Raw genomic sequence first — 144,179 nt, 5'->3', positions numbered from 1 at the left:
TGTTTTGCATTTAAAGTCTATTTTGTCTGATATTAATATAGCTACTCCTGCCTTTTTTTGGTTATTGTTTGTGTTTGCTTGTATGATTGTTTTCCAGCCATTCACTTTCAACCTCCATGAGTCTCTGGGTCTAAGATGTGTCTCTTGTAGACAGCATATAGATGGGTCATATTTCCTTATCCAATGTCCCAGTCTGAATCTTTTGATAGGTGAGTTTAATCCATTAACATTCAGTGTTATTACTTCCAAGGAATTATTTGTGTTAGCCATATTTTGATTGGATTTGTGTTCATCATATTTTTTTGGTATTTTTTTCCTTCTATTTTTGTCTTTTTTGTTGCTCTGACACTTTTCTCCAACTCTGCCTGTCCTGTTTTTTCCTTTCTTCCTGCAGAACTCCCTTTAGAATTTCTTGAAGGGGAGGTTTCTTGTTGGTATACTCTTTCAGTTTCTGTTTGTGAATATTTTGAACTCTCCATCATTTTTGAATGCTAGTTTAGCTGAATAGAGTATTCTTGGTTAGAATTTTTTTTTCCTTTAGTACCTTGACTATATCATACCACTGCCTTCTTGCCTCCATGGTTTCAGATGAGAAATCAGCACTTAATCTTATGGAGCTTCCCTTGTATGTGATGGTTTTCTTTTTTCTTGCTGCTTTTAGAATTTTCTCTTTGTCTTGAGCATTGGATAATTTGACAAGTATATGTCTTGGGGTGGGCCTGTTGGGGTTTATGACCAGTGGAGTGTGCTGTGCTTCTTGGATATGTACATCTGTCTCTTTCAGTAGATTTGGGAAGTTTTCAGCCATTATTTCCTGCAACACTCCTTCTGACCCCTTTCCCTTCTCTTCTCCTTCTGGAATGCCTATAATACGTATTTTTGAGCGTTTTGCATTATCATTCAGGTCTCTAAGCCCTAGCTGGATTTTTTCTATCTTTTTATCGACCACTTCTACTATCTGTTTGATTTCTGATGTACTGTCTTCCACATCACTAATTCTCTGCTCTGCCTCTTCTACTCTGCTGATATATGCCGCAAGTATATTTTTGATTTCTTGAACTGTGGTGTTCATTTCCATCATATCTGTTGTCTTTTTGCATATGTCTGCAATTTCCCCTCCAAGTGTTGTTTTCATGTTGTTAACCTCTTCCTTTACTTCATCAAATTTGTCATTGATAAATGTTCTGAGATCTTTCATTGCTTGTGTGAAGTTCTGCTCCCCTTCCTGATTTTTGGCTTGTTGATTGGATTCAGCCATGTTTTCCTGATTACTGGTTTGGTTTGTAAATTTTTGTTGCTGTCTGGTCATCATTTTTTACTTGATGGGTTTAATCAGTTCCTTAGTTTCTTTGTCTAGTCTTGGAGATTAATTAGCTGTTGTTTTTGCATAAGTGTTATATCTTCTCTTTGTCACTTTGTTCTTCTTATTCTACTTTCTTATTGCTGGTTAAGTTCACTTTAAAGGAAAGTATTAGTGCCGGGGAAAGGCAATTGTGTAAGCAAGGAAAAAGTGTAAAGTAGTATTGGTGATATATGTTAACAAAGCAAACAATATGAGATCTGGGAGGATGGAGATTAGATTCATGTAAATTGTGTAGAGTTATAGCAGTAGGTAGAGTACCTATAATGAGGTAGATGACTGAATATGGGAGGAATATGGTATGAACTAAAAAGCTATTGTTTTTGTGAGAGAGGGAAAGAGAAAAGAAAGGTAATAGTTTCAAGAGTGGATAACAGACAGAAAACAAGACAAAATTATTAGAAATTAAGAGTTAGACAGTTTGTGGATCAAAGAAAGGGGGTGGAATATAGGAGAGACAGTAGATGACGCAGGATATCAAGATGTAGGGGAAAGGGGATAATGTAGATATCCAAAATCTATTCGCACAGAAATGAGGCAGTGGAGGATGAGGAAACCCAGCAAACATGAGGTGTTTCCTGCAGCACCTATTGTATAGTTAAGATAAAATAGAAGAAGAAGAAGATGGAGGATGAGAGAGAGAGAGGAAAAAAAAGACTTTGGGGGATATTCTGGGAGAAAAGACTAGGGGATAATCCAATGTTAGCAATCAGAACATTAAAAAAATAAAATAAAAAATAAAAATAGAATAAAAACAAAAACAAAACAAAACAAAAAAGAAAAAATGCAAACGTTGAGGACTAGGACATTCAAGGACCTCAGATGGACCTCAGGGTGTGATGGATTCAGGGATGCAAAGTGTGAGATATTGAGGACTCAAGAGGTGTGAGTCTCTGGGGTGTGGACCACCAGGGTTTAGGGGACTCAGACCTGGCAACCTCAAGTCCAGTTAACAGGAAGCCTGGGAGCACCACAGTGCATCACAGCCTTCAGGGATCCCCGCAGGTGGGTGCCAGCCCTATGGGTGAGGTCACATCCACAAGCTCTATCCTGTGTTCTGTACCCCACAATTCACTCACTCACTGGGGCCTATTCTGTGGCTAATCACCAATTGACTTCAGGACCCCTCCCACCCTGTGATCCCCCAGAATGGCCACCTGGGGGTGCCTCTAGGCTGCAGCCAATTTAATGACTCAGATCAATAGCCAGGTCCAGGGAGGCTCCAGCCAGAAATGCTTATAACAGAGTCCAAACCCAAAATTCCCAGGCTTCACAAAATATTCCCGTAATCAGCTTCCAAATGTCTCCCACCCTGCCAGACCCTGGTGGCGTCTCTTTATTGCTATCACTTTAAGTCCACTGTAGATCAGCAGCCAGGTTTGGGGGGGCATGGCTCTAGGTGGAAGCGCTATTGTTTGTGTCCACAATCAAAAATGCCCCCCCGCTTTGCCATAAAACTCCCGTTTGTCTCCCCAAATCGGTCTGCAAGCGCCTTCTGTCCTATTAAGCCCCCAATAGGCCACTCAGGGCTTATGAATTCCCCAGTACTACAGAGCCTCCAAAAAAAAAAAAAAAACAACAGCCACGGCAGCTCCACCCACCCAAGGAGGGAACTTTCCGCGTGCAGCCGAGACCGCCGTGTATATTTTATAGACGTATTTTCTCTGTTACCTTCCCACAAAATCAATGTCCAGATGCCTCCTGACCTGCAAAAATCCTGAAACAGCCTGGTCCCCAAGAGCCTCCAACACTGCCCAGTGGCTTCTTTGCAGGAGATATTATCAGGTAAGCTCACTCAGCCACCATCTTGCCCCACCCCGGAAGAACTCTTATCATTGATGGAATTCAGGGGCCACCAGAGGTTTTGAGGAATGGGAGAGGGAAAAATAGGTGTAACATAGGGGCATTTTGGGGACATTATATTTGTCCTACAGGACATTGCAGTGACACATACAGGCCATTGTATATTTTGTCATAACTTACAAAATTGTGTGGGTCAGAGTGTAAACTATAATGTAAATTGTAGTCCATTGTTAGTAGCAATACTTCAGTATGTTTTCATCAATTGTAACAAATGTACTACACTAATGAAGGATGTTTTTAATGTGGAAAGTGTAGGAGGGTAAGGGGGGGACATATGGGAATTCCTTATATGTTTTGTGTAACATTTATGTAATCTAAATCTTCTTTAAAATTAAAAAAATGTAAAATAAAGAAAAAATAAAAGTAAAACCGAGGCTTTTATAAGCAAAGATGCCTTACATGGAATCTTCACCATCATTCAAATACATTACTTTCAGTGAATTTAGCCATCAAATTTTGTAAAGATAGAAAAGACCCTTTGCTCTACTAATTACTGTTTGCCCCTTTCACTTGACAAAGTTTTTCAAGACTCTATGTAAGTTTTTTTTTTTTGTCTGATATTCTATAATACACAGTATAGTTTCTGGTACTAGAAGTGTGTTTTGTCTGAAAAATGGAGCCACCTCAAATATGCTGGGAGTAAAGGGTTTGATATGGGAATTAGGCCTTACAACTATGTGGGAGGAACTGAGGCAGGGAAGGTCTGGACAGGCAGCCAGGAGATGAGCAAAACAATCCTCTTCAGAAAACTGGAGCAGTGAGGGAAGCTAGAGTGAACAAAATGGCCAAGTATCCAAGGCCTCTGGACACCATGACCTCTTAAGAATGATGGCTTAGCTTTCCAAACCCCATGCACATTCCTCCCACTGGCAGCAATCCAATACTGGAGTATATAGGAAGGAGCATTCTGGGAACCATGGTTCCCAGACTTGGCAGTGAGAGGTGGTACTGCCAAGATGACTGTAGGTAATCCAGAAAATCAATTGCACAATGAAAAAAGAAACTTCATTTACTGAAAATGGGTCTATTTATTGTAACTGATAACTGGTGTACCTGCTAACAGAATGAATTCAGTTTAGCTAACTTTTTATTTTGTGAAGAACAAAATATCAGCTGAAGCATTTATGAAATCTTTTCCATCAGATTTTAAACATAATTTTGCAACAAAGGAAGTCCTGTTTTTAATATCAAAGGCAGTCTCCCTGCCTTACTGTCTTGTTGATCAAGGTGAGACAATGGCAGTGTTTTGAGTGATATTGGGCTTCCTTGTCTTGTTTCTGATCTTAGACGGAAAGGTTTCAACATTCCCCACTGACTACAATGTTGCTGTGGGCTTTCATATATGCCTTTTATCAGAGTGAGGAAATTTATTTATATTCGTATCTTTTGAAGTGGTTTTTATCAAGAAAGAGTGCTGGATTTTGTCAAATGCCTCTTCTGAGATGATTATGCATTTTGTTTTCCTTCAGTTTGTTAATTCAGCATATTATGCTATTTGATTTTCTTATGTTGAGTCAACCTTGCATACCAGGAAGAAATTGCACTTGGTCATTATGTATAAGTCTTTGATAATGCTGCTAGGTTTGATTTGCAAGTATTCTGTTGAGTACTTTTGCATCTATGTTCATTAAACAGATGGGCCTGTAATTTTCTTTTCTTGTAGTGTCTTCGTCTGGCTTTGATATTAGGGTGATATCGACTTAATTAAAAGTGTGGGGTTATTTTCCCTCCTCTTCAATTTTTTGCAAGAGGTGAAACATAATTGGTGTTAATTATTTTGGAAATGTTTTGTAGAATTCACCTCTGAAGTCATCTGGTCCTGGGCTTTTCTTTTGTGGGAGATTTTGATGACAGATTCAGTCTCTTTAAATGTGATTGGTTTTGATAAGTCCTTGAATTTCTTATAGTGCCAGAGAAGATTGTGCATTTCTAGGAATTTTACCATTTCTAGGTTGTCTAGTTTGTTGGCATACAGTTTCTCATAATATCCTCTTATGATAATTTTTATTTCTGTGGGGTCAGTCATTACTTCCCTCTTTTCATTTCTAATTGTATTTATAAGCCCCTTTTTGTTTTGTTAATCTTCCTATGGATTTGTCATTTTACTGATCTTCTCAAAGAACCAGCTTTTTAAAAAATATGAGTAAATGTACTTTATTAATTATTGCAGAACATAATAGTTTTTGTATTATCCAACTAAACAATTAGGAAATTTACAGAGTAGCTTGAATTCAATAGCTTGTTTCAATTGTTTGCCCATTTCAGGTTTTTAAGATGATACAATTTTTTCTGATACTTCTTTTAATTTTGTAAAAAGAATTATTTGTTATCATATTATTTTTAAATTATCTTTTTTTAATGTTAATAGATCACACAAAATGTTACATTAAAAATCATAAGAGGTTCCCATATACCCCACTCCCAAATCCCCACACCATCATTTTGTAAATTGTAATTTTTGAAGATATATAGATCACAAAACATGTTACATTCAAAAAATATTAAGAGGTAAACATATAGCCCCCACCCACCCCATCCCACTGCTACCACAGCAACAACTCTTTCATCATTATGGCACCTTTATTGCATTTGGTGAATACATTTTGGAGCACTGCTGCACCACATGGATAATAGTTTACATTGTAGTTTACACTCTGCCCCAGTACATTTTGTGTGAAATATTAACTTGAGAAAAAGATAATGAAAAAATAAAATAAAATATTAAAAAAATAAAGTAAAAAATAAATTGTGGTATTAAAAAATGAAAAATATCATAAAATTTTGTTTTTGACATTTGGCCTTTCATCACTATAATTGGTGTTACCTTGCATGTAAAGTGGCAAGGAAATCTCTTCCATTCCTTCCTCAGTGTCTACATCCTTTTTTATTTTTAATTTTGTCTTCAAAAAAGTTTTAGATCACAGTAAATTCACATATAAAATATAAGGGACTCCAATATAGCCAACATCAAACACTTTACCCCTATCCCCAGCAATGATCTTTTTATATGTGGTTGTTATGTTTGCTACAGGTGATGTACACATGTAGAAACATAGCAACTAACCGTGGTTACATTTGGGTTTACATTATGGTTTATAGTTTAGACTATATACTTTTCTAAATTGTTTGTCTTTCTTTTTTTATTTACATTTTTTCCTTTCTTGACTGTATTTTTTGAAGATACATAGATCACAAAAAATGTTAAATTAAAAAATATAACAGGTTCCCATATAACCCACACTCACCCACCCCACTCCTCCCACATCAACAACTGCCTTCATCATTGTGGCACATTCATTACATTTGGTGAATACATTTTGGAGCACTGCTGCGCTGCATGGATTATAGTTTACATTGTAGTTTATAGTCTCCCCCAGTCCATACAGTGCATTATGGCAGGATATATAATGTCCAGCATCTGTCCCTGCAATATCATTTAGGAGGACTCCAAGTAATTAAAATGCCCCTCATCACATCTATTCATCCATCTCCCTGTTCTCAGGAATTAGCATGACCACTTTCTTCACATCAATGTTACAATTTGTTCCATTACTAGCCACAATTGTTCTATAATAGATTCGCAGTTAATCAATTCTAATGCATATTAATTTCTTCCATCCTGTGGACCCTGGATTAGAGATGTTCACTCCACCTCTGTATCAAGAGGGGGCTTAGATCCCACATGGCTGATTGGTACAAATCTCCTGCTTGCAGTTGCAGGCTCTCTTGGATCCCCTGTGTGGTGGTTTACCAACTTCATCTCCCTGTTAGCAGGCCTGGTTAAGACCAAGGAACCAAAGCGTCTGAGTTGCAACCCTCCTGAGGCTCAGGGCCCAGCTGGAAAATGACCAGCCCAGGGCTTCAAGTCTCCTGGGCATAACCAACCCAGTGCCAAAAAAAAAGGTCCAGTAAAAGTGACAAGAGAGGCATGTGTAGAAAGGTCCAGTTGAGTCCAAATCCATCACCCTCAGGAACCCAAATTACAAATTAGAGACCACTGACAAGACACTGAAGTTCAGAGCCATCTGCCATGACCAGAGAACTTGTGTGTCTCCATAGCCCTCAGGAGAACCAGTATCTGGGGTTGTATCTACTTTGGCTGTCTCTGGGATCCTGCTGACGGGTGCATAAGCATGAACCCTCTGATGACCTCCTGACACTTTTTTTTTTCATTTTTTTCTTCTTTATTTTATTTTAAATGTTATATTAAAAAAAAGTGAGGTCCCCATATACCCCCCACCCCACCCACACCACCCCTCCCACATCAACAAACTCTTCCACCATTGCAGCACATCCACCACACCCAGAGAATACATTCTGGAGAACCGCTGCAGCACATGGACAGTGGTCCACATTGTAGTCCATACTCTCCCCCAGTCCACCCATTGGGCCATTACAAGACACACAATGTCCAGTATCCATCCCTGCAGCACCACCTAGGACAACTCCAAATCCTGAAAATGCCCTCAAAGTATATCTCTTCTTCTCTCTCCCAACCATCAGCAGCCACCGTGGCTTCCCTCTCCACATCACTACTACAATTTTTTTCCCTTACTAATCACAATAGTCCCCCAGCAGAAGATTTAGCCATTTAAATTCATTTGTGTATACCATTGCCTCCTTCTTTCAGGGTCATTTTATAGTTGCATCATCAATTAATGATTGGTAATAATCCCTTGGTGGCAGGGAGGTTCATCCCTGAGAGTTATGTCACACACTGAGAGGAAGATAATACATTTACATGCTGAATTTGGCTTAGAGAGTAGCCACATTTGAGCAATATGAAGGCCCTCAGGAGGTAACTCTTAGGCACCATATATCTCTAGGCTTAGTTGAAATTTCAGACACACAGATCATAAGCATAGTCATCAGTATCAAGGGCTCATCATTGGACCATCCTTCTTCACTGTGATGGAAACTGAGGCATAGTGGTCTCACAAAGAGAGATGTGCTGTTTCCATGGCTACACTTTTAAAATAGGAATGCAGCAATTAAGTCTTTTGGGTCAACAGGACAAAGCTGTCTGGGGCAGGGAGAAATACAAGCAAACACACTTTGCAGTTTGAAAGGAATACTAAATCTTTGTATTCTGAGATAAGTTCTTTAATTTGTGAGTATTGTTAATGTGTAGTTAACACTGCTTGTTATCTCGATAGCTTGAGTATATATAATGACACATGTAGAAAATAAAGTTGTCTGAGGAGTCATTACTTGCAGACCCCCTGATCCCAGCTCGCTCATTCTTTCTCTTTATTTCCTTCCCCCTTTTCTCTCTCTTTCATTCCTGATACCCTCTGGGTCCAAATCTCCAACACACTCGTCATTGCCCTTGCACTTGGAGAATTGTTGCTGTTCCATTGGGGAATGTGACAAAGCTTCCCTTGCTAGGAACTCAGTACTCCCTCAGTTGCCATTTGTAACTGTAACTTCTATGAAAATATTCAATGAATATCAGAAAATGTTTATGCACGCTATATACATGCCCTAGAGAACTCCCTCCCAACCATGTGCCCCCATCAATAACACCCCACACCAGTGTTCCTCCACTACCATAGTTGTATCCCTCTGCGATCCAAAACTTCTTCAAAAATGAAGCCTAATATATTGTCAAATTCAATTAATAGGAAATTGAAATACAAAGGATTGGTTTAAAGTTAGAAAAAGAATAAATACTAAATTTAAAAAAGCTAAAATAAAGTAAAAAATGAATTGGGGTATTAAAAATGAGAAATATCATAAAACTTTGTTTTTGATATTTTGCCTTTTGTCACTGTAATAGGTGTTGCCATATATATACAGTAACAAGGCAGTTTCTTACATTCCTTCCACAGTGTCTCCATTCTTTTTGTTTTAATTTTGTCTCCAAAAATGTTTTAGATCACAGTAAGGTCACATATACTATATAGGGGACTCCCATATACCCAACATCAAACTCTTTCCCCCCTCCCTAGAAATGATCTTTTTACATATTCATGCTATATTTGCTGTAGCTGATGTACAGATATTGAAACAAAGCTACCAAATATGGTTTCATTTTGGTTTACATTATGGTTTATATTTTAGACAGTTCAATTTTCTAAAATTTTTTTATCATTATGGTTTATATTATGGTTTACATTTTAGCCTATAGACTTTTTTACATTTTTGGTGTAATATAACATGACATATATCCATCATTGCACAAACTTGTGGAACACGTCCACTACCCCCCATTTACCTTGCTTCCATCTATTCTGCTCCTCCTTCCCCCTCCCCTCAGGACCCACAGTGACAACCAAGCTTCACTACTTGAAGGACCAGATTCACAGAAACTTGCATCAATGCTGAGGGTTTGACACACTAAACTGTCCTCCCCCATTGGCAGCCACCAATTCTTTCTAGAGGACCCTTACTTCTGTTTGAGTACATCAGGCCTCCCCAGGATGGGGGTACCCCTTCCCACACATTGATGGGTCTCCACCCAATGATACTACACACTATGACAAGATGAGCACTCACACACTCCCTAGAAGTCTGCCCCTGTGCCAGATGCCTCCCATTAAGCACCTTAAACAGGTAACCATTCCTTATTATATTTTTTAAAGAGTTTTCTCATCATTATAGATTCAACCACATACCCGACAATCTCCCATGATCATCTGTTATCCCAGCCCTCCCTCCAATCTCTTGGACCATCTGACTCATTCTCCCAACCCTAACCTCCATCAAGTCTACAAAGCCCCACCCAATAGTATTCCTATGTCCCCATCTTATCCCTTCTGTGTGCAACTCCTTAGCACCACTTTATCATAGATTTCACTGATATAGGCATCAGCTTACAAACTTCCTTTCCCTCCCAATTTCCTGTAAGCCTATCATTCAGTCTCTAGCTCTCTGAGACAGCTTGGTTTGCTTATTTCTTATCAGAAAGGTCATGCAGTATTTGTCCTTCAATGCCTAGCTTGCTCACTCAACATAAGGTCTTCAAGATTCATCCATGTTATCCAATGTGTTTGTACTCTATTCCTTCTTATAGCTGAGTAGTATTCCATTATATGCATATACCACATTTTGTTTATCCATTCTTCTGTTGATGGGCATTTGGATTGATTTCAAATTTTGGCAATAGTAAATAATGCTGCTATGGACATTGGTGTGCATATATCACTTTGTGTCCTTGTTTTCAGTTCTTCTTGGTACATATCCAGCAGTCAAATTCCTGGGTCATATGGCAAATCTATAGCTACTTTTTTGAGAAAATGCCAAACTGTCTTTCAGTATGGCTGCATCCTTCTGCATTTCTACCAGCAAAGGATAAGTGTGGCCATACCGCCACATCATCTGCAACACTTGTAGTAGTCAGTTTTTTAAATAGCCCCCAGTGTTATGGGAGTAAGATGATATCTCATTGTAGTTTGGATTTGCATTTCCCTAATAACTAATGATTTCAATTATCTTTTCATGTGATTTTTAGCCATTTGTCTTTCTTCTTTGGGGAAGCATCTGTTCAAATCTCTTGCCCATTTTTTTAAATGAACTGTTTTTCTTTTTATATTTGAAATATAGGATTTCTTTATATTTGCAGGATATCCACCTCCTATCAGATATATGTTTACCAAATATTTTCTCCCATTGGGTAGCCTATCCTTTCACTTTCTTGAAAAACTCCTTCAGGCACAAAAGGCTTTAATTTTGAGAAGGAACCATTTATCTTCTTTTGCTGCTCGTGCTTTGGTTTGAACTCCATGAAGTCATTTCATATTAAAAGGTCTATAGATGCTTCCCTACATTGGTTCCCAAGGTCTTTATGGTCTTGGCTCCTATTTTTAGGTATTTGATCTATATTGAGTTGTTTTTTGTGTAAGGTGTGAGACAGTAATCCTCTCATTCTTTTGCATGTGGATATCCATGCATGGGGTTTGGCAGGTACATGTTTGAAACTACAATGTTGGGAATGCTCTTTTGGCAATATGGCAAATGAGGGTTACTGATTTAAGGTGTTGAATGTGTGAGACATTTGGGGAAGGGTGTGCTTTGGGCAAGCTTCCAGGGAGTGTGTGAGTGTTCCTCTTGCCATAGTGTGTTATATCTGTGGTTGGAGACCCAAATAATAGCAGCAGGTGATGGAATCCCATCTAGGGGAAGCCCACCATGTTCTCAAAGAGAAGGATCATCTCTCAAAAGCATGGGTGGTCCCTAATAAGTAAGGACAGACCAGTGTGTCAAGCCCTCAATATTGTTGCAAGTAACTCTGAATCCTGCAAAGAGTGAAGCCTGATGGTTATCAGGAGTTCTGAGGGGAAGGGAAGGGAAGGGAGATATAGAACAGATGAAACAGGGGGCATTTTGGGGCTGATGGAAGTTCTACATGATCTTGCTATGATGGATGCAGACCAGGTTAAATTACATAAAAATTTATAAAAATGTATGGTCCATCAGTGTGGCATATTCTATTCCTCTCTCCTCCTCCCCTCAGGGCCAACAGGGACAACAAAGCTTCACTGCATTGTTGCTGTGGGAGGAGTTGGGGGAGTGGGATATATGGGAATCTATTAAAAATTTTAATGTAACATTTTGCGTGATCTATGTATCTTTTTTAAAAGACAATAAAAACTTTGCTAAAAAAAAGTGTCAGGTCCAAAATGTAAACCAAAATGTAAATCATTGACTTCGGTTAGTAGCTATGTTTCAGTATTTGTACATCAGTTGTAACAAACGTGTCATCCACATATAAAATATTATTAAGTGGGGAAGGAGGAAAAACAGGGAGGATGTTGGGCATAGGGGAATCTCCTGTATTTGGTACATGATTTTCTGTAACCTAAAACTTCTTTGAAGACAAAATAAAAAAAGTAAGACACTGGGGGAACAAAGAGAAGAAAATGTCACTGTACATATAGGACAACAGATGTTACGGTGATGAAAGAAAAATTTCAAACATTTTAAAAATGTTTTTTCATTATTTTTATCACATTTTAAAATTTTTATTTAAAATTTTAAAAATAGTATTTCTTATTTTTGAAACTATCATTATTTCATTCTCATATCAATTAGATTTTACTCTTTTATTGCTTTTTGAAGAAGTTTTGGATTGCAGAAGAGTTATAACTGTGGCAGGGGAGGATCATTGGCTAGGGATATCAGCGATGGGGGATACATGGGGGGAAGCTCACCTGGATATACATATAAAGCATATAAATGTGTTCAAATGTTCATGGGGGCATTGTCATGGTGCATGAAGATTCATGAATAACTGGAGGAATGTCCATTTCCCTTCCCGGGGATCTCTGTTACATTCTCTAATGGAACAGCTAGAATCCCTTGAGTACAGGGGCAATGACTAATGAAGAAGGATGGTCCATTGATTGGCTTTTGATATTGATTACTGTATTATGAAATTTTCCTCTTGAAATGGAAACTTAGCCTAGTATTATAGGTTGCCTAAGAATTGCTTCTTGGAAGCCCTTTTGTTGCTATTATGTGGCTCCTCTCTAAACTGAACTCAGCATATAAATATATCACCTTCCTCCCAGCATAGTAAATGACTCCTGTGAGTGAGCCTCCCTGGCATTGAGGGATTACTACCAAGCAACAACCAGCATCCAAATGGGAAAAGACCTTGACCAAAAAGTGGGAAAGGTAAAGACAAATGAGTTTATATGGCTAAGAGGCTTCAAGCTGAGTTGGGAGGTCATTCCAGAGGTTGTGCTAATGCATGCCTCAGCAGGATCTCATTGACTGGAACGTAGATATTACCACAAATAACTGGGCTCTTCTGGGTGCTGGAGATATCTCGACACTAAAAACAGTGTAGATAGCTCAGGAGCTTTGTGCCTTTTAAGTGTGCCCTATTTTGGGGTTTGTACTCCCCAGTGTGACACAGATGGACTCAGTTGTGTTTTCCCTACACATGGCTTTTCTGTCCTTCTATATAGTACTATAGAGTTAGTACTAGAGTTGTTAGGTATATGCCCAAGAGACTTAAATCTTTGGTCTGTCCATGTGCCAGCTTGGCTCTGAATCTCAACAGAGTTGAAACACCTACACTCTAGTCCATTGTTCTTACCCAGGAGAGCCAGCAAGTAGATGATGATGGACACCACCATACCAAGGAACTGAGAGAGTCTAAAATTGCAAACAAGTGAGCCCCATTCATAGGCCCTATGGGATCACAGCTCTGTCTCAATTAGAGGTGGATTAGGCATCACCATTCCAAAATCTTCAGGATTGTAGAATGTACTATGGACTAAAGTAGACATAGTGTTATTCTACTATAGACTTATTGGGATTCAACAGTAGAAGAAATTATATTACTGATGTGCAGGCCATGTCCACTAAAGGTTCTGAGGTCAGGGAAAGGGAAAAAGAGGTGACTACAGGGACATTTTGGGGACTTGGGAATTGTCCTGAATGACATTGCAATGACAGATATAAGCTATTTATATATCTTGCCATAACCTACAGAACTGGGTGGGAGAATATGTAAGGCACAATGTAAATTTTAATCCATGCTTAGTGGCAATGCTCCAAAATGTGTTCATCAATTACAATGAATGTACTACACTAATGAAGGATATTGTTAATGGAGGAAAGTGTGAACAGTGTGGGGAGTGGGGCATATGGAAATCCCCCATATTTTTAAAGTAATACTTATGTAATCTAAATATCTTCTAAAAATAAGTAGACTTAAAACAGAAATTAATAAAGGGAACAGCTAGTCAAAAATAGGAAATAAGAATGGTGAGGCAAAAGCTGATACAATAAAATGGAAGATAGTTCTTTGTTTAAAAAATGGGGTATCGGGTATATGGGGATCTCTTATGTTTTTTAATGTCACTTTTTTGTGATCTATATATCTTCAAAAAATACACTTAAAATAAATAAAATAAAATTTAAAAATCTGAATACAGTCGACTAATAAAAATGTAAATAAATGAGGACTGCTTATTGTTTGAAGAATTCACCAGAACCCCAAAATTGGAAGACAGTGAAGTCAGCTATGTTCTCAGAAAGGTTCCAAAATATAGCAGCAGTTTGCTCATTTCCCAAAGTCCTGCCTTGTTCAGTTTCTTCTTCTCAAGATGGATATAACCTCTATTTTTCAATACTCTTTTAAAACAGTCAATAAACCACAAAAGGACTATATTCAGGGAGTCACACCCTGATTACACAGACAAAACAATCAGTGCTTCATTCTCTGGTATACATCTTCATTAGATATATATACCAGATAATTTCAAATTATAACCCTCAGATAATGTTGAATGTGTAAAACTATTGTGAAGAGAAACTATGAAGATTCCTTCATTTTTCTTTTTACTGCATTCAAAATTTCTTTTTACTGCATTGTATGTAGTATGAAATATTCCAGGTCCTGGAGATTCTTTAGGGATCCTAACAACTGGTTCTCTATAGATAAAAGGCTGGAACTTTCTGAAATAAATGTGGAACTAAAAACAAATGGAAGATAAATATGAACATTTCAGCAAGTTTAACGATGTGATGAAAGTACAACAGGTTACTGGGATGAAGAATGAAATATGGGATTGGTAGGGTAGAAGCTATATAGTACTCTCTAGAGTGGGATAAAATGTTAATAATTATCTCTATAATTGTTTTGATATGGGGGAATTATATAATAATTATAATAAATATCACAGGCCAGGACATAATTTTATTTCATTTGCCATTGAATTGCTCAAATATTTGAGAGAAATTCAAGGGTTTACTTTATTTTGACATATTTATTTTATTTTTCTCTGAATATGTTATCATGTAGCATGAAAAAAATAGCCTGAGAAAATACAAGTTCATTTAAAATTTTTTGTAAATCACATGACTAAGGAAAGGAGCCAGATATTTACTTGTTCAAACTATTTCATTGTTAATATGTGTGATGGTTAGGCTAGTATGTCAACGCAGCCAAGTAATTACCCCCAGTTATTTGGTCAAGCAAGCACTGGGCTAATTGTAATAAAAGGGTATTTATGGACTTTAGTCACCACTGACTTTGTTGCAGTGGTAAATCATAGATAACTGAATACAATTACATCAGTCAGGGAGATTGCCATCAACAATGAGTGATGCTTTATCCAATCAGTTGAATACCCTAAAAGGGGAAGTGATTCCAGCATTCAGAGAGAATTTCCCAACTCATCTTTGGACAGCCAACATTTCCCAGCAACTCATCATGGACCTTCATTGGACTTTCAATGGAGCCCCTGGTTGCAGCCTGCCTGCAGAACCTGGATTTGTGCATCCCCATGGCCACATGAGAAACTCTGATAAAATCTCTTACTATTGACAGATATCTCTTATTGATTCTGTTTCCCTAAAGAGCCCTGATTAATACACTATTTCATTATTAATATGCCTTGAGGGAAGTAGGTCAAATAGATTTTGTAATAAACTTTAAATTTTAGAACAGTTTTAGATATACAGACTGTTTTGAAGATATTACACAGTTCCCATATATCACACATGCAATTTTACCTGTTAGCATCTTACATTAGAGTGGTACATTCATTATGATTAATGAACTAATATTGATATATTGTAATTTAATAAAATTTATTTTTAAAGAAAAAATAAAAATTAATACACTCAGCTGACACTCTACTCAATGAAGAAACCGTGAACGCTTTCCCACTAAGATCAGGAACAAGATAAGGATGACCACAGTCACCACTATTATTCAATATTGTGCAAGAAGTTCTAGCAAGAGCTATTAGGTAAGGAAAAAAAACACTAGAATAGGAAAGGGAAAAAGAAAACTTTCACTATTTGAGGATGACATTATTGAAAACATGGAAAGCCCTGAAAAATCTACAACAAAACTTCTAGAGATTAAAAAAAAACAAGTTCAGTAAAGGGGCAGGTTATAAAATGAACACAGAAATCAGTAGCATTTCTGTATATTATTAATAATCTCAGGATGAGACAGCAAATAGATGGCTCAAATTTTCTGTCCTGCAAGTTCCACTAATTTTCTATGCATGCTTTGAAATTCTTTGTGCTCATCTAATATCTTCTTTTTTTATTTTTTATTTCTTTAAAAGATATTTAGATTACATAAATGTTACATAAAAAAAATAGGGGATTCCCATATGACCTGCTCCCACACTGCCCACCCTTGCTCTCATTAACAACAACTTTCATTAGTGTGGTACCTTCATTGCAATTGATGAACACATTTTAATTATTGCCACTAAGCATTAATTATAGTTTACATTGTAATTTACACTCTCACACAATTCTGTAGGTTGAGGCAGGATATATAATGGCCTGTTTCTGTCATTGCAGTGTCATTCAGGACAATTCCCAAACCCCAGAAAAAGTTCCTGTGTTACACTTGTTTTCCATCTCCTTGTCCTCAAAACCTCCAGTGACCACTGCCTTCACATCAATAATATAATTTCTGCCATTGCTAGAATCTTAATAACTTTATAGTAGAATACCAGTAAGTCTTCTCTAGTCCATAGTCCATTCCCCAATCCTGAAGATTTGGGGATGATGATGCCCACTCCAACTCTAATTGAGATGGGGCTTCAGTTCCACATGGCTGATGGTTTGGACTCTCATGGTTGCAGTTGTAGGTTCTCTTCATTCCTTGGTATGGTGGTTGTCCATTATTACCTCCTTGTTAATTGTCAAGGGAGAGTCCAATGAACAGGAGAGTAGGTACTGTAAATCCTTTGAGGTTCAGGGCCCAGCGGGATGGCATTTGGAAAGTCAAAACACTAAAGTCTCCTTGATATACACCTACCAACACCAGCACTGACTATAGGTTCAAATAGAAAGGACTGAAGAGACGTGTAGGGCAACAACAACTCTTTCCAATTCTGTCACACAGGGGAGCGCAAACCCTAAAGTAGGGCCCACTGTCAAGGCACTGAACTCACAAGCTGTCTACCCCAACCATATGCCTGGGTGTCTCCAGAGCCCCTAGGAGTCCCACTATTAGGGGTAGTGTGTAATTTGGAAATGAGATCTTGCTGGAACTTGTACAAGTGTAACCTCTGGAATGACCTCCCAACTCACCTTGGAGTTTTTTAGCAATATAAACTCATCTGTCTCTACTTTTTCCTCCTTTTAGTCAATGTCTTTTTCTAGTTGCATTTCTAATTGGTGCTTAGTAGTAATTCCTCAGTGCCAGGAAGACTCAACTTTAGGAGTCATGTCCCATGCTGAGGGGAAATTATTGCATTGATATGCTGAGTTTGGCTTAGAGAGAAGCCACATTTGAGCAGCAAGGAGGCCCTGGGGGTAATACTTAGGCATCCTACAATACAATGCTAAATTTAAATTTCAAGAGTAAAGGTTCATAAGACTATCATCTATATCAAGAGCCCATCAATGGACCATCCTCCTTCACTAACCCTTGCATCTGAACTTGAGGCTTCTTGCTGTTTCATCAGAATGTGGCAAAACTCTCCAGGATGGAATTTCAATACTCTTTTAGTTATTGTGTGAATATCCATCCACTGTGACTAACCTCCATTAACATTTTAACACATTTATATGCCTAATATATATGCCCATAAGAGCCTTCTCCCATTTATTCCCTTTAAGTGGCACCCCACATAACTATTCCTCCCCTGCCACCATTTAACCCTTCTGAGATCCAAAACTTCTTAAAAAATGAAGCCAATAAAACAACCAAATAAAAATTAGAAAATGGAATAATAATGATGGTTTAAAATAGGAAATAAAATATTTAAAAATTTAAAACATAAAAGTAAAACAATTCTGGGATAATAAAAAAATGAAGAATTATAAAATGTTTTGACACTTTGTCTTTCATCACTGTGAAATCTGCTGCCCTGTATGTAGAGTGACATTTTCTTCCATTTGTTCCTCCAATGTATTAATTTTTTCATTTTGTCTTCAAAGAAGTTTTAGGTCACAGCAATGTCATATACAGAATATAGGGGACTCCCATATATCAAACAACCTTCCCCTTTTCTCTGTTGCCCTATCAATAACATTTTATATGTATATGGTACATTTTTTACAACTGATGTACAAATGCTGAAGCATATCTAGTGACAATAAGTGGTTTATATCGTGGTTTATATTTTGGACTGTACACTTTTATAAGCTTTGATGAAACTTAATGTGACCTGTAGCCATCATTGCAAGATCATGTAGAACACTTTCATTGCCCTCAAAATGCTGCATGTTCCATCTATTTTATTGCTCCCTTCCCTTCCCCTCTGCACCCATAGCAACCAACAGGCTTCACTCTTTGCAGGACTAGATTCATAGTTACTTGCAACAACACTGAGGGCTTGACACACTGGTCTGTCCTCCCTTATTGGGCACCACTCATGCTCTCAAGAGACTCCCACCCCTCTGTTTGAGAATAAAGCAGACCTCCCTGGGTGGGATTCCAGCAACATCCTGCTCATTATGTCCATCTCCACCCACTAATATAACATGCTATATCAAGATGAACATTTGCACACTCCTTAGAAGTCTGTTCCTAGTGCACTTTCTCCCAAATGCACCCCCCCACATCCAATACCCTAAGCCAGTCATCCTACCATGCCCTATTGCCAAAAGAGCATTCTCAACATTGTAGTTTCAATCACATACCCACCAATCCAGGTGTTCAACTGCTTCTTCCCCAATCCTAACCCCAGTTCAATGGACAGTTCAACTCCCCATCCACAAACTACCTCCTGAAGTATCTGAACTGCCTAACCCAATAGCATTACTGCACCACTGTCATATCTGCCCACTGCATAATTACACAATTCCACCTTATCATAGATTTTACCCATGTGGGCACTGGCCACAGCCGTCTTCTCCCTTTCTATTTCATAAAAATGAATCTTCCAGACTCTAGCTCTATGAGTCTACTCAATTTTCTCAATTCATATCAGTGAGGCCATGTAATCTTTGTCTTCAGTGCCTGGCTTGCCTCATTCAACATAAGATCTTCAGGATTCATCCAAGTTATCCTGTGTTCAAATGTAATGAATGTGTCACACTAATGAAAGAGGTTGTTGATGTGGGAGGCATGGGGGACTGGGGGGTAGAATATGTTGAACTTCTTATATTTTTGTTTAAAGATCTATTTATTTATTTATTTCTCTCCCTTCCCCCTGCCCCGCACCAGTTGTCTGTTCTCTGTGTCTATTTGCTGTGTCTTCTTTGTCCACTTCTGTTGTTGTCAGCAGCACAGGAATCTGTGTTTCTTTTTGTTGTGTCAGCTCTCCATGTGGGTGGTGCCATTCTTAGGCAGGCTGCACTTTCTTTTACACTGGGCAGCTCTCCTTACAAGGCACACTCCTTGCCCATGGGGCTCCCATATGCAGGGACACCCCTGCATGGCACGGCACTCCTTGCGTGCATCAGCACTGCGCATGGGCCAGCTCCACAAAGGTCAAGGAGGCCCAGGGTTTGAACCATGGACCTCCCATGTGGTAGACAGATGCCCTAACCACTGGGCAAGTCTGCTTCCCTATATTTTTTAATGTGACATTTTTTGTGATCTATGTATCTTTAAAAAAAGTCGAGTTAAGAAAAAAATTTTTAAAAATTAAAAGTACTGTATGTATATGCACAATTTGTATGCATATACCACAATTTGTTTATCCATTCTTCTGTTGAAGAGCATTTGGGCTGATTACAACTTTTGGCAATAGTAAATAATGCCACTATGAACATTGGTGTGCATGTGTCTGTTCATGGCCTTGCTTTCAATTCTTCTGGGTATAAACCCAGCAGTGGAATTACTGGATCATACTGCAGTTCTATAGTTAGTTTTCTGAGGAACAACCATTCTGACCTCCACAAAGTTTGCACCATTCTACATTCCCACCAGCTGTGCATGAGAGTTACCATTCCTCCATATCCTCTCTAACAGTTGTAGTCCTCTGCTTTTTTAATAGCTATGAGTCTAATGGGAATAAGATGTTATAACATTATAGGATGTTTTCTTTCCCTTTATACATCTTTAATTCCTTCCTCCAAGACATTCCTTCCTTGTACTCTGTCAGGCATCTACTGATATTATTTAATTTATGTTCAATAATTTATGCAAATTTAATTATAGAATATGTACTATTATTTAGTTTCTATCATCTGGCACAGGGGCAGGCTTCTAGGGAAAGTGTGAGTGTTCATCTTGTAATAGTGTGTTATATCATTGGGTGTAGACCTAGACAATGAGAGGGAAGGTGTACCCCATTGTGGGGAGGCTTAATGTTCTCAACCATAGGGAATTGTGTATCTCCAGGGAATTGGTGGCTCCCAATGAGGGAGGACAGTTTAATGTATCAAAGCCTTAGCATTGTTTCAATTATTTGTGAATCTGGGCCTTCAAGCAGTGAAGCTTGGTTGTCACTGTGGACCCTGAGGGGAGGGGAAGAGAGGAATAAAATAGATGGAAGCAGGGGTAACTGGAGGGCAATGGAATTGTTCCACAAGTTTGTGCAATGATGGATATAAGGCATGTTAAATTTCACCAAAAATGTATAAATGTGTATAGGTTAAAATGTAAACCATAATGCAAAACATAATGTAACTAAAAATTTAGAAATTGTGCAGTCTAAAATATAAATCACAATGTAAATCAAAATGGAACAATTGGGAAGTGGCTGTGGCTCAATCAGTTGGGCTCCCATCTGCAATATGGGAGGCCCTGGCTTTACATCCCAGGGACTCCTTGTGAAGGCAGGCTCTCTCACAAGCACTGCAGAGTGCTGCCAGCCCACAAGGGCTGCAGAGGGCCAACTCAGCAAGATGACACAACAAAAAGGGAGACAAGGAAAAATCACAGGAGAGCGTGCAGTGAATGGACACAGAGAGCAGAAAACAAGCAAGCTGCAAGGGGGGGATAAATAAAAATGAAATACTAACACAGAAGAACACACAGTAAATGGACACAGAGAGCAGACAGAAAGCAAAAAGCTACAGGTAGGGGGAAATGGAACCATGTTTGGTACCTGTGTTTTAATAGTATATCAAACTGCAGCAAATATAACATGAACATGTGAAAAGATCATTGCTGCTGAAGGAGGAAAAGGGTTTGATGGTGGATATATGGGAGCCCCCTATATTGAGTAGGTGAGTTTACTGTAATCTAAAACTTTTTTGAAGACAAAATTATTATTTTTAAAAAAGGATATAGATGCTGAGGAAGAAATGAAAGAAATTACCTTTCCACTGTACATATAGGACAACACCTATTACAGTGATGAAAGGCAAAACATCAAAAACAAAGTCTTATGATAGTTTTCATTTTTAATACTCCAATTTACTTTTTACTTTATTTTAGTTTTTCTAAATTAGTATGTATTCTATTTCTAATCTTTAAAGCTATCATTACTGTTTCATTTTCCTACTAATTGAATTTGGCAATGTATTAGGCTTCATTTTTTAAGAAGTTTTGGATCACAGAGGGGTTCAACTATGGCAGGGAAGGAACACTGGTGTGGGGTGTTAGTGATGGGGGACACATGACTGGGAAGGAGTTCTCCAGGACATGTATATGGGGTATATAAAAATGTCTGAATATTCTTTGGGTATGTTCATAGGAGTTACACTTACAAATGACAACTGAGGGAGTGCTAAATTCCTAGCCAGAGGAGCTCTATCACATTCACCAAAGGGACAGCAACAATCTCACAAGTGCAAGGACAAAAACCAATGAAGAAGGGTGATCTAATGATGAGCCTTTTATAGCAATGACTATGCTTATGATCCTGAGCCTGAAATTTCAACAAGGCCTAGAGCTGCAGGGTGCCTAAGAGTTACCTCCTGAGAGCCTCCATGTTGCTCAAATGTGGCCACTTTCTAAGCCAAACTGAGAATATAAATGCACTACCTTCCCCCCAGCATGGGACATGACTCCTGGATATAAGCCTCCCTGGTGCTGAGGGATTACTACCAATCACTACTGGTGATGCAACTAGAAAAAGACCTTGAATAAAAGGGGGAATAATGGTAAAGACAAATGATTTTACATGGCTAAAAGTCTTTTAAAAAGAGTTGGAAGGTCTTCAGAGGGGTCGCACTTATGCATGCCTAAGAAAGATCCAAGAGACAGCCGAAGTAGATACTACCCCAGTTCCTGGTGCTCCTGAGGGTTATGGGGACCAACAGGTTCTGTGGTCATGACAGATGGTTCTGGATTTCACTGCCTTTTCAATGGGCCCTGCCTTGTAATTTGTATTCCTGAATGTGATGGAGCTGGACTCAGATGTGAAGTTTCTACATGTGATACTTCTATCATTTTTTCTGAACCTGTGGTTGACACTGGGGTTGGTGTATACTCAGGAGACTTGAATCTCTGTACTGGCCATGTGTGTGCTGAGCTCTGAGCCTCAGCAGAGTTGCAATTCCTACTCTCTGGTTCATTGGACTTACCCAAGTTAGCTAACAGGGAGGTGAAAATGGTCAATCACCACCCTAGGGAACTGAACTACAACTGCAAGCAAGAGAATCACATCCATCAACCATGTAGGATCTAAGCCCCCTCCCAATTTAGAGGTGGATTGGACATCACCATCCCAGTGTCCACAGGATGGAGGAATAAAATATGGATTAGAGTGGACTTACTGGTATTCTGCTATAGAACTATTATGACTCTAGTAATGAAAGAAACTGCATCACTGATGTACACACAGTAGCCATGGTAGTTGCTGAGGGCAGGGAGAGTGAAGAAGAGATGTGATGTAGGGGCATTTTTTGGGACTTGGAGTTGTCCTAAATGATATTGCAAGGTCAGATGCTGGATATTATATATCCTGCCATAACCCACTGAATGTCCTGGGGGAGAGTGTAAACTACAATGTAAAGTATAATCCATGCATTGCAGCAGTGCTCCAAAATGTATTCACCACATACAATGAACGTGCCACAATAATGAAAGAGGTTTTTGATGTGGGATGAATAGTGTGGGGTGTGGGGTATATGAGAACCTGTTATATTTTTTAATGTAATATTTTTTGTGATCTATGTATCTTTTAAAAATAGGCAATTACATTAAAAAATTTTTTTAAAGAATAATGAAGCTTTTCAAATACATATATTTAAAAAAGTGTTCTGCTTAACAAAATAAAATAATATTGTCATTTAAAAATGCTATTTCATCTTTAAAATTTCTAAATTCTGTGTCCATTTTATAATGTACATAATATATTAGTACCACAGTATGAAAATATAGTCATGCATGAATTTTGGGTGATTGCTTCAAAAATTTTCCCTAACTGGTTTGTATAATCCAAATGGTCTGTGACAACAGCCTAGAGCTGTGTTGCCCAATATGGTGACCACTAGCTACATGAACCTATTAGGCATTTGTGTGGTTTGTGTTACTGAGGAACCCCATGTTTTATTTTATGTACTTTTAGTTAATTTAAATTTTACAAATTAAACAATGTGAAATATATATGAATATTTTTGTTAAGGAAGACATGTATGGTTTCAGTAAGACTACATTTCACTGTAGGTTTTGAAATTTTAGTACAGAAATTGAGATGTCCTGTAGGTTTAAAGTACACATCATATTTCACAGTATAAAAAATACAAAATGTCACATCAATAATTCTACATTGAGTCCACGGTGGAATGATAATATTTTGGATATTTTGGATTGAATAAAATACATTGTTAAAATGAAAGAGATTCCTAGAGGCTTTGCTGTACTGGGGAGTTCCCAAGCCCTGAGCAGGCTGTTTTAGGGGGCTTGCAGGGTGGGAGGTGTCTGGAAGTCGATTTGGTGAGACAGTGATGGAGGAGATTCTTGCGAGAGGTGGAATTTTGGGTTTCTGACTCAGAGGTCAGAGGTTCTGGGTGAAGCCCCTCCCCCTAGGGCTGGTGGCTGGGCCACAGTGATCCCTGGGATCTTTGTTGTGTGGGGAGCTCCCAAACCCTGAGTGGGCTGTTTTGGGGGCTTACAGGGCAGGAGGTGTCTGGATGTCGATTTGGTGAGACAGGGATAGAAGAGATTCTTGCAAGAGGTGGAACTTTTGGTTTCTGATGTGGAGGTCAGAAGGCCTAGGAGGAACCCTTCCACCTAGGGCTGGCAGCCCATCCACAGCAGTCCCTGAACTCATTGTAGTGCAGCAGTGCCCCTAGCAGGCTGTTTTGGGGGATTGGAGGGCAGGAGGTGTCTGGATGTCGATTTGGTGAGACAGTGACAGAAAAGATTCTTGTGAGAGGTGGAATTTTGGGTTTCTGAAATGGAGGTCAGAGTTTGTGGGTGGGACAGCTCACCCTAGGGGTGGCACCCAGTTGTGGGGATCCCTAAAGGCTGTGTTGTGCTGTGGTGCTCCCAGGCCCCCTGTTAACTGGATGCGTGGTTTCCCAGGTCTGTGTCCCCTAAAGCCTGGTGGTCCATGCTCCAGAGACTCACACACCTTGAGTTTGCAATATCACAGACTTCCCATCCCTGAAACTGCCATGCACTCAGGTCCATCTGAGGTCCTTGATTATCCTAGCCCTCAGCGTTTGTGAGGGTTTTGTTTTTTGTTTTTTGTTTTTTGTTTTTTGTCTTGGTTCCTAATATTGTATTATCTCCTGGTCTTTTCTCCCATTTTATCCCCCAAGATCATTTTTTGTTTATTTAGTTTTTTTCTCCTTTCCTTTTCTTACTTGTTTCCCTCCCTTTTCTTTGCCCATCCCCTTTTCTTTCTTCTCATTTTTTTCCTTTTCTCTCTTTTTCTTCTTATTTATTTTATTTTCTTTATATAATAAGTGCTACAGGGAGCGCTTCACATTTGCTGTGTTTCCTCATCATCCATTTCCTCTTTTCTGTGGGAATTGATTTTGGCCACCTACGCTATCCCCTTTCCCCCACATCTTGCTATCCTGCATCATCTACTGTCTCTCTTACATTCCACCTCCCTTTCTTTGGCCCGCAAATTGTCTGACTCTTTAATTTCTAATACCTTTGTTCTGTTTTCTGTCTTTTATCCACTCTTGATATTATTGTCTTTCTTTTCTCTTTCCCTCTCTCATGGAAATACTGGCTTTTTAATTCATACTATATTCCTCCCCATATTCAGTTGACTTTCTCATTATAAGTACTCTACTTACTGCTAAAACTCTAAACAACTTACATGAGTCTAATATCCATTCTCCCAGATCTCACATTGTTGTTCTGTTAACATATATTACCAAAACTACTTTACACATTTGCTTTTCTTATGCATTTTGCTTTCCCTGGCCCTAATATTTTCCTTCAAAGTGAACTTAGCCAGCAACAAGAAAATAGAGGAAGAAGAACAAAATGACAAAGAGAAGACATAACACTTATGCAAGAACAACAACTAATTAATCCCCAAGACTAGACAAAGAAGCTAAGGAACTGATTGAACACATCAAAATAAAATGATGACCAGACAGCAACAAAAACTAAAAACCAAACCAATAATCAGGACAACATGGCTGAATCCAATGAACAAACTAAAATCCATGAAGGGGAGCAGAACATCGGACAAGTAATTAAAGATCTCAAAACATATATTAGAGACCAACTTAATGAAGTAAAGGAAGAGATTAACAATATGAAGAAAACACTTGGAGAAGAAATTGCAGACATATGCAAAAAGGTAACAGATATGATGGTGATGAACATCACAGTTCAAGAAATCAAAAATACACTCTTAGCAAATAGCAGCAGATTAGAAGAGGCAGAGGAGAGAATTAGTGACATGGAAGACAGTACATCTGAAATCAAACAGATAGTAGAACTGATCAATAAAAGATAGAAAAAATCCAGCTAGTACTTAGGGACCTGAATGACAATGCAAAATGCACAAACATACGTATTATAGGCATCTCAGAAGGAGAAGAGAAGGGAAAGGGGGCAGAAAGGGTGTTGGAGGAAATAATGGCTGAAAACTTCCCAAATCTATGAAAGAGATGGATGTACATGTCCAGGAAGCACAATGCACCCCAAACACCATAAATCCCAACAGGCCCACCACAACATATACTTGTCAATTTATCCAATGCTTAAGACAAAGAGAAAATTCTAAAAGTAGCAAGAGAAAAGAAAACCATCACATACAAGGGAGACTCCATAAGATTAAGTGCTGATTTCTCATCTGAAACCATGGAGGCAAGAAGGCAGTGGTATGATACAGTCAAGGTACTAAAAGAAAAAAATTTCCAACAAAAATACTCTACCCAGCTAAACTAGCATTCAAAAATGCCGGAGAGTTCAAAATATTCACAGATAAACAGAAATTGAAAGAGTATGCCAACAAGAACCCTGCCCTTCAAGAAATACTAAAGGAAGTTCTACAGGAAGAAAGGAAAAAACAGGAGAGGCAGAGTTGGAGGAGAGTGTAAGAGCAATAAAAAAGACAAAAAGAGAAGGAAAAAACAAACAAAATATGACAAACACAATTCCAAACAAAATATGGCTAACATAAATAATTCCTTGAAAGTAGTAACACTGAATGTCAATGGATTAAACTCACCTATCAAAAGATTCAGACTGGGAGATTAGATAAGGAAATATGACCCATCTATATGCTGTCTACAAGAAACACATCTTAGACACAGGGATTCATGGAGGTTGAAAGTGAATGGTTGGAAAACAATCTTACAAGCAAACAGTAATCAAAAGGCAGGAGTAGCTATATTAATATCAGACAAAATAGACTTTAAATGTGAAACATTTGTGAGAGACAAAGAAGGATACTAGATATTAGTGAAAGGGACAATCTCTCAAGAAGAATGAACAATCATAAATATTTATGCTCCTAACAAGGGCACCTCCAAATATGTGAGGCAAACACTAGAAAAACTAAGTGAAAGAATACATGCCTCTACAATTATAGGGGGAGGCTTTAATACACCACTATCAACTTTGGACAGAAAATCTCAAAAGAGAATCAATAAAGAAACAAAAACTTTGAACAGTGTATTAAAGGAGCTGGATCTAATAGACATATACAGATCATTACACCCAAATACAGCAAAATATACATTTTTCTCAAGTGCTCATGGGTCATTATCCAAGATAGGCCATACACTAGGCCACAAAGAAAGGCTCAATGAATTCAGAAATATCAAAATCATACAAAATAATATCTCTAAACACAGTGGAGTGAAACTGGAAATCTGTAAAGGCCATAGGGCCAGATTTCACACCAATATGGAAATTAAACAACACACTCTAAGAAAAACAGTGGATCAAAGAAGAAATCTTAAAATAAATTAATAACTGCCTTGAAACTAATGAAAATGATAACACAACATACCAAAACTTGTGGGATGCAGCAAAAGCAGTACTGAGAAGGAAATTTAGAGCCATAAATTCATATATCAAAAAAGAAGAAAGAGCAAAAATTGAAGAACTAACTGCACATTTGGAGGAATTAGTAAAGAAACAACAAAGTAACCCCACAGGAAGAAGAAAGAAAGAATAAAGATAAGAGTAGAACTAAATGAAATAGAAAATAAGAAAGCACTTGATAAGATAAACAAAACCAAGAGCTAGTTCTTTGAGAAGATCAATAAAATTGACAAACCCTTAGCAAGACTAACAAAGAAAAAAAGAGAGAAGATGCAAATAAGCAAAATAAGTAATAAAAAAGAAGATATCACCACTGACCTCACAGAAATAAAGACTATCATAAGAGGGTACTTGGAAAAACTATATTCCAAAAATAAAGTCAATTCAGAGGAAATGGACAAATTCCTAGAAACTCATAAGTAGCCTATATTGATGAAAGAAGAAATTGATGATCTCAACAAACCAATCACAAGTAAAGAGATTGAATCAGTCTTTAAAAACCTCCCGGTTAAGAAGATCCCTGGACCAGATGGCTTCACAGGTGAATTCTACAAACCATCCAAGAAAGAACTAATGCTAATCCTGCTGAAACTCTTCCAAAAAATTAAAAGAGAAGGAACATTAACTAATGCATTCTATGATGCCAACATTACCCTAATACCGAAACCAAACCAAGAAACCACAAGAAAGGAAAATTATAGACCAATTTCTCTAATGAACCTAGATACAAATATCCTCAACAAAATATTTGCTAACCATATTCAAAAACACAGTAAATGATTTATACTGCATGACCAAGTGCGATTCATTCCAGGTATGCAAAGATGGTTCAACATAAGAAAATCAATCAGTGCAATACACCATATAAACAGATTGAAAGATAAAAATCACATGAGTATATATATAGATACAGAAAAAGCATTTGACAAAATACAGCACCCTTTCCTGATTAAAAAACCCTGCAAAAGATTGGAATACAAGGAAATTTTCTGAACATGATAAAGAGTATATATGAAAAACCCACAGCCAACATCATTTACAATGGTGAAATCCTAAAATCTTTCCCTCTGAGATCAGGAACAAGACAAGGATGCCCACTATCACCTCTTCTATTTAACATTGTCTTAGAAGTACTTGCTCAAGCACTGAGGCAAGAACCAGAAATAAAAGGCATTCAAATTGGAAAGGAAGAAGTCAAAATTTCATTATTTGCAGATGACATGATCCTATACATAGAAAACCCTGAGAAGTATTCAACAAAGCTTCTAGAAATCATAAATGAATTTAGTAAGTCGCAGGTTATAAGATCAATGTGCAAAATTCAGTACCATTTCTGTGCACCAATAATGAGCAAGCTCAGGAGGAAACTAAGAAACAAATACCATTTACAATAGTAAATGAAAAAATCAAATGCCTAGGAATAAATTTAACTAAAGATGTAAAAAACTAATACACAGAGAACTACACAAGTTTGTTTAAGGAAATCAAAGAAGACCTAAATAAATGGAAGAATATTCCCTGTTCATGGATAGGAAGACTAAATATTATTAAGATGTCTATCCTACCAAAACTGACCTACACATTCAATGCAATTCCAATAAATATGAACATAGCATTCTTTAAGGAACTAGAAAAACTTGCTATGAAATTTATTTGGAAAGGAATGACGTCTTGAATAGCCAAAGACATATTGAAAAAGAAAAACGAAATTGGAGGAATCACACTACCTGACTTCAGAACATACTACAAAGCTACAGTAGTGAAAACAGCATGGTACTGGCACAAGGAGAGACAGACCATTGGAACCGAATTGAGAGTTCAGATATAGATCCTGATATATATAGTCATTTAATATTCGATAAAGTCATGAGACCCTCTCAACTGGGAAGGAATGGCCTATTCAACAAATGGTACCTGGAGAACTGGATATCCATATGTAAAAGAATGAAAGAGGATTACCATCTCACACTTTATACAAAGATCAACTCAAGATAGATCAAAGACCTAAATATAAGCGCCAAGACCATAAAGACCTTGGAAAGCAGTGTAGGGAAACATCTACAAGACCTTGTAATAGGAAATGGCTTCATGAACATCACACCAAAAGCATGAGCAGCAAAAGAACAAATAGATAAATGGGACTTCCTCAAAATTAAAGCCTTCTGCACCTCAAAGGAGTTTGTCAAGAAAGTAAAAAGGGAACCCACACAATGGGAGAAAATATTTGGCAACCATATATCTGATAAGAGACTTATAACTTGCATATATAAAGAACTCCTATATCTTGAAAATGAAAAGATAAACAACTCATTTAAGAAATGGGAAAGAGATTTAAACAGGCACTTCTCCAAAGAAGAAATTCAAATGGCCAGAAAGCACATGAAAAAATGCTCCAAATCTCTAGCTATTAGGGAAATGTGAATCAAAACTACAATGAGACACCATCTTACTCCCATAAGATTGGAAGCTATGAAAAAAAGAAGACTACAAATGCTGGAGAGGATGTGGAGGAATGGGAATAATCATCCAGTGCTGGTGGGAATGCAGAGGGATCTGGCCTTTGTGGAGGACAGTTTGGTAGCTTCTCAAAAAACTAGCTATAGATTTGCCATATGACCCAGAAATGCCACAGCTGGGTGTTTACCCAGTAGAACTGAATGCAAGGACACAAACCGATATATGCTCACCAATGTTGTGAGCAGCATTGTTCACTATTGCCAAAATTTGGAATCGACCCAAATGCCCATCAACAGATGAATGGATAAATAAAATGTGGTATATACATACAATGGAATACTACTCAATTTTAAGAACAAATACACTACAAATACACAAGATAACATGGATGAATCTCGAGAATCTTATGGTGAGTGAAGCAACCCAGGCATTGAAGGACAAATACTACATGACCTCAATGATATGAATTAAGTAAACCAAGCTGCCTCAGAGAGCTAGAGACTGGATGATAGGCTTAAAGAAAATTGGGGGGTAGAGCAAGGATGTAAGCTGTCACCTACATGGGTGAAAACTATGATAAGCTGGAGGTATTTGTACAAGGAAGGGATAAAATGGGGGAATAGGGTTACCTTTGGATGGGGCTTGAGGAGGACTAGGGATGGGAGGATGGGTAATTTTGGGGAGAGTGGGGGAACGTACGAACTTAGGAGATTGTCAGGTATTTGGTTGAGAGTATAATGCTGAGAAAACTTTCAAAAATATTATAAGAAAGGTTACCTGTTTAAGATGCTTAAAGGGGATAATCTGACACAGGACAGGCTTCTAGGGAGTATGTGAGTGCTCATTTTTCCATAGTGGGTTATATCATTGGATAGAGACCCATATAATGAGAGTGAAGGTATACCCACATCCTGGGGAGGGCTCATGTTCTCAAATACGGGGAATTGTATCTCTAGAGAGAAACGGTGACTCCCAATGCATTAGGGCAGTTGAGCATGTCAAGCCCTCAACACCATTGCAAGTATTTCTGAACACGGCCCTTCAAGCAATGAAGATTGGCTGTCAGTGTGGGCTCTGAGGTGAGGGGGAAAGGGGTATTGAATAGATGGAATCTATGTAACTTTGTGGGCAATAGAAGTGTTCCACAAGAGTACACAAGGATGGATATAAGACATGTAAAATTACACCAAAAAGATATAGGGGCTGATAGGCTAAAATGTAAATCATAATATAAAACTTAAGATAACTTAAAATTTAGAAAATTGTATAATCCAAAATATAAACCACAATGTAAACACAAATGTTACCTTGTTTGAAAGCTATTGTCTCAATATCTGTACATTAGCTTCAGTAAATATAGTATGAATAGGTCAAAAGATTATTGCTGTGGAAGGGAAAAGGGTTTTTTGTTGGATATGTGGGAGTACTGTATAATGTATATACTAATTACTGTGATATAAAACTTTTTTGAAGACAAGCTTAATATTTAGGGGAAAAAAAAGAACAGACATAGACACTCAGGAAAAGACAGAAGTAGTTGCCTTGCCAATTTGCATACAAGACAACACTTATTGCAGTGATGGAAGGCAAAACATCAAAAACAAAGCTTTTGCATTTTTTAATGTTTTGATATTTATTTTTACCTTAGTTTTTCTAAATTAATATGTATTCTCTATCTAACCTTTAAATTCATCACTATATTCCATTTTACTATTAATGGAAACTGGCAATATATTGGGCTTCATTTTTGAAGACGTTCTGGATCACAGAGAGGTTCAACAATGGCAGGGGAGGAATACTGGTGTGGGATGTTATTGACAGGGGACACATGGTTGGCAGGGAGTTCTCCAGGACATATATCCAGGGTACATAAAAATGTTTGGATATTTTCATAGTGGGTACAATTAAAAACAACAACTGAGGGAGCGCTATGCTCCTAGCCAGGGGAGCTCTATCACATTCCCTAGAGGAACAGCAGCAATTCCCTAAGTGCAACATCAAAGACCAAAAAAGAAGAAAGGTCTAACAATGAGCCCTTGAACTAATGACTATGCCTGTAAGCCTGTGCACCTGAAATAAGAACAAGGCCTAGACCTGCAGGGTGCCTAGGAGTTACCTCCTGAGAACCTGTGTTGCTCAGATGTGGCCAGTCTCAAAGCCAAATTCAGCATGTAAATGCATTGCCTTCCCCCCGGCATGGGACATGACTCCCAGGGATAAGCCTACCTGACACCGAGGGATTACTTCCAAGTACCAGCTGATGATGGAACTGGAAAATGACCTTGGATAAAAGGGTCAACTCAGACCAGCAGAATATCTCAGTCTACATATAATACAAGGAGTTAAAAATGCTTTTTGACCTGAATAAAAGGGGGCAATGAAAAGGACAAGTGAGTTTATATGGCTATGAGTCTCCAAGAAGAGGCAGAAGATTATCAGACAGGTCGTCCTGTTGCACACCTCAGTGGAATCCCACAGACAGATGAAGTAGATACAACCTCAGGTTTTGGTTCTTCTGAGGGCCACAGAGACCCACAGTTTCTATGATCATGGCAGATGGAGTTCAGTGCCATGTCAATTGGTCCTACTTTGGAGTTTGTGTTTCTGTGTGATGGAGCTGGACTCAGATGTGTGATCTTTGTCCACAAGCCTCTCCTGTTACTTTTACCAGATCTGTAGTTGGCCCTGGGGTTTAGTGTATACCTAGGGGTCCTGATTCTCTGGACTGACCATGTGATAGCCAGGTCCTGGGACTCAACAGACTTGCAACTCCTACACTCTGGTTTATTGAACTTACCCCACTCAGCTAACAGGGAGGTGAAGAAGGTCAACCACCACACCAGGGAGCCAAGAGTACCTACAATTGAAAGCAGGAGAATTGCATCCAGCATCCATGTGGAATCTACGCCCCTTTTGATATAGATGTGGAGTGGACACAACCATTCTACAAGGATGGAGGAATATAGATTAGAGTGGACTTACTGATATTCTATTCATGAACTATTGTGATTAGTAATCGAAGAAAATGTGGCATTGGTGTGGAGAAAGTGACCATGGTGGCTGCTGGGGGTAGGGAGTGGGAGGAAGAAATGTGATGTGGAGGCTATTAAGGAAATGCAAATCAGAACCACAATCTGATACCATTTCACACCCACTAAAATGACAACTATTAGAAAAAATGGACAGTTACAAGGCTTGGAGAGGATATGGATAAACAGGAACATTCACTCATTTTTGGTAGTAATAAAAAGTAGTGGCAGTTGCTGTGGACGGCTGACAGTTGCTCAGAAAGTTAAGTATGGAATTACCATATGAACCAGTAATCCCACCAGGATGGAACCAGATTCTGAAAACAGTTCCCACTCTAAGCCTTAGGCTTCTTTGCATTTGCTCCACAGCTTTGAAGAACTGTCCACGGTGCTGCCCTTCTCTGGTTGAAGTTCCTTTAGATTCACATGCTGAGAGTCTGAGTCATCATTTTAACTTTTTTTTGTTAGAAAAATAAAATATTTTATTTAAACCTCCTTACTCCAACACTGATTCTCTAACTTTCTTTCAGAAGATGAAATTTTCTGATCTATAACTTTTTCCTTTTCCCTGACAAATTTTGAAGGTTTCTTTTAGGACATGGCTGTTAGCAATAGGCTTCTACATTTTTTTTTTTAACTAGAAAAGTATTTATTCTTAAGATTTAATGCATAATTTCTTTAAATACAAAGAATTTGAATATATAGTGTTGAAATTTTTAAACATATTATATTACAAGTAATCCTTTTCTTACTTGCATGACTTTTCAGGATTTTTTTCTATCATTGTTTTTATATAGGTAATCTTTTTATTTATTTAACTTTCTTTCAATTCTTTCAAAACTAATACAGGTTGAACATAATTTGCCTAGATAATTTTTTAAAAAGATTTATTTATTTATTTATTTCTCTTCTCTTCCCTCCCACCCCGGTTTTCTGTTCTCTGTGTCTATTTGCTGCGTCTTTGTTGTCCGCTTCTGTTGTTGTCAGCGGCACGGGAATCTGTGTTTCTTTTCATTGCATCATCTTCTTGTGTCAGTTCTCCATGTGTGTGGCACCATTCCTGGGCAGGCTGCACTTTCTTTCATGCTGGGCGGCTCTCCTTATGGGGCGCACTCCTTGAGCGTGGGGCTCCCCTATGCGGGGAACACCCCTGCATGGCACGGCACTCCTTGCGCGCATCAGCACTGCACATGGGCTAGCTCCACACAGGTCAAGGAGGCCTGGGGTTTGAACCGTGGACCTCCCATGTGGTAGACGGACGCCCTAACCACTGGGCCAAGTCTGCTGCTCCCTAGGTAATTTTTTAAAATATATTTTTTACTTCCTTTTAAGAGATACATAGATCACACGAAATGTTACATTAAAAAATATAGGAGGTTCCCAAATGTCCCACTCCCCATGTCCCCCACTTTTCCCACATCAAGAACTTCTTTCATTAGTGTGGTACATGCATTGCATTTGACAAATACATTTTGAATGTTAGACAGCATGGGCTGTTATTTACAGTGTAGTTTACACTCTCTTCCTGTACATTCAGTGGGTTATGGCAGGATATATAATGTCCTGCATCTGTCCCTGCAATATCATTGAGGACATCTCCAAGTTCTGAAAATGCCTCCATATCACACTTCCTTTTCCCTCTCCCTGCCTTCAGCAACTACAGAGGCCACTGTGTCCACATCTATGATATAATTACTTTCATTGCTAGAGTCACAGTAATTCTATAGTAGAATACCAGTTAAACACACTCTAGTCCATATTTTATTCCTCTTACTGTGAGGACCCTGGGATGGCAGTGCCTACACCTTCACTTAATTGAGTAGGGACTTCTTTCCCACATGGCTGGTGGATGTGACTCTCAGACCCACAGATGTAGACTCTCTCAGTTCCTTTGTGTGGTGGTTATCCTTTCTCACCTCACTATCATCTGACCTGGGTAAGCCCAATGAACTGCAGTGTAGGTGCTGCAACACCACTGAGGCTCAGGGCCCAGCTGGTACATGGATGGCCCAGAGATCCAAGTCTTCTGGGCATAGAGGAATCCCAGCCCCAACCACAGGTTCAATAAAGGGACAGAAGTGGCATGTGATGAAAGTCATTTCTGAGTTAAACTCCATCACACATAGGAGGACTAATTCCAAGTTAAGGCTCACCATTAAGGCACTGAACTCTGGAGCTATCTGCCATGACCATAGGACCAGGGTGTCTCCATAGCCCTCAGGAGCACCGCTACCTGGGGTTGTCTTGTATCATCTTTGGCAGTCTATGAGATCCTGTTGAGATGTGCATAAGCACAACCCCTCTTATGACCCCCTGATTCATTTTGAAGTCTCTTAGCCACATAAACTCATTTGTCTCTACCATTTCCCCCTTTTATTCTAGGTCTTTTTCCAGTTTCATCACCAGCAGTGCTTGGTTGTGATCCCTCGGTGCCAGGGAGCCTCATCCTCGGGAGTTATGTCCTATGCTGGGGGGAAGGTAATGAAATTATATGCTCTTTGGTCAGAGAGTGGCCATATTGGAGCATCATGGAGGCATTCCAGAGGTAACTCTTAGGCACCCTGCAACAATAGGCCAAGTTGAAATTTCAAGCACAACAGGCTCATAAGCATAGTCATCAGTATCAAGGTCCCATCACTGGACCATCCTTCTACACTGGTCTTAGCCCTTGCACTTGGGGGATTCTTGGTGTTCCATTGGGGAATGTGGCAGAGCTCCCCAGATGAGAACCCAGCCTTCCGACCCTTGTTGTGTGAGACTTTACCCACTATAGCTATACCCCATGTACCCTATATGCATGCCAAGGTGAACTCCCTCCCATACATCTCCCATCAATGACACCCTACACCAATGTTCCTCCTCTCCCATAGTTGCATCCTCTGTGATCCAAAACTTCTTTAAAAATGAAGCCTAATATATTGACAAATTCAATTACAAGAAAAATGAAATAGTAATGATTAGTTTGAACATTAGAAAGAAAATATGTATTAATTTAAAAAACTAAGAAAAGTTTAAAAATTGGGGTATTAAAAAGTTAAAAATACTACAAAAACTTTTTTTGATGTTTTGCCTTTCATCACTATAATAGATAGGTGCTGTCCTGTATGTACAGTGGCAAGGCCATCTCTTCCATTTCTTCCTCAGTGTCTTACCACATTTTTATATTTTTTGTCATTATGTCTTCAAAGAAGTTTTAGGTCACAGTAAAGTCACATACAGAATACAAGGGACTCCCATATACTCAACGTCCTCCCCAATTTCCCCCTTCCCCACCAATGATCTTTTTACATGTGGATGTTACATTTACCACAACTGATGTGTAAATATTGAAACATAGCTACTAACCAAGGTCAGTAGTTTACATTATGATTTACGTTTTGGACCATACACTTTTTATAAGTTTTTAGTGAAATTTAACATGATCTGTATCCATCATTGCAGGATTATGCAGAACACTTCCATTGTCCCTCAATTGCCCCTCTTCCATCTATTCTATTCATCTCTGCCCCTCCCCTTGGGGCCCATAGTGACAACCAAGCTTCACTGCTTGAAGGACAAGATTCATAGATACTTGCAACAATGCTAAGAGTGCTTTGACATACTGGACTGTCCTCCCCCTTTAGGAGCCACCCATGCTCTTGAGAGGCACCGTCCCTTCTGTTTGAGAACATTAGGCATCCCCAAGATGGGGGTACAACACCTTCCCAGGCATTGTATGGCTCTGATATAACACACTATGACAAGATGAGCACTCACACGCTCCCTAGAAGCCAGCTCCAGGTGCATCCTGTGCCAGATGCTCTCCATCCAACCCCCTGAACCAGTAACCCTTCCTTGTTGTGTTGCCAAAAGGGTTTTCTCAACATTGTAGTTTCAACCACATACCTGCCAATTCCCTGTGTTCACCTGGTCGCTCCCCCAACATTTTCCCCTTCCTCCTTCTGATCCATCTGCCCCAACATAGATCCTGTCAAGCTTGCACTGTCCAACCCAGTAGTATCCCTACACCCCTGTCATATCCCTTCACTGCACCACTCAATTCCACTTTATCATAGATTTTGTCTGTATAGATATTTGCTCACAACCTTCTTCTCCCTTTATATTTTCTGTAAGCCTTTCTTCCAGACTTTAGCTCTCTGAGTTGGCTCGATTTGCTTAATTCATATCAGAGAGGTCATGTAATATTTATCCTTTAATACCTGGCTTGCTTCACTCAACATAAGGTTCTCGAGATTCATCCATGTTATCCCATGTGTTAATACTGCATTCCTTCTTACAACTGTACTCATTCCATCGTAAGCATTCCATTGTACGTGTATACCACATTTTGTTTATCCATTCATTTGTTGAAGGGCATTTGGGTTGATTCCAACTCTTGGCAATAGTGAATAATGCCACTACAAACATTGGTGTGCATGTATCGGTCATGTCCTTGTTTTCAGTTCTTCTGGGTATATACCCGGCAGTGAACTGCTGGGTCATGTGGCAGATCTGTAGTTAGTTTTTTGAGGAATGGCCAATCTGTCTTCCACAATGCCTGACCATTCTACATTCCTACCAGCAGTGGATGAGGGTTCCCATTCCTCCACATCCTCTCCACCACTTGTGGTTCTTTGTTTTTTAATAGCTGCCAGTCTATTGGGTGTAAGATGGTATCTCATTGTAGTTTTGATTTTCATTTCTCTAATAGTGACGTTGAGTGTCTTTTCATGTACTATTTAGCCATTTGTACTTCTTTGGAGAAGTGTCTGTTCAAATCTCTTGCCCATTTTTTAAATGAGTTGTTTGTCTCTTTGTTTTTCAGGTAAAGGATTTCTTTACATATGCTGGATATTAGGCTCCTATCAGATATATGGTTACCAAATGTTTTCTTTCATTGGGTAGGCTGTCTTTTCACTTTCTTCACAGACTCCTTTGAGGTGCAAAAGGTTTTAATTCTGTGGAGGTCCCTTTCAACTATTTTTTATTTTTCTTCTCCTATTTTGAATGTGAAGCTCATGAAGCCATTTCCTATCACAGTGCCCTGTATATGCTTCCTTACCTTATCTTCCAAGGTCTTTATGGCCTTGGCTTTTATATTTAGATCTTTGATCCATCTTGAGTTGATTTTTGAGTAAAGTTTGAATTGGTGTTCCTCTCTCATTCTTTTGCATATGGATGTCCAGTTTTCCAACCTCCATTTGTTGAAGTGGCCATTCTCTCTCAGTTGAGAGGGCTTGGTGGCCTTGTCGAACATCAGGGACTGTATATGTGAGGATCTGTATCAGAACTCTCAATTCAGGTCCATTGGTCAGTATGCCTTTGCGACAAGACATGCAGTTTTGACCACTGTAACTTTGTAGTATGTTTTAAAGTCAGGTAGCATGATTCCTCTGATTTTATTTTCCTTTTTCAATATGTCTTTGTTCAGGGCCCCTTGCTCGTCCAAATAAATTTCATAGGTACTTTTTTCAATTCACTAAAAAATGCTGTGTTGATTTTCATTGGGATTGCATCAAATCTGTAGATTAGTTTGGGTAGGATGGACGTCTTAATGATATTTATTCTTCCTATCCATAAGCAGGGAATATTCTTCCATTTATTTACATCTTCTTTGATTTCCTTAAACAGTGTTGTATAGTTTTCTGTGCATGTCATTTACATCATTAGTTAAATTCATTCCTAGCTATGAGATTTTTTAAGTTACTAGTATAAATGATATATTTTTTTATTGATTTCCTCCTCAGATTGATGGTTATTGGTATGTATAACTGTTCGATTTTTGCACAGGTGGCGTCCTGCAAGCAAGTCGGACAGTATGTGATTGGGTGCCTGGCGCTGTCCGTCAAGGGTAGGGCCACGCCCTCTTAGGGGCGTGGAGACCCGGAGCGGGGCGGGACCTCATTGGCCCAGGCGCAGGCGCAGAAGCTCCGGCCCTCAAGTCCCACCCAGTTTACGGCGCGGCGGCTCCTTCAAGAGCCCGTGGTGTTTAGGGAACGCACGAGGACCTGCTGGCCTGTCCTGGGGGTGCCGCCCGGGACCCCGAGAGCAGGAGGGACATGTCGTCGGCAGGTGTAGGGGGCTCCGGGGAGCGCTCGGCTCCGCACCCCGGGACCCCGTCCGTGTCCCCGGCCCGCGGTAGCAGTAAGTTTGGGGATCCGACTTGGCGTCGGGGCGGGGCGCAGCTTCCGGGGGCGGGGCGGGGGGCGCAGGGTCCAGTCCGGGGTCCCGGCCCAGCCCGGCTGGCCTGCGGCGCGGGCCCGTGTCAGAATAAGGGTCCCGCGGCCCACGGGAAGGGCGGCCCACCCTCCCCCACGCTCCTTCCTGCTCCTCACCATGGTCCCTCCTTCCCACCGAGCTCCTTTAAGCCCCCCACGGCCCCTCCTGCCGCCCCCCCCCACGGTCCTCCTGTCCTCTCCAGGACCCTTCCTCCCCCCTCATTGTCCCTCCCACCCCCCGAAAGTCCCTCCCCCACGGTTCCTCCAACCCCATGGCCCCTCCTTCACACAGTCCCTCCCTCTCCCCCCACAGTCCCACCCCTGCAAGATCCCTGCCCCCGCACTTCCCGCCTTGCTCCCTCGCCCCCACTGTTTCGCCAGCCCCAGCATGATCCCTCTCCCAGTTCTAACGTACCTCCCCGCATATGGTCCCTCTTAGGCCCCCATGGTCCCCTCTGCTCCCCAAAGTTCCTCCTCTCTGCCTACTGTCCCTCACCCACATGATCACCCCCGCCCACTGTCCCCACCAATGGTTCTCCTCTCCACAGGCCGTCCTGCTCCCCTCTCCATCCCTGCCCTCCAAAGTCCCTCCTCGCCCCCTACATTCCCCCTCATGATCCCACACCCCCACAATCTTTTCTGCCCCCCCATGGCCCCTCCTGCCCCCCCTACTGCCCCTCCTGCTCCCCAAGATTCCTGCCCCCTCAAGGTTCCTTCTATCCTCCAGGGTCCCTCCTCACCCCACATCTCTCCCCCCATGGACCCTCTTCACCCCCAAGGTTCCTCTTATTCCCTCCAAGGCTCCCCTGTTCCTGGATGGTCCCTCCTGCTCTGCCATTCTTCCTCCACCCCCACAGTTCTTCCCACCTCCCCAGGATCCCTCCTCACCTTGAGATCCCTTGTGCCCCCCCAAAGTCCCTCTTCCACCCCCACAGTCCCTCACTCCCCACTGTTCCTTCTTCCCCCCACAGTCTCTCCTGCCCTCTCAGCCCCTCCACCCACAGTCCTCCTCCCCATGGTCCCTGCTGTCCCCCCACAGTTCCTCCTCCCTGCCCTGGTCCCTCCTGCCACCCATGCTCATTCCACCCTCAAGGTCACTCCTACTTCCCAAAGGTCCCTCCCCACTAAGGTCTCCTCACCCTCAAGGACTCTCCTGCCCCTACAAAGTCCGTCCTGACCGTCCTTGGTCCCTCCTCCCCACCATGGTCCCTTCCCCCCACTGTCCCCCTCTGCCTCCTCGCAGACCCTCCTGCCCCCCCCCCATGGTCCCTCCTGCTTCCCCACAGCCCCTCCTCCTCTTCATAGTTCTTCCTCTCCCCTACAGTCCCTCCTCCCTCGAAGGTTCCTCCTGTTCTCTCCAACATCCCCTTTGTCCGCCACAGTCCCTTCTATTCCCTTTAAGGTCCTTCCTGTTCTGCTATGCTTCTTGTACCCCCACAGTTCCTCCTGCCTTCCCAGAGTCTCTCCTCCCCTCAAAGTCCCTCCTCCACCCCCATAGTCCCTCCTAGGGTTTCCACTCTCCCCCCACAGTACCTTCTCCCCACCAGGGTTCCTCCTCTTCCCTCCAAGGACCCTCCTGTTCCCCCTATGGTACCTCCTGCTCTGCCATTCTCCCTCCACTCCCACAGTTCCTCCTGCCTCCCCAGGGTTCTGCCCCCCATGGTCCCTCCTTGCCCCCCCACGCTCCCTCTTCCACCCACCCCACAGTCCCTCCTGTCCCCCCCATCCCGACCTTCCCCCCCATGGTCCCTCTTCACCCCTGTGGTCCCTCATCCCCCCCCAGGTCCCTCATATGCTCACCATGGTCCTTCATTCCCCCACAGTTTCTCCTGTCCTCCATGATCGCTTCCTGTTCACTCCTGCCTCCCCACAGTCCCTTCCCCCCCATAGTTCCTCATCCCCCTCATGGTCCCTCCTGCCTTTCCAAAGTCCCTCCTCCTCTCCCAGGGTCCCTCCCCACCATGACCCCCCTGCCCATGGTCTCCTCCCCAAAGTTCATCCTCTGTGGTCCCTCCTTTCCATGATCCTCCATCCCCATGTTCCCTCCTGCCCCCTACAGTCCCTCCTGGACTCCCACAGTTCCTCCTCCACCCAAAGGTCCCCCCCCCCCACTGTCCCTCCTGTCATCCCACAGTCCCTCCTCACTCCCATGGTCCCTCCTGTCCCCCCTTGCCTCCTCCTGTTCCCCATGTCCCCTCCTGCCCACCACCATCCTTCCTACCCCCCCATGCTCTCTCTACTCTCACTTTCACTCCTGCCTCCCCATGGTCCCTCCCTGCCAGAGATTCTTCTCACCCCCATGGTCCCTCCTGCTCCCCCAAAGTCCCTCCTCCACCCCTATGGACCCTCTCCCATATGGTCCCTTTTCCATCCCATAGTCCCTGCCCCCCATGGTCCCTCTTGCACCCCTATATGGTCTTTCCTCCCCCCACAGTCCGTCCTGCCCCCCCCATTCCTTCCTGCCTCCTCTCTTTCTGCCCCCACAGCCCTTCCAACCCATGACCCCTCCTCCACCATTGCAGTCCCTCCACCCCCTCCATGGTCCCTTCTCCCCCTCCACAGTCCCCCCTCCCTCCTTGCATTCCCCTCTCCATCCCCCCTTCCCCCATTCCCCACCATGGTCCACCCCTTTGCCCCACTCTCTGCCTCCTGATCCTCTGAGGTCCCTGCGGTGCTTCCCCTTTCCGCACCCCCTTCCCAGGCCGTGCACTTCAAATTTGCCTCTGGAGCCAGGTGGAGGCTGCTTGGCTTTCTCCTCCCACCTGGAAAAGTCAGGCTCAGGGACTGGCCTGCAGCAGTGGCTCTTAAAGGGGTCACTGCTGAGGGGAATTGATCACTCCCAGGGAACGGGCTCCTGGGAAGGCCCAGGGGAGCATGACTGACACCCGGTGTGTGCCTGCAGGGAGCACAGTGAATGGGGACCCCTCCTGGGAGTGGCCTACAGGTGCAGATTTGTGTCCAGCCTGGGCATTTTACAGGGATCACAACAGTTGCAACTAAAAGTGTGTATCAGACCCCAGAAGTCTGCAGGTGTGGGCTCTTCCTCTTCTTAGGTGTTTGCATTCTTTGGGTCAAAGCCCTGGCGAGTCCCTTGAGTCTTTTGTTTTCTGTCTTCCTCTCCTGTTTTACTGCATTCTGCTTTCTGGGAGTACACAGGTCATGTGAGCTCTGGGTTCTAGAGACCCACTCCCATCCTGTCCCCTCCTGGCTGTGGCTGCACTGGAGGCCCAGGACAGCTTCAGCCTTGGCTACCCTCAGAGCTCCCCATGGTCCCAGGGACACTCTTTTCCTTTTGGTAGTGGTTACATACCATATGATCTCTCCGAAGTGTATAATCAGGGCTTATAGTATAATCACAACATTGTGCATTCATCACAACAAAAATTTGAAGACATCTTCAGTACTCTAAAGAGAAAAAACCCACGCCCCTTAGCTGTCCTTCCCCAGCCCTGCATAACCACTGATCCAACTTCATCTTTATAAACTGATTTACATTTTATATAAATTAAATCATACAGTATGTAGTACTTTGTGTCAGGTTTCTTTTACTTAACATAAGTGACATTATGATATTAATATTTTGTAGCATTAACATACATTTGTTTAATTTCAAAGAAAAGAGTCATATGCAGTTTTATCCATACTCATTTCACACATGACTTTTTATTTTAAATAATTTTTATTGGCTTTTTTAAAGATAAATAGATCACACAAAACGTTACATTCAGAAACATAAGAGGTTCCCATATATTGCACTCCACCCCCGTACCCCTGCTCCTCCCACATTCTCATCCCCTTTCATCAGTAAGAAACATTCATTGCATTTGGTGAATAACCCAATGAATGCCCCACATCACACCTCTTCCTCCCTTTCCCTGCCCTCAGCAACTCCCGTGGCCATCGTCTCTCTGTCAATGATATATTTTCTTCCACTTCTAGAGTCACAACAGTTACATAGAAGGACACCAGCAAGTCCTCTCCAATTCTTAATTTATTCCTCCATTCTGTGGACCCTGGGATGGCAATGTCCACTCCACATCTAAATTGAGAGGGGGTTAGATCCCACATGACTGATGGATGCTATTCTTCTGTTTGCAGTTTTAGGTACTCTTGGTTCCCTGGTGTGGTTGTTGACCATTCTCAACTTCCCCGTCAGCTGACCTGGGTAAGTGCAAGGAACCGGAGAGTAGGTGTTGCAACTCTGATGAGGCTCAGGGCCCAGCTGGTACGTGGACAGTGCAGAGGTTCAAGTCTCCGAAGCATACACCAACCCCAGCACCAACCACAGGTTCAGTCAAAGTGACAGAGGAGGCATGTGTAGAGAGGCCACATCTGAGTCCAACTCCATCACACTCGGGAGCACAAATTCCAAAGTAAGGCCTTCTGTCAAGACACTGAACTCCAGAGCCAGCTGTCATAACCATAGAACCTATGTGTCTCCGTAGCCCTCAGGAGCACCAGGACCTAGGGTTGTATCTACTTTGGCTATCTCTGAGATTCTGCTGAGACATGAGTAAGTGCGAACCCTCTGATGAACTCCCGACTCATTTGAAGTCTCTTAGCCATGTGAACTCATTTGTCTTTACCATTTCTCCCTTTTATTCAAGGTTTTTTCCTAGTTTAGTCAGCAGCTGGTAGTGATAGTAATACCTCAGCGCCAGGGAGGGTCATGGTGCCTAAAATTAGATAAAGGTGCAGATCCATTTGTGGATGTACCACCTTTTGTTATCCATGCAGCAGCTAATAGACATTCGTATTTTTTTTTCCAGTTTTGACTGCTATGCACTTGCCCTAGGAATCGACAGACAAAATTTCATTTGTCTTGGATAAATTTCTTGGAGTGGAATTAGCAAGAATTATGGTAAGCTTATAGTTTTAAGAAATTGACAAAATTTTTCCCAAAGTGGCAGCACTATTTTGCATTCTCACCAGAAATGTACAAGGGCTCCAGTTTTTCCACATCTTCCCTAACAGTTTGTATTATGTCTCTTGATTTTAACCATTCTAGTATGTGTAGCAGATTTTAACCTGTATTTTCCTAGCGATGAAAAGAATCAAATGCTGTTTCTTTGGTAAATGTTTATTCACATATTTTCCCATTTTTAAGTGCCGCTTGCCTTTTTTTTTTTTTTTTTTTTTTCAAAAGCATACAATTTATCCACAGTGGTCGATCAGTGGTATTCAGCACAATCACATAGTTGTGCATTGATCACCTCATTCATCATTAGAACATTTTCATTATTTCAGTAATAATAATAAGAAATTAAAAACAAGTAAGAATTCATCACCTCTCGATCTCTCCATGCTTCCCCTGCCATCAACAGATCCCATTTCTGGCTTATTTTACACAAATACTTTTTTTTCTCTATAAATTAATATATTTTTGTATTTTATGTAAATGGAATCATACATTATCTTACACAATACATTTAGATCATAGTAATGCAGGCTTCCTGCATTTGTCCAGTTGTGTCTCGCTTGCTTCACTGACCATACTGTTCTCCAGGTTAATCCATGTTGTCACATGGTTTATGACTTCATTTCTTCTTACCACTGCATAATATTGTCTCATTTGTTTATCCATTTTTTGTTTCTCCATTCATTAGCTGATAGACACCTGGGTTGTTTCCAGCTTTTGGCAATTGTGAATAATGCCACCATGAATGTAGGTGTGCAGATGTCTATTCATGTCACTGCTCTCAGTTCTTCTGGGGTATATACCCAGTAGTAGTGTTGCAGGGTCATGTGGCAAATCTATATTCAATTTCTTTTTTTTTAAATTAAAATTATTTTCTATTGTCACAAAAAATGTTACATTAAAAATTATAAGAGTTTCCCACATACCCCACACCCCACCCACCCACTCCTCCCACATCAACAACCTCTTTCATCCTTATAGCACATTCATTGCATTTTGTGAATACTTTTTGGGACACTGCTGCACCTCATGGATTATAGATTACATTGTAGTTTACACTCTCCCCAGTACATTCACAGAGTTATGGCAGGATCTGTAATGTCCTACATCTGTCCCTCCCATATCATTTAGGACAACTCCAAGTCCCCAAAATGCTCCCACATCATATCTCTTCTTCCCTTTACCTGCCTTCAGCAACTTCTGTGGCCACTGTCTCCACATCAATGATAAAATTTCTTCCATTGCTAGAGTCACTGTATTTCTATAGTAGAATACAGGTGAGTTCACTCTAATCCATATTTTATTGCTCCATCCTATGGACCCTGGGTTGGTGATGTCCACTCCACCTCTATATCAAGAGGAGGCTTAGATCCCATATGAGTGATGGATGTGATTCTCCTGCTTGGAGTTGTAGGCACTCTCAGTTCCCTAGTGTGGTGGTTGACCATCTTTACTTCCCTGTTATTCCGCTTCTTTAGGAACTGCAAAACAGTCCTCTACAGTGGCTGTACCATTCTGTGTTCTTATCAACAGTGAATAAGTGTTCCTCTCTCTTCACATCCTCTCCAACACTTGTAGTTCTCTGACTTTTTACTAGTGGCCATTGTGATAGCTCTGAAATTCTATCTCGTTGTTTCCATATGCATTTCCCTAATCATTAATGAGGTCGAATATTTTTTCATGTGTTTTTTTCCATTTGTATTTCTTCTTCGGACAAATGTCTATTCATGTCTTTGCCCATTTTTTAATTGGGTAATTTGTCTTTTTATTGTTGAATTGTAGCATATCTCTGCATATTCTGAATATCGAACCCTTATGAAACATGTAGATTTCTAAATATTTTCTCCCATTGAGTCAGCTGGCTTTTTACCCTTTTCACAAAGTCCTGGGAGGTGCAAAAGTTTCAAATTTTCAGGAGGTCCCATTTATGTAATTTTTCTTTTGTTGTTTGTACTTTGGGTGTGAGGTCCAAGAAACTACCATGTACCACAAAGTCTTTAGATGTTTCCCTGCTTTTTCTTCTAGTAGTTTTATGGTATTTGCTTTTATATTTAGGTCTTTGATCCATTTTGAGTTTTTATTTTATTTTTTTTTAAGATTTATTTTATTTATTTCTCTCCCCTTCTCCCACCAATTGTCTGTTCTCTGTGTCCATTTGCTGCATGTTCTTTTTGTCCGCCTCTGTTGTTGTCAGTGGCATGGGAATCTGTGTTTCTTTTTGTTGCCTCATCTTGCTGCATCAGCTCTCTGTGTGCGTGGTGCCATTCCTGGGCAGGCTGCACTTTCTTTCGTGCTGGGTGGCTCTCCTTATGGGATGCACTCCTTGCGCATGGGGCTCCCCTATGCGGGGGACACCCCTGAATGGCATGGCACTCCTTACGCGCAGCATGTGTGAGGGCCAACTCCATATGGGTCAAGGAGGCCCGCAGTTTGAACCATGGACCTCCCATGTGGTAGACGGATGCCCTATCCATTGGGCCAAGTCCGCTTCCCAAGTTTGTTCTTGTACAGAGAGTGAGATAGGGGTCCTCTTTAATTCTTTTGGTTCTAGATAACCAGTTCTCCCAGCAGCATTTGCTGAAGAGTCTGTTTTTTTCCCAGTAACACAGACTTGGTAAGCTTGTCAAAAAACTAGCTGACCATAGAGATAGATGAGGGTTTATTTCTCTAATGAATTCAATTCCACTGATCATTGTGTCTCTTTATGGTATTTTCATGCTGATTTGTCCACTGTAGCTTTGTAATATGTTTCACATCAGGCAGTGAAATTCCTCCTATGTCACTCTTCTTTTTTAGAATACTTTTGTATATTCACATGCCCTTTCCCTTTGAAATGGTTTGGTAATTGTCTTTTCTATTTCTGTAAAGTAGACTCTTGGAATTTTGATTCGTATTACCGTGAATCTATAAATCAGTTTTGGTAGGATTCACACCTTCGTGACATTTAGTTTTCCAGTCCATGTACATGGAATGTCTTTCCAATTGTTTCGGTCTTTTAAAATTTCTTTTAGCATAGTTTTGTAATTTTCTCCATGATAGTCAAGTACTTCTTTTGTTAAATTGACTCCTAGAAATTTGTCTTATTGGAAATGGAATTTCCCCTGATTTCCTTCTCAAATTGTGCAATACTAATGTATAAAAACAAAAACATTACTCATTTCTCTGTGTCAGTCTTGCTGCCTGTCACTGTGCTGAACTCATTTATTAGTTCCAGTAGCTTTGGATGTAGACCTTTCAAAATTTTCTAAATATAAGATCTTGTCATCCTCTTTTCTTATTTGGATGCCTTTAATTTTTTTTCTCCTTTTATTGTTCTACATAGCAGTTCTGTTACAATGTTGAATAACAGTGGTGCTAATGGGCATTCTTGTCTTGTTCCCAGTCTTAGAGGGAAAGCTTTCCCCACTGGTTATGATATTAGATGTGGGTTTTTCATGTGTGCATTTCATCATTTTAAGGAACTTTCCTTCTATTCATCTCTTTTGAAATATTTTTATAAGAAAGGATGCTGGGTTTTCTCAAATGCTTTTTCTAGCTGAATTGAGATGTGGGTTTTTCTCCTTCAGTTCGTTCATGTGGTGTATTACATTAATTGATTTTCTTATGTTGAACCAGCCTTGCCTACCAGGAATAAATCGCACTTGGTTGTGATGTATAAGTCCTTTGATATGCTGCTGGATTCGATTTATAAATATTTTGTTGAGAATTTTTGCATCAATATTCGTTAGAGAGAATGGTCTGTAATTTTCTTTTCCTTACAGTGTCTTTATTTGGTTCTGGTATTATGTTGATGTTAGTTTCATAAACATTGTTGGGTTATTTTCCCACCTCTTCAACTTTGTGGAAGAGTTTAAACAGTATTGGTGTTAGTTCTTTTTGAAATATTTGGTAGAATTTATCTGTGAAGCCACATGGTCCTGGAGTTTCTTTGTTGGGAGATTTTGAAGATAGATTCAGTGACTTTAAATGTGATTGGTTCAAGTTCTTTTATTTCCTGTAGTATGATGTTGGTTGTGCATTTCTAGGAAGTTGCCCATTTCATCTAGGTTGTCTAATTTTTTGGCATACACTTTCGCAGAATATCCTCTTACGATCCTTTTTAGTACTGTGGCGTCAGTCATAACTTCTCCCCTTTCATTCCCAATTGTATTTGTTTGCTTCCTTTTTCTTTTCTTTGTTAATCTTGTTAGGGGTTTGTGAATTTTACTGATCTCAAAGAACCAGTTTTTGATTTTGATTTTCTCTAGTTTTTTCTTTCTTCTCAATTTCATTTATTTCTCCACTAATTTTAATTATTTTTTCTGCTTGCTTTGAGGATTGGTTTGCTGTTCTTTTTCTAGTTTCTCTTGTTGTTCAGTTAATTCTTTGAGTTTAGCTCTTTCTTCTTTTTTACTATAGGCTTTTTGGTCTATAAATTTCCTTCTCAAGACTGCCTTTGCTGTATACCATTAGTTTTGAAAAGTTGTGATCTTGTTTTCATTTTTCTGAATACATTTACTGATTTCACTTCAAATTTCTTCTTTGACCCACTGGTTATTTAGGAGTGTGTTGTTTAACCTCCACACACATTTGCGAATTCACCTTTATCCTGTCTGTTACTGATTTTCAGTTTCATTCCCTTATGAGCATCTGAGAATGTGCTTTGTATAATTTCAGTCGTTTTATATTTATTGAGAGCTGTGTTGTGCCCTAACATGTAGTCTATCCTGGGGAAGGATCCATGGGCATGTACAAAGAATGTATAACCCACTGAGTTTGAATGCTGCATTTTCTGTATGTCTGTTAAGTCTAACTCATCATATTGTTTAAGTTCTCTATTTCCTTGTTGATCTTCTGTCTAATTCTATCTAATGATGTGAGAGGTGTGTTGAAGTCTCCAGTGATTATAGTAGAGGTGCCTATTTCTCCCTTCACTTTTCCCAGAGTTTGTTTCCTATATTTTGGGGCACCTTGGTTAGGTGCATAGATACTTAATGCTGTTATATCTTCCTGTTTGGTTGTCCCTTTTATTAAAATTCAATGTCCTTCTGTATCTCTTATAACTTTTTTGCATTATAGTCTGTTTTGTCCAATATTAGTATAGCTACCCCTGCTCTTTTTTGGTTACTATTTGCATGGAGTATCTTTTTTGAACCTTTCACTTTCAGGCAGTTTGTATCCCTGGGTCTAAGGTGTGTCTCTGATAAGGAGCTTATAGATGGCTATGCTTTTTCTTTAATACATCCTGTCAGCGTACATCTTTTGATTGGCGAGTTTAATCCATTCACATTCAATGATATTACTATAAATGCATTGCTTATTTCCACCATTTTCTTCTTTGGTTATCCTATGCCACATCAGATTTTGGTCTGTCTTTTTATTTTCTTGGTTATCCTTTCTACTATTCTTTCTTCTATTCTCTCTCCCAAGCCTCTCTCTCCTGTCATTTCTTTGAGGTTCTAGGCTTCCTCTAATATATCCTTCAAGATGGATTCTTTATTATGAGCTGTTTTAGTTTCTCCTTGCTGGTGAATATTTTATACCCACCTTCATATGTGAAGGGCAGTTTTGCTGGATGCAGGATTCTTGGCTGGCAGTTTTTCTCTTTCAGTATCCCAGTTGTATCATACTGCTGTCTCCTTGCCTCCATGGTTTCTCATGAGGCAGCTGTACTAAGTCTTACTGGGTGTTCCTTGTAAGTGATGGTACCCTTCTCCCTTACTGCTGTCAGAATTTTCTCTTTATCTCTGACATTTGACCTTCTGAGTAGTATGTGTCTTGGAATAGGTCTACTTGCATTTATTCTGATTGGGATATGGTGGGCTTCTTAGAAATGTAGGTTCATTTCTTTCATGAGAGTTGGTAAATTTTCAGCTATTGTTTCCTCAAATACTCTTTATTCCCCTTTTTCCCTTCTCTTCTCCTGGAACTCTTATAACATGAATGTTGTTGCTTTTTGCATTGTCACTCAACTCCTTGAAGCCCTTGCTCATTTTTTTGCATTCTTTTCTCCCTTCAGTTTTAGCTGTTCTGTCTTTGGTATCACTTATTCTTTCTTCTCTCATTTCAGATTTGCTATTTTATGCCTTTAATGAGTTTTTTTACCTCACTTATTGTGTCTTTCATTCCCATTAGCTCTGTTACTTTTTTATGTCAGAATTCACATTTTTCTTTGTGCTTGTTCAGTATCTTCTTGATGTCATTCATTTCTTTAGCCATATATTTTTTCATGTCATTAATTTCATTTCAGAATTTGCACACATTTTGTTAATTAGTTCTCTCAAGTTCTGTGTGTCTTTTGGTGCTTTGACGTATTCCTTTTCCTGGGCCATGTTTTCTATTTTCTTAGTCTGGCTTGTAAATTTTTGCTCACGTTAGGCATCTGATTAGGATGCAGGTTACTCAGATGCTCAATTTCTTTCCCTTTTCATGGGATTTGGTGGCTGGAGTCTGTGTGTTACCGCTGCTCTTTGATTCTTGTTTCAACCTGGATCATTAGGCTTGTCCCTGTTAGTTGCTCAAAACTGGGCTCTGGACCCAGTGTCTTAGTCAGCCACAGAAGTGCTGAGGCAAAATAGCAGAAATCTGCTGGCCTTTGTAAAGGGTATTTATTTGGTTTAGAAGCTTATTTACCAGGTGATAAAGTATAAATTACTTCCCTCATCAATGTCTTTTACCATGTATTAGAGGCAGGTGGCTGCTGATGTCTGCAAAGGTTCAGGCTTCTTGGGTTCCTCTCCTGTTGTGGTTCATTTCCAGGATCAGCTCCTGTGTTTTCACCACAAGGTCATCTCTAGGCTGTGAGGCTCTCTAAGCTCTGCCTCTCTTCACAAGGTCAGCCATAGAATATCAGGCAAACAGCTCTGTCCTCTCCTCATGGCTTCTTCTGTGTCTAAGCAGCTGTCTCTATTCCTCTGGTGGTGTTTTCCTGCTCTCCCAGTGCCTCAAAGATCTTTTCCCAGTCCATTTCAACCTGTCCTCCAGCTACTTTTCTGGAGAATGAGAGAGTGCCCTGTCTTTCTACTCTGCCATCTTCTTGGAAGTCCTTGCTGGTGTCTTCTTTACATCGCCAATGAATTCAGCCTCAATGAATCTGAATAAACTGACTCTGCATTAACCAAATATACTACAGGAATTTCTACTTGATTAAATGCAAGGTTTTTTTGGTGGAATCAATTCAGTTGCAGGCAATGCATTCTATTACATCTACTCACTCATCTTTGTGGTAAAAATAATAATTATAGATATGAAAATATTGATATCTTACCATTTAAAAATGATCACTTAGTAACAGTGTATTTTTCCATCAGTCTTCCTTTTCTCCACCAGGTGTGTTTATTCACTGACTTACTGACTCTCCATCTTCAGCCTTTAACAGTGGGACAGTCAGATGTTGACATTTTTAAAGCCCTCTTGTGTCAGGGATCTGTTCATAGGATTCTCCTTTTCAGTTCTTCCTTCCACAAAACAGCAGCTTGTGTCTGTAGGTACAACATGTAGCAAGATCTGTACTCAATGTGAAAAGGAATGTGAGAAAGAAACATTTCTGTCTTAGACAAAAACAGGTGGCCTTACCTCAGCATTAGAGGCAGTCTCCTCATCTCGCTGTCACTAGGAGGCCCCTCCATCAGGTCTTTGATGGGAGCTTGAGGGAAACAGTAGCTGTCCAGTGCACTGGTTGCAGTTCATACATTACCTGGGGAACTTTAACTAGGACAAGGGCCTATAGTGATCAGGGCTGTTTGATTATAAAGCATACATGTGATGTTACTCAGACTTCCTCTATGTGAGAAAGACTAGTGAAAACAGGAAAATTATTAGAAGTAGAGTCCTTGGCTTTGTAGCTAAAGGCAATCTAAATTAATGTGAAATAGTTCATGTAATAATGGTTCTAAATTACACACTGACTCACACAGAGCCCATACCCTTCTGCCCATTTTGAAGCCCAACTAAATTTCCTGTATCTCCTTGACATTAAGTTCATTATGGATTTGCCTGTCGCATGTATTTTATAAGGTTTTGTTAAATTTTATAAGTTGACATGTCTGTAAAGAAAATTCCCATTTTAGCCATTTTTATTGGTACAATTAACTCATTGGCATCAATTATGTTAACAATCTTTAACATCACCTTTAATCTCCAAAATTTCTTCATTACCTGAAACGGACACTCTTATCTATAGGTATTACTCTCATTGCCCTTTCCCCTTAATTCCTATTAATAATCCTTAATCTCCTTCCTTCTCTGTTTTCTTTTCCTAGATGTTGTTACATATGCAGAATCATACACTCTTTGTCTTTTGTATCATCTAATTTGACTCAGTATAATCATATTGAATCATCCATGTAGTAGGACATCTCAGAACTTCTATTACTTTCTATGGCTGAATTCCCTTATATGGATATAGCACTTTTTCTTTTGGTATTCATTCATCTGTTGGTGGACACTTGCATAGTTTTGACCATTGGCTATTGTGAATAATGCTGCTGTAAACATTGGTTTGCAAGTATCTTAGTCGATTTTTCAATACATAGTTATTTTATATATCTATGTGTATATATGTCTGTATATAGATTTGTTAGATTGCTGGTCATATGGTTACTCTATATTTCATTTTTTGAGGGACTGCTTCACTGTTTTCCACAATATGAGACAATATACCTTGGTCAGAGCCTGCAGAGCTTTTCTTTCTTTTTTTTTTTTTTTTAAAGATTTATTTATTTAATTATCCCCCCCTCCCCCAGTTGTCTGTTCTCTGTGTCTGTTTGCTGCGTCTTGTTTCTTTGTCCACTTCTGTTGTCATCAGCAGCACGGGAAGTGTGGACGGCGCCATTCCTGGGCAGTCTGCACCTTCTTTCATGCTGGGCGGCTCTCCTTACAGGGTGCACTCCTTGCGTGTGGGGCTCCCCTACGCGGGGGACACCCCTGCGTGGTGCGGCACTCCTTGTGCACATCAGCACTGCGCATGGGCCAGCTCCACACGGGTCAAGGAGGCCTGGGGTTTGAACCGCGGACCTCCCATGTGGTAGACGGACGCCCTAACCACTGGGCCAAGTCCGTTTCCCTGCAGAGCTTTTCAACAGATATTGAGCCTTCATAGGGATGTATTGAAATCGGCACTGTAATTGTACAAACTAAACAACTAATGCAGTATGCTGAGCAAGGAGGGGAAAGATGGGAGGGGAAGATGTAGGAACTTTAGAACTATCTAAAGTATTCATTTTCATGTGAATCTAAAACTGCTCTGAATAAAGTGTTAATTTTTTCAAAATATGGACGCATTATTTCAGGGGTATTAGCCAAAGTGGTGCTGATGCAAAATATCAGGTATCTGTTGCTTTTATAAAGGGTATTTATTTGGGGTAGAAGCATATAGTCAGAAGGCCCTAAAGTATCCCTCTCAAGGTACTATAAGAGGTACTTTGTTACCCAAAGTCATTTGCCACATGTTGAAACAAGATGGTGGGCATGTCTACAAGGGTCCAGTCTTCCTTCTTCCCTTAAGGCTCCATCATCCCAGCTTCCTCACTTCCCAGCTGTAGGTTGGCATGAGGCTGAGCTCTCAGGGCTTCTCAGCTGCTCTCTTCTCTTTAGCTCCAAACTATCAGGCTTATCTCTGTATTCTTCTCTGCATCTTTTTCTATCTTCTCCCTGAACGAACATCTGCCTAATCTTGATTTAATAAAGTAAAAGTGAAACCTTCTAATTTAATATAATCAGAGGGGTATCATGCCCACTAGAACAGACCAGTTTACAACCATGATCAATATCTCATTTTGGAATTCATAAATAATATCAGGCTGCCACGAGAGGAGTGTATTTCATCTAATGTTCAGAAATAGACTAATGTCCACACTTTGGGTTGAAACACTGTCCACTATTAGATGTGAACCAGTCTTGAGTTGTAAATGCATCCTTATTTCTGTGATTGTGGCACTTCTGATTTAATTAGTAAATTAAAATGTTCACATGTAAAAGAAGAATATGACTTAGGCATTTTATGGATTTTCCCTCCATATGGGACTGAATAAACTGCAGTCATTATTCTTGAATCGACATGATTGCATTTCCATATTACCAACTGTAGGGCAGTTCCTCGGTGATATCTTCCCATGCTCCCTCTTCTTGGGCAGATAGTGATTTTCATGCTACTGATGGACTGGTGTCATGGGTAGTAGCTTTTTGACTAAGAAACAATTTTTCACTCTTTATCCTTAAGAGAAAGACCTGGGAAAATCATTCACAATTGAAAGAGCTGTTGGTGACTTACAGTCAAAGACAGGAACATTATTAATACTTTATTTACAGTTTAAATTTTTGATCCCCTTATTCATAAGTTGCCTAGTGGACACATGTGAATTAAAGTTGGGTTTCAAGAAAATCTTGTCATTTTATGTTTACATAAAACACCTATCAGATTGAAATCAAGGCATGTGGAAGTTGCAATAAGTGGTTTGACTATTTAGCTTACCTTACAATGTTGGGCCGTATTTGGAAACTCTAGGCTTGGGAAATTTCAACAGTATGCACAGATGCTAGATCTCCCTTGTTCAGTATCTAATATTCCCATTTCACAGTTTAAGGGTAGTCTCATTGTATCAACACTGAGGTTACTTGATGGGGTACATGTTAGGCCTCTTCGACATGAGATTGGAAACATTTGTCTCCATGCCTGGGATCGTCCATCTCAGTTGTGTGTGTAATAAACAAACCCACTACATATGACTGTGATAATGACTGAATGAGTTCTATATGTAAACTTGGCAGTGGTAAGATTATATTCTTGACATAGTTGACAGTGGCAATTGTCCTGTGTGAATAAGACCTATGTTTAGGATAAATACATAGTAGCACACATACACACACAAACATGCACAATCCCATGACATAGATTTACACCTTGACAAAGCGCAACTCCAATTTATGGTAAGCTAGACCCCCCAAAGGGAACCCAGCTGATTCCAGGAACTGTAGTAACGTGATCAAAGATCTTTTCCTGAAAATCAGTTTCTCTCGCCACATCCGTAATCCTCACTCCCACATGGGAAATGTTATCAATGCACTATCCTCGCTAAAGCCAACAAGGAAACCCCATCACAGTCATTTAGATTTCCTTCCTCAGCCAGAGAGATTCCTCAGCCAAGAGATTCCTCTTGTACTTGAGGCCACCCATTGTGAAGGAAAAAAAATCACTGTGAGTATTGTATCATGGTGGGTATTGTTCGCATGGATTTTTTGCTCTCTTTGTTGCTCCAGAAAACCAGATGGAAAACAGTGGTTGTGTCATAGAGCACAAAAGCAAGATTAGAAGAAGCCTGAGTATTGAGGAATTTTATTTCAAGTCCATTCCGGTTGACAATTACAACATTTCTAATTGAAAGAGGAAAATTGTTACCAATTAAAAGTCCTTCTGCCATACACTTTCCAATCTGGTACTACCAACATTGAATGCCCTTAGAACCAGAAATCAGCTAATAAGAGATTCCACTCACACACACATATGCACATACTACACACACAAGAGGATGGTACCTAAATTCTATGATCTACATGATGTTTTCAAATCTTGACTGAAAACACAAAAACAAGAAAGCAACGTAAGTATTTCAAGCAAAGAAAGGAAATCTTACCTAAGGATTGCGTGGGTTTTCCTCTTTTGCCTGGCATTAGGAAGCTTCTCCAGTGTGTCCCTAGGAGGGACTGAGAGGACACAACTGTCAGTACATTGGTGGTTGTGCTCATGAATTACTCAGGGAAACTTTCTTGTTGAGGAAAGGGCCTCTGTTTATCACTGTTATTTAACAAGTATGAATTGAGCATTTTATCTTCAAAGAAGCTTTAGGTTACAGAGAAGTCATGTACAGAATAGACTATTCCCATATACCCAACATTCTCCCCCTCTCCCCCTTTCCCCTCTTAATAACATTTTATGGTACATTTGTTACAACTGATGTACAAATATTGAAACATTCTTACTAAACATTGTCATTGATTTACATTTTTATGGTTTACATTTTAGACCATACACTTACATAAATTTGATGAATTTTAAACATGCCTGTATCCATCATTGCAAGATCATATAGAGAAAATTAATAAAAGAACAAAAAAATAAAAAGAAGAAAAAAGATCATGTAGAATACTTCCATTGCCTGCAAAATGCCCCATGTTCCAGCTACTCTGTTCCTCCTTCCCCCACCCCTAGGGACCCATGGCAACCCCAAGCTTCACTCCTTACAGAACAAGATTCATAGTTACTTGCACCAACATTGAGAGCTTGACATACTCGCCTGTCCTTCACTGCCTATGCTCTCAAGAGACACCCACCCCTCTATTTGAGAACATAGTACTCCTCAGGATGGGAGTCCAACATTTTCCCGCTCATTAGGTCCCACCCACTGATACAACACACTATGACAAGGTGAACACTCATACACTCCCTAGAAGCCTGCCCCAGGTGTGCATTCTCCCGAATGCTCCCCAGAACCAACACCCTAAACCAGTAACACTCTCCTACCTTATTGCCAAAAGAACATTCTGAACTTTGTAGTTTCAAGAAGGTACCTTCAAATATCCAGATGGTGCCTGGTCCCACCCCTAATACTCCCCATTCCATGGATAGTCCAACCATCCCTCCTCACACAGACCAACCCTGTAGTATCACTTACCACTGTCATGCCCATCCACCGCACAACTACATACTTCCACCTTATCAAGGATTTTGCCCATATGGGCATTTGCTCACAACCTTCTTCTCCCTGTCTCTTGTAAACCTATCTTCCAGCTTCTAGCTCTGTGAGTCTGTTCAATTTTAGTTCACTGAACTAAAATTTATTTAGTTCACTTATTACACTGAGGTAATGTAATATTTGCCCTTCAGTGCCTGGCTTGCTTCACGCAACATAAGGTCTTCAAAATTCATCCATGTTATCCCATGTGTTCTTACTGCATTCCTTCTTACAGCTGAGTAATATTCTATCGTATGTGTATACCACAGTTTGTTTATCCATTCATCAGTTGATGGACGTTTGGGTTGTTTCCAGCTTTTGGCAATAGTGAATGATGCCACTCTCAACATTGGTGTGCATATATCTGTTTGTGTCATTGCTGTCAGTTCTTATGTGTATATACCTAGCGGTGAGATTTTTGGATCATATGGTCATTCTACAGTTAGGTTCCCATGGCTGCACCATTCTACATACCCACCAGCAGTGGATAATTGTTTCCATTCCTCCATGTCCTCTCCAACATTTGTAATCCACTGTTTTTCTAATCACTGCCAGTGTAATGGGTGTAAGATGATATCTCATTGTAGTTTTGATTTGCATGTCCCTAATAGCTAGTGATGTTGAACACCTTTTCTTGTGCTTTTTAGCCATTTGTATTTCTTCTTTGGAGAAGTGTCTATTCAAATCACTTGCCCATTTTTAAAATGAGTTGTTTATCTTTTTATTTTCAAGGTGTAGGATTCCTTTATATATGCTTGATGCTAGGCCCCTATTGGATATATGGTTACCAAATATTTTCTCACATTGTGTAGGCTTCCTTTTCACTTTCTTGACAAACTCCTCTGAGGTAGAAAAGTTTTTAATTTTGAGAAGGTCCCATCTATATAGTTTTTCTTTTGCTTCTCGTGCTTTAGATGTAAAGTTCATGAAACCATTTCCTAATACAAGATCCTGTATCAGCTTCCTTACGTTATCTTCCAAGATCATTATAATCTTGGCTCTTCTATTTAGATCTTTGACTCATCTTGAGTAAATTTTTGTATAAGGTATGATATGGTGTTCCTCTCTCATTATTTTGGATATGGTTATCCAGTTCTACAAGCACCATTTGTTGAAGAGGGTGTTTTCTCCCAGTTGAATGGGCTTGGTGGCCTTGTTGAATACCAGTTGACTGTGTATGCAAGGATCCACATTAGAACTCTCAACTCGGGTCTGCTGATCAGTATGTCTGTCCTTGTGCCAATACCATACAGTTTTGAGTGTCCTTTAGTCAGGTAGTGTGATTCCTCTGATTTCATTTTTCTTTTTCAATACATCTTTGACTATTCAGGACCTCTTGTCCTTTCAAATAAATTTCATAATTAGTTTTTCCAATTCAGTAAAAAATGGTGTGGTAATTTTTAATGGGATTGCAATAAATGGGTAAATCACTTTGTATAGAATGGACATCTTAATGATGTTTAGTATTCCTATCTATGAATAGTGAATATTCTTCCTTTTATTTAAGTCTTCTTTGATTTCCTTTAACAGTGTTGTGTAGTTTTCTGTGCATAAGTCATTTACATCTTGGTCTGTTTAGTTCATCTTCTTTCATCAATGTAGGCTGCCTGTGTGTTTCTAGGAATTTGTCCATTTCCTCTAAATTATCTTTTTTGTTGGCATAAAATTTTTCAAAGTATCCTCTTATAATACACTTTATTTCTGTGCGGTCAGTGGTGATATTCCCTTCTTCATTTCTTATGTTATGTATTTGCATCTTTTTTTTTCCCTAAGATTTTGTCAATTTTATTAATCTTCTCAGAGAACCAGCTTTTGGTTTTATTTTTTCTAGTTCTTTTTTATTTTCAATTTCATTTAGTTCTGCACTAATCTTTGTTATTTCCTTCTTTCTCCTTCCTGTCAAGTTAGTTTGTTGTTCTTTTCCAGTTCCTCTGGGTGTGCATTTAGATCTTTGATTTTAGCACTCTCTTCTTTTTTAATATAGACATTTAAGGCTGTGAATTTCCTTCTCAGTACAGCTTTTGCTGTATCCCATAGGGTATGATACGTTGTGTTGTCATTTTCATTTGTTTCAAGGTAGTTTCTGATTTCTTTTGGAATTTCCTCCTTTACCTACTGATTGTCTAAGAGTGTGTTGTTTAATTTCCATATCTTTGTGCCTAATCTGTTTCTGTGCCCCTTACTGATTTCCAGTTTCATTCCGTTGTGGTCAGATAAATTATTTTGTATAATTTCAGTCTTTCTGAATTCATTGACAGTTGTTCTGTGGCCTACCATGTGGTCTATCCTAGAGAGTGGTCCATGAGCACTTGGAAAGAATGTACGTTCCAGTGTATTTGGGTGTAATGTTCTGTATATGTTTATCAGGTTCAGATCCTCTAATGTATTATTCAAGGTCTTTGTTTATTTATTGATTCTCTGTTGAGATGTTCTGTCTAATGGTGATAATGGTGTATTAAAGTCCCCCACAATAATTGTACAGTCATCTCTTTCTCCACTTTGTTTTTCCAGTGTTCACCTTGTGTATTTCAAGGCCCCTGGTTAAGTGCATAAATGTTTATGATTTTTCTTTCTCCTTGAGAAATTTCTCCCTTTATTAATATATCATGTCCTTTTTTTGTCCCTTAAATAGTTTTGAATTTAAAGTCTATTTTATGCGATATTAGTATGGCTACTCTTCGCCCCTTTCTGATTGTTTGCTTGTAAAATTGTTTTCTAACTATTCACTTTGAGTCTCCTTGTGTCCCTGGGTCTAAGGTGAGATTCTTGTAGGCAGCATATAGATGGGTCATATTTCCTTATCCATTCTGCCAATCTGTATCTCTTGATTGGAGAATTTAAGCCTTTAACATCCACTGTTCTTACTGCCAAGGAATTACTTATATTAGCCAAATTTTCTACAGGTTTATATATGCCATATGATTTTAGGAATCAAGTTTTTTTTTGTTGTTGTTGTTGTTGTTTTTGGAGGCATCGATGATTTAACCCAGGACCTCATACATGGGAAGCAGGCACTCAACCACTGACCTGCATCTACTCGCCTATACCATATGTTTTAATTTCTCTTTTTATCTTTTCAGTTATTCTTATGTTCTCCTCCATGTCTTTCTCTCCTGTTTTTTTCCTTTCATCCTGCAGAACTCTCTTTACTATTTCTTCATGGGCAGGTTTACTATGGATGAACTCTCTTAATTTGTGTATATTTGTTAATATATTGAATTCTTTCTCATTTTTGAATACCAGCTTTGCTGGATAGAGATCTTGGCTGGAAGTTTTTTTCTTTTAGCACCTTAACCATGTCATTCTACTTCCTTCTTGCCTCCATGGCTTCAGATGAGAAATCAGCACCTAATCTTATTGAGCTTCACTTGTTTGTGATGGATCTCTTTTCTCTTGCTGCTTTTAGTATTCTCTCTTTGTCTTGAATATTGGACAGTTTGACAAGTACATGTTTTGTGGTAGCCCTGCTAGGATTTATACTGTTTGGGTGTGCTGCACTTCCTGGACATGTGCATCCATATCCCTCAATAGAGTTGGGAGATTTTCAGCCGTTATTTCCTCCAACCCTCCTTCTGTCCCCTCTCCCTTCTCTTCTCCTTCTGAGATGCCTGTAATGCATAAGTTCGCGGATTTTGTGTTGTCACTCAAATCCTTAAGTCCCTCCTGGAGTTTTTATATCTTTTTATGTATCTGTTCTACTATCTGATTTCAGATCCACAACAGGGATTCTTTTCTCTGCCTTTTCAAATCTGCTATTATGTGCTAGTGGTGTATTTTTGATTTCCGGCATTGTGCCATTTATCACCCTTATATCTGGTATCTTTTTAGGTGTGTTTACAATTTCTTTAGTATGTTCCCTCAGTGTTTTCTTGATATCCTTAATCTCTTCCTTCACTTCATTAAGTCGATTCATGGTATTTCTTTGATTATCCATGTTCTCTATCTCCTCCTATCTTTTAGTTTGTCATTAGACCAGGCCATGTCTTGTTTCTTAGTATGGCTTGCAGTTTTTTGTTGGTGTCTAGGCGTCTTTTTATTTTGATGTGTTAATTCAGTTGGTTAACTTCTCTTTCTAGGGTTATATTTTGTTCTTTTTGTCTTGTAAGGTTTCCTTTTGACTCTTTGTTCCTTTTATTCTATTTCCTTTATGTTGTCTATGTTCCCTTGAAAAAACATAAGACCAGAGAAAAACAAAGATATAATAATAGAGAAAGAAAAATAGTAGTAGTACTGCTACTAATAAAAGGTAGAAGGGGTGCTGTAAAAGACCCAGCAAAATAATTTATATGAGAAAAGATCATAAATAGTAAAGAAAAATAAGATGTAAAAAGAGGAATAGAAAAAGTGAAATGAGAAACAAAATAGAGAAAAATATATAGAATGTATTAAAAGCCTGGAACGATAAAAAGAGAGGAAAAGAAAATAGAATAGAAGAAGAAAAAAGAAAGTAAAAAAATAAGGAAAGGAAACAGAAAAAAGAGAGAAATAAAAATTAAAAAATATTGAAACCCAAACAAAAAGAGTTGTGATGAATGAAAACAACAGAAAACAAGAGATAGAGAAAGGAAGGAAAGAAAAGAAATAACGTAGGTAGAAAATATCAGTAAAAGTAAAAAAAGGAGGAGGGATGACAAAGAAAGGGGTGTCACAACAAACAAGAAAGAAAGCAGCAGCAACAGCAACAAAACAGTGGAGAAAACACAGCCTTCCCTTTGAGCCCCTAAGGAGCTTCTCGAGCTGCTGCTGTTCATCATTCACCCTGTAGCCTGCCCTCTGAGGGTGATGTACTGGGTTTTTGCAATTACAATTTAAAAAGTTAAAATTAAAGAAGTTTTGTTTTGTTTTGTTTTAAAGAAATAACAGAACCAAGAAAGCCTGAAACAAAAAGAATATTATTTTCCTTGTCATAAAGTACAAGCTGGATGATACCTGACAACCAGGTGGCTCATGCTCTTGATTGACCTGGGAATCAAACCAGGGGCCTCCTATAGTCAAATCAGGAATTCTTCAACTGAGCTAAATTGTCTTCTTAGGTTAATGGCTCTTTAGATAGCTAGCTGCCACCTTTCCCCAAGGTGTTTTTAGACTTCTGTAGCTTGCTAGAGTCCTACTGATGAGGTGCCTGTGCTCAAACCCTCTCTGGTGTAATTGCTTTCTCTCCCCAGGTGGGCGGCCTGTCAGGTCAGGGTCCTTCTGAGATTCACAGGGGCCACAGCTAGACAAAGTCACCACTAAAAAACCACCTGGCTGTGCCAGACCCCTTTCCTCCCAGGGAACTCCTCCTCCCAGACCCTTGGCAGCAGCAAGCCAGGGGCCATGCTGTTACTTGCTGTGATTGTGGGGTATATGTGCTGTTTCCAACCACTGGGGTAAGCAACTCAGTTTTCTTTATCTAGTACCTTTCTAGATGACTCAGGGTACCTTCCTGTTCTCTATATATCCAAAGCAGCTCCTTTAGACAGGTCCCTGCCCTCTCCTCTTTTTTTCTTAGAGGGTGTGTCTCTACCTACCTACTCAACCATCATTTTCCCAGAAATCCTCTAGGTTATTTTTTGATACTTGGTCCCTTTTATTCAATATCCTTGCAGTTGTCTCTGTTCCCTTGTAAAAAAAAAAAAAAAAGGATCAGAGAAAAGAGAAGAATAATGGTAATAATAATACAAAAAAGTTAGACGAGGAAGTGTACAAGAGCTAGGAAACTAAATGATATGAGTAAAAAATTCATTAAAAATACAAGGGAATAAGAATAAAAAGTGTTGGAATAGAAAAACCTTTAAACAAGAAACAACATAGAGAACCAACAAGATGGTTGTGGAGTAAGGAGTTCCTAGAGGCAGCTCATGCTACAGGCAGTTAGCAAACACCCAGAGCTCTCTGAAGCTAGCTGGAGCACCTGTTTGGAGGCTCCAGGAGGCCAGAAGAGCATCCTGCAACATCCTTGGGGGAGTGGAAGGAGGAGACTGCCCATCTGCAGAGAAGACTCCTAAGCAGAGCTCTCCATGCCCTGGAGGCCAGTGCCCGTCCTCCATTGGAAGCACAAGCCAACTTGGGAGCTGTTCTGTGGCTGGAATTGAAAGCTCCACTTTCCAAGAACAAGGGAGGAAGAGATGGTTGGGCACAAATTTCATCTACTGATGAGTAAATTCAATGGGCTACAGTATGATCTGGAGAACAGCTAAAGTTTGAGCCTGTCCAAATCAAAGAGGCTGGGAGCTGCCATCATAACTCTGCGCCTGGCACAAGAGGAAACAGGGCAGATTGAAAATCCCAGTGCTGGTGGGGACTGGCTTCTTTCCATCCAGATCATATTGCAGCTCTAACCTAGGCCCCAGTGCCACCTCCAGCAGGGAGAAAGCTGTGGGGACCGCACCAGCCTTTCCAGGAAATTACTGGCCAAGCTACGGAGGCCGGTGATTATCCTACTCTAGTGGCACAAGCCACCCCAGGAGCTGCTCTGTGGCTGGAATTGGAAACTCCATTTCCCAGAAACAGGAGAGGAGGAGACAGTTGGCTGCCAATTTTGGCTACTGATTGGTAGTCTTGGATGGCTAAGGGGATAACCCTAGGAACAGCTGAGGTGTGAAGCAGCCCAAGTTGGAAAGAGACTGGTAGCTGCCACTTTTATTCCACCGCAGTCGAGGGGAAGCTGAACTGACTGAAACTCTGTGTCAGCAGTAATCAGTTTCTATCACACAGATCAGCCTGCAGCCTTAGCCTAGGCTTCAGCCCTGCCTCTGGCAGGGAGGAGGCTGAGGAACCCTGCACCAGCATATACAGGTAACTGCAGGTAACTTTGGCTGGCATAGACTAAAAATCAGAAGTCTACCAGGGCAACTGCAGTCATCTTGGATCTGCACTACATAAATTGCTGCCCACACCTGCTGCTCCATCCCCACCCCAGGTAGGGGAGAAAAGGATGTGAAGCTTCATCAGTCTCTCTGGGCAGCACAGTTTAGGCCTGAACTTGGATTATTCCACATAGCTGTGACTCTGTCCCTACCCTTGGCAAAGGAGAAAGTTGGAAGAAGCTTCATTGGTCCCTGGTGCAATGAGAGCAGCTTGAGCCTCCACAGCTTACAGCACCATCTAAATGCTTGGCTCCTACTGCACATACAGCAAGGGAGAAAGAACAGGAAGCCCTAAACTAAAGAGAAAAATTGCACCCAGAAAAATACTCTAGTAAGCCAGACGTGAAGACACCAACAAAAAATTACAATCCACACCAAGAAACAGGAAGCTATGGCCCAATTAAAGGAACAAGATAAGCCTCCAGGTGACATAAAGAGTTAAGACAACTAATTATGAATGTTTAAACCAATCTCCTTAGTAAGTTCGATGAGATGGCTAAAGAGATTAAGAATATTAAGACACTGGATGATCACAAAGAATTTGAAAGCATACATAGAAAAATAGCAGATCTTTTGGGAATGAAAGGTACAATAAATGAAATTTAAAAAACATTGGAATCATATAATAGCAGATTTGAGGAGGCAGAAGAAATGGCCTCTGAAAGTGAACATACAAAAGAACAGATGAAGAAAAGAATGGAAAAAATTGAACAAGGTCTCAGGGAACTAAATGACAGCAAAAGTCATGCAAACATACATGTCATGGGTGTACCAGAAGGAGAAGAGAAGGGAAAAGGGGCAGAAGCAATATCTGAAGAAATAATGGTAGAAAATTTCCCAACCCTATTGAAGGACATAGATATCCCTGTCCAAGAAGGACAATGTACTCCCATCTGAAAAAATCCGAATAGACCAATTCCAAGACACATACTCATCAGAGTGTCAAAGGCCAAAGACAAAGAATTCTGAGAACAGCCAGAGAAAAGCAGTGCATAACATATAAGGTTTATCCAATAAGATTAAATGCTGATTTCTCACCGGAAACCATGAAGGCAAGAAGACAGTGCTCTGATTTATTTAAGATACTACAAGAGAAAAACTTCTAGCCAAGAATCTTATATCCAGTAAGACTGTCTTTCAAAAATGAGGGCAAAATTAGAATATTCACAGATAAACAGAAACTGAGAGAATTTCTAAGCAAGAGGCCAGATTTTCAGGAAATACTCAAGGGTGTGTTAGAGCCTGAAAAGAAAAGACAGAAAAGAGGGGCCTGGAAGAGAGTCTAGAAATGAAGATTATATTAATAAAAGTAACTGAAAGAGTGGTGAAAATAAAATAGATAAAACTCAAATAGTCAGAAATAAACTTAACCAATGATGTAAAGCACTTGTATTCAGAAAACTGCAACTCAATGTTAAAACAAATTTAAAAAGCCTTAAATAACTGGAAGAACATTCCATGCTCATGGATCGGAAGACTGAATATTAAGATGTCAATTCTACTCAAATTGATATGCAGATTTAATGAAATCCTGATAAAAATTCTACCAGCATTAAAGAAAAAATTGAAAACATGATCATTAAATTTATTTGGAAGGGTTAGGAGTCCGGAATAGCCAGAAACATCATAAAAAGAAAAAGTAAACCCTCATCTCCAGATTTTAAATCATAATACTTACCTATAGTGGTAAAAAACAGCATGTTACTGGCCTAAAACAGACACAGTAGAGCAACGGAACCAAATTTAGGGTTCAGAAACAGTCCCTCACACGTTTGGTCAAGTGATTTTTGACTAGACTGTGAAACTCACACTGCTCGTGCAGAACAATCAATTCAACAAAAGATGCTGAAGAATTGGCTATCCATAGCTCAAAGAAGGAAAGAGGACCCCTAACTCACACTTTATCCAAAAATTAACTCAAAATGGATGAAAAAACTAAAAAACAAGAACCATAAAACTTCTCGATGAAATTATTGGAAAATATCTTGAAGACCTGGTGGTAGGTGGTGGATTCTTAAAGGAGATAAGAGAAGGACTGAGTGCACTACTGATGTTTAATGTATGTAGAAGTTTTAATTAGCTTTACTGTAAAAATGTGGAAATTTTTAGGATGGATGGTAACACACAGTGAGTAACAGCTAGTTTATAAATGGGAATGTGACTGAAATGGTAGTGTAGTTATGTAAATGCCAATTCACAGAATGCTAGAGAATAATCTAGGAACTGAATAGCACAGTAAACCAAGAGGTGGATGGGAATTGTGGTTGATGGAACAGATGCAAGAGTGTCCTTTGTTAGCTAGAACAAATGTATATCACTACTGCAGTGTGTTGAGAATGTGGAGAAGCATGGAAAAATATAGCTGGAGTGACCTGTGGACTGTGGTTTGTAGTAATATTCTTGCATCTATGCAAAAGATGTACTGTGTTGATACTGAGGCAGTATGGAAAATGTGAGCCAAATGTACACTATGGACATGGTAACAATCAGATGATATTATTTTATCTGTAGCAAATCACACACCACATTGTGGTATGTTGATGGGGTGTTTGGAATTCTGCACATGTGCATGATTGTTTTATAAGTTTACAACTTCTGTCAAAAAATATATTTAAAAAACAATAGGGTGGGTTGGGGTAAAACACCAAATGTAAGATAAGGACTATGATTAGTAGTAAGGTTTTGACAATATTCTTTCATAATTTGTAACAAACATCTCATGACAATGCAAGGTGTTGGTGGAGAGTTGATGGGTGAGACCCCTGTGTGATGTTATGCATGTTTGCTTTAAGTTCACAACTTTTACTATACACTTAATTGTTTACGTATGTTCATATATAAATGATACGAAGATGATAATCGGATTGGTTAGGGGAAAATAATAGTAATATTTTGACAATGCTCTTTAATCATTAGTTCAAAAGGTTTAAAAACAGTGCAAGTTATTGGTGGTAGGGTAAGATGTTATATATGTTTGTTTTGTAAGTTCACAACTATTATACACTTATTTATGTATGTTTATGTATGAGTGATATATTTCAATAAATTTTTAAAAAAAGAAACAAACAACAAATTAAAAGTCTGGACAGATGCGTAGGAAAAAATAAAGGAACAAAATAGAAAAGAAGTAGAGTGAGTTAAAAGGCTGAAGAGATGAGAAGAGAATAGAAGGAAAATAAAGAGAGAAAGAAAAAGAAAAAAATGAAGGCCAAACAAGAAGTCGTGGAATGGAAGAAAAGCTACAGAAGTCAGAAGATGGAAAAATGAAGGAAAGAAGAGAAATAAAGTAACTTGGAAAAATAAGTAAAAGAAAAAAATTCAAACAAAGGGAAAAGAATAAACAAGAAACAGCACAGTAACAAACAATCTAGGGAGAGCAGCCTTCACTCTTAGGCCCCTGGAGGCCTTCTCAGGCTGCTGGTGCTCATCAGTCACCTGGCAACCTGCCCTCTGCAGGTGATGTATCCAGTTTTAGTGAGTAAAATAAAGGAAAAAGGAAAAAAATATATCCAGTATACCACAGAAGAAAACAATAGAAACTCAGTCAGTAAGTTCCCTATCTTAAGGTGCTGGCTGTGTGCCTTATCTCTCCCTGGATCCCTTAGGAGGTACCAGGGCTCAAACTAGGGATCTTCAAGCAAAGCAGGAATTCCCCTACTGAGCTACAGCAGGTCTATAGGCTAAATAGGCCCCTGAAGGCTTATCTGGCTCTTCCTGCCCCCATTTCCCTTAGGCAGTTGGACTTCTAAAACAGTTCTCAGGGGTCAGGCTAGTAGTTAGGAGCCTGTCTCCACCCCTCCTTGACCAAGTTCCTCTCTCCCAGTGCAGCTGGGTGTGGCAGCCTGCCTGATCAGAGTCCCTCTCCCCTCGCCCCAGGGCCACCTCAGTGTGGCTGGTATCTACCCCAAGATTGAAAGGGGGCTCAGGTGCCCAAACCCACAGAAAGGAAACCACTCCCCACACTTAGCCAAACCCCCCGTCCTCTAGGGAATTTTTCCCTCCCACTCAGCTGGCCTTTGTGAGCCAGGGGTTCCACAGAGGTTATTTGCCTTGAGGGTAGGATTTACCCAGGCTTTTCTAGCCACAGGGATCATCTACTTGGTTTTAGGTTGGGCTCTTTATCTCTCTGTGCAACTGCCTGCTGAATGATGCCTGCAGGCCTGCAGCCTCCTGCTGTGTGGATTCCAAGACAGCTCACTCAGATGAGGCCCCTGCCCCCTCGCTGCCATTTTTTGCAGAAGAACTGAGCAGTGCCCATCTACATCAGTGCCATTTTCCTAGACTAGTATCTAAATTACCAATTTTTAATCTGCTCAATGAGTAAAAGGAAAACATGAGAATGATGTCTCACGAAATAGAGAATATCAGTAAAGAGCTAGAAAGTATAAAATCAACAGGAATAGAAATTCTGGGTTGAAAAGTACAATCAGTGATATGAGAACTTCTCTGGAGGTGATCAACAACAGTTGTCTCCCTGAGTAAAGACCCGAACAACTCTCAGCAGCCTGGAGAGTGAACCTTGCTATTTAAGTCTTTCCTCACCTAGATCGTGTCCATTCCAAAAGATGTAGCAGTGAGACTGTGAGAGGTTTGCAATAATTAACAAGCTGTATCTCAGTTTCCCCTGATATGCACTGGGAAAAGGCAAACCCCCTCTCCTGTGTCTGAGGGCATGGCAGGCACTTTCCCACAGGTTAAACAAGAAACCTCATAGGGTCAGGAATAGAGGGAAATGGAGATCTTTACTACCTGTACCTGCATATCAGAGGAAAACTGAGATGGAAACCTTCGCTATTTACATATCCTTTAATCCCTACACATGAAAAGAAACATTTCCTGCAGCATCCCAAGAAGCCATAAACTCCCTCAACCCCCTCCCAGTAATTCACTCAGACCCTCAACTCCCTCCCACTAACTCATTTCCCTGCTTGGGAAAGTTCATTATAAATTCAAGTCCCCACCCTCCTTCCAGGAGTTGGCTGAAGTCTCTCTTCAGACCCGGACCATGCTGGTGGGGGGACTGAAGCCTGTTCTTCAGACCCCCTCCATTGGGAGAGCTTCTCAATAAATACATATTCTGCCTGTGGTCTGTTAGTCTCCGTGTCCTAGCCGGTTTTTCTCCAACAGAGAATTTCTAGTTTTCTTATGAATTTTATTGGTCACTAGTGATGTTGATTGAAGTGTCATACCCTTGCTTATGTTTAACTCACTGCAGATCCTATGATTTAGGGTATACAAGGGAGGGAAGATGGTCAACTATTTGTTCTTTCAGAGACCTCTACTTCCTTCTGAGAACCCAAGGCTGCACCCAGCCTGAATGAAAATTCCCCAAAAGAGAAAAATGGCACTGCTGTCAGAGATATTCCACATCCTTGCCTCTGAGTCCCCAGGAGACTTCCAGAAAATAGTGACCCTCTATTAACAGGGAGAATTACAACCCAAATTTCTGTGAACCCCAATATCCCTGAGGATCCCACAAATTCCTACCTAAGCCTCATCTCAGTGAAAGCCCTTCTATTATAAATTAATCTTTCCCAGTCTCACAAAGGAGAAAGGTGATTGTTTTGTCAATTCAAGTCCCTTACTGATGCCATTTAAATTTGAGAATTGGTTTTTCCATTTTTGTAAAAAAAATGGCTGGGGGGAGTTTTGTTTTTTTTTAAGACTGATTTATTCCCCTGGCATTGTTTGCTCATCTATCTTTTTTTAGGAACCAAACCTGGGCCTACCACATAGTAGGCAGGTGCCTAATCACTTGAGCCACCTCTGCACCCTGCTGTGATTTTTATAACTATTTTGAGTCTGTAGTTCCTTGTGGGTAGTACTGATAGTAGAACAATGCAGTCTTATCATCCTTGAATAATGGATGTCTTGCTATATGTTTAGGTCTTCTTCAGTTTCATCAAGAGTGTTTGCTAGTGTTTCAGTGTTTCTATCCTTTCATTACATTCATTCTTAGGTATTTTATTTGTTAGCCTGCTTATTGAATAGACTTTGAAAAAAAGTCCATTTCAGATTTTTTTTTTGCTGTACTATATAAACAAAATGACTTTTTTGTGTGTATCTCATACAATCCAAGTTTGCTTAAAGTCTATATTGCATTAGTTATGTTGAATCTTTTGAAATTATGTATTTAAAAGCTTATGTCGGCAGTGTGTAAGGAAAGCTTTACTTCTTCCATTCCAATTTGAATGACTTTATTTCTTTTTCTTACCCATTTGCTTGGCAAGAACTTCAGGTCCAGTGTTAAAAAGCAGTGATGAAAGTGAGCTAACTTACCTTGTTTGTGACCTGATGGGAGAGTTTTTCAGTATTTCACTATTGAGTATGATGTTAGCTGTGGGTTTTTTAGATGCAGCTGTGAACACAGTAGAATGACTTCCACAAATGAATTAGTCAGCAGCAGAAAGTCCCCACATTGTTGGCATCCTGCAAGTGCATTTCTGAAATCCTGGAATGTGAGTTAATTGTAGGATACCTCCATTTTTATGGTTTTGAAGAACTTAATTCTTACTAATATCCATATGTTCAAGTTTTAGTAATAAGATAATGGTAGACAATACCTGAAATATTTTGATGTGTTCTTAAATTTTAAAAATTCAGTGAAACCAATTAAATGAATTTTTCTTTTAGAGGTTATTTATAAAATAGTACTTTTAATGGAGCAAGGGCACATATTAAGCACAATCCTTGGGGATCATGGGAACTATAAAGATTACTTTGGGGGGTGCTGGTATGTGTGCCTGATGATACGTATTATGCCATATGGTGGTAATATTGTAGTCCAAATATAAATGACTCTGAACCTCTGTGATTGTGAATCAAAAGCAATAGAAATTTTAAAGAATTTGCTGAATATGAACTATGATTGCTAACACCAAATCTGTATAAAAATAGATTGATATAAAACATAGAAAGTTGATAACTCTTTAGTCATTATAAAATAAGAGAAACTAAAATCTAATGATTGTAGGGATACAATAAATATAAATATAAAAAATTAAGGTAATTCACAAATACAGCATAAGTTATTCAAATAACATAGATAATTGATTTTTAAAATATATAGACATTTATGGATAACTGGTTTTGAGAATATATAGACATTTATAGGGAATGATTAGATTTTGGCAATGTGGTAATTTTCCTCTTCAGTAGAGGAGTACATATAACAGGAATATTTGGTAGCCAGATGGAAGAAGAAAATAGGGAACAAAAGGTTCAATAGAAGTAATGAGAGTGAAGACCCGGTTTTAAGAGTGGTAGAAGTACAGAATCCAGAAATGTCAGCAAGAAAGATTTCTTACTTGAAAACATTTCATGAAAAATGTAGAGAGAGAAACAGATCAATATTGTTGGGAAAGCTGTTTTCAATTTCATTTCTGTCTATATACTTTTTTAAACTATATGAATACTAACAAAAAAATCCACATTATTTTATTTTCAAGTACCAAGGTAATAATAGGGAGAAAAGGAGTGAGGGCAGAGAAATTCACAACAAATGGTGATCTACATTATGTGCTGAAATGTACTTTCTGAAAATTAGATAAAAGGCATTAAGAAAATACCCAATATATGACAAGATATAAATTTTATAAAAAATGCAGAAAATGAATGAGAAGAAATAAGAAAATAAAATTCAAAAAATACTTCAACCTGAAATGTAATCTCTAAGAAATAGGGTGACAAGATAATGCTTAAGTAGAAAGAGAAGGTGAAATGCCAAAAGAGCTGATAACACATTAAGTGGAGAATGTTAAGGAGTTGGGAAAAAAAACTAAAAATGTGAGGAATGGTACAGATGGTCCAGTGTCTGCACCCTGGAGTGCCTGAACCAGGAGGTGGGCGGGGCCAACCCAGTCCCTAGGCCCTGGCTGGGCCCTGTGGTGGGGTGGGCCTGCCTGTGGGTGGGCCTGAAAGCTGTCCCCCTTCCCAGGATGCTCAGCTCTAGGCTGCAGGCCTTGGCAGTTGGTGGGTGGCCCTGGAAGCTGCCCTGCCTCCTCCCATGATGCTCAGCTCCAGGCTGCAGGCCTTGGCAGTTGGTGGGTGGCCCTGGAAGCTGCCCTGCCTCCTCCCATGATGCTCAGCTCCAGGCTGCAGGCCTTGGCAGTTGGTGGGTGGCCCTGGAAGCTGCCCTGCCTCCTCCCATGATGCTCAGCTCCAGGCTGCAGGCCTTGGCAGTTGGTGGTGGCCCTGGAAGCTGCCCTGCCTCCTCCCATGATGCTCAGCTCCAGGCTGCAGGCCTTGGCAGTTGGTGGGTGGCCCTGGAAGCCACCCCCCCCCTCCCATGATGCTCAGCTCCAGGCTGCAGACCTTGGCAGTTGGTGGGTGGCCCTGGAAGCTGCCCTGCCTCCTCCCATGATGCTCAACTGCAGGCTGCAGGCCTTGGCAGTTGGCGTCCAGGCTTCGGCAGCCAGGCCTTTGGTGATGGCTGTGGCTCCTCAGGTGCCAGGCCACCTTGAGCTCTGCAGCCTGGGGATGTTTGTGGTAGGTGTTAGTCCTGTGCACTGGGGAGGGAACTGACCCTTCTTTATTAACATAGTGTGTTCCCATTTGTCCAGGGCAGTCCTGGTTTATGTCTGTTGTCCTACCTTTTCATGCCCCACCCCCTCACTAAGAGTATCCTGATGTGACTTTATATCATATGGTCACACTATTAGGTCTGTTATGGAAATTTCTTTAAGAAAGGTTGACTTAATGACCGAATAACTTAAAAATTTAAGTTAAAAAAAATCGTGTAAAAAATAGGCTGTAAAATCAGACACAGGCACTTATTTTTGTGCCCGGTGGGCCTGTCCAGCAAGGAGGTGAGAGAAATTGGTAGGTGGGTGTCTGGGAGGGGGAAGAGCTGAGGGAGTAGGGGCTAGATGAGAGGCAGGCTTACCTTTCATTGTGTAGCTTTATCAACAGTTGATTTTTCTTAAAATGGGTGTGTGTTTTTCCCACAAAATATACAATAATAATAAAGATTCTGAAGGGGTCAAGACAGGCATTTGAATATGTCCTGTTACATGAATTTTCCTTCCAGGAGTCCCCTAAACAGTGACAAAGTTTTGGTTTTATATTCATGAGAAATATTGGTATGTGTTTTCCATTCCTTTAATATCGTTATCTGGTTTTGCCATTAGGCTAATGTTGTCCTCATAGAGTGAGTTAGGAAATGTCACCTCTGCTTTGTTTTCTGAAAGAGATTGTGGAGAATTGGTTTCATTTTTCCTTAAATGTTTGGTAGAATTTGCCAGTGTCTGAACCTGGTCCTTTCTTTTTTGGAATGTTATTAATTATTGATTCAAATTTTTAATGGCTCTAGGACTATTCTGATTATATATCTGTTCTTGTGTGAGTTTTGATAGTTTGCATCTCTCAAGGAATTTTGAGCCATTACATCTAAGTTATAAACTTATTGGACGTAGGGATGTTCATAGTCTTGTTTGAGTTATCCTTTTAACGTCTCTCGAACCAGTAATAGTGATCCCTCTTCCATTCCTGGTATTGGTAATTTGTATCTTCTTTATTTTATGTTTGGTTAGCCTAGAGGTTTATCTGTTTGATTAAATCTTTTAAAAAGAAAAAACTGATGTTTTAGTTTCGGCATAAGTTTTCATTTCTATGTGATTAATGTGCAGAAGTGCACTTGCTGGGCTGTATGATAAGTATATATTTAGTTTTATAAGAAACTGCTAACCAGTTTGGCTTTTTTTACCCCCTCCCCCACTTTGTGGCATTTTGCTTGCTGTCTGCTCTCTGTGTCCATTCGCTGTACGTTCTTCTGTGTCTGTATTTATTTTTATTTTATTTCCCTCCGCCCCCCCTTGTGGCTTGCTTCTTGTCTATTCTGTGTCCATTCACTGCATGCACTTCTGTGTTTTTGCTTGTCTCCCTTTTATTTTGTTGTGTCACCTTTCTGAGTTGGCACTCAGCTGCGCTTGCGGGCTCGGTGGCACTCCGCAGTGCCTGGGCTGGAGGCTCTCCACAGCGTGCGGGCAAGCCTGCCTTCACAAGGAGGCCCCGGGATGCAAACCCAGGGCCTCCCATATGGTAGATGGGAGCCCAACTGACTGAGCCACAGCCGCTTCCAGGCTAACTAGTTTCAGAGTGACTGTACCATTTTACATTCCCTTAAGCAATGGATGAGAGATTCAGTTTCTCTGTAATTTCACCAGCATTTGGTGTTGTCACTTTTTATTTTAGTTGCTTTAATAGTGTGTAGTTATGTGTGATAATGGTGTAGGTTACATGTCTCTAATAGCTAATTATATCAAGCATCTCTTCATGTACTTATTTCCCATCCATATATCTACTATGGTGAAAAGTTTATTCATAAGTATTGCCCATTTTCTAACAGAATTGTTTTCTCATTGTTGAATTTTGAGAAATTTGAAATTCTTTTAATTTATTCTAGATATCTATATTGTTTTTTGTGTGTATATGGTACTAGGGCAAGGGATTGAACCCAGGACCTTGTAAGTGGGAAGCTAGTACTCTACCACTAAGCCATGTTTTTTCCTTTGTTTGCGTGTTTTTGTTTATTTTAGCAGGTATTTGAAACTGAACCCAGAACCTCCCTTGTGAGAAACAGGCACTCAACTGCTTCAGCCACATCCAGTCCCAATATTCTAGATACCTGTTCCAGATATTCTAGGTATCTGTTCTTTCTTTGTCATAGTTAAATTTCCAAATATTATTCCGTTGGTAGTTTGCCTTTATAGTTCTTTTGCAGATCAGTGGTTTAAAGTTTGGTGAAGACCAATGTATCAGTTTTTTGTTTTTTTTTACGGTCTCAGTCAGTGTACTGTCCCTTTGGAATCTTTCCATGTGTTCAATTATGAACTAGTTCTGATGATGCCCCAGTCTTTCTCTTGCCTAGCATGACTCCATTGATACTTCTGCTTCAGTGTCATAATTTGAAGCAAAAAATTTTTTTTCTCTATTTTTAAAGGAGCTTTAGATGACATTGATGTTCCATCAAAATATGGGGAATTCCCATATATCCTACTCCTTCCCTTTAACACCCTTTTCCCATGAATATCTTTCATTAGTGTGGTCCATTTGTTTCACGTGATGACCACATATTGAAGCATTGCTACTAAGCATGGTCTGTAGTTTACATTATGTTTTACACTTTGCACAGCACATTTTTATAAGTTTTGAAAAAATGTATGAGTTGTATCTGTTATTGCAGTATCATGCCAAATTATTCCAGTGTTTCAAAAATGCCCCATGTTAACTCCTCTTCTTCCCTCTCCCTCCCCTCAGAACCTCTTGTGTCCACTGTCTATCAATGTTACAAGTTCTTCCATTATTAGAATAATAACAGTCTAATTTAGTCCATAGTTGCATTCCTCCTGTTTGTTCATTCCTCTATCATTTGGATTTTGGGATTTTGTCATTTTCTTACCCCACATCAATCCAGCATCAACACTTCAAATATGTGCAAAACCTGACCACCTGGTTTCCCTAACTGTTGCTGTTCTGTCTCATCCACCATATTGCTCGCCTGGACTACTGTGATAGCTGCATAACTGATCTGCCGTTGACCTGCTTGCCACTGTGGTCGATTTTTATCTAGCAACCTGAATGATCCTGTTCAAACCTAAGGCAGGTCTCAGTCCCTTGTCACTCTTTAGTGAAATCCCCATGCATTCCCAACTTACAGTAAAATGCAGAGTTATTATACTGTACTACAAGGACCTCCACAATGTGTGCCTGAGTCTTTAAAGCAGTTTTATTGAGATACAGTCACATGCCATAAATCTATCCAAAGTGTGCCAACAGTGACTTAAGTATAATCACAGAGTTGTGCATTCATCACCACAATCAAGTTTAGAACAATTTCATCATTCCAAGAAGAAAAACCCCATACCCTTAGCAGTCACCTCTCAATCCCTCTACCATACCCAGCCCTACATAACCTGTAATCTAATTCCATCTCTATAAATTTATCTTTACATTTTGTAGTAATGAAATCATAGAATATGTGGTATTGTGTGCCTAGATTCTTTCACTTAGCATAATGCTTTCTTAATTATTGTAATTTTTTAAAATTAGGGAAGTTTTATGTTTACAGAAAATTCATGTAAAAACTGTGTTCCCATGTATCCTTCTTGTTGACTCTGCATTAGTGTGCTACCTTGGTTATGATTGATGAAAGAATATTAAGATATTACTGGTAAGTATAGTCCATTTACATTAGGTATATTTTTCCATATACTTTCCTATTATTAACAACATGTAGTAGTGTCATAGGTTATAATTCATGAAATAACAACCTCATATTTGTACTATTAACTGCAGTGCATCATCCACAACAGTGTTCACGTAGTTAAACAGTCCCATGTTTGGGGTTCTAACTTTCCTTCTAGTAACGTATATAACCTAAAACTACTTCCCTCAACCACATTCACAAACATGCTCCATAGTAAGGTCCTTCCATCACCAATATCCATTCCCAAAGATTTACAGTCAACCTAAATAGAAATTATGTACAATTTGAGCATCAGCTTTCCATTCTCTACCACTGTTCTATCCCTTGGTAACTTATATTCTAGATTGTAAATCTATGAGTTTGATTATTATAATTAGTTTATACCAGTGAGATCATATAATATTTGTCCTTTTGTGTTTGGCTTATTTCACTGAACATAATGTCTTCATGATTCATCCATGTTGTCACATGCATCAGAGTTTCATTGTTTCTTACAGTTGAATCATGTTCCATTGTATATATTTACCACATTTTGTTTATCCATTCATCTGTTGGTGGTTATTTGACTTCTGCCTTTTGTCTGTTGTGCTCTGAAGATTGGCATACAAATACCTGTCTGAATCTCTGCTTTCATTTCTTTTGGATATATGTCCAGAAGTGGGATTGCCAGGTCATATGGTAATTCTAAGTTTAACTTTTTGAGAAACTGCAAAACTGTTTTCCACAGCCAATGCATTATTTTACATTCCAACCAACAGTGTATAAGGTTTCCTGTTTATCTGCATCGATACCAGCACTTGCTAGTTTACAGTTTAAAAAATAATTTCCATTTGAATGGTGTGGAGTGATAACCCATCATGCTTTTGATGTGCCTTTCCCTAATGGCTAATGGACTTGAGCATGTTTTCATATGATTATTTCCCATTTGTGTATCTTTTTTAAAGAAATGTCTATCTAAATACTGTACCCTTTTTAATGGGTTTGTTTGCTATGCCCACCTACCTTGGAGGTTACCCAGTGACTCATGCTCTGTCTTCCTTCTCTACTTGTCACTGACTGTTTCCTTGATGTGGAAATAGCCTCTCACACCTTGGCTGCTTCCTTCTCCTCCTTTGATCCCCAGCTCCAGTCTCGTCTCTTCTGACTTAGGTAAAAAAATTTTTTTGTCTTGTGTTACCAGGTCTGGGCGTTGAACCTGGGACCTTGTATGTGGGAAGCTGGCCCCGAACCACTGAGCCACATAGGCTCCTTTGAGTTGATTTATTCATTTGTTTGCTTTTTTGCTTTTAGGAGGCACCAGGAACTAAACCTGGGACATCCCATGTGGGCAGCAGGTGCTCAACTGCTTGAACCACATCCACTCCAACATTTTTCTTACCTGCTCTGTTACCCTAACACTGACCCTTTAAGTTGTATTTGCTGATTCTTTATCTCTTGCTGGATTGTCAATCACTTCCATAAAGTTTCATTTATCCCTCCCTGCCCTGGGCCTAACACAGGGGCACATATACAGTCATCACTCACTCACCATTTAATAGAGTGTAAAGAGTGGAGGACAGTGCCTGGTGCTCAGCTGTTTCCACCATGTATACAGTGACTCTCCTGGCAGGGCAGGCACTTTCAGACTCACATTTGTGGCACTTGGATGTAGTTGAGACTTGTCATTGACTTTGAGGTCAGGCCAACTTGGGTGGAATTTTGACTTCTGAAGTCATATTCACAGTGGTTTAGCCTGAAGACAGACTGCTTCCCTATACTTAGATCCTGACATGCACTTGGTGGTCATTTCAGGGAAAGTAATTGAGGTCTTTTTGCCTATTCCTCATCTGTAAAATGGTGATAAGAAAACATCCCTAATTTTTAGACTTTGTTTTATAATTAAAATCTAATTTTAACTTGTCCGCCTCCCCAAATAGCCTCCTTCCATCCCTATTCCTCTGAAAGGAGAGTGATGGACTCAGTGGATCCTATGCTTATTTTAAGATAAAATCTCTAGGAATATGTCATATCTTAGACATATGCATTTCAGTGTTCACAGAGCAGAGGTGACTTTTCATCCCTTGTTCACTCTGGTCCTGTGGCCTGGATGCCAAGCTCACACTCTCTAGGTGATCTGTGATTTGTCTAAACTTAATTAAAAGTAAAAATAACCACCAGCTTCAAAACCCTTAATATATCCCATGTGTTTTATTGTGTGTAGTAGTGATGACTCAGCATATTCCACAGTCTGAGTCCCCTGCCCTGGGCCCACTGTCTTGGGCCTCCACCTATCTCTCCCCCTCTCCAGGGCCCTCTTCACCCCAGGTTCCCCATCTACCAATCCATTTCCCCAGACCACTTTTACCCTGGGCACCCCATCTTTCCTTTCCCTGGATCCACTATAGCATGAGCTCCCATCCCTTAAAGTCTAAACACATTTTTAATGTTTATAGGTCAGGTTTCTACTCAGATTTCCTCTGTTGTGCTACTTTCCCCACCCCATTAGCTGAGACATCAGAAACTTGAAAGAGTTAATCCTTCCTTCATCTGTCTCCAATTCTACAAGTCAATGGCTTCTCTATACTTGATTTACAGAGGATAGAAAAATTATGTGAAAGAACCAGGTTTCATTTATAAAAGATCTGGAAGACTGACAAGGAAAATGGGAAAGGCAGGAGGTACCCATGGGCAGCAGTGGGTTCTGCCAGCTCCACATCTGGAGGGGGCAGGCCGAGGGCTCCTCTCCTGTCCAGTAATCTTACTGCTGGGATCCTACCAGATGACAGCACAAACCCCCAACTTGAGAAGCAAAACTGCAGGAAACACAGAGGAAATGGAAACCTTTGTCTCTGGGGCTCCAGCTGGCTCTAGGAGTGAAGAGAAAAGGGTCTATTTATGTAACATTTTTAAACTGAACAACACCAGATCCAGCCTGCAGAAAAGTGGACAAGGCTGCTTCTTGAGGTTCTGCTGCCTCAGGCCAACATTTGCCTCTTAGACCCTGAGATGGTGGAAGCCCACCCGGAGAGGAGTGGATGGGCTGAGGGCCCACCAGTTCTGTCTCCTGCAAAGCCCTGACTCATTATGAGAGAACCCTGAAGGCCAAGCTGCTCTTGGTGGGTTTGGTGGGAATAAAGGTTGGGATGGACGTTCATGTAAACGCAACAGGGCTCTGAGAGGTTCTGGACCCTCCACGGGAGGTAAGGGGGCCCTGCCAGGGCAGGCCCCTGGGTATTGGGCAGCATGTAGGGGCATCAGTGCCTCCAAACACAGGGATACTCTTAGGGGTGCTGGTCCCTATGTTGGCCACAGGGTACTCTGGCTCCAGGTTCCCACGGCTTCAGGTTCTCCCGGCTTTAGGCCTCAGCTTACCTCACAGTGATTCGTGGTGTGGGGGGGCCCACTCCTTTCTGCTCTTACACTGAGTGCTTCAATTTTGGAGCTCCTATCTGTGACCTTCACTTGGTTCCCAAAACTCTTCTGTGCTCCTAAAGCCCCCAACCTGGAGACGACTGGGGTGGTGCTGCCTAATGTTGAGCATCGCTGCTTCATGTTGGGCTTGAATTGGTCACACAGCAACAGGGCATGGTGGTGGCTGCAAAGCCAGAGGCACTGACTGTGTCAGAGGAGAGAACAGTGGGGGTGGACCCAAAGACCAGCTGGAGCCTGGCATGGCTGCACAAGGTGGAACTTGGGTGTATCATTCCCCCAAAGTGCCACACAGTTGTGTGGTGCTGCCCGGGGTTGGCTAGCCATGAGGAGAGGTTGAATTGGGAGCTGTGAGGTTTGCAAACTGGAAAGAATGGTTAGAGCTGATGGCTCCATGAGGCTGCCCACCAGGAACTCCAAATAGAGATGGTGGGTGGCTCTAGGGGTAAAGGGGAGTTTACATTTCGGGGTAGGGCTGCAGAACCCAAGTGTGTGCAGGCTGAGGCAGTGCTGCCACTGGGTATGTCTGAAGTGTCTGGTCAGATGGGAAGGTAGTCACACTGCAGTCAGCAGGAGGCCCACAGAGCAGTGGGGTGAAGGGATGTGGTATTCCTCAGAGTCCCCCCCAAGTTTGGAAGGTGGGAAGCCAAGGCTGCAGGTGTGCTGGTTGAGGGGCTAGAAGTGGCTGCAGAAGCAACCTCTGTAAGGCCCATGGAGTGATGGTCCCCAGGCCCAGTGGTGGAAGGGGTGTCCATGAGAAGGAGTGAGGAGAGTTCACACACACCAGGATCACTGACCTCATTCTGAATATGAAGGGATACCTGGGGAGGGAGGAGGTGCTGGGAGCTGTGGGGAAGGCAGAACCGGCATCAGCTGCAGCTGTCACAGAGACTCAGGGATGCAGAGGGACTCCTCTCTCCCCATTCAGGGGTCTCCCCGAAATGGGTTTTACCATGAAGGAGGAGGACCCTCAGTAGCAGCTGCAGGAGCAGGCTTTGGGCTTCTTTCACAGTTCCCACCTCCTGTGGGGCCAGGTGCGGTCACCCCTCGGGCTGAAGTGTGGTTTGCTGGCCTGGCGGGGGAGCAGCTGTGGCAGGCCAAGCCGCTGCCCCCATAATAGGGTGGCTGGTCGGACTCACCGCCACCCCTGAAGGAAGCTCGGCATGGGCGCAGAGTGCCCTCGGGTCTCCCCTTCTTGGCAGCCATGCTTCCGCGGCTGCCCCTCCTCCCGGACGGCGCCACACGATGCCTGTGGGGCGGCACCCTTCTTCTTCTTTCTCCCTGCGCAGGCGCAGGGCGGAAAAATCCAGTCTGCCCTTTTCCCTCCCCCCGACAGCAGCAACAGCCAGGCGTGGGTGGGAAACTCAAGTCTGCCCTCCACCCCAGCAACAGCAGCCACCAGTCCCTAAACCCTGCCCCTTCCCCCAGCAACAGCAGCCACCAATCACTAAACCCTGCCACTTCCCCCAGCAACAGCAACAGCCAATCCCTAACTACCACCCCTCCCCCGTCCAGTACCGCCCACTGACCTTTCTCCGGCAATCAATCAGAACAGGGCGTGGCTTCGACCAATCAGCTTTCCCCAGCCCCTATAAAACTGTTGCCTCTCCCTCAATAAAGTGGACTTGCGTGTTTACCTTGTCTCCGCGGTAGTTCTTCTGCCGTGCGCCCTCCAGTCCTGAGAGCCCCCGACAAGGGCCTGGCCTCCCTTTTCCCCAGTTCGTCGCCTGCTTCCCTGGGCGACCCCTTCGTCGCCGGCTTCCCCGGGCGACCCCGTCAGCCGAACCGCGCAACCTCTGTGAGACCGATCCCTCGTCTGCTGCCGGACCGACCCCTTGTCCCAAGTGGGACCGACCCCTTGTCCGCAGCCAGACCCCACCTCTACCGACCGAGCAAACCGTCGCAGCCGGGATCCAGGGCAGAAGAGGGCCTAGCACACAGCCCAGCGTGGTTGGTATCTGACGATGGGGTGGCAGCAGGGCTCAGCAAGGTGAAAGAGGCTGAGGGGAGAGGGTGTGCCAGCATGTCAGGTGGGGCTGGGACAGTGAGGAAAGGATGGGTCTGCTGAGCAGCATTTCTTCTAGACAAAGGACCCACCTAGGTGGCCACTGCAGTGGATCCCAGGCTGAGCCCTGGGCCTGGGGAGTCCTTCCCATATCCTTAGCTGTGAATTATTGTGGGAAGCTGCAGGGGCAGTTGGTGGAGGAGCAGTCCAGGAGCAGGCCAGGGAAAGTACAGGAAGGTTGTGAGGTGCTGCATGCAGGGATGCTTCAGTCTTTCCACCCGGGGAACTGTTGAATCATCCAGAGCACTGCTTCCTTTTCCTGGGTCTAGATCCTCAGCAGTGACTCAGTACCCTAGCTGGGGTGTGCTTGCGCACACACGCATGATGGCAGCCTCAGGTGGGCCCCTCACCTGTGTGACAGCAGAGGAATATTATGTTAAATGTTAATGGTGCCTGGAACTGTCAGATGTGGGTGAGCCATCCCTTAACTTTTTTCTCCTCTGTGGTGACTGGAGGCCTGATTGATCTGGATCTTTCTTGGGGTTTTCATGGAGGCTGAGGAGATAGGAAGATGCCCATCCTCACTCACATTCTTTGTGTACCTGTGGAGCAGCTGGGAGACAGACAGGGCTGGACCTCTCTCCTTCTCAGGGGCAGCAAACCTGGAATGGAGTCTGAGCTCCTGACAGCATTTTCTATGGTGCATGGTTCAGAGAGATCCCGGAGTTCTGGGTGGAGCTGCTTTCTGTGCTTTGTTAGGGAGTTTTCTCTTAAGGCCTGGGTCTGGACAGGAGGGAGGCCAGGCCTCCCCTGACCCTCAGAGGCCTGAATGCAGATTCTGTATTCCCAAGCCATCAGAGCCCTTCTTTCATTGTCCTGATAGGTCTTTGGCCCTTGGGAGGAGCAAAGCTTGCCCAGCGACTATAGCCCTAGGATTAGGAATGCCTGAGAATTCAAAGTAGGGGGCCATGAAATGGAAAGTCATAGGTAGGTTCTTCCAAGAAACCGGGACACCAGTGACAACCGCAACCAAAAACTCTTGAAGTTGTTTCTAGTTCAGGGCCATCACTTGTTTTCGCATTGGTTAGAATTCCTCTTGGGCACTAGAATTAGGACATTGTCAATATAGGTATTTATGTTCTCTTTTTTTTTTTTTTTTATAAACTTTAACCTTTGAGTACTTACTGTCTGATTTAGAAATAAAGTTCTGTGACTGTACAAAAAAAAAACCCTAGAAAACAAAACCAATGGCATGCTCTAGCCAAGAGAAATGAATATTTTTGTTCACATAAAAACCCTCTGTGCCACTCTTTTAGCTGCTTAATCGTATCTCCTAGATAAAGGCTGATCTGGTTCTCCAGTTTTTTACTTTGTTTGGAATTGTTTTCAGTGGGTGCTCTGGGTATAAGTTCTCACATACTAATCAGTTAATGCTTTAACAATTCAAGTAAAACGTAGATGCCTCACAGTTATATAGGGTATTTAAACCCTACTCTTGGTTATAATTGTCATATGCATTTCCTGTACCTGCAGTATGGCCATCTACCCCCAAAATCATCCGATTTCTGCTCATTATTCATTTGTATATTGAATTTGTGTTCCTGAGTGTGATGGCATTGGATTCAGATGTGAACTTTCTACATAAGCCTCTTCTGTCACTTTTACTGAACCTGTGGTTAGTGCTGGGGTTGGTGTAGACCCTGGAGACTTCAATCTCTGGACTGGCCATGTTCCACTCAGGCCCTGAGCAGAGTTGCAGCTCCTACTCTCCAGTTTGTTGGACTTGCACAGGTTGTTGGACTTGCACAGGTTGGCTGACAGGACGGTGAAGATGGTCAAGCAACACACAAGGGAACCAAGAGTGCCTACAACTCCAAACAAGAGAATCGCATCCATCAACCATGTGGAATCTAAGCCCCCTCTCAATACAGTGGTGGAGTGGACATCACCAACCCAGGGTCCAACAAGAGGGAGGATTAAATATGGATTAGAGTGGACTTACTGGTATTCTACCTTAGAACTATTGTGACTAGTAATGGAAGAAACCATAGCATTGATCTGGAGAAAGTGGCCACGGTACTTGATGAGAACAGGGAGAGGAAAGAAGTGATGTGATGTGGGGGCATTTTGGGGACTTGGAGTTATCCTAAATGATATTGCTGGGACAGATGCTGGACATTATATACCCTGCATAACTCACTGAATGTACTGAGGAAGAGTGTAAACTTCAATGTGAACTATAATCCATGCAGTACAGCAGTGCTCCAAAATGTATTCACCCAATGCAATGAATGTGCCCCAATGATGAAAGAGGTTATTGATGTGGGAGGAGTTGGGAGGGTGGGTTGTGGGGTGTGTGGGAACCTCTTATATTTTTTAATGTAACATTTCTTGTCATCTATGTATCTTTAAGAAAAACTATTTAATAAAAAAAATTAACAATTGTGAAATAGGTTGTCATATATACCCAGATACTCACCATCTCTGGTCATGAAGTTCAAAGTTTTCCTCTTACAATTATTTCTCTTCTATCTGAAGATGTTGCTTTCGCATCTTTACAGAGCAACTTGTCAAGTGATGAATTTAGATTTCTCTGTCCTCTTCATCTGTCTTCTTTTTTGTCTTCAATCCTTGAACAGATTTTGCTGTATGTAGTATTCTGGGTTGGTATTTTTTTATTTCAGCACTTTAAAGATCCTGTTTTACCCTCTTCTGGCCTCTTACTGGATCTGAGGAAAAATGACAGGCCTTCAAATTGTTATTCTCCTATAATGTGTCATTTTTCTTAGGTTCCTTTCAGAATTTTTCATCTTTGATTATCAGCTGTTTTTTTTTAATGATGTGTCAGGGTGTGATTTTCTTAGCTTCTCGGATCTGTGTGCCACAAGGTTGGGTAGTGTTCAGTCTGTTTTAGCCCATATTTATTGTGAACCATTCTTTCTTCTCCCATCAGCATTTAGCTTGAATGTTAACTGTCCTACAGCTTTCTGACGTTCTGTTAACTTTATTTATTTTAAGATTAATGTTGTATTTCTCCCTCTCCCTTTCCCCTCCCCCCAGTTGTCTGCTCTCTGTGTCCATTCACTGTGTTCTTCTGTGACTGCTTCTATCCTTATCAGTGGCACCAGGAATCTGTGTTTTGTTGTTTTCTCTTTTTTTTGTCTTTCTTTTTTTAATGTTATGTTAAAAAATATGAGGTCCCCTTATACCCCCCACCCCCTCACTCCACTCCTCCTCCCATAACAACCTCTTCCATCATCATGAGACATTCACTGCACTTGGTGAACACATCTCTGAGTACCGCTGCACCTCATGGTGAACGGTCCACACCATAGCCCACACTCTCCCACAGTCCACCCATTGGGCCATGGGAGGACATACAGTGTCCGGTAACTGTCTCCGCAGCACCACCCAGGACAACTCCAAGTCCCGAAAATGCCCCCACATCACATCTCTTCCTCCCACTCCCTACCCCCAGCAGCCACCATTGCTACTTTCTCCACACCAATGCCACATTTTCTTCGATTACTAATCACAATAGTTTATGTATAGAATATCAGTAAGACCATGCTAATCCATACTCTATTCCTCCATTATGTGTACCTTGGAATGGTTGTGTCCACATCTGTATCAAGAGGGGGCATGGATTCCACATGGTTGCTGAATGCAATTCTCCTGCTTTCAGTTGTAGGCACTCTTGGCTCCCTGGTGTGGTGGATGACCTTCTTCACGTCCCTGTTAGCTGAGTGGGTAAGTCCAATAAACCAGAGTGTAGTAGTTGCAAGTCTGTTGAGGCTTAGGACCTGGCTATCACATGGTCTGTCCAGAGATTCAGGTTCCCTGGGTATACACTAAACCCCAGTGCCAACTACAGGTCTGGTAAAAGTAACAGGAGAGGCTTGTGGACAAAGATCACATCTGAGCCCAGCTCCATCACACAGAAACACAAACTCCAAAGTAGGGCCAACTGACATGGCACTGAACTCCATCTGCCATGACCATAGAACCTGTGGATCTCTGTAGCCCTCAGAAGAACCAGTACCTGGGGTTGTATCTACTTTGTGGGACTCCGCTGAGGTGTGCATAAGGGCGACTCCTCTGATAACCTCCCAGCTTATGGAGACTCAGCCATATAAACACATTTGTCCTTTCCATTTCCCCCTTTTATTCAGGTCAAAAAGCATTTTTAACTCCTGGTATTATATGTAGACTGAGATATTCTGCTGGTCTGAGTTGACCCTTTTATTCAAGGTCATTTTCTAGTTACATCATCAGCTGGTACTTGATAGTAATCCCTTGGCACCAGGGAGGCTCATCCCCAGGAGTCATGGCCCACGCTGGGGGGAAGGCAATGCATTTACATGCTGAGTTTGGCTTCGGGACTGGCCACATTTGAGCAACATGGAGGTTCTCAAGAGGTAACTCTTAGGTACCCTGCAGCTCTAGGCCTTGTTCTTATTTCAGGTGCACAGGCTGACAAACATAGTCATTAGTATCAAGGGCTCATTGTTGGACCTTCCTTCTTTTTTGGTCTTTGCTGTTGCACTTGGGGGATTGTTGCTGTTCCTTTAGGGAATGTGATAGAGCTCCCCTGGCTAAGAACATAGCACTCCCTCACTTGTTTTTAATTATAACCACTATGAAAATATCCAAATATTTTTATGTACCGTGGATATGTACCTCAGAGAACTCCCTGCCAACCATGTGTCCCCTGTCAATAACATCCCACACCAGTATTCCTCCCCTGCCATGTTGAAACTCTCTGTGATCCAAAACTTATTCAAAAATGAAGTCCAATATATTGCCAGGTTCCATTAATAGTAAAATGGAATATTGTGATGGGTTTAAAGGTTAGATATAGAATACATATTAATTTAGAAAAATTAAGGTAAAAATTAATTGGGGTATCAAAAAATTTAAAAATGCAAAAGCTTTGTTTTTGATGTTTTGCCTTCCATCACTGCAATAAGTGTTGCCCTGTATGCAAATTGGCAAGGCAACTTCTTCCGTCTTTTCCTCAGTGTCTATGTCCATTCTTTTTTTTTCCTAATTATTAAGCTTGTTTTCACAAAAGTTTTAGATCACAGTAATTTGTATATACAATATACGGTACTCCCACATATCCAACATAAAACCCTTTTCTCTTCCACAGCAATAATCTTTTTACATATTTATAATATATTTACTGAAACTGATGTACAGTAATTGAGACAATAGCTTTCAAACAAGGTAACATTTGTGTTTACATTGTGGTTTATATTTTAGACTATACAATTTTCTAAATTTTTAGTTATCTTATGTTTTACCTTATGATTTACATTTTAGCCTATCGGCCCCTATACAGTTTTGGTGTCATTTAACATGTCTTTGGGTGTGAAGTTCATGAAGCCATTTCCTAATACAAGATCCTGTAGATGGTTTCCAACATTGCTTTCCAAAGTCTTTATGGGCTTAGCTCTTATTTTTAGGTCTTTGATCCATCTCGAGTTGATTTTTGTATAAGGTGTGAGTTGGTAATCCTCTTTCATTCTTTTACAAATGGATATCCAGTTCCCCAGGCACCTTTTTTTTTTTTCCTTTTGTTTGTTTGTTTGTTTCTCTCCTTTTCCCACCCTCTACCCCAGTTGTCTGTTCTCTGTGTCTATTTGCTGCGTCTTTTTCGTCTGCTTCTGTTGTCACCTACAGGGGAATCTGTGTTTCTCATTGTTGCGTCATCTTGTGTGTCAGCTCTCTGTGTGTGTGGTGCCATTCGTGGGGAGGCTGCACTTTCTTTTGTGCTGGGCGGCTCTACTTACGGAGCACACTCCTTGCGCGTGGGTTCCCCTACACAGGGGGCACCCCTGCGTGGCACGGCACTCCTTGTGCACATCAGCACTGCACATGGGCCAGCATAGGCCACCTCCACATGGTCAAGGAAGCCCGGGGTTTGAACCGTGGACCTCCCTTGGGTTAGATGGACACCCTAACCACTAGGCCAAGTCTGCCACTGAGGCACCACTTGTTGAGGAGGCCATTCTCTCCCAGTTGAGAGGGTTTGGTGGCCTTATCGAATATTGTTTGACTGTATATAGGAGGATTTATATCAGAACTCTCAATTTGGTTCCATTTGTCAGTGTATCTATCCTTGTGCCAGTGCCATACTGTTTTCACTACTGTAGCTTCGTAGTATGTTTTGAAGTCAGGTAGTATGTTTCCTCCACTTTCATTTTTCTTTTTCAGTATGTCTTTGGCTATTCGGGGCCTCTTTCCTTTACAAATAAATTTCATAGCTAGTTTTTCTAGTTCATTAAAGAATGCTGTGTTGATTTTTATTGTGATTGTGTTGAATGTGTAGATCAGTTTTGGTAGGAGAGACATCTTAATAATATTTAGTCTTCCTATCCATGAACAGGGAATATTCTTCCATTTATTTAGGTCTTCTTTGATTTCCTTGAACAGTGTTGTGTAGTTCTCTGTGTGTACGTATTTTACATCTTCAGTAAATTTATTCCTAGGTATTTGATTTTTTATTTACTATTGTAAATGGTATTTGTTTCTTGATTTCCTCCTGAGCTTGCTCATTATTGGTGTACAGAAATGCTACTGATTTTTGTGCTTTGATCGTATAACCTGCAACTTTACTAAACTCATTTATGAGTTCTGGAAGCTTTGTTGTAGACCTCTCAGCGTTTTCTATGTATAGAATCATGTCATCTGCAAATAATGAAATTTTGACCTCTTCCTTTCCAATTTGAATGCCTTTTATATCTAGTTCTTGCCTCAGTGCTCGAGCAGGTACTTCTAAGACAATGTTAAATAGAAGAGGTGAGAGTGGGCATCCTTGTCTTGTTCCTGATCTTAGAGGGAAAGATTTTAGGATTTCACCATTGTAAATGATGTTGGCTGTAGGTTTTTCATATATGCTCTTTATCATGTTCAGAAAATTTCCTTGTATTCCGATCTTTTGCAGTTTTTTTTTTTTAATGAGGAAAGGGTGTGTATTTTGTCAAATGCTTTTTATGCATCTATAGATATAATCACGTGATTTTTTTCCTTCACTCTGTTTATATGGTGTATTACATTGATTGATTTTCTTATGTTGAACCATCCTTGCATACCCGGAATGAATCCCACTGGGTTATGGTGAATAATTCGCTTAATGTGTTGTTGAATACAGCTAGCAAGTATTTTGTTGAGGATTTTTATGTCTAGGTTCATTAGAGAAATTGGTCTATATCCTTTCTTGTGATGTCTTTGGCTTTGGTACTAGGGTAATGTTGGCATCATAGAATGAGGTTGGTAATGTTCCTTCTGTTTCGATTTTTTGGAAGAGTTTCAGCAGGATTGGTGTTAGTTCTTTCTGGAATGTTTTGTAGAATTCACCTGTGAAGCCGTCTTGCCCGGGGCTCTTCTTAATTGGTAGGTTTTTAATGACTGATTCTACCTCTTTACTTGTGATTGGTTTGTTGAGATCATCAATTTCTTCTTTCATCAATATAGGCTGCTTATGTGTTTCTAGGAATTTGTCCATTTCCTCTGAATTGTCATTTTTTTTTGGAATATAGTTTTTCAAAGTATGCTCTTATGTTAGTCTTTATTTCTGTGGGGTCAGTGGTGATATCTCCTTTCTCATTTCTTATTTTGTATATTTGCATCTTCTCTCTTTTTTTCTTCGTTAGTCTACCTAAGGGTTTGTCAATTTTATTGATCTTCTCAAAGAACCAGCTCTTGGTTTTATTTATCTTTTCAAGTGCTTTCTTATTTTCTATTTCATTTAGTTCTGCTCTTATCTTTGTTCTTTCTTTCTTCTTCCTGTTGGATTACTTTTTTTTTTTTTTTTACTAATTCCTCCAAATGTGCAGTTAGTTCTTCAATTTTGGCTCTTCTTTTTGGATGTATGAATTTATGGCTATAAATTTCCCGCTCAGTACTGCTTTTGCTGCATCCCGTATGTTTTGGTATGTTGTGTTATCATTTTCATTAGTTTCAAGGTAGTTATTAATTTCTTTTGAGATTTCCTCTTTGACTGTTTTTCTAACAGTCTACTGTTTAATTTCCATATCTTGGTGTAAAAACTGGGCCCTTGGCCCTTGTAGATTTCCAGCTTTGCGCCACTGTGGTCAGAGAAATTATTTTTTATGATTTTGATCTTTCTGAATTCCTTGAGCCTTTCTTTGTGCCCTAACATATGGTTTATCTTGGAAAATGATCCATGTGCACTTGAGAAAAATGTATATCCTGCTGTATTCATGTGTAGTGATTTGTATATGTCTATTAGGTCTAGCTCCTCTAATATACTGTTCAAAGTTTTTGTTTCTTTATTGATTCTCTTCTGAGATGTTCTGTCCAAAGTTGATAGTGGTGTATTAAAGTCCCCCACTATAATTTTAGAGGCATCTATTCTTTTACTTAGTTTTTCCAGTGTTTGCCTCATGTATTTAGAGGTGCCCTTCTTAGGAACATAAATATTTATGATTGTTTGATCTTCTTGACAGATTGTCCCTTTCACTAATATGTAGTATCCATCTTAGTCTCTCACAATTGTTTCACATTTAAAGTCTATTTTGTCTGATATTAATATAGCTACTCCTGCCTTTTTTTGGTTATTGTTTGCTCATAAGATTGTTTTCCAGTCATTAACTTTCAACCTCCATGAATTCCTTGGTCTAAGATGTGTTTCTTCTGGACAGCATATAGATGGGTCATATTTCTTTATCCAGTCTTCCAGTCTGATCTCTTGACAGGTGAATTTAATCCATTGACATTCAGTGTTATTACTTTTAAGAAATTATTTATGTTAGCCATATTTTCTTTGGACTTGTGTTTTTCAGTTTTGTTTGTTTGCTTTTCTTCTCTTTTTGTCTTTTTTGTTGCTCTTACACTGTCTTCCAACTCTGCCTCTCCTGTTTTTATCTTTCTTCCTGCAGAACTCCTTTAGTATTTCTTGAAGGGTAGGGTTCTTGTTGGCATACTCTTTTAATTTCTGTTTATCTGTGAATATTTTGAACTCTCCATCATTTTTAAATGCTAGTTTAGGTGGGTAGAGTATTCGTAGTCAGAAATGTTTTTCTTTTGGTACCTTGAGTCTATCATACCATTGCCTTCTTGCCTCCATTGTTTCAGATGAGAAATCAGCAGTTAATATTATGGAGCCTCCCTTGTATGTAGTGGCTTTCTTTTCTCTTGCTGCTTTTAGAATTTTCTCTTTGTCTTGAACATTGGGTAATTTGACAAGTATACATCCTGGGGTAGGCCTGTTGGGATTTATGGTGTTTGCAGTGTGTTGTGCTTCCTGGACATGTCCATCCATCTCCCTCAGTAGATTTTGTGAGTTTTCAGCCATTATTTCCTCCAACACCCCTTCTGTGCCCTTTCCCTTCTCTTCTCCTTCTGGGATGCCTATGATATATATGTTTGTGTGTTTTGCATTTTCATTCAGGTCCCTAAGTCACAGCTGGGTTTTTTCTATATTTTTATCGATCAGTTCTACTATCTGTTTGATTTCACATGTACTGTCTTCCATGTCACTAATTCTCTCCTCTGCCTCTTGTAATCTGCTGCTATTTGCTAAGAGCGTATTTTTGATTTCTTGAACTGTGGTGTTCATCATCATCATATCTGTTATCTCTTTGTGTATGACTGAAATTTCTTCTCTATTCTCTCCAAGTGTTTTCTTCATGTTGTTAATCTTTCCTTTACTTCATTAAGCTGGTCTCTAATATATGTTTTGATTGCTTTAATTACTTCTCCGATGTTCTGCTCTCTTACTCGTTTTTAGTTTGTTCATTGTATTTGGCCATGTTTTCCTGATTATTGGTTTGGTTTGTAGTTTTTTGTTGCTGTCTAGTCATCATTTTATCTTGTTGGGTTTAATCAGTTCCTTAGCTTCTTTGTCTAGTCATGGGGATTAATTAGTGTTGTTCGTGCAGAAGTGTTACATCTTATCTTTGTCACTTTGCTCTTCTTACTCTATTTTCTTGTTGCTGGCTAAGTTTAGGGCCAGAGGAAACAAAATAAGTAAGAAAAGAAAATGTATGAAGTAGTATTGGTAATAATTGTTAACAGTGCAACAATGTGAGATCTAGGAGAGTAGATATTAGACTTATTTAAGTTGTGTAAAGTTATAGCAGTAAGTAGAGTACCTATAATGAGACAGTCAACTGAATATTGGGAGGAATATAGTAAGTTAAAAGGCCAGTGTTTTCATGAGAGAAAGGAAAGAGAAAAGAAAGTCAATAATATCAATAGTGAATAAAAGACAGAAAACAGAACAAAGTTATTAGAAATAAAAAGTCAGACAATTTGGGGGCCAAAGAAAGGGAGGTAGAATGTAAGAGAAACAGTAGATGATGGAGGTTAGAAAGATGTAAAGGAAAGGGGAGAGTGTAGGTGTCCAAAATCAATACACACAGAAAAGAAGAAATGGATGATGAGGAAACAGCAAATGTGAAGTGCTCCCTTCAGCACCTATTATATAAAGAAGATAAAATAAAAAAAGAAGAAAAAGAGAGAAAAAGGGGAAAAAAAAGAGAAGAGAAGGGGGGAACAAAGAAAGGAAGGGGGGAACAAGCTAGAAAAAGAGAGAAAAACAAAATAAATGAAAAAGGACCTTGGGTAATAAAACGGGAGAAAAGAGCAGGAGACAATGCAACAGTAGCAACCATGACAAAAAAAAAAAGAAAGAACCAAAGTTTCAAGCTAAGAATCCTCTTTGCAGTTAAATAAAATGCTTAGGGATCTGGCCTTCCTCCTTTCCCCCTTCCTCACTTCTCTCTCTCCCAGGGCAGCAGGGAAGCTGCCTGAGAGGTCCCATAGGAGATTCAAGTGAGTCCTAGTTGAACCAACTCAACACAGAAGAGTATGACTCTCTATTTCCAGCATGAGAGCACCTACACCTCACCAGAAACCCCAAATATGCTATTGGAAGCTTGGATAACACGTCCTACAGTCCCTTCCCCTTAGGTGTGCTAGGGGAGGTCTAATTGATTTTCTGATTCCACCTTCTCCCAGATGGAAGTTTCCTATCCCAGGATGTTTAGATAAATTGGGCTTTCTCCTCAGATTCCCCTCTCCTTTCTTCCCAGACTCTCCCCAAGTCAGCTGGCATGCTCCTCCAAGCTCAAAGAAAAAAAAAACTTGGAAGGCTAGGGTAATCACTGACCTCAGATGGATCTCTTGGTGCGGTGGATTCAGGAATGGGAAGTCTGTGATATTGCAGACTCAAGGTATGTGAGTCTCTGGAGTGTGGGCTACCAGGGTTTAGGGGATACAGAACTGGGAACCATGCTTCTGGTAAACATGGAGTTTGGGAACACTACAACACAACAAAGTTTTCAGGGATTGCCATGGCTGGGCTGCCAGCCCTAGGGGGAGGGGTCCTGCACACAACTTCTGACCTCCGTGTCAAAAACCCCAAATTCCACCTCTCACAAGAATCTCTTCTGTCACTGTCTCACCAAATCGACCTCCAGACACCTCCTGCCCTGCAAGCCCCTGAAACAGCCTTCTCAGGGTCTGGGGACACCACAGCAGAACCAAGTTTTCAGGGATTGCCACAGCCGGGCCGCCAGTCCTAGGGGGAAGATTCCACCTACAACTTCTGACCTCCGTGTCTGAAACCCAAAATTCCACCTCTTGCAAGAATCTCTTCTGTCACTGTCTCACCAAATCGATATCAAGACACCTCCTGCCCTCCAAGCCCCTGAAACAGCCTGCTCAGAGTTTGAGAACACCTCAGCATAGCAAAGTTTTCAGGGATCACTGCAGCTGGGCCACCAGCCCTAGGGGGAAGGGTCCTGCCCACAACTTCTGACCTCTGTGTCAGAAACCCAGAATTCTACCTCTTGCAAGAATCTCTTCTGTCGCTGTCTCACCAAATTGACATCCAGAGACCTCCTGCCCTCCAAGCCCCCGAAACAGCCCACTCGGGGTTTGGGAACACCTCAGCACAGCAAAGTTTTCAGGGATCACTGCAGCTGGGCCACCAGCCCTAGGGGGAAGGGTCCTGCCCACAACTTCTGACCTCTGTGTCAGAAACCCAAAATTCTACCTCTTGCAAGAATCTCTTCTGTCGCTGTCTCACCAAATCGGCTTCCAGACACCTCCTGCCCTGTACCTGAAACTGCTCAGTCCAGCAGGACTCCATCCCTAATCAGCCACTTCTTTGCAGGAGAGATTATGAGGTGCACTCACTCAGATGCCATCTTGCCCCGTCTCCTCCTGCTAACTTTAGTTTAGCCTTTTCCCCCAGTCTGTGTTCTTCATTAGATCATGTTACCGGTCTACATTCCATGTCCCTGATTCTTTCCTTCATTACCTCCATTCTCTTATTCCACCCAGGGGACTTCTGAATTGCGGGTGTTTTTTTTTTTTTTTTCTTTCCATTTTCTTCATTTATTGAAGTCTGTCACTCTTACATAAAATTATGTAAACAAAAAATGTAAAGTAATAGTTGTGAACTTACAAAACATACATGACATACAGGACTCTCATACCTCATCCTCCACAAATGCCTTACATTGTTGTCAAACATTTTTAACTAATGATTAAAGAGAATCCTCAAAATATTACTAGTAACCAAAGTATCTTACATTTGGAGTATTTTTCCCCAAATCCACCCTATTATTTTTATATGACTTATATGTGAACATGCATAAACAGTGCATATTAAAAGTTGTGAACTTAATGAAGCAAACATGCCTAACATCATACAAGGGTCCCATATATCAACCACTACCAACAGTGTCCATTGTGCGACATTTGTAACAAATTCCGAAAGAATGTCATAAAAATCTTATTCCTGACAACAGTCCCTATCTTACATTTGGTGTATTTTTCCTCCATCCTACCCTATTATTATTTTTTAAATATATTTTTATGACAGAAGTTGTAAACTTACAAAACATCATGCACATGTACAGAATTCCCATACAACACCCTTCTTCAACACACCACTGTGTGGTGGCACATTCGTTAAAAATTGTGAAAGAATGTCATCTAATTATTCCAGGTTCATAGCTTACACTTCGCACACTTTTTCCATACTCCCACATTATCAACACAGTACCTCTTTGGCATAGATGCATGAATATTACACTAATTTTGTAAACCAGAGTCCATACATCATTCCAGTTGTATTTTTCCCATGCTTCTCCACATTCACCCCACCCTGCAAATAGTGATGTATATCTACTCTAGATCACAAAGGACACTCTCACATCTGTACCATCAACTGCTATTGTCATCCACCTGTGGGTTTACTGTGTTATTCAGTTACAATTTATTCTCTAGCTTTCTGTCAATTAGAATTTACATCCTTAGACTATACTTTTCAGCCACATTCCCATTTATACACCAGCTGTTAATCACTATAATGTTACCATCATCTATGTATGTTTCCACAGTTTTACAGTAAGGTTAATTAAAGCTTCTGCTTACTTTAAACATAAGTAGTTCATGTCAGTCCTGCTCTTATCTCCTTTCAGAATCCATTACCTAAACCAGGTCTTGAAGATACTTTCCTACATTTTCTTCTAGAAGCTTTATGGTTCTTGCTTTTATCTTTAGGTTTTTGTTCCATTTTGAGTTAATTTTTGTATAAGGTGTGTGAGAGGGTCATTTTTCTTTCTTCTGGCTAAGGATATCCAGTTCTCCCAGCACCATTTATTGAATGGACTGTTCTGCCTGAGCTGGGTGGATTTGACAGGCTTGAGAAAAATCTCTTGAACCTAGATGTGGACTGTTTGTGAAACCATCAGTTCATTTCCATTGGTGTATCTGTCTTTATGCCAATACCATACTGTTTTCAACAGTATACTTTGGTAATATGATTTAAAGTCCAGAAGTGAGAGTCCTCCAACTTCACTTTCCTTTTTTAAGGTGTTTCTGGTATTCATGACCCCTTACCCTTCCTAATAAATTTGATAATCATGCTTTCCACTTACTTTTTAAATGCTGGTGCAATTTTTATCAGAATTGCACTCAATCTGTATATCAATTTGAGTAGAAATAACATCTTAATCATATTTAGTCTTCCAACACGTGAGCATGGCATGTTCTTCCCATTATTTAGGTCTTTTTAAATTTCTTTCAACCATGATTTGTAGTTTTCGGAATACAAGTAAGTGCTTTATAATGTTTGTCAATTTGATTCCTAAATATTGGTGTTTGATCTGTCATATTTTCACCACTCTTTGACACTTTTGTTTACCTTTTCTGATACACTTTTCATTTCTAGACTCTCTTACAAGCCTCTCTCTCCTGTTTTTTCTTTTCAGGTTGTAATATACCCTTTAATATTTCTTGCAAAGCTGGTCTCCTGGTTATAAACTCTCTCAATTTCTGTTTATCTGTGAATTCTAAACTCCCCCTCAATTTTAAAAGACAGTCTTGCTGGATATAAGATTCTTGGCTCAAAAATTTTCCCTTGCAGCTTCTTAAATATGTCATACCAATGTTGTATTTTTTTTTTTTTTTAAAGAACACCCAGTTTATTAATGGGAACTTAACTCTGTTTTTACAGGGAATGTGGGATGCAGATGTGGCTCGTGTGATAGAGCCTCTGCCTACCATATGGGAAGACCCAGGTTCAGTCCCTGTGGTCTGCTGGTGAACAGGAAGAAGAGAAAGTGTGCCTGCATGGTAAACCAGTGCCCAAGTGGTGAGCCCATTGCCTGCATGCTGTGCCATGTGCACATGTGGGTGCCCACTTGGCAAGCCGAGTGTCCATGTGGTGTGCTGAGTACCTGCCCAGCGAGCCAGTGCCCATGTGGTGACCAAATACCCACATGGTGAGGCAGTGCCCGTGCAAGTGAGTCACGCCCCAAGATCATGAAGCAATAATAGACAAGGAGATAGTCAAGGTGAAGCACTGAAGAGACCAGGTGGCACAATTGACAGGGAATCTCTCTTCACATCAGAGTTCCTCAGGATGAAATCCTGGTAATTCTAGACAGGAAAGATGAGAAGAGAAGACAAGAAAGAGGAATAGAGACAGATTATCACAAAGATAAAAAAGAAATAGAGACAGATTATCACATAGACAGCAGTAACAGCAGGGTGGGGGAGGGGAAGAAAAACTAGTATAAAAAAAATATGGGGAATGTGAGGTCCTTCCAGCAAGATCCAGAAGACCTACTAGACAAATTCTCAAAGAGCTGTAACACTCACGACTGTCTTCTTGCCTCCATGAGAACTTTGCACTTAATCTTATTGGGTATCTCTTATATGTTATGCATTGCTTTTCTCTTGCTGCTCTCAGAATTCTGTCTTTGGCATTTGACATTTTGATTACTATGTCTTGGAGTTAAGTCTGTTTAGATTTATTTAAATGGGACTGTGTTTTGCTTCTTGGACATGGATATCCATGTCCTTCAATTGGGTTTCAAATTTTTCTAAGATTATTTCTTCAGATATTCCTTCTGCCCTTTTTCCCTTCTCTTCTCCTTCTTGGGCACCCTTTACACATATGTTTGCATGTTATCATTTAGTTCTCTGACACCTTGTTCAATTTTTCCACTCTTTTTTCCATCTGTTCTTTTTTATGTTTGCTTTCAGAGGCTATTTCTTCAAGCCCACCAATCCTTTCTTTATCCTCCTCAAATCTGCTGTTATATAACTCCAGTGTATTTTTAATTTCATTTATTGCACCTTTCATTCCCATAGGATCTCCTATTTTTCTGTGTATGCTTTCACATTCTTCTTTGTACTTGTCCAGTGTTATCTTAATATACTTAATCTTTTCAGCCAGCTCATTGCATTTCTTAAGGAGATTTGTTGGAACACCTATGATTAGTTGTCTCAACTCCTTTATGTCATCTGGAGGCTTACCTTGTTCCTTTACCTGGGCCATATCTTCCTGTTTCTTGGGATGGATTGCAGTTTTTGTTGGTGTCTTGGCATTTGGCTTACTATGTGTATTTATTCTGGGCATGTTTCTCTCTTTAGTTTAGGGCTTTCTTGCCTTTTCTCTCTTGCAGGTTGTATAGTAGGAGCCAAGGATATAGTTGGTGTTGAACGCTGTAGAGACTCAAGCTGCCCTTGCTTTGCCAGGGACTGATAAATCTCCTCCCCTCTTTATCCTTTACATGTTAGGATAGTGCCACAGCTGTGTGGAATGATCCACATTGTGCAGGCCTAGGCTGTGGTCTCCCAGGGAGACTGACGTAGCTTAAAGTCCCTTTCCCCTCACCTAGGCAGGGATGGAACTGCAGATGTGAGCAACAAGATATGGTGTGCATGTGCAAAATGACCACAGTTGCCCCAGTAGACTTCCCACTCTTCAGTCTGCCAGCTAAATGTACCTGCACTTACCCTGAGAGGCTGGTGCAGGGCCCACAAACTTCCTCCCCGCTAGAGGTGGGGCTGATGCCTAGGCTATGGCTGCAGTCTGATCTGGGTGAAAGAAGCCAGTCCTTATAATCACTATCATTTTCAGCCAGTCCAGATTCCCCTCATGTTAGGGACAGAGTCATAATGGTGTCCACTGGCCTCTTTCTGACGTGAACAGGTTCACACTTTAGCTGTTCTTAGGGTTATATTTTACCCAGCCAGATTTACTAGTCATTAGGTGAAATTGGTGGACAACCATCTCTTCCTTCTCTGCTTTTTGGGAAATAGAGCTTCCAAATCCAGAATAGTTCCAGAGGCAGCCAGAGAAGGATGATGACAGGCCTCTGAGGCATGTATTTTCCCAGAGAGGCTGTAAAGGGTCCCCCAGCTTCCTCCCTGCTGGAGGTGGGGCTGGGGCTTAGCCTAAAGCTGCAATCTGATATGGATGGAAAGAAGTCTGTGCTACCAGCACTGTGAATTTCCTTGTCCCAGGGGCAGAGTTGAAATAGTGGCTGCTAGCCTCTCTCTGACTTGGACAGATTCAAATTTTAGTCATTCTAAAGAATATTTACTAATCATTATCTGAAGCTGGTGCCCAGTCTTCTCTTCCTCCCCCATTTTTGGGAAGTGGAGCTTCTAATTCCAGCTGAGGAATAGCTCTTGAGGTGTCTTATGCTGACCGTGGAGGATGGCCACTGCTCTCCAGGGCGTGGAATGCTCTACTTAGGAATCGTCTCTGAAAATGGGTAGTCTCCTCCTTCCCTTCTCTCAAGGATGTTGCAGGATGCTCTTCTGGTCTCCTGGATCCCCAGACAGGTGCTTTAGGTAGCTGTGTATGTTTACCAACTGTTCTGTAGCATGAGCTGACTCTAGGAGCTCCTTACTCTGCTACCATCTTGCCTGGTCGTCCTTGAATTTTAGATGTTTTATATCTAGATCTAAAGTTTCCTTTTGCATCTTTTTGTTGTTTGTTTCTTTGTTATGAACTATCTTTTCTTTCATTCCAAGAGTATCTACCTTTCTCATTGTGCAGAGACTTCATAAGTGCTTTGTCTGATCAGTCCTTTTCTGGGTCATTTGGAACTGTATCTGCTGATTGTTTATTGCCCTGGAGAAGAGATCAGGTTTTTCTAGTTCTTTATTTGTAATGTTTTATTATACTGGATGATATCCTGCTGGCATGTGCTTGTTTTATAGTTGTAGACTTCCAAAAGATTGATTTTGCTAGTTGGGGCCTCTTGCCATTCCCTATGAATTTGAGGATCAACTTTTTCAATTTCTACAAAAAAAATGCTGTAGAGATTTTGAGAAGTATTACATTTAATCTGTGGATCACTTTAGGTAATACTGATATTGTAACGATATTAAATCTGAAAGGTGAATGTGATATCTTGCCATTTAATTAGGTCTTCTTTTGTTTCTTTCAGTAGAGTTTTGTAGTTTTCAGTGTACAGGTTATTCATCTCTTTGGTTACATTTATTCTCAGGTATTTTTTCCTTTTAGATATAGTGAATGGAATTTTTTAAAATATATTTTTTGTTCTTTTAGGAGATACATAGACTATATAAAATTTTACACAAAAATATAAGGGGTATCCAAATGCCCTTCTCCCCATACCTCCCACCCTTCCTCACATTTAACAGCTTCTTTCATTAGTGTGATAAATTCACTGCAATTGATGAACACATTTGAAGCATTGCCACTATGCATGGTTTATAGTTAGCATTTAGTTTAGACTCTCTCCCACTCAATTCTGTAGGTTATGGAAGGATATATAATGTCCTGTATCTGTTATTGCAGTGTCATTCAGGACAATTCCATGCCCCCAAAAAGACCCCATATAATTCCTCCTTTTCCCTCTCCCTGCCCTCTGCTCCTCTAGTTGCCACTATTTCCACATGAATGATATAATTTCTTCCATTGCTTGAATACCAATATGTCTATAGTAGAATACCAGTAACTCCCCTCTATTCCATATTTTATTCCCCAATCCTGAAGATTCTGGGATGGTAATGATGACCACTCGACTTCTAATTGAGAGAAGGCTTCAATCCTATATGGCCAGTGATCTGGAGAGTAGGTGTTGTAATTAATGGAATTGTTTTTGTTTTATTTTTTTTAATTTACTAATGTATATCACTTATACATAAACATACATAAATAATAAGTGTATATTAATAGTAATGAACTTACAGAAGAAACATATAACATCATACAGGACTCTTACACTTCACCCTACCAATATCTTGAATTCTTGTTAAACATTTTCAAGTAATGATTAAAGGGCCTCCTCAAAATATTTCTACTGATGACAGTATTTTTCCCCCAACCCACCCTATTGTTATCTTTATGTCATTTATATATGAACATATGTAAACAATAAGTGTATAGTAAAAGTTGTTAACATACAAAGCAAACATGGGTAACATCATACCGGGGTCCCATATATCGACCCTCCATCAATACCTTGCATATTGTTGTGAGATATTTGTTATAGATTATGAAAGAATATTTTCAAAATCTTACTATTTATTATAGTCCTTTTCTTACATTTGGTAGGTTTTTCCCCAAACCCACGCTATTATTATTTTTTAAATAGACAGAAGTTGTAAATTTACAAAACAGTTGTGCACTTGTGCAGAATTCCCAAACAAAACCCCTCTATCAACACACCACACTGTGGTGGAATATTGGTTGCAGATTATATGAAAATATCATCCAATTGTTACCACATCTATAATGTACATCTGGCACATATTGTCCATACTGCCCCATTACCTACACAGTACATCTTTGGCATAAATGCAAGAATATTACATTATTACTGCTAACCACAGTCCATCTGCCACTCCAGTTGTGCTTTTCCTGTGTTTGTCCTCAGTCCCACTATATTGTATATGATCAAATAGGGATGTACCTTTGCTGTAGCCAAGAAAGGATACTCTTGCATCTGTACCATCAAACACAATTCTCATCCACCTCTAGGTTTTCAGTGCTATTCAGTTCCTGTTATTTTCTAGCTTTCTGTCAATTGGCATTTACAACCCTAGACTACCATTTTCATCCCCATTTATGAACTGGCTGTTACTCACTATGTGTTACTATCCACTCTGTACATTTCCACGGTTTTACAGGAAAGCTAATTAAAACTTCTACATAGATTAAATATCAGTAGGCCATCACAGTCCTCCTTTTGTCTCCATTAAGAATCCACTACTTACCACCAGGTCTTGAAGATATTTTCCTTCATTTTCTTCTAGAAGCTTTATGGTTTTTGCTTTTATATTTATGTTTTTTGAACCATATTTAGTAAATTTTTTGGATCAGGTATGAGATAGGGGTCCTCTTTCCTTCTTTTGGCTATTGATATTCAGTTCTCTCCACACCATCTGTTGAGTGGGCTGTTCTGCCAGAACTGAATGGGTTTGACAGGTTAGTAAAAAATTGCTTGACCATACATGTGAAGGTATATTTCTGAAGTATCAGTTTGGTTCCATTGGCCTATGTGTCTCTCTTTCGGGCAGTACCATGTTTTTACCATAGCTAGGTAATATGATTTAAAGTCTGGAAATGAGAGTCCTCCAACTTCACTTTTCCTTTTTAAAATGCTTCTGGCTCTTCAGGACCTCTTAACCTTCTAAATAAATTTGATCATCATGTTTTCAATTTATTTAAAAAATAATGGTGGAATTTTTATCAAGATTACATCAAGTCTGTATATCAATTTGAGTAGCATTGACATCTTAATTTTATTTCATCTTCCAATCTGTGAGCATGGAGTGTTCTTCCAATTACTGAGGACTTTTTTGTTTCCTTTAAACACTGAGTTGTAGTTTTCTGAATACAAGTGCTTTACATCATTGGTTAAGTTTATTCCCTGAATATTTGTGTGTTATCTGTTATATTTTATTTTCACCACTCTTTTACAGTTTTAGTTACTAGTATTGATAAAATCTTCATTTCTAGACTCTCTTCCAGGCTTCTCTTTCCTGCCTTTACTTTTCAGGCTCTAGCACAACCTTTAGTATTTCCTAAAAATCCAGTCTCTTGGTTAGAAATTCTCTGTTTCTTTTTATCTGTGAATATTCTCAACTAGCCCTAAGTTTTGAAAGACAGTCTTCCCAGCTATAAGATTCTTAGCTGAAAGTTATCCTCTTTTAGTACCTTAAATACATCATACCACTGTCTTCTTGCTTCCATGGTTTCTGGTGAGAAATCAGCACTTAATCTTATTGGGTTATTCCTTATAAGGTATGCATTACTTTTCTTTTGCTGTTCTCAGAATTCTTTCTTTGATTTGGCATTTGACATTCTGATTAGTATGTGTCTTGGAGGTGGTCCATTCAGATTTTTTCAGATGGAAGTATATTGTGCTTCTTGGACATGGATATCCATGTCCTTCAATAGGGTTTGGAAATTTTCTACCATTATTTCTTGACCTACTCCTTCTGTCTCTTTTTCCCTTCTCTTCTCCTTCTGGGACAGCCATGACACAGATGTTTGCATGTCTCTTGCTGTCATTTATTTTCTTGAGACCTTGTTTGATTTTTCCCTTTCTTCATCTGTTCTTCACTTTCAGAATACATTTCTTCAAGCTTACCAGTCCTTTCTTCTTCCTCCTCAAATGTGCTGTTATATGACTCCAAAGTATTTTTAATTTCATTTATTACGCTACTCATTTCCATAAGGTCTACTATTTTTCTGTGTATGCTTTAAATTCTTGTGATCGTCCAGTGTCCTCTTAAGATCCTTAATCCCTTTAAATTCATTTAGGAACTCATCTGTGATTAGTTGTCTCAATTCCTTTATGTCATCTGTAGGCATATCTTGTTCCTTTAACTGGGCCATAGCTTCCTGTTTCTTGGTGTAGACTGTAATTTTTTGTTGGTGTTTTCACATTGGGCTTACTAGAGTATTTATTTTGGGTGCAGTTTTTCACTTTAGGGCTTCCTGCCCTTTCTCCCTTGCTGCTTGTGTGGTTGGAGCCAAGGATATAGTTAGTTATGTAAGCTGTGGTAGCTCAAGCTTCCCTCATTGCCCCAAGGACCAATGAAGCTTCTTCCAACTTTCTCCTTTGCCAGGGGTAGGACAAAGTCACACATGCCTAGAATAATCCAGTTCTTGCAGGCAGCCTATGTTGTAGTTTCCCAGAAAACCTAATGAAGCTTCATGTCCCTTTCTCCCCTGCTTGGGGTGGGCATGGAGCTTCAGGTGTGTGTAGCAATCTATGCATTATGGGCCCAGGGTGACTGCAGTTGCCCGAGTAGATATCCGATTATTCAGTCTGTACCAGCAAAATGTACCTGCAGTTACTTGGATAGGCTGAGCAGTTGCCACCCTGAGAGAGGTGGGACTGAAACCTAGCCTAGGGCTGCAGGCCAATCTGGGTGAAAGAAACTAGTTCCTACCTTCACTGTGATTTTGGGTCAGGCTGCCTTCCCCCCAAGGTGGGGGCAGACTCAAAATGTTGGATGCTGGCCTCTTTCTGACTTGGACAGGTCCAAACTTTAGGTGTTCTTAGGGTTAAACTTTAGCCAGCTGAATTTACTCATCAGTAGCTGAAATTGGTGGTCAGCTGTCTTTATCCCTGTTTTTGGGAAATGGAGCTTCCAATCTCAGCTACAGAATAGCTCCTGGGGCAGCTTGTGCTGCCAAAGTAAGATGATTACCAGCTATAGTGATTACCCTGGCTAGCTTCCAGGAGAATTTTGAATAGAAGTGGTAAAAGTGTGCATCCTTGTCTTGTTCCTGACCTCAGGTTTCAGACTTCCATTGCAAGCTTTCATGCTTTCTCACATTGACTATGATGTTAGCTGTGAGTTTTTTATATTTATCATGTTGTAGATGTAACCTTTTATTCCTATTTTTCTGAGCGGTTTTATTATGATATCATGGTAGATTTCATCAGAAGCCTTCTCTGTGACATTCAAGTGATCAGATGGATTTTTTCTTATGTGGAACCACTGCTGCATTCCTGGGATAAGTCACCCTTGGTCATGAGTTATAATCCTTTAATATGTGTAGTTTGATTTGCTTCTCCAGTGTTTTGTTGAGATTTTTTTGCTTCTGTATTCATATGGGAAGTTGAGAAAAATCATAGTTTCTTTTGTGGTTCTTTTGAGACTGTATCTGCTGATTGGTTTTTTTTCCCCTGGAGAATAGATGAGATTTTTCTAGTTCTTTATATGTTATGGTATATAATTTGGGATGATATTCTGGTTGCTTGTTCTTATATAGTTAGAGACTTCTGAGAGATTGTTTTGGCTGGTTGGGGCCTCTTGGTATTCCATATGAATTTGAGGATAGACTTTTCCCATTTCTACAAAAAAAATGCTGCAGAGATTTTAGTAGGTGTTGCATTTAATCTGTAGATCATTTTAGGTCGTAATGATATTGTAACAATATTAAATGTGAAACATGAACACATGATATCTTGCCATTAGGTCTTCTTTAATTTCTTTCTGTAGTGTTTTGCAGTTTTCATTGTATACATAGTTCATTATTTTGATTTAAATTTATTCTCAGGTATTTTATTCTTTCAGATGCTATAGTGAATGAAACTTTTTAAAAATATATTTTTTATGTTTTTCAAAGACACTTAGGTTTCACAAAATGCCACAGAAAAAATATAAGGAATTCCCAAATGCCCCATTCCCCACACCTCACACCCTTCCCCACATTAAAAACTTCTTTTATTAGTGTGGTACATTTTGTCAGCGGCACCCAGAATCTGTGTCTTTTTTGTCATGTCATCTTGCTCCATCAGCTGTCCATGTGTGTGGTGCCATTCCTGAAAAGGCTGCACCTTTTTTTTTTTTCATGCTGGATGGCTCTTCTTGTGGTGCACACTCCTTGTGCATGGGGCTCTCCTAAGCAGTGGACAGTCCGGCATGGCACGGCACCGCTTGCACACATCAGCACTGCTCATGGGTCAGCTCATCACATGGGTCAGGAGGCCCTGGGTTTGAACCTTGGACCTCCCATGCAGTAGGTGGATGCCCTATCCATTGGGCCAAATCCGCTCCTCAGTGTGATACATTCAATGCAATTGATGAAATTTTTTTTAATGTATTTTTTATTTTTTTCAAAAATACTTAGGTTTCACAAAATGCTGCAGAAAAAATATAAGGAATTCCCAAATGCTCCATTCCCCACATCTCACACCCTTCCCCACATTAACAACTTCTTTCATTAGTGTGTTACATTCATTGCAATTGATAAGCACTTTTGGAGCATTGCCAGTAAGTATGGATTATAGTTTAGATTGTAATTTACACTGAATTCTGTAGGTTATGGCAGGATATATAATGGCCTGTATTTGTCATTGCAGTGCCATTCAGGACAATTCCATGTCCCAAAAATGTCCCCATATTATACCTCTTTTTTCCTTTCCCTGCCTTTAGCACCTCCAGTAGCCACTGTCTCTACATTAATGATATAATTTTTTCCATTGCTAGAGTACCAATAAGTCTGTAGCAGAATAACAGGAAGTCCTCTCTGGCCCATATTTTATTGCCCAGGTTCTGGGATGGTGATACCTATTACACCTCTAATTGTGAGATGGCTTCAATTCCATATGGCTGATGGATGGCACTCTGATGCTTGCGGTTGTAGACTCTCTCATCTCCTTTGTATGGTAGTTTTCCATCCTCTCCTCCCTGTTAGTTTACCAGGGTGAGGCCAATGAACTGGAGAGTAGATGTTGCAACTAATAGAATTAGTTTTTAGTGCTCATTTCAGACAGTTCTTTCCTGGTATGGAAAAAGAAAACTGATTTTTTAAGGGTTTATCTTGTACCCTGCAACTTTACTAAATTTTTAAATTTTCTGTGGTAGTGTTCTTGCAACTACTTGAGGACTTTCAATATGGAGGAACATACCATCACAGAATAGTGTTAGTTTTACTTTTTCAATTCTGATTTAAAGGTCTCTCTATTTTTTGCCTAATTACCCTAGCTAGAACTTTCAGTATAATTTTGAATAGAAGTGGTAAAAGAATGCATCCTTGTCTTGTTCCTGACCTCAGGTTTCAGTCTTCCATTGCAAGCTTTCATGCTTTCTCACATTGACTATGATGTTAGCTGTGAGTTTTTTATATTCATCATGTTGTAGATGTAACCTTTTATTCCTATTTTTCTGAGTGGTTTTATTATGATATCATGGTAGATTTCATCAGAAGCCTTCTCTGTGGCATTCAAGTGATCAGGTGGATTTTTTCTTATGTGGAACCACTGCAGCATTCCTAGGATAAGTCATCCTTGGTCATAAGTTATAATCCTTTAATACGTGTAGTTTGATTTGCTTTTCCAGTGTTTTGTTGAGTTTTTTTGCTTCTGTATTCATATGGGAAGTTGTTCTATTGTTTTCTTTTGATGTTGCTCTCTGGTTTGGGTATCACAATAATACTAGCTTCGTAAAACGAGTTAGGAAGAATCCCGACCTCTTCATTTTTTTGGAAGAATTTGTGAAGGATTCATGTTAATTCTTGTTTGAATGTTTGGTACAATTCTCTCTAAAGCCATCTGGTCTTGGGCCTTTCCTTGTTGGGAGGTTCTTGATTATTCAATCTTTTTGCTTTTATAGGTCTGTTAAGAACTTTTATTTCTTCTTGAATCAGTGCAGGTTATTTTTATGTTTCTAGGAATTTGTCATGTCCTCTAAGTTATCTAGTTAGTTGGCATATGAATGTTCATAGTATTCTCTTTTTTTTTTAATCCCACCACCACCACCCCAGTTGTCTGCTCTCTGTGTCCATTTGCTGCGTGTTCTTTTTGTCCACTTCTGTTGTTGTCAGTGGCAGGGGAATCTGTGTTTCTTTTTTCTTTTTGCGTCATCTTGCTGCATCAACTCTCCGTGTGTGCGTCGCCATTCCTGGGCAGGCTGCACTTTCGTGCTGGGTGGCTCTCCTTACGGGGTGTACTCCTTGTGCGTGGGGCTCCCCTATGCGGGCACTCCTTGCATGCATCAGACTACACGTGGGCCCGCTCCACACAGGTCAAGGTGGCCCGGGGTTTGAACCGCAGACCTCCCATGTGCTTAATGGATGCCCTAACCACTGGGCCAAGTCTGCTTCCCATAGTATTCTTTTATAACCCTTTTGATTTCTGTTAGGTCAGTGGTAATGTTCCCATTTTCGTTCCTTAGTTATTTGCATCTTTTCTCACTCATTTCTCTTTGTCTGGATAAAGGTTTGTCAATTTTATTAATCTTTTCAAAGAACCAAATTTTGGTTTCATTGATCCTCTCAATTGTTTTTCTTTTCTTTATCTCACTTATCTCCACTCTAATCTTTATTATTTCCTTTCTCCTACTTATGTTAAGTTTGGCTTATTCTTCTTTCTTCAAGATATGAAGTTAGGTTATTGCTTTGATATTATTGTTTCCTAATGTAGGAATTTATAGCTATATGTTTCCCAATGAGCAGTGCCTTACTCCTTCCCATAAATTAATTGCATGTTTTTTTTTTATTCTTCTCTAAGAACTTTCTGATTACTCTTGTAGGTGGACTTCAGAAAATTATCCCGTTGGCCTCAAGGTTTGATGATGCATTGGAAGCACTCAGGAGAAAGGGAACTCTTTGCCCAGGTGGAAGGAAATGAGCTTCTCTTCTGGCTCCTCTGGCCAGATGGCAGTGAGGACAACCTGCTCAGAGAAGATCTCCTCAACCCCAGAAGGATTCCTGTTAAATGCTTTTAGAGTGGTGGCCAGATATAGGGTGGACTGTAGAAATAGCCATGAAATAGGCAGTTACCACAAAGATGTTACAAAAGCCCTAGGGGGCTCCAGCTCTATAGGTGCTGCTTTGCCCTTTGGTGTGTTTGGAAAAGAAGGCACCACCGCCCATGGAGCTGGCCATAGAGTTGACACTGCAACTTGAAGAGGAAAAGGTTTCCCCACCCTGACATCCTTTCCAGGTGTCTTTTAAAAGGCAGAAAATAGCCTCAATCCTATCATATAACAAAAACCTAAACCTACCACATCAAAACCAGGAAACTTTCATAGGTAGTGGTTCAACTGATGCCTCATCTGAAGTTTCTCTTACTCTTGGACAACCCCAGCCCTGGAAATCCTGCCTGAGGTAAACACCTGTGCTGTCTGCTCAGGCTCACAAGCATCCACTCCCATACATCCTGACTTTCTGACTTGGCCTCCCTGGAATCCTGAGCCTCAGGTTTGGCACGAGCAGGACAGGATGGCCATTTAAATGTCATTTTCATGTGCAGGAAGGTCATTGGGCCCTGGAGGATCAAAGGGTCCTGGTGCTGGGGAAAGCTCCCATGGGGATGGTCCATGATGTTTTGCAGTAAATTGTCAAAGGCACTATGAGAGGAGTGGAGACCACAGATCAGAGTGGCCTTCCCTGGCCACCCACATTCCCTTCTGAAGGTAACCATGTGTGTGTTTCTGGAGGGCTTCTGTGTATGGTTTTGCCCATCCACATATCCTGCGCCCACTCCACAAACACTGTCACACTGGGCAGTGGCAGACTGTCCCACAGCTGGGGACTCAGGACTCTTGTCAATCATAGAGGGCTTATGCCCAACATTTGAATGAATCTTGCCTACATCAGAGACCCTTTACTCATATCTGTCATTCTTCCCTGCCCCCAACACAGAAGATGTAGAGCTTTACTCAATGTTCTGCATCAAAAACCAGGCGCTCTTAAATGCTTGGTGAATGGGGAACTCCTGCCCCATTTTCCATGTCCTAACTGTACCTCAGCCCGAGGCCAATGTAGGAAGACCTGCCTTATTCAAGCAGGCCTCTGAGTGTCTCATCCTTTTCCTACCGTTTGTTTCTTAGCATGGGCACTGCCTTGTCCCACCTTGCCTACAGCTCAGCTCCCTCAACAGAACATCCAGGCAGAGTGATTAGCAGTTTGCTCAACACATCTACTTCCCTAGGACCATGGATCCCATTTGTAGGATGGTTCAGGTGGGGACAAATCAAACCAAGAAGGGAAATATCAGATCTCTGTGACACATGACTAGAACCTCCACTCCTCAACCTCTACACCCGCTGTACATTTCCAATGCAACTGTGGAGTTTGGAGCCCTTTGTTCTGACCTGTGGACCACTCATTTTTAATTGGTGCAGTTTTTGCATCTCCTTGAGAGACCAGGAGGACTTTCCCATACCTAGAGAGAGCCATGACTGCATAACACCAACTTTCTGTTTACACACATGCGCAAGAGATCGAATGTAGGTGTCTGACTCCCTAGTGGAATGCAAGCTCAAGAAGCAGGGAATTTTTCTGCTTCATTCCTCCAATGAAGCTAGATTTTTCAATGTCCCTACACATATAGGTAGCCAGAATATATTTGTCAGTTGAGCTCCATGATGACATTTGCCCGTGTCACTGTGGGTCTGGGGTGACCCTCTGAAAACCCAGAGAACCCTGCTATCATAGGAATTCAGATGGGACCTCCAGGATGGATTCTGCATCATTCTTTGTAAATGGGAAAGAGGCCTGTCCCTTCCAAGAGGGTGTTCAAGGCTGTGAAACATGATCCCCACCAGGAGGAGGAAAACAATCTGATAAGCCCCTGAGCCTCTATCAGCCCATCAGACCTGGGTCAAAGTATCATAGCTAATGTGCTTAGGTTCTGAATATGAACCTGCAGTGTGTGTCCACTCACTTGCACCACCCGAGGAATGAGGAGGGATGCGACAAGAGAATCGACAGACCAAATGAACAACAAATGTGGAGTGAGTCATGGATGTAGGAGGCGCATGGTTCTCACGTGGTGAGGAGCTGGTCCACAACAATTGAGTTGGCCTCGAGATTTGATGATGGATTGGAAGCACACAGGAGAAAGGAAACTCCTTGCCCAGGTGGAAGGACACGAGCTTTTCTTCTGGCTCCTCTGGCCAGGTGGCAGTGAGGACAACCTGCTCACAGATCTCCTCCTTGACCCCAGAAGGATCACTGTCAAATGCTCTTAGAGCCCTGGCCGGATGTAGGATGGACCCTAGAAATAGCCACGACATAGGCAGTTACCACAAAGATGGTGAAAAAGTTCTGTAGGTGCTGCTTTGCCCTTTGGTGTGTCTGGAGAAGGAGACACCACTGCCCCTGGAACTGGCCATAGAGTTGACACTGCAACTTGAAGAGAAGGGTTCCTCACCCTGACATCCTTTCCAGGTTTCTTTTAGAAGGCAGAAAATAGCCACAATCCTTTCAGATGGAAAACCCAAAGCCACCACAACTAAACCAGGAAACTTCTGTAGGCAGTGGTCCACCTTATTTCCCTTCTGAGTTTCCTCTTATTCCTTGAGAACCCCAGCCCAGGCAGATCTTGTCTGGGCTCTCCACCCATACTGTCTGCTGAGGCCTATAGGCACCCACTTGCAGATATCCTCACCTTCTGCAGAGAGTAGACTCTATTGATTGCAGAAACTGAAATAGATAACAAGCATGATGGGACATCCCTTGAAATATCAAGCCACTCATATTCATATCTATGGAGTCAAACCAGTCCTTGCAGGTAAGGATGCCCTGGACCTGAGAAATTCCCCACTGGCATGGTCCACCCTTATTTGGAATAGATAGCCGATGTCACTGTGAATGGAGTATAGACAACAGATCAGACAGGATTTCCTTTAATCCCATTTTCCCTCTCAAAAATATCCATGTGTGTGTTTCAGAGGTCTCCTCTGCATAACCCTGCCCATTCCCAGACCCTGCATCTACTCCCAAAATACTGTTATACATGGCTAAGGCTGTTTATCCCCTAGCTGCAGACTGCTGGCTATTGTCCAACCTAGTAGGCTCATGTCCAATATTTGAACAAATCTTAGGTATGTCAGAGGCCCTTCACACATTTGTCTTCCCTGCTGTCTGTACTGAGGAATCTGGGTTCCAGAGGGCAGGGGAGGCAGTGACTACTTCCCTCTTTGCACTGTGCTTCAAAAAGAGGGGCACTTAATACCCAGTCAGTGGGGCCCTCTACCCCACATTCCCATGGTCTAAGTATATCTCAGCCTGTGGCGCAGTCACCAAGAGCTGGCATATTTTTTGAGTGCCTATGAGTATAATTCATCCAGGTCTTATTTTCCTCTTAGTGGCAGGAGCACAGCCTAACCCCACTTTTCCTATAGCTGAGAACCCACGACAGAACACCCGTGCAAACTCTTTATTATTTTGCTCAACACATCTCCCTGGGACCATAGATTCTGTTCAGAGGATGGGGCAGTTTATGACAAATCAAACCGAGATGTAAATCATGAAATTTTTGGGACATAGGGATCTGTCTTGAGCTTCCCAGAGACTACCCCCACCTAAACTTTCTGACTCGACTGTGGACTTTAAAGCCCTTGTAGTTTATGTATATTCTACACACATTTTCCTTAGGTCCATGAGTCTTCCTTGTACTTGAGTGACCTGGAGGACTTTCTCATCCCTAGAGAAAGACATTAAGGTTTCACACCTAACCTTCATGTTCTGCCTATGCTTGTGAGGTCTAGTGTATTTGACTCCCTGTGGAATGAACCCCAAGCGGCAGGGATTTTTACTCCTTCATTCTACTAAATTGTGCAATTTCCCTACACACATAGTCACTATTTATTGATTGAGCCCAATCATCACATTCCCAGATGTCAGATTTGGCAGCTGCTATTTCTCCAGCCCCCTAAATGCATTTTGACTAGACCTTGGATGAAGAACTCTGGGACAGAAGTGTCAGTCTTTACAAAAGGGAAATAGGTTTGTGCTATAGCCCGTTGTAGTTGAGGACTGAGTCAGAGCCTGTTCCCTAGGTGAGTGGAAAATCATTCTGTCCATCCCAGGCCCTATAACAGCCCATCATGCACAGACTAACTTGGTCAACACTTCCTATATCTCCTCCCATTCAGTCCTCTTAGTAACTATTATCTGTTTTCCTGCAGCCCTGTACTCATCCAAGGAGCCACCTGAGGATCAGAGAAATGAATTGACCTCCAATGTCCAATGGCAATGTCTGGCAGACTCGAGGCCAAGTAAGGGGCATTGTACTCACCTGGGGATCATTTTTATCAGTATTTGCTTGGTGGGGAAGAACACTTTCATGTTCCCCAGGAGGTTGGATCAGTCCATAGTCCCTCCCCAATTGGGCAGGCATCAGGTGCTGCTCCATCTTCTTGCTGGATCTAAAACTTGTCTGCACTGACCTGGGACCTTTCATCTCAGCCATGTCATTTTCACACTGGCAGATGGAATGTTGGGACAAAAAAGGACATGTAGTCACAGCTGCAAAATGTCCAAAAAGATGGTTATGCCTGGATTTCAAATTGGAAATCACTGACCTCAAGTGACTGTGGCAAGAAGTGGATCATGGGTGCCACTTAGTGACAGGGCAAAGGGAGACCAATCCTGGGTTCAAGTAATTGACTTCAATGACCTCAAATATCTTCATTCCTCTTTTTCAAATGAAAGAGTTTTGAGGATGTGAGACTAAAGCAATACTAAATTCTGTAAGGGCTGAATTCCTGGAGATTCCAGGATGGGAGGAAGACTCTGGATTGCCCAAGGAAATGAGCTGATGTGACAGGGAAGAGAAATTCCAAATGGTCTTGAAAGTATTCAAGTGCAGACCGCCTTCCAATGAGGCAATTGTAAATATGATTCTGCCTTGCTGTCACCAGATGGACAAGTTTTGAGACTATTCACACCCAACATCAGCTGACTGCAGGGAACCACCAACCATCACTGTCTGCTTTTGGATGCCTGAATTGTTTCAAGGAATTTGGCCCCAGCCATTCAAACTCTAAATGTGTATAATGTTTGAACAAGCCAACCCAATTCTAGTAACCCAATGTGGGTGATCTGGAACTATTAGACTAGTCAAAGTCACATGACATTCCTTGAAGCCCAGTTGAAATGGCAAAAGGAAGGAGTCCCATCTAGGTCCAAGGGCATTAAGGCTGAACTTCTGAGGTTCCTAGCCTCTCTTTGGGACATGATGCAGCCCTACCACCTGACCTAGAAGAGTCACAGTATTGAGCTTCATTGGATGACAAGTTACACAGAAATATGTATTTTAGTGTAATCTTCTCACCCTTTTTTAGGTAAAAACAACCTAGGAAATGAGAGGATGCTTAAGGATGGAGAGCCAATGTAGCTGAATGCAGGCAGGAAATATGGGGATGGAGAGAACCTAGGAACAAGTAGATTGAACAACCAAGGCAGGATCCAAAACAAAGACTGTTGTGGTTTAATGTGAAGTTGAATCATCATAAAGGGCTCTTTTCTGATATCCAACCAACATTGCACCTGGTCACAAATGGGGCTGAGTTTGGGGTGGTGAGCATTCCCAGATTCCTTATGGTGTGGTCCGGAGTTCCAACAGGGAATTCCTGGCAGGGAGCCTGCAGATTCTGCCAGGGTAGGGTCTAGGTCCTGAAGTCCCCTGTCTTGACCTGGGTGTGGAGAACCCCTCAGCTCCCATTTCACTTCTTGTCTCTTCCAGCTTCTGCTGGTGGCTGTGTGCACCAGCACCCTGCTCAGGTGTAGATGACACCGTCATCCTGCTCAGAGCTGGTCTCATGGGTGGATCTCTGCAATGATAGGGTCATCAACAGGGTCACAAGGTGTCAGGACCCTGACTGGTTATCACCAAGAGGACCAACCACACATGAAGTTCTACTTCCAAATGAGGCAAAAACCCTATCTGTATAGACCTCCTCCCAGGAGAGGACAACTCTGCAGATCTGGATCAATGTCTGGGCAGAGGGGCACCAACCCTAGGCTTCTCCTCCTGTCCCTGCCAGCCATGAACTGGACAAGAACATGATAAGCCCAGCAGGTGTCCACCCCCAATCACCTTTCTGCCCAGCCTGGTATCCTCTATACACCCATCCTGGGAGTGGGAGGTGCTGAGGCTGCTCATAAGGAGAACAGTGTCAGCCTGGCCTGCATCCCCTGCCCTGGTTCGGTGGGTTACCTTTGATTTCCTCCTGGCAAGTGGCCAGATTCTTCGAGGTTGAGGGTTGAGCCAACGCCTGCAGTGTTGGATCAGGCTCTCGCTGTGGGGTTTCCTGTGGCCAAGACTGCAGGCAGGCAGCAATGAGAACATCTCTTGAGCATCTAGGACTGAGTGAGCTGTTAGGTTAGTATCTAGAAATGTGGGCACTTGGTTCTGGGGGTTCCAAGTTCTCTTGGGTTCTGTCTCCAGGGAAGTGAGGTAACTTCCTGCTTTCCCTCCTCTGTACTCTCTCCCTGGATAACAGTTTCCCAATGTCCCCTCTGGGCTGCTGACTCTTTACCCCCCTGACCCATTGAATTTCCCATGTGTACAGATTTTCACCAATACAGTCCTCCTTCCTGCCTTGCTGAAGTCTGGGGGCATCAAGAACCATCTAAGAAGATTGAACTTGGTACACAACTGTCCTACTCCTGCCTGTTCTGTGATCCTAGGCATGTCTTTCTGTTTCTCAAGGCTTCCCTGTTGGAAACCAAGGCACAGTGGTCTCACCAGGAGATACGTGCTATTTCCACGGCTGTGCTTGCAATGTAAGCAATGGGGTAATTAAGAGTTCCAGGCAAACGGGTTGAAGTTGTTAAATGTTGAAAGAAAAGATGAGCACAAACCTTTGTAGTAAGTAGAACACTTAGACTTTGTACCTTAAGATAAGATTTTTTGAGTTCCTTAGTAATGCTAATAGTTAACTGCAGGTTGCTGCTTGTTGTCTCCTTGTAAACAATAAAGTCATCTGATTGAGTCTCTACTCGCAGACCCCCTGATCCCAGCTCTCTCCCTCTTTCTTTCTCCTTCTTTCACTCTCCTTTTTCTCTTTCTTTGATTCCTGATACGCTTCGGATCCAAATCTCCAACACTTCCCAAGTCTCCCCTGCTGCACAATGGATCAGATCTACCTGATCCTTCTGAGGAAAGGAATCAGGTAGCTCAGAGAAAATTCCTAGAAAACTTGAGGGCTGGTCTCACATGTAGCCAATGTACATATGAAGAGAAGGAAGAATTTACAAGGTGGAGTGGAAAGCAGCAGGGAACACAAGCAAAACAGGACTGAGTTGTTGCAGTGTGATCTTGAGAAAGTCATGACCACCTTGGCTTCATGTCACAGTCCATGCCAGGACGGGCTTTAAATTCTGTAAAAAGCAGTCTTAGTCACCTTCAGGTGTCAAACCCTCCAAAGACTTCCCATTCCTTTCAGTTTCAGATCCAAGGCTCCTGCAAGGTCTGACCTGTCCCTGGACCCGTAAATGGTCCTGTGTTCTGCTGCGTCTAGCACAAGTCATCAGTTCCCCAATCCTCCAAGCCTGTGTGTGTTCAATAAGACACCTAAGGTTTAGAACACATTTTCCAGCACCCCAGAATACCATGGTTATCAATAACCAAGGCCAAATAATCCTCCTAGGCTGTGGCACACTTAGGGTCACCCATTCCAAGCACCCCAATTTATAGAGGAAATTGAGGCCTTCGCTCCAGTAGCCTCCCTCCATACTGGGAGTCCATCTTAATTCCAGTTGCTCAGACAGTGGCAGGAGGACCTTAGCTCTGTCCTCTCCTGCTTACTCTGGGGTTGTCCCTGCCCAGGCAGAACCCTGGGAACCTTTGAGATCCCACAGCCCATCAGGCTGGCATCTCCCCTTCCAGGCTTGGGGCTATGGATACATCGACAGGAGAAAGATGCCCTGTCCCATGGTAGAGCTCACTCCAACCCCTCTGTCTCCTTGCCACCTCCCTCCAGGCCTACTCTGATTCCCAGGACATTGTCCCTACCCATTTGATCAGTGTGTGTGTGTTCAGGCAGTGCTTGTGAAGCCATTTGGGGATCCTGAGAAGAAAACAGCTTCATATGGGAAGAAGCAGGCAGGGGTCCCCATGATTTAGGGGCTGTCCTTTTCAAAGTTTCTATGCAAGAGAATTGGGTCCACACCTCAGATACCAGAAGTATCCAGGTCCTCTGGATTGTGCCCACACTGTGCTCCTGGGCTTGACCTTTCTCTGGGTCTCTGTTCCTTAATTGAAAAGTGAGGAGTTGAAAATGGATCTGGGTAAGAAGGTGCTCAGTGAGGACAAGGCCATCCTTCCCCAACCTGGGAGGAGGTAGGTGAGAACACACTTGGGGCAGTCAGGGTACTGAGCTCCAAAAGCCAGGATGTAAAGGACAGCACACAGGGTGAATGGGCTCATGCCCACAGCAGGGCACACACACGGGTCCTTTCCCAGACAGAGGAAGGTACTTGCAATGAGCCCTACCTCTCTGGGCATGTGCAAGGAGCCAGTAGCTGCCTGCCCAACCCCCAGGTCCTGCTCTGTGTCAACTCCCCCAGGGGACCCGAGAACACCCCAAATCCAGCTAGTGTGATCTGCCTGACCCTGGACCTGGTCTGAGTGGCGATCGGTGTCCAAGGATGCACTGCCTGTGAGATCCACCAGTGGGCATGGATTTGCAAACCTGCAGTAGCCAGTGACACCAAGAGGAGGGCAGGGCAGGACCCCTCCCTCCACCACCTTCCCCCAACCCAGATGGTGCAGCGGGGGTGGGAGTTAGCCCTGGAAGGAGGCCAACCCTTGTGCTGCCCAGAGTGGAATCTCCTCAGTGCCTATTGGCAGGGATCGCCTCTCAGCCCAGGTCTGTTCCCTATTTTATAGAGAAGCCCCAGGCTCCAGCACTCAAGGCCCCCAGCTCTCAGGAACTGAGCCCATCCTGCAGGTGGGACTAGGAATCACTGCTCTGTGCCATCACAGGTGCCTGTGCTAACACTCAGGAGCTTTTCCAGGGCTGGAGACTCCCTGGCCAAGTGGCTCCTCAGTCCAGGCCCTTCAGGCATGTATTTGCCTGGCCTTATTCCCTACATACCTTCATGTGGTTGGGTCACTCAATACATAGCCTTCAAGGAAACCAAGGCTCTGAGAAGTCACCACATTTTGGAGGTAGATCTGAAGTGCCCAGGGTGAAGGAGACTCTGATGAGGGTGTGTGCTGGATGGGAACCTTGCTCAGGGCCATCTACCTAATCACACAGGGCTCTGATACCCAGGGGAGAAGATAGGGGACTTGAGTGCGTGGATGGACAGGGGGACCCAGTGTAGCAGGCTGGCCTGCCACAGCCACATCTAGCAAAAGCTGGGATGAGGGCCTGCCTCAGGGCCCTTCTGGGCACTTGGGGGCTTCAGTGGCTGTTTGCCTCCACCCAGGGGTGAGCATGCTGGCTGGAGGCCCAGAGCAGACTCCTGGTCAGAGCTGTCATTCAGGACAAAGTGGTTATTGAAAAGGTCATATCTGGGGACCAGCAGGACACTGCCCCCAGCCCCACTCCCCTGCAGTTTCTTATACCTGCCACCTTTGTCCACAGTGCTATAGAGAAAGGGAATCTGAATTTCCATCATTTTTCAATGGATTTTTTTTTTCTTAACACAAATCACCTTTCCATCTTTAAGGATCCAATCATACTACAATACTGCAATCTATTCTACTCATATAATTTTAATATTAGAAATGCCTTTTATTGGGTTTCCATTTTTAAAGCTGAGTTATAGACAATACAGAGAAAGCAAGCAAAATTGCAAAAGAGAATGGTAAAGGCTACAAGCCTGGATTTTTCTATCAGCTGAAAAGCTGGGAGAAGGAAGGGGTGGGGGCAAAGCTAATCTGTGAACTAGTCTCTTTAGCTTTCAGGCTAGGGAAGCAGTTGATCCTGTGTAAGTTCATGAATCTAATGATGGTTAATTTCACATCAACTTGAATAGGGAATGTGATGGTTTGATGAAAAGTCATGTTCTTAAAGAAGCTGAAGTATTTCTGTGTGTGTAAACCTATTTTAAATACGACTTTTTGATTAGGTCAAATCAGTTAAGTCCTGACCCAGACATTAATCTTCTTACTGGACTCCTTTATAAATAGGGTGAATATGGACAGAGATACGAAGGGAGAGAAAGGCAAGGAAGCCAATAGCTGTAAGCAACACCACCCAGAAGAAGGCCTTTTCATGTACAGGGGAGTCCAGGATGATGCAGCCAATCTTTGGGGAGATTGTATCATCTGATGATACCTTGATTTAAACATTTTCATGGCCTCTTCACTAAACTTGTAAGCTAATACATCCCTATTGTCAATCCAGTTCTGGTATATTGCTTTCAGCCGCCAAGCCAACCAGAACAGTAATGGTGTCCATTGGTTTGATCAAACAAGCACTGGTCTGATTGTTACTATGAGGATACTTCATGGTTTGAACTCATTAGTCAGTTGATTGCATCTGGGCCTGGTTATGCCTACAATCAAAACAGGAACTTGCCTTCAGCTTTGAGGGATATCTTATTCCATCAGTTGAAGACATTAAGGGAAGAATTGATGGTTGCAGCAGTCCAAAAGAGACAGGCAAATTCTCCAGGAGAATTCTTTATCAACTTCATTGGGTTTTCAACTTGCTGCCTGCCATGTGGAACTTGGACTTGCCAATATCCACAGTTACATGAACCAATTCCTCTTTAAAAAATTTTCTCAATATTTATATATTTTTATCTTGTCAGTTTTGGCTAAAGCAGACTTTGGTCCTGAGAATAGTTCTGAGAAGCAGAATCTTTAAGGTTTCTGAGTTGAATCTGGCAGTTTGGAATTGGTTCTCTAATATTATTTAAGTTTGCTAACAGTTGCTGGGAGCAATATACTAGAAATGGGTTGGCTTTTGCCATGAGGATTGATTAGGTTAAAAGCTTGTAGTTCTGAGGCCACGAAAGTGTCCAATCAAGGCATCAGCAGGAGACCCTTTCTCCCTGAGCTGCAGCTGTGGGCAGTCATGCACATGGTGTGTCTGCTTGCTGCTCCCCTCTCCTCCAGGCTCATTGCTTCAGCTTCTGTCTACACCGGCTTCCTCTCAGATTGTGTTCCCCAGGCTTCAGGCTCCTGGGGAGGTCACCCTCAGCTTCTGGGTTCCTCTCTATCAAGGTTTCTTTGGTATCTGTGGCTTTTTATAAAGGACAACAGTAAAGGGATTCAGACCCAACCAGCCCCACACAAGCTAATCAAAGACCCTTGTAGCAGTTTTGATATGTTTTATGAATTCCAAAAATAGATTTGCATTATGTTTATAAACTGATCTGTTCTTCTGGGCTAGTGATACCCTTATTGTATTAACTTCAGAAGTTTCAGTTTTACTTGAGTAAATTATGACTAGGGCTTTGATTGGGCCACATCACATAGAAAACAAAACAGAGGAGACAGTTGGAGTTTTTGAACCTGGAGACCAGGAAGTAAGTACACAGTGAAGCAGATGCATGAGGAAACTGACCAGGATCCATTAGACATGGTAGAGTCCCTGGGAACACAGACAAGCCTTTTGCTTGATAATCTAGAACTGTCCTTGTGGACAACACGGCAACTGAGCCTAGAGAGAAACTACCCTGGGATACATACAAGACCTATCCCAGTCTACAGGTGATATTGGAAGAAGCTGGGACCACAGTGCCTTAAGGGGAAGAAGAAGCCTGAACACTTGCAGATGTCAGCAGTCATCTTGCTCCAACAAGGTAGCAGTAGACTTCAGTGAGGGAAGTAACCTATGCTTTATGGCCTTTGTGACTATAAGCTCCTATCCCAAATACATACCCTTTATAAAAGCCAATGGATTTCTGGTATTTTGCATCAGCACCTCTTTGGCTGACTAATACAGCTCTTAAATGTAGAAATTTAATCCAAGCATCTCACCTACAATAAGTTTATATACATAAGAATGGATTAGCCCTAAGGACATGATTTTCTGAGTTCCACAAAATATCAAATGGTCACTCACCACCCTCTGGATCTCAGAAATACATATGAGGGAAGCAGACTTGGCCCAATGGATAGGGCATCTGCCGACCACATGGGAGGTCTGTAGTTCAAATGCCGGGCCTCCTTGACCCGTGTGGAGCTCGCCCATGTGCACTGCTGATGCGCACAAGGAGTGCCATGCCACACAGAGGTGTCCCCTGCATAGGGGAGCCTCATGCACAAGGAGTGTGCCTTGTAAGGAGAGCCACCCAGCATGAGAGAAAGTGCAGCCTGCCCAGGAATGGCGCTGCACACAGGGAGAGCTGATGCAGCAAGATGACACAACAAAAAGAAACACAGATTCCAGGTGCTGCTGATAAGGATAGAAGCAGTCACAGAAGAACACAGTGAATGGGGGGGGAGGGGAGAGAAATAAATGAAAAATAAATCTTTAACCAAATATATATATATATATATATATATATGCAAACTACATTCATTCCACCACAATATTTCAAAAGCCTTAACTCATTTTAGTAGCAATTTTAAGTACAAAATCTCATCAAAATCAGTTATAGGCATAAAATGTGTCCTGGGCAAAAATTCTCTTCTGATATGGAACTGTGAAACTTAAAAAATAAGTTAACTGCCTCCATTATATAAATGAAGGATTTTCATTAAATAAAAATTCCCATTACCATAGGGAGAAATTGGAAAGGAAACAGGGGTCACAGGACCCAAATAGTTCCGAAATACTGCAGGGGATATTCCATTAGGTTTCAAAGTCTGAGAGTCACCTCTAGAGCTATGATTTCTCCTCCTCAGGGCCTGATGGTGTAGCAGTCCCACCCATCCTTTCCAAGGCCTTGCCCAGTGGCCATGTTCTCAGCTCCACCCCCATCAAGCATCTGAGGGCATCAGAACTCTATAACCCACTCTCTGAGAACACTTGGATGACAGTCTCCACCCTCTCTAAAGCCTGGGAGGGAACACGTTACCAACAGTGGGGCACGATGCCCCTCTCTCCAAGCTCGGGTATATTCGCCCTTTCTGCACACAGAGTGAGTTCACACTCTGAGCTCAATAAGATGTCTTTACTTAGAACAAAACTTCCATAGCACTGCCATTGCGATCATTTTCCTTCAATGTCTCCCTTTTCTATCTCATTTAATTCAGATGGGCAATGCCTCCATTTCATACAGACTTCACAGAAAACGTACTGGTTCCACATTGTATCAGTCAGCCAAAGGGGTGCTGATGCAAAATACCAGAAATCTCTTGGCTTTTTTAAAGGTATTTATTTGGGGTAGGAGCTCATACTTACAAGGCCATAAATCACAAGTTACTTCCCTCACCAATGTCTGTTGCCACATTTTGGAGCAAGATGATTGCTGACATCTATAAGGGTTCTGCCTTCCTCTTCCCCTTAAGGCTCCATGGTCCCAGCTACTTCTAATCTCAGCTGTAGGCTGTCTTTTTCCCAGGGCTGGTTTCTCTCTGGGCTCACCTGCTCTGTTCTCCATAAGGCCAGCTGTAAACTGTCAAACAAATAGGCCTTCTCTCTTCCCAGGGCCTCTGCTTCCCTAACGGAGCTTGTTCTCTTTCCTCATGTATCTGTTTCTCTATGTATTTACTTCCCAGGCTCCAGGTTCAAAAATTCCAACTGTCTCCTCTGCCTTGTTGTTTCCTCTGTGATGTGGCCCAATCAAAGCCCTAGTCATAATTTGCTCAAGTAAAAGTGACACCTCTGAATTCAATACAATCTAAGGGTATCACTAGCCCAGAGGAACAGACCAGTTTACAGACATAATCAGTGTTTCATTTTGGAATTCATCCATAACATCAAATTGCAACACACACATAGGAATAAAGGTGAAGCAGGCTAGTTCAGGGAATGAAAAGATGAACCTGGGGCCTGGCAGAAAAGCACAACTGTGAGGCAAATGCCCTGGAACCCTCCCTGAGGGAAGGACCTTGTGAGAACTCCCCATTTGGAACAGGATTTTGTCTGGGAGCAAAGGAAAGCCCCAGATATTTTTAAGGTGACTGTCATCTGAATTGATGGGTGGCATAAGTAATCAAAACAGCAAACAGCTCGGAATACTCCCCTGAACAAAGGGGGAGGTAAGTAATGGCTTAAAAAGCCAGTGCAGAGACTAAATCAGCCTTCCCCCTCCCCCCTTTTTCTCCTTTCTCACTCTGCCTGGACCAGCATGCAAGTCCACCTGGGGACTTATAATCTGCAGTGGGGAGTTGTAATGTGTAAACCAGCCCTTTTTATCCTTTTTAGCCCCTTTTCCCTCTCTCTGCCTGGACCAGCCCACAAGTATACCTGGGACCCCATAATCTGTTATTTTCTTTCTCTTCTCTCTTTTTCTTAATAAACTACTGGCCTAACTAAACTGGCATTTTTTTAAATTCTCTTTTGTAACATAGCCAAGAACCTAGAGAAAATCTGGCAACAAAGGATCCATGCTGTCTGTTGGAGATTTGGACTGGAAGGGTATCAGGAATGAAAGAAAGAAAAAGGAGAGGGAAAGAAGGAGAAAGAAAGAAAGAGAAAGAGAGCTGGGATCAGGGGGTCTGTGAGTAGAGATTCATCTGACAACTTTATTGTTTACAAGGGGCTCTCTATATACCCCAGTCTACATGACAACAAGCAGCAACATGCAGTTAACTATTAGCATTACTAAGGAACTCAAAAAATCTTAATCTCAAGATACAAAGTCTAAGTTCTACTTATTACAAAAGGTATGTGCTCATCTTTTCTTTTAGCCTTTAACAGCTTCATCCCATTTGCAGGGAACTCTTAATTACCACATTCATTACATTGCAAGCATAGCCATGGAAACAGCATGTCTCTCCTTGTGAGACCACTGTGCCTCAACATTTCCAATATTTCCCCCATTTGTTTCAGTCGAGGTGACTGTGCCTGTCTTAGGTTGCCCTTCTTTTGAGAGCCTTACCTGTCATTGACTACCGGCCAAGCTCTTCAACTAGGGGAAATTATTGAATTGCTTTTGCTAGCACCAGGTTATTTGCATGTCCCATGGCTGTTACACTTTGCAATTTTCTTCAAAATCACTGTCTGACACAGGTGAGAATCATGAGCAACAGAACAAATATGATTAGCCCTATTCCTAAAGCTGACAGGAATGGCTGTGATTTCCACCAATTACCTGGGTTAAATTTTGTAATATTTGAACTCATATCTGAGAAAATATCCTTATCATTGGCTACATGAATTTGATTTTGAGACATTTCTAATATTTTCCTTTGTAATTCAATTATTTCCAGAGAGATTTTTATGGCCTAACAAATGATTCTTAATTTTTTCCATTGTATATCAGATGAATTATAGGCAAGAGGAGTAATACAAAAGTTGCTTTCATTACGATCACATTTCAATCCCCTTAACAAGTTTAAATTATACAATTGATCTCCAATATGCAAAACAGCTGATTCTAAATCATTAACCTGATTATTTAACTGTTCATCAATGTGCGCTTGGCTATGCCACAAATCACTAGCATTTTAATGCCAATCATGCATGTATTGTTGAGTCTGTACTTTCATGTAAAGCTACCATAGCAGTAGCAGCAGCTGTAATGATTCTAATCAGTCCCAAAATGCTTATAATAAGCAGTCCAATAAAATGTCTAGTCCATTTCAAGAATTCTTGTGCCATATGTAGCAATAACTGACTTTCAGGAGATGACTGCCAGACCACATCATTCTCACAAGTATCCAGATGCCTTTTCCTTCTGGCCATCGCTATTTTTTCTCCATTCTGCAACACACTTTCTGATAGATGTGTATACAAGGCACCGTTTTCATAAAACAATGAGTCATTCTTAATAGTTATCTTACCAGTTATGAAAACAAATGGATCTCTAACAGGCTTTAAGATGATATGTTTGATTAAGGGTCAAATACCCTTTTGTCTTATTTCTATTTCCCAACCATTCATAAGTAGGAGCAATTCCAAGAAATACTTTCCACAGATTCTTTTGTAGGTTATGACTATGAGTGTCATTAGCCCAGGGGGCCAGTATCCATTTTACTTTGTAATGTTAACAGTTCCTGCCACAATAGCATAAAGAGAGGGCACACAGGCCAAAGTCCATAGGCAGACACAAGCTGCAAGTTCACAGTTCCAGAATTTGTAAAGTTAATGTGATGTGTGGCAGCAATTGCCACAGGTCTCAGTGAAGTATTTTAATCTCTGGCCATATTTCCACATTTCCCCCTTTTGTTTTTGTAAAGTAATGAATACAGTTCAGGTAGTTTTTTATTGTATTACTCCCCAGAGGGTTTGGATCATGCATCTGAGGGCCCATTCCTCTGAAGAGCAGAAAGGATCTGAAAGGATCTGATGTCACAGACATTGAAGTGTGCACAATGGACACTCATGGGTGAAATCCATGAGCTGTTGGTAACAGGCAGCTGGAACTGCTGGGCCAGGCACCACAAGGTCTGGTACTCACTATGTTCACCTTTCTGGTGGAGCCACTCTGCTTTGGATGTCTCATTTGACCTTTTCTGTGGTTCCTCATACTGATTTGGAAGACTCACTTCTTCAGGCCCCACGTTGGGTGCCAGCTGTCACCTAGTGAGACTTTCTTCCCACAGATCCTCCTGGATAACTGCCCTTCCCATCCTGACATACACTAAAGTGACTGACTGCTTCCCTGGTCAGTGAAATGTTCACATGGGGTCTATTCTCTGAGGACTCATTTTCCAGAAGCTCAGAATTTTTCAAACTAAAAATTTCAGGTTACTTTGTCCCCAAGACTTCAGTTCTTAGCTTATCCCTTTCTTCCCACAGTTTACTATAAACAGGAAGGACAAGTCAGGCCATATTCCCACATTTAGTTTGGAAATTTCCTCAGCTAAATATTCAAGTTGATCACTTTCAAATTATGCCTTCCTTCTAACACCTGGAGTCAATTTTGCCAAGTTCTCTGGCACTTTATAGCAGGGGTTATTAACAGGGGATCTGTAAGTCTGAATTGAAATTTTAAAAAAATTCTTGTGGGGATGTGTTGGTATGGGTGTGATACATTTATTAAATAATACACAATGTAGTGAGGGGCCCATGGCTTAGTGAGGGGCCCATGGCTTATGCCTGGCTGGCAAAGGGGTTTGTGGAACAAAAAAAGGTTAAGAATCCCTGCTTTAAAGCAACGATCACCTTGTTTCCAACTTGCAATTATGTATTCATTATTTCGAAGGCCTCTTCAGAAGCATCCTTTGCATCCATATATCTACTAACAATCCCTTCAAAGCAAAGAGGCTTTTCCTATTAAAGTCTTACAAGTCTTCCAAAATCAACCATTTAATAATTTATAAACCTGTTCACACCCCCTTGGTGTTTGCATAGCAGCATGCACCCCACTCTCCTGGTATCAGCTTCTCTTATAATTTGCTGAAAGCTCCTGGGAGCAATATACCAGAAATGGGCTAGCATTTACAATGGGGATTTATTAGGATAAAAGCTTAGAGTTCTGAGTTTGTGAATGCATCCAAACCAAGGCATCATCAGGGGATCATTTCTCCCTGAGCTGCAGCTACAGGCCATCAGGCACATGGGGGTGCCTACCTGTCTATCCTTTCTCCTCTGGGCCTTGTTACTTTCAATGTCTATCAAAAGTGGTGTCCTTTCAGTTTTTGTATTCTCTTGATTTCACTTTCTGGCTTCCAGAGTCTTCTTGCTGAGCCTGGGTTCCTTTCTATATCTGCAGCTTATTTATTATTATTATTATCTGTCTTTTTATTCCACCATTTACAAAGGACCTGGTAATAGGATTAAGACTAAAGCAGAATCATGCAATCTAATTAAAGGCCCTTAACTGACAATTTAATCAAAAATTCCATCCTATTATAGGTTTGTATGTACATGATGATTTTTTGAAGTCCAGAAAAGTTTCAAGCTGCTGCAAATATGAGTAAATTAAATAGCATTAAAGACTGTTCAATGATCAATTGAGTATGGACACTCCATGCATGAAATAGCAATAGAAATATGCAAAATATAACCAATGAACAGTGCTACTTTGCTGAGACCAGCGCAGCAATAGGTTGGCTCAAAAGGATGGTAATGTAGAACTTAAAACATAAAAGGACAGAAAGAAAAACATGAGAGAGGAAATAAAGATGGGACCAGGAGACTCAGCTTCTGGAACTGAGTGCCTTGACCCTAGTTTCCATATCATATTTATTAGAAATTACAAAGCAGCTGCTTTCCATGTTTACTTTCAAGTCTGTTTGTTTTTAGAACTGCAACATTTACAATACTAGGGAACAAGCCATACAAATTTCAAATGCCTCCTCATGCAAAGAATTGTGCTGAAAAGACAGTGTTCTGTCTAATCAAGACCCAGTGTTCCTAAGCCCACACTTCTTATCTGCATTATGGAAACATTCTAACTTCAAGCCAGGTTCCCACGTTCAAATTCAAGCTATTTTCCCACAAATCAATTCAGTCTGACCTCTGCAGTGAGGTGGGTTCCTGGACCCAGGAGACAATGGGGGTGATCATCAATCTCAGCCTCTCCATTTCCATTTCTCTGGCCCATTTTCCCTCCCTCTCTGGATCCCTCTCCCAGATCACATGACAACTGTGGGTTGCACACCCTAAGGGTCCTAGAAATGGGGGTAGGGAAGGACCCTGGGCCTCTCCCTGATTGCAGAATTTCCTCAGCCTTTTAAGCCTTTTGCTCCTGATGCCTAGAATACCATGGAACCAAGACAGTGGCCAGAACGGTCATGGTTACCTTCCGTGGTGGTGCCATAATTATGTACTCATCCAGGGAATTCACAGATGTTGCCATGGCCCCACCCAGAACCCCTGAAATTTGTCAGCAGGCCTGCAGCATGTGATCTTCATGGCTCCCTTTAGTGGCCTTTAGAAGGCTCCTCAGAGAATACATTTCTGAGAAGGCTTATGTTCCCAGGGGTGTTTTCCTTCCTCAGAGGAGCATGGGGCACACCAGCCTCCCAGAGCTTGCCTGGAGACCACTGGGTGTCACTCTTCCTCCCTGAGGGTGAAGTCCACCTGCCTTCTCCTCCAGGCTCTCCACCATTGCACCACTAGGAGTTTCTCAGGGACCTCCCTCAGGCCTACTGTTTTCTTTTCCTAGGTATGTATTTATACGTACCAGTCACTTCCCCGTGTGGTCAGTAGCAGAGCTGCCAACCAGGTGGTCCCCTCCATGGCCCCTGGTTAAATGAGGGGACCCAGGTGGAGAGAGGAAATGATGGGCAGGAGAGGCGGGGCAAAGACCTGACCTTCAAGCATGCTGGCCAGAAGGAAAGGGGCAGCTAGCTCTGCTCCCATCTGCTATCCCCTCTGTGGTGGGCTGAGCAGTGGCTCCCCCCAACCATGGGCTGCAGGCTGCCCAGCAGCCAGCACTCAGGCCTTTGCGAGTCACCCAGACTGGAGCAGGCCCCTGGCTCTGGCATGTGTTACAGCTTTTAGTGGCTCATTTGTACATAGACTTGTCACAGCTGCTCTCTCATCTTCAATAGAATATAGGCTGTCTGAAGACAGAAATGAGCCCAATTTGTTCACTGCTGTAAGCTCAGTGGCTACCTCGCTGCTGCACAGGAAGTGATTGTAGAGTGAATTAAAGAACAGGCTTGGGGAATATTTGTTGTCATGCCCACTGCCTCCCTTGTCTTCTTTCCCATCCCCCCTTGGCTCTGTTATTATTCCATCGCAGGATGCCCACCCTCACATCCCAGCAGTGGGAAACAGTTTCAGTGTCATTCTAACAGATCTATTTTTTCGTGTGATCATTCAAGTGAATTAGGAAACATTTTTCCTACAATATTATTATTATTATCATTGTAGCTCTTTTAACCATGGTTACAATAGATTTAATGACTAACAGGAATATTGACATTAAATAGCTTTTTCTCCCAATCACCACTTTTAACTTGTCAGATTTTCCCTTTCTCTCCTTTCCAGTCACTCCTGCTAGGCCCACTCAGAACTGCCATCTTCTATCTGTCACTGCTCCCAGCCTGCTCCTTCACTCTTCCTCCAAGTTCAGACCCCAGAACAGAAAGACAGGGGTCATGTGTGCTTTTGGGGGAACCCTTGCAAATCTCCTTGCAGGGTACTGGGGCCAGAGAGAAGAAGGAGGCACCTCATCTGCACTTCCTGCTCAAGGCTGCCATCTGCCATGTCAGCGGCTATTCTGACATTTGTTTTCATCAATGCAATAGCTTTTCGATTATTTCAAATTTTTTTTGGTTACAGTTACTCCAGAAAGTATTTAAGATTTTACCAATAACAAAGATTTGACTAAGTAACCAAGTTTATTTTCTTTGCTTTGCTTTAATATTACCCTCATTAGAATACTTATTTATGGTTCCAATAGAACAGACACAGTCAACAATGTCAAAGCAGATGGAATTATCTGTATTTTATCCAGGACTCCAGTGCTGTTCATTCTACTGGCCACATTTACAGTGTTGCCCCAGATACCATATTGTGGTTTCTGAGCTCCAGTTACACCAGCTATTACAGTTTCATGGTTAATACCTGTGACATATCAGAATTGAGTTAACTAAATTCAACTTATAGCAACTATTTTAACAGAAAAATTTAAGAGACTACTTGAATTATCATTCTTAAACATCAGTCAAACTCATGGAGCTCAAAGGCAAAGAAAAATAATCCCTATAACTTCTTCACCTCAGGCTGTGGAAAATGAGGCTGAGGCCATTAAAAGTTTCTGCTGGGCCTGAGGAGCAGCTTCTCATGATTAAAGAGAATTACACTCCTGCAGTGCTTTCTGGCCCAGAAGCCTCAAGAACTGCACAGAAAGCCCCTCTGCTTCCCTCAGCCTCATTAGGGTGGACAGCCTCCTGCTGGCCTCATGCTGGCCATGAGCAGCTGGCCCAGGTGGTGATTTGGTGTCATGGATACCCAGGGATAGGTCAAAAATGCCAATCCATAAGTGACTCAACTGCAGAATTAACCCCAAATGTTCCACAGGATGTTTCCCTCTGTGCAGGGCCAAAAGTCAAGTACCTGTAGAACCCTAATGCTGACTGCCCCTGAGAATGCCAAGGATGAGAAAACACCCATAACCCAAGCTTCTTGGCTATCTCCATATTATTTCCATTCTGCTCTAATGTCCAAAGCCCTTCCCGTGCTCTGACCTTGAGCTCCACCTGGCCTTGAGCTCCACCTGGACTTGCCCTGGGATTTGAGCCCCTTCTGGGGGCTGGCAGGACAGAAGTTCTGGCACCAGAGTCCCCCACCTTCCATGCCCTTTTCTTGCCCACTCTGCTCACAGCAGGCCCTCGGGTCACCTGGCAGGAAGATGGAGGCCTCTCTTGCTTTGTCCACAGGCTGCTCTTGACGTCGAGACTTCTCCCTTGTGAAGGAGTCCCTGGCTTTTGTCCTGGTTCTCATATTCCCAGCTGCTAACCCATGAAGATGCCAGTCTTGAGTCTCTCACAGTCCCCACATCTGAGGAGGCTGGCTCACTGCTGCCACCACTGCCTGGCCCCTCATCACTGTCACCTGGCGATGCCAGGCACATTCCACCCAGCAGAGCCCATCACGAGCTCAGGCTGAGCCTGCACAAGGCTCCAGGCAGGCCAGTGCCTCCCTCCAGGGGATTCCACACATCCAACCCCAGAAATCCCACCACCATTTGACCCAGCAGTAGGGGTTTCCTCATGGTGCAATGCCAGGAAACAAAGAGTCTTGTCACATTGGCAGGGGGTGTGTAAGGGGCTCTTGTCTCCATAACACCCAAAGTCAATCTGTGAAGTAAGGAAATTCACATCTGACTTAGCCACGGCCATGCTAAAGTGAATACAGGGATGCAAACATGGCTCAGATAACTGAGCTCCTGCCTACCACATGGGAGGTCTGTGGTTCAGTTCCCAGTGCCTCCTAAAGAAGACAGTAAGCTGGCATGATGGGCAGGCACAGCAAGCTGACACAACAAGATGGTGCAACAAGAGACACAAGGAAAACATAATAAGAGACACAACAAAGCAGGGTATGAAGGTGGATCAAGCAATTAGGTGCCTCCCTCCCACATTGGAGTTCCCAGGTTCAGTTCCCAGTGCCTCCTAAAGACACAGCACACAGGAAGAGCAAACAATGAGGGGAGAAATAAAACAAATCTTTTTAAAAAATGATACAGAATTTTTAAAAAATAATAAACTGAATGTAAACTCCTTTAGCTCTTCTGGCTTTAGGTCACTGATTCCTGTGAGTCCACTTGCAAGAGTTGACTTGGCTTCTTCTCAGGGTACTTTCTCCCACCTATAGTCAAACCTATTAACATTTATCATTTATTGTTTCATGAACCAGCATTCATGACACTTTGTAAACACCATCAGCAGTCCCACTTTTTAAAAAAACGTACTTTCATTTGCTAGGTTTTTTCACCTTAAATTTGAATCATTACATGCTTGAAATCATAGCACAGACCTAGACTTAACTCAGCTTCTCTTGGGAGGATGGCACAACATCATTCTGTTGTCCCATCCACAACACATGGCTCATGATAGCCCACAAGCCTACTTAACCCTGGAGATTACTTGCATTTGAGGTTGTTTCCAGTTTTTCTCTATCACAACACTGAACTTAAGGACACCTTTGTCTTCAAAAAGAATTTCCTCTTGCATATTATTTCTGCTTCCTCTAATTTCTCCAAAGTGGAATTAGCCAGTGTGAACAGACTCTTCATCCTAGTAGTGAAGTGGCTTCTCAAAAGAGTTGTGTTAATGTCTAGACTAAACACCTCTTTGTTTGCCCATGTGGCCTGCAGGTTATCAAGGAAATGAACCTCATTTTGCAGATCTTGGGCTACACATGCAGTGCTGGGGAATAATCAACATGAAAGGAAAGGGGGAACTGAGCACCTATTTTATGAACACAGAGATGTCACGGTCACTTTCCCAGAGCAATGTGGCATGCTGAAAGACACCTTTGTGCCCAGAGGACCAGATGTTCAGGAAGGTTCCATGCCCTTTCTGACTACCTCATTGACCCCTCATATCCTGTGTGCATGCTCTGTCCTGTCCCATGGAGCCTTATAGACTTGTTCCTGTGACCCAGTGGCATGTCATTTGGTGTCTGATGTGTGCCAAGATCGTTTTACCACTGGCACTGTGCTTACTCTCAAGCGAAAGGGAAAGGAACGTGATTTGTGGGAGATAAGGATTCAAGGCACTAACAAAGATGATAGAGGTGAAACAAACAAAAAATTCTTATGGCAATAAAACTAGGGGGTGTATATTATCTTCTGATGCATGTTACTTTCTGGAAAATATGATAGCTCGCCAACTGCATCTGCTAGTCAGATATTAAATCACAGTATTGGTGAATAAGTTGATTCTGTCTCCCTACATGGAGTTTAACTGTATTTGTGCACATCTCATCTGTGGCTGTCCATGGGCTCCAGTTGGTATCTGTGGCTCTTGTCACCTCATTCTGTTGTCTCATGCCAGTGGCACATTGCCATCCATTACCAGAATTAGTCCTCGCAAACTAGGACCAGTTTTGTACCAAACATGTCTGATGTTTTGATGCCATTGTCTTTTGTTTGGTTAATTCATTAAAAGTTTTTGGTTTTTTAGTGCCTGTATCTTTTTTTAGTCCTTTCTTCCTTCTCCTGTGGTTTACTCCAGAATTCAGGTTTGGTTTTCTTTTGTTTTGCCCTTCTCTCCTTTTTACATCCATTTTAGTTTCCTAGCTGCTGAAACAAATACCACACAGTGGATTGTCTTGTGGTTTTGAAGCTAGGAGAACTCAAAAACCAAGGCATCAGCAAGGTGATGCTTTCTCCCAGAAGATTGTGGTATTTTGGGACTGACTGCTGGCACTCCTTGGTCCTTGCCTGTCACATCACATGGCAATGCACATGGCAGAGGCTTCTTTCTCTTGAAGTTCTTTTGACTTTCAGCTTCTGGCTGCTCCCTGACACTTCTTTTCCTTTGTCCAATCTCCTTTCCTTATAAGGACTTCAGCCACGTTGGGTTAAAGCCCAACCTCCTTCAGTGTGGACACCTTAATGAACATCATCTTCAAAGGTCCTATTGACAAATGGGTTCACTCCCATAGGACCAGGGGTTGGGACCTGAACCTGCCTTTTGTGAGGACATGATGCAATCCCTAACAACCTCACATTGGCAGTTGTTTCCAAAGAAAGCTCTCCAGAAGCCAATATTGAGGTATCCCTTGGTAACTCAGATCAGGACAAAGTTTTTATTCAGATAATTGAGAATGCAGCACCCCAGAAAGAAAGAAAACAGGCTCCATGTATCTATTGGCCTAGCATTAATTACAGCATCTCTGGAGAATATTTTCAGGAAAAAGTATTTTAATTCTGTGGCCATTTGAAGATTTTGTGGACTCCAGAAAATCCTGTCCTTAGGGCTAATCCATTCCCATGTGTTTAAACCTATTGTAGATGAGGACTTTTGATTAAATTACTTCAGTTAAGGGCCTTTGATTAGATTGCATAGCCCAGGGAAGGTCTTGATCCTCTTACTGGAGTCTTTTTTTTAAAAAATAAAACAGAGGACTGAAATGCCACAGACACAGAAAAAGCTGCAGAAACAGGAAATGCCCAGAAGCTGAGAGGGAAGGCTCCAGGAACCAGAAGCTGAGGGAAAACACTCTGAACAGAATCTGAAAGCAACAAGGCCCAGAGGTGAGGGGAGAGAGGAGCAGTCTCCACCATTGTACCTGATCACCCATAGGGCCAACTCAGGGAGAAAGCATCCCCTGATGAAGCCTTGAATGGACAGTTTCACAGCCTATCATTGTAAGCTTTTAAGCTAATAAATCCCCATTGTAAAAGCCAACCCATTTCTGATATATTGCCTTGGTAGCCTTTAGCAACCTAACACAAATGGTCAAAAGATTCTCTACCAGCAAAAGCACCCATTTTAGTGTCCTAGACTGCTCAAGCAAATACTATGATATGGGTTACCTTAAACAATAGGAATTTAAAAGAAGGTCCAAATCAAGGTCATGCTTTCTTCCCTAAGACTCTGGTGTTCTGGGCTGGCTGCTGGCAATCCTTGGTCCTTATTTATTTCATGGCAAGACACATGGCAACATCTCCTGGTCTCTCCCTTCTCTTCCATGTTTTACTGATGTTGAGCTTCTCCTCCATCTGTGGTTTTCTTTGTCTGAATTTCATTCTTTAGTGAATACATTTTGGGACACTGCTGCACTGCATGGATTATAGTTTACATTGTAGTTTAAACTCTCCCCCAGTACATTCAGTGGGTTTTGGGAGGATATATAATGTCCAGCATCTGTCCCAGCAATATCATTTAGGACAACACCAAGTTCCAAAAATGCCCCCACATCTCTCTTCTTCCCTTTCCCTGCCCTCAGCAGCTACCATGGCCACTTTCTCCAGATCAATGATACAGTTTCTTCCATTACTAGTGATAATAGTTCCATAGTAGAATACCGGTAAGTTCACCCTAATCTATATTTTATTCCTCCATCCTCTGAACCCTGGGTTGGTGATGTCCACTCCAATTCTACATTGAGGGGGGCTTAGATCCCACATGACTAATGGATGTGATTCTCCCTCTTGGTGTTGTAGGCACTCTTGGTTCCCTGGTGTGGTGATTGACCATCTTCACCTCCCTGTTAGCTGATCTGTGCAAGTTAAACTGGAGAGTAGGAGCTGCAACCCTGCTGAGACTCAGGGCCCAGCTGGCACATGGCCAGTCCAGAGATTGAATTCTCCTGGGGATACACCAACTAGTAAAAGTGACAGATGAGGCATGTGTAGAAAGTTCACATCTGAGTCCAACTCCATCACAGTCAGGAACACAAATTCCAAAGTAGGGCCCACTGACCAGGCACTAAACTCCAGAGTCAACCACCATGATCATAGAACCAGTGTATCTCTGTAGCTCTCAGGAGCACCAGTACCTGGGGTATCTACCTTGGCTGTCTCTGGGATCCTGCTGAAGCATGCATAAACACAACCCTCTGATGACCTTCCAAGTCTTTTTTGAAGACTTAGCCATATATACTCATTTGTCTTTACCATTTCCCCCTTTTATTCAAGGTCTTTTTCTAGTTGCATCACCAGTTAGTGATTGGTAGTAATCCCTTGGTGCCAGGGAGGCTTATCCCTGGGAGTCATGTCCCACAGTGGGGGGAAGGTAACGTGTGTACATGCTGAGTTTGGCTTATAGAGTGGCCACATTTGAGCAACATGGAGGCTCTCAGGAGGTAACTCTTAGGCACCCTGCAGCTCTAGGCCTACTTCAAATTTCAGGCACACAGGCTCATAAGCATAGTCATCAGTATCAGGAGCTCATCATTGGAGCCTTCTTCTTCACTGGTCTTTGCCCTTGCACTTGAGGGATTGTTGCTGTTCTATTGGGGAATGTGACAGAGCTCCCCCAGCTAGGAGCTCAGCACTCCCTCAGTTGTCATTTGTAACTGTAACTACTATAAAAAATACCCAACATATATTTGAACATTTTTAGGTAACCTATATACATGCCCTGGAGAGCTCCCTCTCAACCATTTGTCCCCCATCAATGACACTCCATACCAGCATTCTTCCCTGCCATAGTTGCACCCCTCTGTGGTCCAAAATGTCTTCAAAAATGAAGCCTAATATATTGCCAAATTCAATTAATAGGAAAATGAAATAGCAGTGATAAATTTAAAGATTAGAAATAGAATACTTACTAATTTAGAAAAACTAAAAGTAAAAATTAATTGGGGTATTAAAAAATGAAAAAGATCATAAAACTTTGTTTTTCACATTTTGTCTTTAATCACTGTTATAGGTATTGCCCTGTATGTACAGTGGGAAGGTAGTTTCTTTCCTTTATTTCTCAGGGTCTTCATCCTTTTATTTCTAATTTTTTTCTCTCTCTATTTTTTAAATGTTACATTCAAAAAATGTAAGAGGCCCCCACACACTCCTTGTCCCCCTCACCCCACTCCTCCTACATCAACAACTTCTTTCATCATAGTGGGACATTCATTGCATTTGGTGAATACATTTTGGAGCACTGCTGCACCACATGGATAATGGTTTACTTGTAGAAAGTTTTAGATCACAGTAAAGTCACATATACAAATAAGAGACTCCCATATATCCAACATCAAACCTTTTTCCCCTTTCCCCAGCAATGATGTTTTTACATGTTCATGTTATATTTACTGCAGCTGATATACAGATATTGAAACATAGCTGTGAAACATGGTCCCATTTTGGTTTACATTATGGTTTATATTTTAGACTGTACAATTGTCTAAACATTATGGTTTACATTTTAGCCTATAGACTTTTATACATTTTTGGTGTAATTTAACATGTCCTATATCCATAATTGCACAATCTTGTGAAACATTTCCATTGCCCCCCAGTCACCCTGCTTCCATCCATTCTTTTCCTCTCTCCCTCTTCCCTCAAGTCCCACAGTTACAATCAATCTTCATTGCTTGAAGGACCAGATTCACAGATACTTGCAACAATGCTGAGGGCTTGACATACTAGAATGTTCTTTCCCATTGGGATCCACCGATTCTCTCAAGAGACACAATTTCCTCTGTTTCAGAACATCAGGTCTCCCCAAAGCTCTTTGTGCTCCAGGCAACTGAAAACACTTCTGTGAGCTAAAAATGCAAATCAGAAGCCTTAGAGTTCATTTCCGTCAGGCCAGTGAACAGTGATATCCATAGGTGAGTAAAAATACCCATCCTCAAGGTTCTCCTAAACCCTTAAGTTTTGTAGGCAGTCTTCTTTCATTAAAAGCACTTTAGAGGAAGCAGATGTGGCTCAAGCAGTTGGGCACCCACCTACCACTTGGGAGGTCCTGGGTTTGGTTCCCAGGGCCTCCCAAAGAAGACAAACAAGACAGTGACCTGACATGAAGGGCTAGCATGGCAAGCTGATGCAACAAGATAACACAATGAGACAACAAGGAAGCACTACAAGAGACACAATGTGTATTGAGACAGATGTTGCTCAAGTGGTTGGACACCTTCCTCCCATATGGGAGGTCCCGTGTTCCATTCCCAGTGCCTCCTAAAAAAAAAAAAAAGAAGAGAAGCAGACACAGAAAGCAGACAGTGAGTACAATGAAAGGGTGAGAAATAAATAAATAATAAAATCTAAAAAACACACTTTAAGTTCACACCCTTTAAAATTCCAGTATTTCAAAAGCATCTGTTTAGAAATGACTAGGCTTTGTCTTGAATCCTCTATCTGATTCTTTTTCCAAACTCAATGTGCAATTCTTAAAGGCAATAACCACTCCACTTCCCTTTCTCTAGATATATCTAACAATAGAAAAGGCATCATTGACTAATGGTGGAAATTTGATAAAGCAAAACAAAATATTGTAATCTAAGAATATGTTTCTGTTTGGTGTGACTTTAATGGGCTTATTTATTACCTTTAAGTTGAAAACATCTCATCTACAAAAATACATTTAATTTCCTTAGCTGCCTAACAAATGCAAGATCTTTTGAAATCTTGCCCAATTCAAACCCTGCTTATTAAAAGTGAGCACTAAAAGGTTAATGGCCTAATTTAAAGTAAATGAAAATAACTTAATTTTGAAGTTAATTTATTGCAGTCACTTTCAGATGAAGGCATCTCCTACAGATGCTTTGCTTTTCTTGATAATCAAGACTGGAGAAAGAGTAATTTATAAAAATGTCTATAACCCAAACTTTATATATTTTCTTATTGTATTACCAATATGATGTAATGGATCCAAAGGCATTCTGAATAAAATATTGCGAATTGTTTGAAAAAATGAAAGGCACCTATAGTGAAAAAGCTGGTTTCAAATGAATAAAGAAATATTTAGAAGTCACTCACCCTTGAAATGACCAGTAATTCAATGTCACAGGTCCTTTGAGAATGAACTGGGGTTCAAAACAATAAAACCAATGATGGAGGAACAGGATGGAAATCAATTAAATCACCTCCCCATCAACTGCTAAACTGGAGAATTTAATCACAATAGATGAGGGATTATCTCTTCCAAGGGATCGCTCCACTAAAATATAGATGGTATCTCAACACTTGAACAATTTTTCAAATTCTCTCCAAAGTAAACATTTCCAAATGAGGTTAAAAGTGACTGCTTCAAAAACCACCCAAAGTTGATGGTCATTGCTACATTTGCTGAGTGTGGTTCTGAGCTGGAGGGCCACCTGTATTACGACCAACTCCAGGAGCTCACTGAGCCCTCCACAAACTCGATGACGGGAGCTGAGTCATGTCTCCCAAGGCACGTTCAAGTCCTGGTCCCCGGTTCTGTGGGCGAGAGTTATTTGGAAGGATCTTAAAAATCTAATTAAGATGAGACCAGACTGAGGCAGAAGGGCCTTCTTTCTAGAGGACTGGAGACCTCACAAGGAGAGGATTGGACAGATGGACCCCTGTGCAGAAGTGGAGACCACAGGAGACAGACAGCCATGTGATGAGCAGAGGCTGAGGCACCAGCAAGACACCCTGCTGCAGGATGGCATGACTGTGCTCCCTTGATTTGATGTCTAGCCTCCAAACCCTGAGACAATGAATTCCTGCTGCCTGTGGTATGTGTCATGGCAGACCAGCCAGACACAGACACAGACTAGGTTAGGATCCCCTGCTGTAAAGGTGGGGGAATGTAGACTCCAATAGATGGCATTACTTGCACTAGACCTTGGAGCTAGAAAGCAAAGGACCCAGAATTTCACCCAACCCTGGTGAATGCCAAGGTCCATGCTTTCCCCATGACCTCAGCTTCTTTTCACTTGTGAAGTGACAGCAGAAAATGCTGGACACCAAGACCATCCATCCTTCCTAGGGATCTTTGTCCTCAAGTGAACAAAATTCCATTATTTGCAGTTCAGACCATTGGGGAGAAAGTGCATTGCGGTATCTGGAGTTCAATTGTGCCAAAATGTAACTTTCCTTATATTTCCTCTTGAGGAAAGTAAAAGGCAAGGGTTGTTTTGTGTACACTAGAGATAATATCAGGCAGTAGTGGCTTCCATGACTATTATGAAAATAACTCCACTCCCTCCCAAAATACAAATGTGGAGCCCGTGAACAAAAACACCCAGTCACTTAAGGTGGGAGGAAAGGTTTGATGTCATGGAGGTGCCCACAGGGAATGAGGTACCAGCATCACTTAAGCTGAAATAGTCTCATGTAAAAACCAGCCTGCCCAGTGCCCCCACGTCTTAAAGGTTCCGCCAGGCCCTGACAGAGGCCCCTTAGGGAAGCTGCTCGATGTTCATCGTCCCCACTGTAAGGCTGGACGGAAGCATCACTGCAGTTTCTAGGTGTCAGCACAATGGGGACTTAAGGCCCCAGGCTCCCCCCTCTCTGTGAAAGGGGCCCCTGGGCCCTTGGAGCCTGGGGCAACCTCAGGCTGGAGAAATGTGCCCAAAGCCGGGGGCCTTGATGCTGGGAATGTCATTTCTTCCTGTAGAAGTCAGCCCTCACGTATTTGGCGCAGCCATGGTCGTGGTTCAGTGGCTCGACAGGCTGGTGGATGCGCTTCCCGTAGGTGGAAGATGTCAGCACCCCAACAGGCCGTTCGTGCTCCTGTGGGAGATCATGGAGACGCTCCTGTCAGCAGGGGTCTGCCGCAGCAGGTGCCTGAATCCCACCAAGGGGTGCCAGGTGGGCACGCACCCACACCCTGCCATGGTGCACCAGGTGGGTGCCTGCACACCTGCATGCTGCCACATTGCCCTAGATGGGTGCCTGCATGCCTGCACCCTGCCTAGGTGCACCAGGTGGGTGCCTACACACCTGCACCCTGCCTAGGTGCACCAAGGTACACCTGCATCCCCTCCTCCCTGGTCCCTCACAGGCTACTCCAAAGCCTGAGGGCACCTCTACCATGTGAGCCTCTGTGCCCTCTGCTCAGACCTGCCAGTGTCCTCAAGTTCCTCCAGGCTCTATGGCCTGGGCCCTGCTTCCCTCTGACCACACCTTCATGACCTCCATCCCTCTTCCTTCTCTCCCAGCTGCCTCCTGCCTGCCTTTCTTCCTGCACTGGCCCTCTTTCTTGCCCCAAACACACAGGGCTCCTTCCAGCTTCCAGACCTTCATCCTCTCTGTTTCCTCCCCCTGGAAACTTGGCCCCTTCTCCCTTCAGTCTCCTTCCCATCATGTCTTAGTTCAAGAGTCACTCTTCCCAGAATGCCCCCAGCTCAGCCAAAGCAGACCCCCTGCCCTCACCACCTCCCCACTCCCCCTCACCCATTTAACATTTCACCCTACACTGCTTTATTTTCTGCATACCACTGACCACTGCCTGCAATTAGGTTCACTGTGCATTTGCCTTTTATTTTTGTCTCATGGGAATGTAAGCCCTCAAAGGGCAGGGACTTTTGTCTTGTGGCCTTTATGCCCAGTAAGCTTATAGCAGATGATCAAAAGGTATCTGCTGACTACATGGATATAAGTAATGCCAGGCATGCTTTTCTCATGAGAGAAAAATTCAGAATGAATGAATATGAACAAAAATGATACACCTCATAGTACCTCCAGCACTTTCTTTCACATCAAAATAAAAATTATTGTGAAAAATGACACGGTGGCATTATTAAACAGCAGCAGCAACAGGCAAAAATCCAATGATTCCCACCAGAAGCTTGTGTATTATAATTTCTGTCAAATGTATTTAAAAAAAGCTATCTACTCAGCAACTGGCCTACATTAAAAGCACTGTCCTCAGATCAGACTTTGTGAGGCTAATGCTGCAGTGTGGAAATGCAGCAGGAGGGCCTAGTGCAACAGGCAGTTAGGCCTGTTGAGACCTAATGCCAGGAAGAAATTTCCTGGGAAAGAGTAGTAAAAATCATCCTCAATAAATGGAGGTGCTCCCATTAGGTGGGTTGGGAAAGCATGGAAAGTTGTTCAGGCTACTTCAAGTTTAATAATTAGCTTTTCCCCTTTCTAGTGACGATGAAGCAGTGTGATACGTTCTGATAAAGAATACACTTTTTTTGCAATGTTAAATGTGGTCTGTGCTGCATCTTATTACATAATCCTACACTCTTACAAAAGAGTGGTCAACTTTATATTAGGTATTATTTTACAGAAGTCTCCTCTGTTCCTGAAGGAGTCAGTGATGGAGAGCAGCTTTCCCAGAGTCTTGCCCTTCTTCTAATGATAGACCTTTGCCTGTAAAGAGGTGCTAGAACCTTCACAGATGAACTTAGGTGGAGTGGCTGAAACCTTAGCAAAGGGTCCTTATCATGGAATTCTAATGTCAGGGCAGCCAACTGATTACTCACCACATGGTCTTACCCCTCCCTCAGCCCCAGTTTAGTAAAATACACCCTCCACTCCCCCACCCCCACCCCCCAGTCCACAGCAACTCAAGCAGAAAAATCTAGAAGTTGTCCTGGGTTCCTCTTGCCCGCAACTCACACCAGGTCCATCAGCACACCGGCCAGCCAACTTCTCCCATGGGGTTCTAGCCCCACCAGCTCTGCCTGGACTGCTCTTCCTGTTTAGACTCAAGGCTGCCCCATGGACTACTCTGCACCTACAACCAGATTTTTTCTTCTTTATTTTCTTTTAAAAGTTACATTAAAAATATATGAGGTACCCATATACACCCCAACCCACCCACCCCAACAACCTCTTCCATCATTGGGTGGACTGGGGGAGAATGAGAACAATGATTTTTAAAATGAATCAGCTCTAGCACTTCCCGGCTGGAACACCCTCAGAGTTGCCAGCTGCTCCCAGAACAAAGCTCCTTCCTTCAGCCACTGAGTCCCCCTTGTGGCCAGGTAAGCCTTGACCTCCAGCTCACCTCTCCACTGCCCCCATATGCCAGGTGCTGTTGCACCTTGGTGCTTCCACACAATCCCTTCCATCTGACCAGGGCACCCCTGAGCTACCCTTCATGCAGCCAGCTCCCTCACCGTTGAGTCCTCAGGGCCCATGCCACCTCCTCTGAGAAGCCTGCCTGCCCTGTGCTCCTCCCCAGGTGACCTGCTGCAGTCCTTGGCCATCTCTCCCCATGAGCACTGCTGTCCTGATGCCACCCAATGTGGCTAACTACATGAAAACCCCTTTCTCAGAAAACTGAGGGGAGGCCGAGCAGGGATTTGTTCCATGTGCGGTGGTGACGGTGGCTGGGTAACTCACCTGGGAGGAGGAGTCCTGCTTGTGCAGGGTCATCCCTGGGAGTCCAGGGTCCTGAGAAGAACCGAGACAGCCAGAATTCAGAGATAAGCAAAGACTTCTTTTACCCGTGGAAAAGAATCTCTTACTTTGCTCTCATTTATTGCTTGTTTATATAGGACCAAACAACTGAATCATAACAATTAACACACAAGGAACATGATAAAAGAGAGAAGCTATAAGAATAGCTTAGTCATAGCTTCTGGGTACAGTATGACTCAGGAGAGCTGCCAGGTTCCCTGAGTTATGAAAAGCAAACTGAACACAATATTACATTACTTACACACATCCATATGTTCATCTGGTAATAGCTGGTGGATTTCCCATCTTAACATTACCTCCTCGTTAATGTGAAGTCTGAGGCTTTTTGCATGTTCTCTATCATCTCGGTGCAATTTCTGATTATTATCTAGATTCTTCTTAAAAGCGCAGTCATAGAGGGAAACAATACCTGTCTGGGAATAAAAAGAGAAAGAAAGTCAAGCATTTATTTGAAGCTGAGTCATCAAAGCCTGATGAAACACAGATGCTAACCTGTCCCTGATGGAGCGCAGGGGCATTGAGTTTCCAGGCTGCAGCAAGTATTTGGGGGTTGGGGGGGTCTCCCCTTAGAATGGAACTGGCTGTGGCCCAGAGCAGGGAACTGAGGTCCAGACCAGCAAGGGCAGGTGCCCTCGAAGCCAAGGGGCCTGGAATGGGGCACAGCCCTCTTTTCTCCGCTCATTTTAGCTTCCTCAATTTTTTTCCTTTTCCATTTCTTCTTCACTCCTATCTTTTTCTTATTTGTGCTCTGCCCGCTGCTTTTGTTTTAGGCCTGCCTAGCATCCATTCATTTATTCATTCAATCATTCACTCATTCATTCTGCAAATATTTACTGAGTACTCTCTGTGTGCTATGCCAAATATGGTGCAGGGCCCATAACTTGCCCCGTCTAATATTTCACCAAGCTAACAAATAAGATCACAAACCCCTGAATGCAACAGCTGACTCTGTTCAGGGACAGCTCCCCAGCTCTCTGTCTCTGACTCCATCACTTGTGCACAAACTTAAAGTAATAAACAGTGTGCTCTGTCTCAAGGAGCATGGGCTGTGTGCTGGTTTTCTCCTTCATGTCTTCTACTGTATTTCTTAAATTTTCTTTAGTAAGCTTGTACTGCTTTTGCAAAATTAACCATTCCTGAATCCTAGGAATGTGTAACACAAAAGGAGTTACTTGTTATGTTGTCAGCCAAGAGTCAGCTGTGTATAGGCAAATCCCTCTGTAGAGACAAAAGTAGTTTATCATGAGCTATCATACTTGGTAATTCATATATATATGCATATATAACTCATATATCCATATGTATATATACATGTGTGTATGATAAATATAAAATATTTGTACACTCACCTACATCTGTTGTTTAGAAAACAATGCTGTTAAAAGAGGTATCATCTTTTAATACCTCCATTTTTTTCATCCCAGCTTGTTCTTAAAGGGAAAGTACATCTGCCTCATTATCTAATAAAAGAAGAAGAAATGCACATGCTAGCTGTTCTTTAATCCTCCCCTGGTTAGCTGTGGCTCACTCTGGCTGCCTTAGATCCTCCCCGCAGTGAACTGAGACACTTGGTCTTGCTTGATTTGGGGAGTATCAGGTCTCTAACCTAATGCCAGGTTGCCTAAGCTTGTTTTTGCATTACTTTTTCTTCTGGATAGTAACACTAGGAAGCATTTCTACCAACAACAAGGCACAAGGTAGAAGGCAGCTGTTAAGAGAATGCAGGACAGATGCAGAGTATGTTGGAAAATCCAGTAACCCCCATCCTCACCGACTCCAGGAACTCAGACTGGGTGAAAGCAGCTTCAGCTGAGCCTCTACAAACCCTTCACACACCTTTCATCCTATGCAAGACACCTGGTCCTTCTGGGGGAGATGTGAAGATAAGTCAGCCTGGCTGTCATCCACAGCCACCCTGCTAAGGGCAACAAGACAGTCCTTAGTGTTATTTTAAAGTTCTTGAGAATTCCAGGGTGGCCATGCTAAAGGAACTTGTCACACAGCTGCTGAAATCCTGGTGTGCCTGTGCTCTGAGTCAGTTTACAGGAAGGGGAGGACAGAAAACTTACCAGCACAGGCCCAGGGCTTCTGGCCAGAATGAGCCCACTGTACCCGAGCTTCCTCCCATCGCTGCCTTCAAGCTTGTCCACTTCTGGTGTGGGCACAGGGTGCCAAGGCCCAACATGGCCTTTGCTTCTGCTGAAAGCATCACCTCCAGTATGGCCCATACACTCCTAGGTTAACAAGAAGCCCAAACCACGGCCAGTGATAAAGTTTTCAGTGTTTGATACTGTGAAAATTGGATAACTCTTTGGGGAAAAAACAAACTTGTATCTTCTCATTTCATAGTAGACAAAAGAAAATTCTGGATGGATTTTTGAAAGTAAGTGAAAAAATAACTCTAAGAACCTTCTAATCATCAAAGCAATGGGGAAAAATCACACAAAAAATATCAATCGTTTTGACTATATGTATTAGTCAACCAAAGGGGTACTGATGCAAAGTACCAGAAATCTGTTGGCATTTATAAAGGGGATTTATTTGGGGTAGAAGCTTACAGTCACAAGGTCATGAAGTGTAAGCTACTTCCCTCGCCAAAGTCTGTTGCTGCATGTTGGAGCAAGATGGCTGCCGGTCTCTGCGAGAGTTCAGCCTTCCTCTTCAGGCTCTGTGGTTCCAGCTTCTGGTCTCAGCTTTAGGCTGGTATAAGGGCTGTCTCTCTCCGTGGGCCTTGTTTCTTTCTGGGCTCAGCTGCTTTGTTTTCTCCACAAGGTCAGCTGTAGACCATCAGGCTCTCTCTCTTCCTGGGGCGTCTGCCATGTCCATGGAGCCATCTCTAGTCATCTGTGTTCTTCTCCTGTGTGTTTACTTCAAAGGGCTCCAACTCAAAACTCCAACTGCTTCCTTTGCCATGTCTTTTTCTTGGTGAGCCCCTGCCCACCAAAGGAGTGAAGACTCAACATCCACTGACCTGGCCCATTCAAAACCCCCATCATAATTTAATAAAGTAAAAGTGAAATCTCTGAAGTTAACACAATCTAATATGCCCAGAGGAACAGACCAGTTTGCAAACATGATCCAATATCTATTTTTGGAATTCATACACAATATCAAACTGCTGCACTACATAAAATTAAATATATTTGAATAAAATAAAATAAAACTTTTAAAAAATGTAATACACCATGGAGAGCTCTCATTATCTTTAACATATGTAACATAGGAAGCTGATGGGCTGGGTGTCACCTCTAGCTGGGAGTGTTATGTCCTCTTGAAGGAAACTTTATAGGTAAGCCCCCAGACCAGAAGGCCCTTCAGGAATCCAAGGAAGCCCAAGCACTCCACCCACTCCGCTGGGATGGTGGGAGGTCAGTTCTCCAAAGGAGGAACTTGGTGTTCTGCCAGGGAAAGTTCTGGAATCCAGACCCTCCCCTCTGAGTAGAGATACTGCCCAGCCCACTTGAGGCCAGCCGGCAGGAAAGAAAGATAACGTGCTTCCTATCACTCTCACGCCACCCAGTAAATTAAGGACTTAGAAGGAAGTTGCACTCCTGGTCAGATCTGTGGCTTGAGTCCCTCTGGACCAGCCCACAGTGGAACACATATGTGGTGGGAGAACAGCTGCTGGGTCCAGCACAGAGACCTGGCCTCCAGACACCTGGTGGAGAGGTGGGAGGCACCCTCCTCTCTCACACCTGAAACCTAGTGCCA

General features: G+C 41.6%; 1 long non-coding RNA gene and 1 other non-coding gene across 2 annotated transcripts; one reads left to right on the top strand and one right to left on the bottom strand.

The window, feature by feature from the left end:
* Window positions 1-43,245: 43,245 nt before the first annotated feature.
* LOC131276367 (uncharacterized) lies at window positions 43,246-114,244 on the top strand. Its single transcript, XR_009183880.1, has 5 exons — window positions 43,246-43,312; window positions 43,917-44,008; window positions 74,156-74,262; window positions 107,048-110,034; window positions 111,434-114,244. It is a non-coding gene; the product is annotated as an uncharacterized lncRNA (long non-coding RNA).
* On the bottom strand, window positions 96,321-96,383 carry LOC131276476 (U7 small nuclear RNA). The gene has a single exon (XR_009183949.1). It is a non-coding gene; the product is annotated as a U7 small nuclear RNA (small nuclear RNA).
* Window positions 114,245-144,179: the final 29,935 nt, after the last annotated feature.

This window comes from Dasypus novemcinctus, chromosome 28, assembly GCF_030445035.2.
Source record: "Dasypus novemcinctus isolate mDasNov1 chromosome 28, mDasNov1.1.hap2, whole genome shotgun sequence".
NCBI classification, from domain to species: domain Eukaryota; kingdom Metazoa; phylum Chordata; class Mammalia; order Cingulata; family Dasypodidae; genus Dasypus; species Dasypus novemcinctus.
Note: the sequence above shows the minus strand (reverse complement) of the source record. Positions and strands in the feature narration are given on the sequence as shown.